This window comes from Monodelphis domestica, chromosome 4, assembly GCF_027887165.1.
Source record: "Monodelphis domestica isolate mMonDom1 chromosome 4, mMonDom1.pri, whole genome shotgun sequence".
In the NCBI taxonomy this organism is placed as follows: Eukaryota; Metazoa; Chordata; class Mammalia; order Didelphimorphia; family Didelphidae; genus Monodelphis; species Monodelphis domestica.
In genome coordinates this window covers 383692551-383833700 of record NC_077230.1, presented here as the reverse complement: position 1 = coordinate 383833700, position 141150 = coordinate 383692551, and the positions used below count along the sequence as shown (strand labels likewise).

Below are 141150 nucleotides of genomic sequence, written 5' to 3'. Positions count from 1 at the left end.
GAAGCCCGGGAACTAGAGGGAAGCCAGGCTAGCCACTTGCAGCAGCACTCAGAGATCTTGATTTGCTGTCACGTGGCTCCTTGCTCACATGACCCTCGCTGACAGCTCCTGCCAGTCCAGAGCCAGGTGAGGACTAAAGTCCCCAGTCGCTTTTCTCTTGGCTCCCAGCCAGGGCTAGACTATTTATCGTGGAATCTTTGGCCTGATGCTGGTGGAGCGGCAGGAAGAGGAAGGAAGGAGGGAGTAAGGGAGGGAGAGAAGGGACGGAAGGGATGGACCTGCCTCAGGCTGCTTTGCTTGGAATGGCTAGAACCTAGTCAGGGAGCCTGGGAAGGGGGGGGGCAAGTAAAGGCAGGGTGGTGGGAGTCCATTTCTAGTGAAATAAGAGCATCCTTGGGAGGGGGGACAGGAGAGGATGAGGAAAGCAGAACGAAGCTGGATTGTAGACGGTGAGCTCAGGGGATGAGAATGTAGAATGCCAGAGCTGGGGTGGGGGTGGGGGGGAGTTTGGGGCTCTTCAAACCCAGGATGCCAGAGATAGTAGAGCCTAAGAATATAGGATGGGCAGGGATATTTGCAACAGAGAACCTTAGAACAAAGAATGCCAGAGCTGGAAGGGGTCTAAGAACCCAGAATGTCAGAGCTGGGAGGCATCTTAGAACCCCAAAGACCAGAGGTTGCAGGGACCTTTAAAATAGAATGTCATAACTGGCAAAGCCTTTAGAACACAATGTGAAAATATAAATCCTTGTTGAGCTAAATTGAAATGTTCATTCACTTCAATTGTGTCTGACTGTTCCTGACCACATTTGGGGTTTTCTTGGCCAAGATACCAGCGTGGTTTCCCATTTCCTTCCCCAGCTCATTTTATAGATGAGGAAACTGAGGCAAATAGAGTGAAGTGACTTGCTCAGGATCATCTAGATAGTAAATATCTGAGGCCAGATTTGAACTCATGAAAGTGAGTCTTAAAAAAAATTATTAATTTTTTAAAAAGTGAGTCTTCCCAACTCTACGTCCAACACTATGCATTGTGGCACCACTTCAATGCCCAAATTGGATATATAGACTGTTATAACTAGACTAGACCCATAACAGATAGAATATCAGAGTTAAGAAAGATATTAGAACAGAAAATGTTAGCGTTGGAAAGGTCATTTGGTCTAACCTTCAGATACTCTTTCATGAATCATATTTCTGAAGTCTGATTATTCACCACCCATAGTACAAACTTTAAAACAGTATTCATTCATTCATCCATTCAGTTCATTTATCCCAAAAACTTTGGGCATAGCTCACACTATGAAGAGTCTCCTGGCTCTTGGGTCAGCTAGATGATGCAATAGATAGAGTGCCAACCATGGATGGAGTCAGGGAGATCTGAGTTCACATCCTGTCTTAGACACTAATTAGCTCAGTGACCCTGAATGCATTTTTTTTGTTTTCTCAGCTTCAGTTCTTTCTGTTTGATTTTAAATATTATTCTGTTCTAAGAAGGGGATTGGACTTGATAGTCCCTTCTGCTCCTTGGAATAGAGTCTTTTGAAGTTCTTGAGAAAAAATAAATCATTGTAAGTTTCTTTGTCAAGCCATTGTGTGTGTGTGTGTGTGTGTGTGTGTGTAACTGTCACTGACATGATTTGAACAGAAACCTTCTTCCTTGCCACAGCTGTAACTTTCTTGTGGATGCTAAGAAGAGACTATCCCCAGAAAGAAGAGGTGTCCAAGAGGGCAAGAAAAGGCATCAAGCTCAGCATGGAGGATGACAGTTCAGTCCCAGAGATCCAAGGAGAAAGTACCTGCCCTCTCTTAGATGAGCAGCTCCCTAGAGGGAAAGGTAAATTGATAATAATAATAACAGTAATGGCAGCTAACATTTATATGGCACTTTAAGGTTTGTTGTTATTCAGTCATTCAGTTCTGAACAATTCTTCATGACTCCATGGACCATAGCCCACCAGGCCCTTTTGTCCCCCACTATCTCTCAAAGTCTGTCAAAGCTCATGTTCCTTACTTCCTTGGCACCCTCTTTCTCTCCTCTCTGTGTCTCTCTCTCTGTGTCTCTCTCCTTCTTCTCTCTCTCCTTTCTTTCCTCTATGTTTCTCTCTGCCTCTCTCTCTTTCTCTCTTCCCCTACTCCCACCTCTCTCTATATGTCTGTCTCTCTCTTTAAAAAAACTTGCCTTCCATTTTAGGATTAATACTATATATTGGTTCAAAGGCCAAAGACCAGTAAGAACTAGGTAATAGGGGTTGTCACTTGCTCAGAGCCACACAGCCAGGAAGTTTCTGAGGCCAGATTCGAACCCAGGACCTCTTCTCTTTTGGCCTGGTTTTCTATCCACTGAGCAACCTAGCTGCCCCTCCATGACACTCTCTATCCTTCTCATCCTCTACCATTCCATTCTCTTTTCACCTTCAATCTTTTCTAACCTCAGGGTCTTTTCCATTGAGTCCTGTCTTCTCATTATGTGGTCAAAGTATTCAAGCTTCAGTTTCAGTATTGACCTCCCAGAAAAAGTTAGTAAACTTTAAGGTTTTGTATCCGTTACTTCATTTGAAGAAATAACAACTGGGAAATAGGTGTTATTGTTTGTCCTTATTTTTTACAGACGAGGAAACTGAGTCTGATTAGCCCAGGAGCAAATAGCTAGTGAATGATAATCTGAGTCTTTCTGAATCCAAGTCTAACATACTTGATCTCTCTATCCATCACTCCTCTTGTAAGGATAATTTTAGGGTTGTGACCTAATCTAAATTAATTCTGGTCACCAGGGAATATCCCAAATAAAATACCCAAGTCAGCTGGAAATTTATGGTGATTTTAATTAATATAGAGGAAAGAAATTAAGGAGAAGGGAGAGGGAAAAGGTGTAGGATTTCTCCCACCTGGCCTGTTCCAGAGGGAGTTCAAAGTCTTCCACCACAAGGTCCCTGAAGAAGATTAGTAGCTTTTTAAGAGGATAGTGTTTGGAAGGTAAAGGAGAAAGAATCAGCCTAAACTCCGATAGAGCTCAGTAAAGATGACTCACCTGAACTAGGCTACTCAGCTTCTCCCAGGATAGTATCAAGGAAAACTCACCACCAAACCTGGCAATAGCTGCCGCCACGCCAAGATGCCGGAACGCTTAGCAAGCTGCCACCAGCCACCTCTCCACCGCAAAAGAGGCCGGAGAGAGGGAGTCATGTGAAACATATAGATGGTTTTTATATCACTTTCCTGCATCTTACATGTAGCTTAAGCTTGACTTAGGACAGCTCAGGGGTCTGTCAGCTATTTCTGATTTATCATTTTCTAGCACATGTCTGTCATAGGCCATCTTCCTAGATACTTAATACTTAAGTAGGGGTGTTGACATTCCTGATTTTGATAGACTAAGTAGGTTGGAGTAATCTAAAGTTCACACTTTCTTATCTCAAGCAAAGGCAAATGTAGGAATCAGAGATGTTGATTACACCTGTATGAGAACACCAGAGCCAGAAGAGACCTCAGGACATTCACTGTCACTTCTTGGAGGGACTTTATTATGTGGAAGATTTAGCTGGATAGGTCCTTAGAATATAGAATGGTTGGTCTAGGAGTCAGGACAACCTGGTTTGAAGTTCCCTCTCTGACACATGTGTGATCCTGGGGAAGTCATTTAACATCTCACTACCCAAACCAACCAATCAATGAATCACTAAGCAGCTTTTATGGGCCACTGTGTGCCAGGCACTGCACTGGATGCTAGAGATACGAAGACAAAAGGGAAACTCTTTTACAGTCTATAAGTTGAAGATTTGCTTTCTAAAGCACAAAAAAAAATAATAATTCCTACTATTAGGAGTGGTAATAAATATTCATAGGCAAGTCTCTAAGACTAACTCAGAGGTGAGTTATAACGTGTATCATGGGAAGATTTTTTTCCAGAAGAAAAATTCTATACAGAGATGAAACCCTAGGTCAGGACCAAAAAGCATTACTCACCTGCTTCTCTCCGGAGGGCAATTTTCAGAGCTTTGGCAAAGTCCCCATACTTGTCAGTCAACAAATATTCATCAGATCTTTGCCATGTTAAGAACTGGGCCAGAAACACTCCCTGCCCTTGTGGAGCTCACATTCTAATGGGGGAGATAGCATGTTGTCCCCCCCCCCACTAGAATATATATATATATATAGAGAGAGAGAGAGAAAGAATTTTATATGTAGAATTGAGAGAGAGAATTATAGGGAATTGTGTGTATAGAATGATATATACTTATATATACTTTATAATGTTATATGTATATATATGTGTGTGTGTATATATATATGTATGAATGTATGTAAAAAGATCTCTACAGAGAGGAAGAGGAAGCTAAGTGGTATAGTGGACAGAGAGCAAGGCCTGGAATTGGGAAGATCTGAATTCAAATCTATCCTCAGACAGTTAATAGATATGTGATCTAGGGCAATTCACTTAACCTCTATTTGCCTCAGTTCCTCCTCTTTATAATGGGGGGACACACTGGAGGAGGAAATGGCAAACTACTCCAATATCTTTTTTTTATTAAAAATTTTAATAACCCTTACCTTCCATCTTGGAATCACTACTGTGTATTGGTTCCAGGGCAGAAGAGTGGTAAGAGCTAGGCAATGGGGGTCAAGTGACTTGCCCAGGATTACAAATCTAGGAAGAGTCTGAGGTCGGATTTGAACCCAGGACCAGGACCTCCCATTTCTAGGCTGGGCTTTCAATCCCCTGAGCTACCCAGCTACCCCCCCTCTCCAGTATCTTTGCCAAGAAAACCAAAGTCCAGAGGATAGAGGATCCTGTAGAGTCAGACACAACTGAACAACAAATATATATAAAATATCTATAGAGAGTGAATGGGAGATAATCCAAATGAGGAAGACACTAGTCCTGAGGGGAGAAAAAGTTTCCTGTAAAAGATGGAATTTGAGTTGAGTCTTCAAGGGATAGAAGGAAATCAGGAGAAGGAGGGGAGGGGACAGGATAATCTAGGTGTGGGGCACAGCCAGTACAAAGGCCTGGAGGTTGGAAATGAAGAATCATGTCCCAGGAATTACAGGTGAGTTAAATGAGGCACCTGGATTGTACAGTATAGGGAGGAAAGTGAAGTGCACAAAGACTGGAAAGGAGGGAAGGGGCCAGGCTGGGAAGAGGAGAAAGGTACCCATGGATCTTAGCTATCCAATTATTCTGACCCTTTCTGTGGGTTTGTCCCCCCAGTGCCAGGGTTCTGCTCCGTCCGCTGGGGCCTAGCTGTCATCCTGCACATTTCCTTCCTTGTTGCCTACTCCCAGAGGGTGGACCTCAGCATCGCCATAGTTGCCATGGTGAACAGCACAGGCCAGCAGACATCTCTCAATGTCTCCACAGATGTGTGTCCTGGGCCCTCTCCTGCGCCCCCCAACACATCCCAGCCCACAGAGATCAAGGTAGGAAACTGTTTCAGGGGTCAAAGGGGAGAGGGCCTGGGACAGCCCTATAACATAACATCTTTTTTTCCCCAAAAGTTTTAGTGCCATTTTTAGTTTCTATTTTAAAATTTTTTTATTTTTTTCTCAATTACATGTAAAAACAACTTTTACATTTTTTTTAATTTAAGGGGTTTCAGGGGTTACCTGGATGGGTGGCTCAGTGGATTGAAAGCCAGACCCAGAGATGGAAGGTCCTGAGTTCAAATTCAGATTCAGATACTTCCTAGCTATGTGACTCTGAGCAAGTCACTTAATCCCCATTGCCTAGTCCTTACTGCTCTTCTCCCTTAGAATCTATACACAGCATTGATTTTTTTTATTTTGAAAGAAATAGAGAAATGCAAATCAAAAGAACTCTTAGGTATCCCCTCACACCTAGCAGATTGGCCAACATGACAGCAAAGGAAAGTAATGAATGCTGGAGGGGATGTGGCAAAGTAGGGACATTAATGCATTGCTGGTGGAGTTGTGAATTGGTCCAACCATTCTGGAGGGCAATTTGGAACTATGCCCAAAGGGTGATAAAAGACTGTCTGCCCTGTGACCCAGCCATACTACTTCTGGGTTTGTACCCCAAAGAGATAATAAGGAAAAAGACTTGTACAAGAATATCATAGCTGCGCTCTTTGTGGTGACAAAAAATTGGAAAATGAGGGGCTGCCCTTCAATTGGGGAATGGCTGAACAAACTGTGGCATATGTTGGTGATGGAATATTATTGTGCTATAAGGAATAGTAAAGTGGAGGAATTCCATGTGAACTGGAACAACCTCCTGGAAGTGATGCAGAGCAAAAGGAGCAGAACCAAGAGAACATTGTACACAGAGACTGATACATTGTGGTACAATCGAAGGTGATGGACTTCTCTACCAGCAACAATGCAGTGATCCAGGGGAATTCTGAGGGACTTATGAGAAAGATGCTATCCACAGCCAGAGGAAGAACTGTGGGAGTGGAAACACAGAAGAAAAGCAACTGATTGATCACATGATTTGATGGGGATATGATTAGGGATGGAGACTCTAAGAGATCACCCTGGAGCAAATATCAATAACATGGAAACATGGAAATAGGTCTTGATCAATGACACGCGTAAAACCCAATAGAATTGCTTGTTGGCTACGGGGGTGGGGGGGGTGGGGGGGGGGGTTGGGAGGAGGTGAAAGAAAGAACATGAATCTTGTAACCATGGGAAAATATTCTAAATTAATTAATTAAATAAAAATTTTCAAATAAATAAAATTAAATTGTAGCATTCCAAGCATATTCACATCTAAGAAATATAAATGATTGTATGGTTACTGTGTCTTCAGACACAAGGTTTGAACTCTGATATCTGTGGGCGGATACTCCATGCTGCCCTTGCTCAAGGCAGATTCATTAACATTTGGTGCTGAGTTGAATTCCTTTGTAAGGCACACCCAACACACCTTTGCCTTGCCATCCAATCTGAATTGTCTATGCTTTGCTATGTATTTGTTACGTGCTTGGGAGTATCTGTAATAAAAACAGAAGGCAACCCCGTGATTGTTCTCTTGGGACCTTCTCCCCTCTTGGAATGCTACAGTTACTCTGTTCCTATTATTATACTGTATTATGTATTGATTCTATAATACTAGTATGTTGTATTATACACTTATTATACCATAATATTATTATTACACTCTGTTACACACCTCCTCTACTCCCCTAGTAATTTGACAGATCTCCCACTCTTCCAGGCTCCTGTCTATGACTGGACCCCTGAAACCTGTGGATTCCTCTTAAGTTCTTTCTCCTATGGCTACCTCATCACCCAGATCCCCGGAGGCTACCTCACGGGCATTGTGGGCTGGAAGCCCGTCTTAGGCACTGGACTGCTCCTCTCCTCCATCCTCAGCCTTCTCCTCCCATTGGCTGCAGAGCTCGGTGTGGTCTATCTTGCCCTCATCCAGGCTCTGAGAGGCCTTTCTCAGGTAAGCACCATATTGATGTCACCATAGACTGAAAGAACCCAGGACTAGCAGTCAGAAGTCTGACTCGGTTTCAAATCCAATGTATTATCTTTGTAACCTTGGATTCCTCATCTCAGGAATCCAATTTCTTCATGTGAAAAATGATGAAATAAGAGTTAACATTTCTATAGGCATTAAAAAGAGCTTTATAAATATTATTTCATTTGATTCTCATGACAACCCTAGGAAGTAGATACCATGATTATCTCCATTTTACATATGGGGAAACTGAGGCTCGGAGAATTTAGGTGACTTGCCCAGGGCTTCACAGCTAGTAAGTGTCTGAGGTGAGATAAGAATTCAGGACTCCCTGACTCTAAGCCTGGCTCTCTATCCAATAAGTCACCTCTCTTCAAAGGGTTTCTATGAGGGAAATGTCTTGTTACTTTAAAACAAGTCACTTGACCCCCATTGCCTAGCCCTTACCTCTCTTCTGCCTTGGAAACAATACACAGTAGTGATTCTAAGACGGAAGGTAAAAGTTTTAGTGCTTGGTAACCACCAAGAAAGTACTGAATATTAATGAAAACAAATAATAATAATAACCTTAACTCACATGTTTATAGTTTTCTAATGTTCTTGCAAGCATTGAAACCCCATAACATGTTATATAATGTGTATATTATCTCATTTGATTCTCACAATAACCATGTGAGGTAGATGCTCTTATTATCTCTATTTTACAGGTGAGGAAATTGAGGCACACTGTGGTTAAATGACTTTAGAGTTAATATAATAATCATGATGATGTGATAATGAGTATTTATATGGTGCTTTAGGGTTTGCAAAGCCCTTTACATGTTTTATCTCATTTGTTTAACCCTTACAACAACCCTGGGAGAGAGGCACTGTTCTAATTATCACCTTTTTTTTTTAACTCTTACCTTCCTTCTCAGAATTAATATTGTGTATGGGTTCCAAGGCAGAAGAATGGTAAGAGCTAGGCAATGGGGGTCAAGTGACTTGCCCAGGGTCACACAGCTGGGAAGTGTCTAAGGCCACATTTGAACCCAGAACCTCCTGTCTCTGGGCCTGACTCTCAATCCACTAAGCCATCCAGCTGCCCCACCACCATTTTTCAGATGAGGAAATTGAGCAGATAGAATTTAAGTGACTTACCCAGAGTCACACAACTTGTAAGAGTCTGAGCCAAGATTTGAACTCAAGTCTTTGTGATTCCAAATCCATTCCTTTACTTATCATGCCATGTATTATTATTGTTGTTAATAATATTAATATAAATAGAATATTAATATATTAAGCATAATATATTAATATAAATAAAATATTAATAATAAATAGGGGCCTAAAGAGTTAAATATAACATTGAACATGGAGGGACTCTAGTCCCTTCTTATTGGGAACCAAATAGAATTTTGATGTTGAGTTTTATCATTTTGTTTTTCTTTCTCCCACCTCCCTTTTCCCCATCCATGACTGGAAGTAGAGAAGACCTAGTAGAGATTACCAGAGATATGCGTCCATGGTGTGATCAGAGGAGCACTAGACTGGAAGTTGAGACTTAGATCTGAGTCCTAGATTTACCACTCGCTACTCCCTGTGTGACTTTGGCCTGTGTGATGTCTAGACCCTTTCTAGAACTGATATTATATTATATTTTATATAATAAATCCGAGATTCAGTTTCCTGATTTGTACAATGAGGGGGTTGGACTAGACTATCTTTAAGGTTTCTTCTAGTTCTAAATTCTATGTTCTGAGGTCCCTAAGTTATCACAATTTAACATTCTATGGTTCTAAGTTTCCTTCTAGTTTTAACAGAACCTTCTAGCTCTGGTGTTCTCTGTTCTAAGCTCATTTCCAACTCTGACATACTCTGCTCTGGGTTCCTTCTAGCTCTGATATTCTCCATCCTAAGAGCCTTTCCAGCCCTGACATTCAGTGTTCCCAGGACCTTTCTTGCTCCAACTTTCTACATTGTGAGGGCTCACTCTACTCTAACGTTCTGTGTTCAAAGATCCCTTTGAGTACTAGCATTCTGCTCTAAGACCTTTTCCATCTCTGACATTCTCTGTTCTATGGTCACTTCTACCTCTGACATACTCTGTTCTAGAATCCTTTTAGTTCTAGCATTCTACATTCTAATACGCTCTATTCTAACATATTGTGTTCAGAGATCCCTTCGAGCATCAACATTATGTCCCAAGACCCCTCCTAACTCTGACATTCTAAATGCAAAGGGCTCCCCAGCTCTGACACATTGTCTATGTTCTAAGGGTCCTCCTAACTCTATTTTCTAAGCATTCTCCTAGCTCTGACATTTTGGGTTCTAAAGGTTCCCCCAGATCTGACACATGCTGGGTTTTAAGAGCCCTCTAAGCCCTGACATTGTATGTTCTAAGATTCTTTCCAGCTCTGACGTTGTGTTCTCCCAGCTCTGGCATTTGCTGTAAACTTCTTTCGAACTCTAACTTTACTCCTTTAAACAAGCTTTAGAGTCACAACGCAGCACCCTGTCAGGGAAGATGCTTTTCCTTCTTTGGATCTCTCTAAGATGGTAAGCTGCAAATGAGATGCAAACCTGCCATCAGTAGAGGTAGTTTCCTCTCCAGGAGTTCTGTACACCCATGAAACCACTGGTCTAATATCCATCTCTATTGCTATCCTCCCCCCCATGCCTTTTCCCTTTCCAAATGTCTAAAATCCAGAACTCAATTTCCACCTTTGCAACAGGAATAACCAGGTTGCTTTGCCATTCCTGACAGGGTGTGATATTCCCAGCCTATTACACTCTCTGGACAAAGTGGGCCCCACCTCAGGAACTCACCTGCCTCATGAATTTTTCTGATGCTGGTAAGAAAGGGCTCACTCTTAAATAAAAAAATAAATTAAAAAATTTTTAAATTTAAAAATAATTTTAAAAAATTTAAAAAAATAAAAAAAGAAAGGGCTCACTCTTAGTTACTCTCACAAACCTGCTTCTTGGGGCCTGGGCCCTTGGCCAGCTGCTGTGAGGGGGTAGGGGGCCTGACTCCCTGAATCCACATTCCCAGGGATATGTTTTACAAGAGGATTGTAGCTCCCACACCCAGTAGAAAGCAAGGCTGTTCTTCTCCAAGACTGTGCTCTATGAAAAATTTGTCTTCAGAATAATCACACTCAGCCTTGTTTCCTCCTTCCCAAGGGTTCCGCACACTCAGTTTCAGACAGCAATGAGACTTGACCTTGGACAAGTTCCTTCTCTTTGCTAGACTTCACGTTTCTCAGCTCGAAAATAAGAAAGTTGGATGATGTGCTCTCTGAGATCCTGAAAAATTATTACATAGTACTCGTTATGTTCTAAGGGCCCTCCCAGAACATAGAACATAGAACTCTGATACCCGATGATCTAGAATAAAAGTTCTAATATCTACATTTTAAAGATCCTTCAAACTCTGACATTATCTTTTTTTAGGGTCCCTTTCAACTCTGATATCTATGTTCCAAGGGCCCTCCCAGCTCTGACATTCCATGTCCTAAGATACTCTCTGAGCTCTGACATTCTGGGTTCTAAGGGCCTTCCCAGATTTATATTTAGTGTTCTAAGGGTCCTCCCAGCTCTGACATTCCATGTCCTAAGATACTCTCTGAGCTCTGACATTCTGGGTTCTAAGGGCCTTCCCAGATTTATATTTAGTGTTCTAAGGGTCCTCCCAGATCTGACATCCTGGGTTCTAAGGGTTCTCTCAGTTCTAGGATTTTTATATTCCTACCCAGGTACCACACTAGGAACCTTCTTCACTCTGATGGTGGGAGGCATCACCTGCCAGACTCTGGGGTGGCCGGCCTTCTTCTACATCTTTGGTAAGTGATCAACCAGGCATTTCTGTGAGAATTTTGTCCATATTTTTGAAAACCACCTTCCAGTCCCCTCCCAATAGCCAAAGCTAAAACCAGCAGACTCCAAGAGGTGTTCAAACAAATGTGGGAGAAAAAAAGAAATGCTTCAAGGTTTTATTTAGGGTAATTGAATGAGCTCAAGTTCACTAGACTGGTTTGTGCATATGAGTGAGCCAGTCTGGTCCTGGAGAGAAAGGGGCATCTTTGTAGGGAAGGGCCATAATGATAGAGAGGAGAGCAGAGTTGGGGTAGTGAGCACCAGACACTTGAATCTGGATTCAAATCATAGACTCAGGTTCCCCCTAGAAGGGACCTTAGCCAGAATGTAGTCCAAATGACTGATTTTGTAGGACCACAGAGGTCAAGTGACTTTCCTAGGGCCAGTCAGAGAATAAGTATTAGAGCCAGAAAGTGCATCCAAGTATTCTAAGGCTGATACTGTTGACCCTACGCCATGATGCCTCCATGATCCGTGAACTAATTATTCTTCTCTGTGCTGAGCCTAAATTAAAATTTTTGAGCCTTAGTTTTTCAGTTTGGTAACCAATATAAAATAGTACAGAAGTTGGATTAAGGTTTGGGAAACCTAGGTTTTTATCTCAGTTCTACTCCCTCACTGTGTGACCTTGAGCAAATCTCTTAACCTCTCTGGGTTTCAATGACTTCTTTCATAAAAATGGGGATTAAAATGTCTGCTTTATTTTAGGTCTATATCCCAAAGAGAGCAAAGAAAAAGGAAAGGAATTTACTTGCTCAAAAATATCTATAGCAGCTCTTTTTGTGGTGATGAAAAATTAGAAATTGAGGGAATGGCCATCAATTGGGGAATGACTAAACAAGTTATGATATGTGATCGTGATGAAATACTGTCACACTATAAGAATGAGATAAGAGTTTCAGAAAAAAAGTTTCAGAAAAACCTGGGAAAACTTACATGAACTGATGCAAAGTGAAGTGAGCAGAACCAGAAGAACATTGTACATAGTGATCTCGATATTGTAAGGATAATAAACTGTGAATGATTTAGCTATTCTGATCAAGATAGTGATCCCTTGGGCAACTAGTGGATATAGCACTAGGCTTGGATTTTGGAAGGTTTAATTCTAGTCTTAGATACTTCCTAGCTGTGTGACCCTGGGCAACTCCAAATTGCCTACCTCTTGCCACTCTTCTGTCTTAGAATTGATGCCAAGACAGAAGGTAAGGGTTAAAAGGGGGGGGGGCACTGGATAGTTCAGTGTATTGAGAGCCAGGCCTAAAGATGGGAGGTCCTGAGTTCAAATTTGACCTCAGATACTTCCCAGCTGAGTGACCCTGGGCAAGTCACTTAACCCCTATTGCCTAGCCTTGACCACTCTTCTGCCTTGGAACCAATACACAGTATTGATTCCAAGATGGAAGATAGGGGTTATTTAAAAAAAAAAGATCCTAGACAATTCAAAGAATTGCTGAGGAAAAATGCTCTCCATCTGCAAGAGGGAACTGTTAAATTCTTCTGTTAAAGTATTTTCCCCTGGTTTCATGATTCATGTTTTTTTTCCCTACCCCACTCCCAGAGCCAACAATCAATATTACTGGGTTATACATGTATTGTCACTCAATACCTGTTTCCATATTATTCATTTTTATAATAATCTTTAAAAAACCAAAACCTCACATCCTATATCCATACAAACAAGTGATAAAACATGTTTTCTTCTGGGTTTTTACTCCCGTAGTTCTTTCTCTAAATCTGGATAGCATTCTTTCTCATAAGTCTGTCAGAATTGTCCTGGATCATTCATTGCATTGCTATTAGTAGCAAAGTCAATTACATTTGATCGTTCCACAATGCTTCACTTTCTGTGCACAATTGAGAATTGTTAAATTCTGAATGCAGATCAAAGTGTACTTTGCCTTATTCTTATCCCTATTTTCTAGGTGGTGTGAACTGTGTCTGGTGCCTGCTTTGGTTCTTTCTGGTGTTTGAAGATCCTGACAGTCACCCTTGCATCAGTACCACAGAGAAGGAATATATCAGATCAGCCTCAACCCAGAAGGTAGGGGAATTTTCTCTTGATAGCCTTGCTATAGTCTGAGCTTGGAAATGTGGATAAGACTCAATAAAGGCTTCCCTTTTTAAAAAATCTAGAATTTCATTAGATCTCAACTACAGTACTATGAAGTAGGTGGGGGCAGGCACCTCCATTTTGCAGAGGAGAAAACAGAGATTCAGGTAAAGCCTGAGATGACATTCATTATCAACTGACAAAGTCAGGATTCCAACTCTCATCTTCAGACTTTCAAGCCCATTGTTCTTGAACTTTAGATATTTTTATTTCTACTCCTAGGGCCACTGCCACAGCTGGTCATTACCTCTCTTCTCCATGTTGAAATGTGGGCCACTGTGGGCCATTGCAGTTGCCTATTTCTGTTGTGACTGGCTCTTCTATACCCTCCTGACTCTGCTTCCTGTGTATCTGAACCGCATCCTTCACCTGGACACCAGGGAGGTGAGTACCACCATGTCCTCTATGCCCCTCAGCATCATCAACTAAGTTCTCATCACTAAAAGTGATAGGGAGGCACCTTGGAGCAATTTACCACCCAGCATTCTCCATTCTTAAGAGCTGAGCAAACCAGGAATCTATATGTAGCTTCAAACAACTGTCTTCCTTTCTTCTTTGTACTTTTTTCCCCTCTCCTCTCTTCTTTCTTTCTCTCTACCTCACTAGTAGAGAACCACAGTTCAAGATTTTCTGCCACTTCTCTTGGATTGTTGGGCAGCTTGATACTAAGTGATGTTGGGCCATCACATTAACAGATTGGGGCTCAGTTGTAAATAAGGAGGTTAGATTAGATGGTCTCTAAGGCCCCTCCCAACTCTGAATTTTTTTAAATTCTGAGGTCCCTTCTGGCCCAGATGTTCCAGTTCTAAGATTCCTTCCAGTTCTTTCATGTTCTGTTCTAAGACTTTTCACAGCTCTGACATTCTGTGCTCTTTAAGACATCCCACCTCTCTGAATTCTAAGATTTTTTTCTATCTCTGAAGTTTTAGGTTCCAAGACTCCCAGCTCTAACTTCTGTGTTTTAGGTGCTTTCCAGTTACATCATGCTATACTCTAAGGCTCTTTTCAGCTTTGACATTCTTTGTCCTTTGGAGCTTCTCAATTCTGACATTCTCTGTTCTAATATCTCTTTCAACCTTGATATCCTAAGTTTTAAGTCTCCTACCTTTGACTTCTGCTTTCTCCAATCTCTTCCAGTTCTAACATTCTGTATTTTAAGATGTCTTTCCAGCTCTGACATTCTAGTTTCTAAGTCTCCCAGCTCTGACATTTATGTTCTAAAGTTCCTTCCAATTCCATCATGCTCTGTTCTAAGACTCTTCCCAACTCTGACATTCTATGTCCTTTGGGACATCCTAGCTCTGACATTCTGGGTTTTAAGATTTTTTCTAACTCTGGTATTCTAGGTTCTGATTTACATCTTGACCTCTATGTTCTAAGGTTCCTCTCATCTATGATATCCTGTGTTCTAAGGTCTCTCCTTTCTCTGAGATTCTGTGTTTTAAGGTCCCTTCCAGCTCTTATCATGCTCTGTTTTAAGATTCTTCCCAGTTCTGATATTCTGTGTTCTAAAGTTCTTTCCTACTCTGGCCCTTTGATTTCAAACATGAGTACTTCACTGTGGTAACTTCCAGGAGGAATTTGAAAAGACATGCTCAATCCAAAGAAATAGCTCATTGATGACTGGATTTGAGGTATTCAGAAGAAAAGTTATTTCTGCTAAGGATTCCTTCTATCTCTTCCTTTTCTGTCCTCTTCCCTCACCCTCTCCTCCCTTCTTGCCTTTTCTCATTTTCATTCTACTTCATGTTCTTTTCCTCTTTTTTCTCCTCTTCCCAAGCTCTCCCAACTCCTGATTCTAGGGGGGCCTTTTGGCCCTGGATTATTCCTTAGAGTGGATTCCTGAGTGCCCCTCCATACATTGGGAACTGGCTGGGCCACATAGGCATAGGGCTCCTGGGAGACTTCTTGATAGCCAAAAACCTGATCCGGCTGGGTGCAATGAGGAAATTCTTCACAGCTCTGGGTAAGGATGGGCCAGATGCCTCTGTGTCCCTTTCTCTCTTACCCCCACCCCCAACCCAATCTGATCCCTTCCTGAACCCTGTGAGTGGTATTTCTATCTGAACATATTTAACTGGGCCCTGGCCACATGATGTATCTGTTTAAAAGTGAGGTCTGGTTGTGGTGTGGTGGAGTGTGAAGGAGGGGAATAGGGGAACTGATGCTGTTTGAATGACTCTCCAAGGAAGCCATCAAAGAGCCCTGAACTCAAAGGGAATAGTGACTACTGAGGAAGAGAAAGAAATAAAGGAAAGAGAGAGAGGAAGAATGGATGAAGGAATGAAAGGAAAGGAAGCAAAAAGGGACAGGGAAGAAAAGGAATTGGAGGGGAGACTGGGAAGAGATATAGAACAGAATGAAGAAGAGTAAGAAGTAACAAATGAAGAGAAGGGAAAGGCAAAGAAGAAGGATGAGAAATATGAGCCAGCACAAGTCTTGTACTCAATAAGCATTCAATAATATGTGTGGAAGGAAGGAAGCAAGGAAGGGAGGAAGGGAAAGAAGGAAGGAAAGGAGAAAGGAAGGAAGGGAGAGAGGGAGGGAGGGAGGGAGGGAGGAAGGAAGGAAGGAATGGAGAGAGTGAGGAAGGAGGGAAGAGAGGGAGAGAGGAAAAAATGGAGGAAGGAAGGAAGGCTGGTTGATAGAGTTGGGAAGATGACACTTGATAAATTAACAAAGAATGGAGTGGGGGAGTGATTGGAGGAAAAGGAAGAAGGAAGGCATCAAAGATGAACCAGGAGAGGAGGAGAAAGAAGAGGCCAAGGAAATGCTGTCTGTGTCTCTTCCAAGGCATGCTGTGCCCAGCAGCCCTGGTGCTCACAGTGTCCTACATTGGCTGCAATTATGTCCTGGCTGTCATCCTGTTCACTCTCTCCATGACCCTCATCAGCATGACCGGTGCTGGCTATGCTGTGAATCTCCTGGATGTTGCCCCCAGGTCAGTCCCTGCTCCCTTCTCATTTCTGAATGATGTCTCCCTACTCTTGCCTTCCAGCTGTCACAAGAAGGTGAGAGGGTCAAGGATTCCCAACAATTTGAATGTCATTCAGTCACAGCCAGTCAGTCGATAAGCAATTGTCAAGGGCCTCCTATGTGCCAGGCATTGTGATAAGGGCTGGAAATACCAAAAAATGGCAAAAAGCACTCCCTTTTATAATCTAATGGTTCAGTTTGGGCCAAAAAAGCTTCCTCTTAACTACTATACCTCTTGACTTGCCATTTGAAAACAGAAACAAGAGTCCAGGTTATAAAGCTTTGCTGACTGTAGGGTCAACAAGAAGGGGAAATTTTATCATCATAAAGCTTAGCCTTTTGAACTGCTTCCTTGCCATCAGGGAAGTGAGGAGACAAAGCTCACATGAAGAGATGAGGAAATATAAGACAGTGGCTAGATAATATCCTCAGAGTCACTATTTACTATGGGCTAGAGGGGGTCAGGGGAGGTTTTTTAGAGGTGGTGAGACTTGAATCCAAGCGGGAAGAGAAAATAGAATTGGAGAGGAGGAAGAAAATTCTTCCCTACTCTAGTCTCAGCAATGTTAATACATAGAATGTGAGAGCTGGAAGAAATAAGGACATTGTGTTGACTGGATCTCCTACAGTTTTATGTTAACTAATCTCAACTAGGCCCTCATTGCAGTAAAACATACATCCCAGTCCTCTCTAGTTGAGACATAATTCCACTTATCCCAGTTGTTTTTCTGATCCATATGTAGCCTCAGCCCTTCCACAGAAGGCCATACTCCCAACCTATTAACTAAAGGCTTCTTTTTACACATGAAAATTGAGACCACTTGCCAAAAATTCCCTTTCCTCTCCTTATCTCTTATCATTTACTTGTCTTCCTCAACTCTCTCCTTCACTCTGGTTTTGAACAAAGAGGCGTCCCTTTCTCCTTGCCAAGGCCAGCCTTCTAAATATATTGTGATTCTCCCCAACTTCTCCAATAAATTGTTCTTCCTCTCTTATCTTCAATTTCCCCTTATCTATTGATTTTCCCTGGCTACTGTTGGTTTTATGGTTGGACTGAGTATATTTAATTGGTTTACAGAGATTCTATTTCTAAATCCCAAAAATGAATTACTAAAGTCAAATGGAATTTATGGTACTTTATTTTACAATAGAGGGAAATATTAAGGAAGAGAGAAAGAGAAGAAAAGGGAGAGCGAGCACTCCAGCTTCCTCTGAGCCAGGTAGCAATTCTAAGGCCCCAGCCAGGGGAAAGGAGTCTCCAGATGATGGGCCTTTTCCCAGAGGAAAGGAAGTCAGCCTTTACACTCACCACATGTCGGTTCAATCAGCTTCAGCAGGCCGCAGTCCAAGTGTGTCTCTTTCAAACTCCCAGAAGAAAGACCACTTTCCACAACCAACCAGCAACTTTTCAGGCCCTTGTCTCTTTCTTTTAAAGACCTTTTTTTCTATCGTCACTTCCCCTAATCCCATATCTACCAGTCACAGCTGATGCTCTGCTCTAGGACTGCCCAGAAGGCAGTTAGTCAATTCTAATTCGTTACCCACTATCACACATGGGTCACAGACTAAATGATTAAGTGGGATATTTACATCTTTGGTGATTAGATCTAACATGGGCAGATTTTCCCACTCTACTTTAAGTACTATGTTTACAATTTTGGGGATTAAATTTAAAAAATCGACAGGGGATTACAATTTAATCTTCACAATCAAGGAAGAGCTAAGTACCTTCATTGTTACAATCAAGGGAGAGCCAAATCCAATCTTCACACTATCTATAAACAAGTCCATGCTTTCATCTTTAAAAAAAAAACCCTCACTTGGTCCAATTATCTTTGCTGTCTGTTGTCCTATAGCTTTCCTCTCATTCTCAGCTAAATGCTTTGAGAAAGTTATCTATACTAGATGCCTCCACTTTCCTTTCCTCTCACTGTCTTCTAAATTCTCTAAACCCTCTGGCTTCTGACCTCATCATTCACCTGAAACCATATTCTCCAAAGTTATCAATGATTACTTAATTGCCAAACCTGATGGCCTTTTCTCACTCCTCCTCCTTGACCTCTCTACAGCCTTTAACATCACACTGATCACTTTTTTCCTCCTTGGTTGGTTCTCTTACCTGTCTGACTATTCCTCTATCTCCTTTCCTGTTGTCCTGTTCCATGCTATGCTCACTAACTAGCAATGTCCTGGGCCCTCTTCTAGTTTTAATTCTGGATTCTCTTACCTCATGAGCTCATCAGCTCCCACAGATGCAATAATCGTATCCATGATGATTTCCAGAACCAGCCCTAGTCTTTCTCCTGAGCTCTAGGCCCCCAATAACCCTTTGGAGTCCTTTAAGTAACTTGAACTCAACAGCTACAGGTTCTGCTTTGCCAACTACCCCTTGGACAATTTCAAATTGCATATTCCATAGGCATCTCAAAATTAACATATTTTAAACAGAATTCATTATTTTCTTTTACTCAAAAAACTTTCCTTCTTCCTCAGCAGCTAGATGGTACTGTAGATAGAGCACAAGGCCTAAAGTTAGGAAGACCTGGGTGCAATCCAAATTCAGATACTTACTAGCAGTGTGACCTTGGAAAAGTCACTTAACCTCTGTTTGCCTAATCTGTAAAAAAAAAAAAGATAATATTAACTACCACCAGGGTTGTTGTGAAGATCAAATGAGATAATATTTGTAAAACGCTCAGCACAGTGCCTGGTAGGGCACTGTGTAGTAAGCTCTATATAAATGTTATCTATTATTATAATTATTGTCTTACCCCAAACCCTTTCCCTTTTTCTAGGTAACTGGGTGGTACTATCTATAGAATGCTAGACCTGAAGTCAGGAAGACCTGGATTAAATCTGGTCTCAGTCACTTACTATCTTCGTGACTCTGGGCAATTCATTTAACTTCTGTTTACCTCAGTTTCTTCAACTGTAAAATGGAGATAATAATAGCACCTAACTTCCAGAGATTTTGTGAAGATAAAAAGAGATTCTTGTAAAACACTTTGAATACCTTAGAGCCCTATATGAATGCTAGTTTTTCTTCCTCCTCTTCCTATTCTTCCTCCTCCTCTTTCTCTTCTTCCTCCTCCTCCTCTTTCTTCTCACTAATTTTCCTGTTGCCATCAAGAGTACCAGCATTCTCCCAGTCACCCACACTTAATAGGTAAGGTGTCAGCCTCAATTCCTCACTTCCATTCATCTCACATAGCCAATAGTCCATTGCCTTTCACCTGGACTATTGCAATAGCCTTCTTCCTACCTGTTTCCTTCTTCATCCTTTCCTTACTACAGTCTATCTTCTGCTGCTTTTTTCTTAAAAAGCAAAGATCTTACTATCTCCTAACCCTGCTCAATAGGTTCCAGTGGCTTCCTATTAATAGTATTAGTGATAGCTAACATTTTTATGGAACCTACTATGTGCTGGTCACTGTGCTAAGGGTTTTTACAATCTCACCACAACCCAGAGAGGCAGGTACTATTATCCCCATTTTATAGTTGGGAAAACTGGGGCAAACAGGGCTAGGCACACAGTAGAGAATCACTGGAATGTGGTTGAATTAAAATTTTGGGACTCTGCTACTCTTTTTTTCTCTAACCCAGGTATGCAGGCTTTTTGCATGGAGTCATTAACACTCTGGGCAATCTCTCAGGAATGGCGGCACCCACTGTGGCTGGATTCCTCAGCAGTCAGGTAACCCTTTGTCCCAGGGGAAAGAGCATCCCTCTCATAGCAATCCCAGGAAGGGAAGATAGATAGCATCCCCACTTAATATGTGGAGAAACTGAGGCTCAATTGCTCTGACCTGAATTCCACGGCCCAAGACCATCCCCAAACTGCCTTAGCCCAAACCTTACCCATCCAGATCTGACTAGGTTCTCTCCTTCCCAACAATGCATGCTAAGGACCATTGGGCCTTGCCATCTGCTCCGTGGTTGCATTCTCAGGACTATGTTGACTTTCTGACTACACTGAAATTGAACTTTTTATATAAGTTGTTTCAACCAGATATAATATAAGCTTTTTGACAGCAGAAATAGTCCAGTGTTTCTTTGAATTCAGAACTTAGCACAGTGTTTTTGCACATAATTTGTCTATTTTGGGGGGTATATTTTTGCACATAATGTTAGTCTACTCCATAAATGTTTTGTGCAAGAATACACAGCAAAATAATCCATGCTTCCTATCTATGAGTATAGTGAGTACATGAACTACATTACACCAACAAAAAAGCCCATGGATTGGAGATCTGAAGACCAGGGTTCTAATTCTTATTTAGCCATTAAATTACTGTGTGACCCTGGGAAAGTCACTTCCTTTTTCTCTGGGCCTGATTTCCCTCATGTCCTTATCTTCCTCCATGGCTGAACTCAGGCATGATTTCTCTCAAACCTGCCCACAGTGGTTAGTACCCTCCCCCTCCTCAGATCACCTGGTATTTGCCCATCTGTACAGTTATTTCCCTCCAATAGAATGTAGTCTTCTTGAGGTCAAGATCCATTTCATTTTGTCTTTGTATCTCAAGAAGCCCCTAACATGGTTCTGGACACATAGTAGGGGCTTAATAAATGTTGATGGAACTGAACAGAATCTATAAAATGAGAGAACTGTGTTCTAAGGCCCTCCCAGCTCCTACATTCTGTGACCATCAGTCCCTTCCCACTCTGAGATTCCTCTCACTTCTGTCTTTCTGTTTTAAATTGCCTGCCAGCTCTAAAATTCAAAGTCTAAATTCTCGACCAAATTCTCACATTTTCAGGCCATTGTTATGTTCTAGGTTTTAAGGGTTTGGTTTGTTTGTTTCCTTAATTTCTCTTCTCCATGAGGGAAGAGAGTGCCTACCAGGCTCTGAACTAAGCACTTTACCAAGACTCTCTAGACTATAACATTACCCACATAGTAGGCCTTCAATGTTTGTTTGTTAAGCTCTTGAGAGGAAAAGAAAGTCCACTTGGCGCAGGATTGTGGCTGCGACTCAAGAACTGGTGCTAGGACTGTGTCCAGACTCTTCCCTGAGCCCTCATCAGTCTCATTCCTGAATCTGCCTAGTCTCCTTTTAGCCCCTCACACGAATCTCCATCTCTCTCAACCATAACCCAATTGGATGACCATCCCGACTTCATGACAACTACAAGTGGTTCCCAGGCCTTCCTGGGCAGCCAACCAGCCTATGGTGAAGCTTCCATTTGCCACCTCACTGGTCCAACTCCATGTGGTTTCATGAACCTGACTTGCCTGTTTTGTGTTCACAGGATACCCTGTCTGGTTGGAGACACGTCTTCTTGCTGTCAGGAGCCATTAACCTATTTGGGGTGATCTTCTACCTCGGCTTTGGCAGGGCAGACGTCCAGGACTGGGCTAGAGTAGAGAGCACCCCATAATGACAAGTAGACTGAAGAGACTGGGAGGCCTCTCAGCAGCTGTGGGGAAGGAGAAAGAATACTGAGCTGAGAGCAAAAGAACTTGGGCCCTTAGATAAATATCTACTGATTGATGGCTTCATTGCTAGTCCCACCCTGTCACTAACCTGGTGTGTGACCTTGACCAAGTCATTTCATTCCTCTCCCATCTAAAAATAAGATGGGTGGGTTTATCCCTCTTCTTAGAGAAGAGGAGTGTAAAGGTATGGAAAACTGCATATTATAATCAGGCAAGGTCCTGGGCCAGGGAAATCTACTTTACTTTCTTTGTTTTCAAGGAGGGTTCAAGGCAGAGTGGAAAAGACATTAATAAAAAAATTTTTAAAAAGTAAGACAGTTGGACTGGCTGGTCCCTAACATGCCTCTAAAAGCCCCTTCTTCTAAGAGTCCTCCAAGCTCTGACATTCTGTGTTCTAAGACTCCTTCTAGCTCTGACATTCTGGGTTCTAAGCTCTCTCCCAGCTCTGATGTTCTTGGTTCTAGGATTCCTACCAGCTCTGACATTCTGGGTTCTAAGGACCCTCTCAGCTCAGACAATCTATACATCTACCAAACATTTCATAAATCTATGGCACTAAATAATAACTTGGTAACCATACTTTAAAGATGGTGCTTTTCTAATTTTTGCAGAAAAAATAGAACTTTTTCCATAAATCTCATAGCACTGACACCGCTTAATGAGAAATACTTTCCAGTAATTCTCCAAAAACTGGAATTGGAACAGAAGGTACTGGCAGTCTTCAATGGCATAGCCCAGGGCACATCTTTGTAGGAATTACAAAATTAATGGTTTGAGTAAAATATATGAAAATTATAAATAATAATTGTGGTCACCAATTCAAAGTATTATTGCTCAAAATTGAAATGACCTTTAATAGCTTTTATTTACAAAAGAAGTGGAAAGAGTGAAAGTAGAGAAATACTAAAGGGTAGAGAAGACATTAGCCTATCTAACTAAATATTGCTCCAGTGCTAGATTCAGCCAGGACTTGTTGACCTTTAACTGGAATTAAACTCTCTCCAGAGGTCAGTAAAGGACAGCCAGCTATTCACTCACACAAGATCCCTCCAAGAGGCAGGTCAAGACAATGACTTGAGCTGAAGATGACTCCTGAGGCTGACTTTCTTCCTTGAGCTGAACTTCTTCCTCAAGCTGACTTACTTCTTGAAGTCCCAACTCCTTCTTGAAGCTGACTTCCTCTTTGCCTCAGAAATTCAGAGCCTTTTATAGTGGCTTCCTGTCTCCTTTCCTCTTCACAGGAGCCAATCATAGCTTCTAAGGCCTCTGAAGGTCAATTTTTCATCCAAAGATTCACAGCTAAGGATGTGAACCCTACAAATCTCACCCTCTGGAGAGGTGAATACCCATCAAAAGAGTCCACAGACTCTGGCTGACTGAGGTGTGAACTCACAAAGTGGTTTGCCAGCTCCTCTACCCAACCCAAGCAGGGGTACTTTAAGTTATTGCCAACCAAAGTATTAACTCCAACTAGGCAAAGAGAATAAAGGATTCCCTTGTTGCAAGTGTAAATTCAGAATAGGCAAAGAGGCCCAAGAATTTCCTTTCACACCTTGCCAAACTGGACAGGCCACAGATTATGTGTGTGTGCCTTGCCAAGTACATAGTGGCTCATCACCAACAGGCTATCTCTTTACCTAGGGATGAGTTTTTTCACCAATTCACTTCATGAAAGCCATATTTCCTAGGGGATGAAGGGATGGGATACCTGTATCACAAAAGTTAATACCCACCTGGACAAAATGATGATGTTTTGAAATACTCAAGAGCATAGTGGTGTGGAGAAAGCATTGGATTTGACGTCCAAAGATCTAGGTTCATATTCATTTTCTACTACTTATATCCTGTGTGACTTTGAGGAAGTCAATTCAATCAATCACACATTTATTAAATAAACACCTACAATATGAGAGGTGGGCAGCTAGATGGCACAGTGGATGGAACGCTTGGTATAGAGTCAGGAATACCTGAGTTCAAATCTGACCTCAGACATTTACTAGCTGTGTGACTCTGGGCAAGTCATTTAACTCCTATTTGCCTCAGTTCCTCATCTGTAAACACTGGAGAAGGAAATGGTAAGCTATTCCAGTATCTTTGTCAAGAAATCTGTAGAGCTGGACACAACTGAACAACAACATCATACAGGAGTACTGGGTGCTGGGTAGACAGAGACAAAAGTAGAATGATCATTCAAGGAGTTTCCATTCTATAGGGGGAAGCATATAGATAAAATATATATATATATATATATATATATATATATATATATATATATATATATATATATATATATATATATATACTGTGTATTGGCTCCAAGGCAGAAGAGTGGTAAGGGCTAGGCAATGGGGGTCAAGTGACTTGCCCAGGTTCACACAGCTGGGAAGTGGCTGAGGCCGGATTCGAACCTAGGACCTCCCACCTCTAGGCTTGGCTCTCAATCCACTGAGCTACCCAGCCGCCCAATCCACTGAGCTACACTGAGCTACAGATAATGAGATAGGGGCTACCAGTAGGTTAGAGGAGAGGATATTACCAAAGGCTCCAGATTCCCCATCTATAAAATGAGGGAATTTTTGCTAAAGCTAGAAGGCTGTCTGGCACAGTGGAAATGATGGCAAGTTTGGAGTCAGAGGACCTAAATTCAAATCCTTACTTTACTTCTTTGCAAGTCTCTCTAAATTTCAGATTCCTCGTGCGTAAAATAAGGGGATTGGATTAGGTCATTTTGGAGACCCCCTCTAGATCTATGATACTGTGACTACCAAATGGCCTCAGAGACTCCTTTGAGCCATAATAACCTATGAATCCAAGAAAAGGATTCTAATAAGGTCCAAGACAAGGAATTTGATTATGAATGGACAAGATTTGAAAATTGTACCCGAATGGTCCTTGTATTACTGCCCACCTGTGTTTCTGGGTCTTAATTGTTTTCTAGCAATAAAAACCTGTTCACTCATCTGTGGGCCATGAATAATCCAATCAGTAACAAAGGTACACTGAGGCAGAACTCTTATTATAGTCAATTTATTAGGGAGATTGATGATCCCTAATTAATTGGATACAAGACCTTCATGGTCAAAGGCCCCTTATGTTTGAGGGTAGCAAATATTTATAGAAAATAGAAAATACTTAAAATAAAATGAGGTTGTACAATTCATGATTGATCAATTCCAGAAGCAGGGAAAACCCAAGTGACTAAGTACGTGTACTAAGGGGTACATACATTTGATTGTAACCACTTTTGTCAGCAGGTTTTCCACAGGCCATCAATTACTAATATCCTGTCAGTAGTATTTGGGAGGGATTTTCCTAAGACTTTCCACAAGTCATGAGACTCTGTCAGCAAGGTCTGGAGCCTTCTGCAAGCCATCTGGTCATCTCAGCAAGGGTTTGGTCAACATCCTGGAGCTCAAGAGCCCTGTGATGGGATCTTTGGGAAGCTGTAAAGCAAAGATCACTTAGGGAGTGGGCAGCAGTGAGTCACCAGAGAGGCAAATGAGCTCTATTTCTAGTACTACATTTGGAATGTGGGATAGTGCTAATACAGCAGCATAAGCTAAGATAAATCCTTAAAATGGGCCTAACTAATACATTATGAATCTATCTGATATATTAAATACAATTAACATAATCATTGATGCATGAAAAATGTCACCCATATGTGGTGAGTTAATCAGTCACAACCTTCACACTCTTATTCTTATAGCATTAACCAACATAACTCAGTTAATTCTATTTTAGTGTATATACTGATACACAGTAAATCACAATGACCTGGATAAATACTAATTAAATTGAGTAGAGATATCAAAATTATCTTCACATATCAAATGTCATTCCAGGGGGCAGCTAAGAGAGCCAGGGCTAGAAATGGGAAGACCTGGGTGCAAATCTGACCTCATATACTTCCTAGGTGTGTGACCCGGGCAACTCACATAATCCCATTTGCCTAGCCCTTGCTACTCTTCTGTCTTAGAACTAATAACCAGACTGAAGGTAAGGGTTTAAAAATAAAATAAAAATAAATAATTAAGAATCATTTCAGGGTATTGTAAAGATTAAATTTAATGGTTAGATGCGGTTTATTTACCAAAATAGAGGGGAAACAATGAAGAAGAGAAATGTAAAAGAGGTTAGAGAAAATACCTATACTAGTCCTCAGCCAGGAGGGTAATGAGTAACCAGGTAGTGAATAATCACATGGCTTCTTCCAAGATGGAAGCTAGTTTCTTAGGAAACTAGGAAGGAAGTCAGCCTTTTCACTAATTCAACCAAGTAGTCCAGAAGTCAGAGTCTAAGTGGAAGTCAGGATCCACACTGCAGTCTCCAATGAGGTTTCCTTGAAGCCTATCTCCAGGAGACATTCTCCATGAGACTCAGCTTCACCAGACTACCAGCCCAAGGATTTTGTGGCTTTTACGGTGGTTTCCTAAAAGAATTCAAAAGTTTCTGGCTGGTTGAGTTAGAAAAAAGGGTGGAGCTCTTCCAAATATCTTGCTGGCTTCTTATCTCTAAAGGTGTTAACTCTCCTCCTAGGAGTAAGAGTTTGTGGACTTCCCTTACTTTAGGATTAAATATGGGTGTATTTGCTTTTGTTGATTAATTCAAAAGTAGAAAAAAAGAGAGTTAATTCTGTCTTCATTCTAGTGAGGTACTAAGTAAGGGTACTTAAATTATAGTTATTCCAAAGTATTAACTCCTACTAGGCAAAGAGAACAAAGGATTCCCTTTTCACAAATACAAATTCAGAATAGACAAAGAGAATGAAGAATTTCCTTTCACAGTATGAACTTTGTAAGGAAGTTTATTTGGGTATTTGGGGGGAATGGTGTCTAGTGTGATTAAAACACAAAACATAAAAAAAAAATTTTATATAACTAGAAAAAATAACAACAAAATTCATCTGAAAGAACAAAAGATCAAAAATAGCAGGGAACTAGTAGGAAAAAAAATGAGGAATGGTGGCCTGGCAGTACCAGATCTTAAACTGTACTATTATAAAGCAGTAATCATCAAAACAATCTAGCATTTGTCAGATTATTGAGAAGGGAAGAATTTATGAACAAACAAGAGATAGAGAAAATTACAGATGTAAAATGAATAATTTTGATTATATTAATTAAAGTTTTCTACAAACAAAACCAATGCAACCAGAATTAGAAGGGAAATAAGAAACTAGGAAAAAAATTTTATAACAAATTTCTCTGATAAAGGTCTCATTTCTTAAATATATAAATAATTAAGTCAAATTTATAAGAATCCAAGTGATTCCCCAATTGATAAATGGTTAAAGGATATGAATAGACAGTTTTCAGATGAAGAAATCAAAACTATCAATGATCATATGAAAAAATGTTCTGAATCCCTCATGATTAGAGAAATAAAAATCAAAACAACACCAAGTTACCAATGTACAACTATCAGATTGGCCAATATGATAGTAAAGGAAAATGATAAATTTTGGAGGGGATATAACAAAATTGGGACACTAATAACTGGTGGAGTTGTGAACTGATTCAAACATTCTGGAGGGAAATTTGGAATTATGCCCAAAGGGCTACAAAATAATGCTCTTTGATTCAGTAATAGTACTATGAGGTCTGTAGGGGGGATGACCAACTTATACAAAAATATTTATAGCTGCTCTTTTTGTGGTGGCAAAGAATTGGAAACTAAAGGGATGCCCCCCAATTGGGAATGGCTGAACAAAGTGTGGTACATAATGCTGATGGAATACTATTATTCTATAAGGAATGATGAACAGGATGATTTAAGAAAGAAATGTAAAGACCTACGTTAACTGGTGCAGAGAGAAATAAGCAGAACCAGGAAAACATTGTACATAGTCACAGCAATATTGTGGAACCATCAGCTACTCTCAGCAATACAATGATCCAGAACAATTCTGAGGGCCTTCTGACAAAGAATACTATCCACCTCCAGAGAAAGAACTGTTGGAGTCAGAATGCAGATTAAAGCATACGATTTTTCAGTTGTTTATTTCGGTTTATATTTGGGGGTTCTGATTTTATAAGATTACTCACATAAAAATGAACAATATGGAAATATATTTTGCATGATAATACATATATAACCCAGATTGAATCACCTGACAGCTCCCAGAGAGGGAAGGGAAGAGAGAGAAGATAAATTTGATCATATAACTTAAGAAAATGTGTGTGGAAATTTATTAATATATGTAATTGATAAGTAAAAAAGGTTTTAAACCCCAAAATTAAAATTAAAAAAATTAAAGTGTTCTTCAGGGGGCTGCCTATCTCACTCCTCTCCTCTCCCAGTTTTGGGAATAACAATTCTGGAGTTATCCACCTCTCTATTTAAGACTGGAGGTCTTATTATAAAGAAAAAGTGATCAATGAAATGACTAACCATGAGTCCAAGGGATGGATAAAGAAGTATATTGCCCTCCTCTGGATACAGAGGTAATAGAATCAAAATGCAGAGCGCCATAAACAACCTGGGAACATGCTAGAGTTTGCTTTGCTTGACTCAATATGTTATAAAGGTTTTATTTACTTACTTCTTGTTCATCTAAGTCGGGGAGTTCAGAAAGAGAAAAAATAAATATTTTAATTAAATTTAAATTAAATTAAATTAAAAAATAAAGCTATCCCAAAGATTTCAGATGGCAATAGGGAAAAAACCCTAATGGACTATAATCAAGAAAAGACTTGGAAAAATGGACTGTTTGTCCAAGGCATACCTTAAGGTCCAATGTGATAAAAGTGTGGTTTAAATTTTATAATCTCATTAATATAAGTAATTTCAACAAAACGAGTACATACTGAATTTTTTTTTTAGGCCCTTACCTTCTGTTTTGGAATCATTACTAAGTACCAGTTCCAAGACCATAAAACAATAAGGAATAGGCAATTGGGATTGTGACTTGCCAAGAGTCATATAGCTAGAAAGTATCAGAGGTCAAATTTGAACCCAGGCCCTCCCAAACTCAGGCCTGGTTCTTTATCCACTGAGCCACCTAGCTGTCCCCTGTACATACTGAATATTTTAAAGAAAATTTTAAATATAAATTAAAAAGGCTAGAGGTCTTCAAATGATATATTTGCAAAGTACTAAGCACAATGTCTGATATATAATGCTATAGAAATGCTAGTGATGGCAGCTAACTAGTACAGTGAGTGGACAGAGCAAAGGTCCTAGAGTCAGGAAGACCTGAGTTAAAATCCAGACTCAGATACCTTGGGCAAGTCAACCTCTGTCTGCCTCAATTTCCCCAAAGGAATAATAATAGCATTCACCTTACAGGGTTGTTGTGAGGATCAAATGAGATTATATTTGTAAAGGGCTTAGCACACAATACCAAATACAGGGTAGGCATTTAATACATTTATTCCTTTCCTTTCTCCTTCAAACAAAGGCTACTTGACTCAAGCCTGATTTATCAAATAAATCCTCTGTAATAATAAATGACATTCATATAGCAGTTTAAATTTTACAAGACCCTTTAAATACTTTATCTTTTTTGAGCCTCACAATGACTTTTTGAGGTAAATAGGTAGTATTATTTTCATTTGGCAGAAGAAGAAACTGAGGCACCTACAACTAGTAAGTATTTGAAGCAGAATTTGAACCCCCTTTCCAAGACTAACTCCAGCATTCTCTACATGAACTAATCAAGCAACAAGCATCTTTTTAAAATCCTTCCTTTCTATTTTAGTAACAACTCTAAGACAGAAAGACAAAGGATAAGCAATTGGGGTTAAAGGACTTATTTAGAGATCACACAGCTAGGAAATGTCTGAGATCAAATTTGAACCCAGGTCCTTCTGACTCCACACCTACTGTTCTATCCACTGTGCCCCCTAGCTGCCCCTAACAAGCATTTCTTAAAGGCTGGCTTTGTGACAGAACTCTGGCTGGAATTACAAAGGTGGGTGGGGAGAAATAGACAAAAATGAAATATCACCTGCCCTCATGGAGCTTACATTCAATTAGGGGATAAGCATATACAAAATGAAGAACAAGGAATTGAAGCAAACAATTGGGAAGAATTAGAAAAAGCTTCATATAGACCCTCAGCTCCAGGAGCTGAACTTTGAAGGCAATAATCTTTCCTAGGCAGGGGAAATGGTGTGAAATGTATAAATGCCTCCTCCCACGCCTCAGGCTTCAGGCAATAATAATTGGCATTTTAGGGTTTGTGAAGCACTTAAATGCATTATCTCATTTGATACAACAAAGCCATGAGATAAGGACCAAGATTGTGACTCCCATTTGACAGATGAAGACTCTGACCCTTGTTCAGGGTACATAGGGAGCTGGTGTCAGAGGTGAGATCCTTCTCTCCAAGTGCAATGTGGTAACCACTTGGCTTACTGCCTCTCTGTAGTAGGCTCCTTAGAGAGCTCATCTATTCCTTTGAGTTCAATTATCAGGTCTATGCGGCTAGTTCCTGAAATCTATATATGTGGTCCCAATCTCCTTCCTGAGTCCCAGTCCTACATTTCCACTGGGATATCATGCCTTAAATTTAACAAGTAAAACTGAGCTCCCAACTCCCTAAAAAAACCCACCTCTCCCCTTACTCTTGATGTTTATTGTTGTTCAGTCTTTTTTTTGGGGGGGGGGTTACATTCAACTCCTTGTAAACCCATTTGGGGTTTTCTTGGCAGAGACACTGGAAAGATTTGCCATTTCCTTCTTCAGCTCATTTTACAGAAGAAGAAACTGAGGCAAACAGAGATAAGGGACTTGCCCAGGATCACACACACACACACACACACACACCAAAAAAACCAAAACAAACCAAAAAAACCTGGAATGGTTTGCTATTTCCTTCTCTAACTCATTTTACAGATGAGGAATACCAGTTTCATCTGATTACATAGGTACATTTAAGGTAAAGTTGATGTTTTAAAGTTTACAAAGTACTTTACTTTTTTCATCCTGAGCCTCACCACAATCCTGTGAGGGAAGTTGGTACCATAGATAATATCACTGTTTCATACTGAGAAAAGCAAGGTTCAGAAATAAAATTATTTGTCTCTGGTTACATGGCTAGTAACGGAAGTGGAATCAGGTACTTGCCATTTCACAGATGAGGAAACTGAGGTCCAGAAAGACAATGACCTTACCTGGCATTATGTAGCTGCAAAATATCATCACAGACACTCAAAACCAAGGCATTTTCTCTGTCTCTGTCTCTGTCTCTGTCTCTCTCTGTCTCTCTCTGTCTCTCTGTCTCTCTGTCTCTCCCCTTCTTCCTCTCCCTCTTTCCCTACCCCCTCTCCTTCTTCCTCCCCCTCTCCTTATCCTCCCCGCTCTTTTTCTAACTCCATCTCTTCTTCTCTCAAATCAGTTCCCTTTTCTGGGACTCAGTAACTTAGGGTGGGGTTGAACTAGATGATCTCCAAGATACCTTCTAACTCAAATAGGTTAATTTAACTGTTCACAACCAGCCAATTACCAAAGGACAAAGGATCTCTCTCTCTCTCTCTCTCTCTCTCTGTCTCTCTCTCTCTCTCTCTCTGTCTCTCTCTCTGTCTCTCTGTCTGTCTGTCTGTCTGTCTCTGTCTCTCTGTCTGTCTCTGTCTGTCTGTCTCTGTCTGTCTCTCTCTCTCTCTCTGTCTCTCTCTCTGTCTGTCTCTCTCTGTCTCTCTGTCTGTCTCTCTGTCTCTGTCTCTGTCTCTGTCTCTGTCTCTGTCTCTCTCTCTCCCTCTCTTACTCTCTTATATTAGATGTGAGACTCTGGGAAATTCACTGCTTTAATTTCCTCCATTATAGGGGAAAGGACCTACTTGTACAAAAATATTTATAGCTGCTCTTTTTGTGGTGGCAGTTGGTAACTAAAGGGATATCCATCAATTGGAGCATGGCTGAACAAATTGTGGCATATGATGATGGGATACTATTGTACTGTAAGAAATGATGAACAGGATCATTTCAGAAAGAGCTGGAAAGACCTTTATGAATTGATGCAGAGTGAAATAAACAGAAAACTTGTAGGGAAAATCATTATTACATTTAATTGTTAAAACAAAATATCTTTACAAAAAAAAGAAAAAGAAAAAATTTCCTCAATTATAAAATAATATTGGTGTTAATACTGGCACCTACCTCCCAAAGAAGTTGTGAGGATCAAATAGGATAATATTTATAAAAGGTTTAACATAGTGCTTGGCACACAGTATGTGCCTGATAAATGCCTGTTTTGTCCCTTTTTTTCTTCCTTCCTTCTACCCAGCCATGTCACTACTAGGCATGTACCCTCAAGACATCAAAGAATGAATGGAAGAATCTAATGTACAAAAATCTTTATTGTACTTCTTTTCACAGTAGCTTGGAAACTAAGGAAGTTTCTTCCTATTGGGAAATGACTAAACAAATGATATGTTACTAGGGTTGGCCTGGTCTAACATGAAGGCATCTTGAAGGATCTTTGGAGCAAGTCCAGATTGCCTGAGTTATAGGTAAATAAATGTAATGGAATATTATTATGCTATAAATGACTAAATGGACAGTTTCAAAGGAAATAGAGACATCTGTGAACTGACACAAATCAAAGTAAGCAGAACTTGGGAGAACAATTTATATAATGATAATAAGACTGTAGTGGAAAATGATTTCTGAAAGACTTTACAATTCTGATGAATTCAGAAAAAAACATGAGTCCAAAAGAGTGAAGGTGAAACAGAGAAATAGACTACTGGGGGGGGGGCAGAGAAAGAAAGAGAGAGAGAAAGAGAAAAAGAAAGAAAGAACAAGAGTAAGAAAAAGGAAAAGGAAAAAAGAAAGGAAAAAAGAGAGAAAGAAAGAAAAAAGAGAGAAAGAGTATGAAAGAGAAAAAAGGTAAAAAAAGGAAAGAAACAAGAGAGAGAAAGAAAGAAAGGTGAGAGAAAGAATGAGAGTAAGAAAGAGAAAAAAGAGAGAAAAAGAGAAAGAAAAGGAGAGAAAGAGTAAAAAAGATAAAGAGAAAAATTAAGAGTAAGAAAGAAAAAAATAAAAGAGAAAGATAAAAGGAGAAAGAAAGAAAGAAAGAAAGAAAGAAAGAAAGAACAAGAGAAAAGAAAGAAAGGAAGGAAGGAAGAGAAAAGGGAGAGAGGAAGGAAGAAAGTTTGGAAAACTAGGCCATAAATTCTAATTTGATGAGTTCAAATACAATTATCCCTTTCACATTGCAATTTTCCCCATCAGGGTTTCTATATACTGCAGGTATAAAAATTATATACATGCATATATATATACACACATAAAAATATAAGAAGAAATTAAATGAGACTTTTTTTTTTTAATTTTGCAGAAGCCACAGACAACACATGAAGGCCAGCAGACAACAAAGAAGTTTAGAAACTCAGAAATGCACACAACTCATATTTTACAATAAGGCACTATAAATTCCTCATAAAAGAAAAAGGAAAATTTTAGACTTCTCTGGTAGGAAAGGAGGGTCAAAAGTGTTCTGAGGGTTTCAGATCTCTGGGGTGTTGGTCCCCTTGCCTCAGAGATGTGGAAAGGATAACTATTTTCTAAATGCTCTCTTTCCTCACTTTCATGTTTTGGCTTGACTGACTCCTCTGACTGCCTCAGGTCTGGCCGTGTCCTATTATATTGAAAATACAAATGGCACTCCACAATATTGAAAATCATAGGAATAGAATATTAGACTATTTTGGAGCACAATGTCAGAGCTGAGAGAGCCCTTAGAACACAGAATGTCAGAGCCAGGTGGAGTCTTTAATACAGTGTATTAGAGCCCAGGGCGCACTTAGAACATAAAATGGTAGAGATGGAAGGGACCTTAGAAAAAGGGTTTTTGGGAGCAGCAAGGTCATTCAGAGAATGTGTTCAAATATTGGTTCAGTGGGTTCAAATGTGACCTCAGACACTTCCTAGCTGTGTGACCCTGGGCAAGTCACTTCACCCATACAGTATCTAAGAGGGGAGGGAAGGGAAGGGCTTAAAAAAAGAAAAAGGGTTCCTAACCTAAGTTCTGTAGACAGATTTCAAGACGTCCAGTTTGTTTTCCTTTGTAATTTTAAATAGCACGCATTTAAGAGACCTACAACACTCAAAAGATTAAGAACCTCCTACCTTAGAACACAGAATGTGAGAAAAGAGCAGGATATCGGCACTAGACAACAATCTTTTAGTTCAAGTTTCTCCTTTTACCGAGAAGGAAACAAGTCCAGGAGGGGAAAGTGATTGATTAGCATACACAGAATCACCCAGATCATTACGTGTTTTCTTTAATTATATAAATTTGAACCAGCTCTTTATGCTCTCGGACATAAGACCGTTATATTCTGCTTTTCTAATTCCGCTGTGATTTGTCTTTTAGATCAAAACCTTCTTAAGAGATGATTCCAAGGACAGTTTTAAATTTATTTATTACCAAAGATAGTTGTAAAGGGCTTTTATTGCTTTAATCAATCAATCAGCATTGACTGAGTACCTCTTTTAGGGGACCGTCAAGCCTTTTCGCTCTGTTCACGAAAATCAAGCCTGGACTTGATTTGCGCTCCCCGGAGGTCCTGCTCCTGGCATCCACCAGGAGGCAGGAGCAGCAGCAGCAGGGGAGCCACACACATTCTCCGCCCCTTCGTCCTCGCCTCTCTAGGATTTCTCTGTCTCTGTGGTCAGCGTTGGCGCTGCCTCCCGTCCCATAAGGCTCCGGGTCGGAAGCTCTTTCCTCTCTTCCGGTTCACCACCATGGCGGTAAGTAGCTGCGGGCATGGGTCTCTTACTGCCATCCGTCTCCATCCTCCCCGCCGCGGTGCCGTTGGTGCTGCGGCCCTGGTCGGCCAGGGTCTCGGGTCCTAGTCCGTCCCGTGGGCAGGACCAGAGAAAGTTTCCTAAGCCTGGAGCGCCAGGATAATCTCCAGACCGTCGGGACCGAGGAGGCCTCGGGGGGAGGCGGAAGGGCTGTCTCCGGGCCTCCTTCTCTTTTTTGCTAGGCAGGCTCCCTTGGGAGCGGGGAGGAGGAGGAGAGGGGCGACTGGACTCGGGAGCCGGTTGCACACGATCCGGGAAAAGTGCAGGGAAATCTGGATCTCTCCGAACTTCCCCTGGTTGAATTCGGACTGACCCCTTACTAGCTGTGTGACACAAGCAACTCATCTTAATTTTGCGGCCTCAGTTTCCTCATCTGCGAAATGGGACTGAGACATAGAGCCCTAGTTCGGGGCTAGGCTAGAATGAAGCTCGGGGAGATGATGCATGGAAGTGCTTTGGAGGACTTCACTATGGGGCAGGGGTGGCTTGCACGGGCATGTTTGTATGCGTGGAAGAGTCTCTGGTGTGGCCGAAAAAGCTCTTGGCTTGTAGTTGGGAGTCTCAACTGATTAAGCGTTTATGAAGTATGTGTTCCAGGCACTAGTGCCAAAAATAGGTAAAAGATAGGCTTAGCTCTCGAGGAGCTCGCAAATATCATGGAGGAGACAACTTGCAAAAACTATGTACAGGAACAGCTGGATAGAATAGTGGATAGTCAGATTTGGTTTCCTAGCTGTGTGACCTTACCACTCTTCTTCCTTGGAAGGAATACACAACGTCTCAAAGACAGAAAGTAAGGGGTTTTGTCTTTTTTAAAACCTTAAATTCAAAGATATTTTATTTCCCCATTTATATGTAATAATACTTTTCGCCATGGTTTCCACCATTAAAAGGTCCGAATTGTCTTCCCTCTACCTTCCCTCCTCCCTTGAGTTATACATCTGTGTAGTGTAAAAACTTGTAAGTTTTTTTATTGTAAGAGAATACTCATATAAAACCAAGGGTAAGGGTTAAATAAAAGAATGGAAAAGCTTCATTCAAGCCTCTTTTGGGTGCCAACTCCTACAGAAGCCTTTCCTGATTTTTTTTTTTAAGATCATATTGTAATCTTTGATTTAGTATCCATTCCAAGACAGAAAGTAAGAGTTGGGGTCAACAACTAAGTACAGACAGGATTACTTTGAGATAATCTCAAAAGAAAAGGCAATAGTATTAAAGAGGATCTTGAAAGGTTTTTTTCAAGAACATGGAATTTTATATGGAACCTGAGGGAAGTCACTAGCACTATAGGCCTAGGGTGGGGGTAGTCAGTGAAAATACAGGGAGTGAAGGATGACTAGGTGGATATTTCCTAGATGTGTGACCCTGGGCAAGTCATTTAACCCCCAATGCCAAGCCCTTGCCACTCTTCTGCCTCATAACTAATATGTAGTATTGAGTCTAGGATGGAAAAGTAAGGGTTTTTAAAAGGAAGAAAATGTAGGGAAAGTGAACTTTAATTTCCTTTGCAAGGGGGGGCCTTTTCAGAGTTTTGGAGATTGTGGTGAATCAAGTGGTTTAAGGGATACAGATCATTTAGGAAGAAATATGTATAACATCCTTAATTCTGTTCAAGTATTTTGGCTTGATGGTGACACTAATAATAACTACCTTCCCTTTCCAAAAGAGAAAATACATTATATTTTTTGGCCTGTAACCTCAAGACCCAGTAAAAAGAAGCTTAGTTTCTAGACCCATTTTTTGTCCTTTCAGTCAGGTGAACATCAAGTTTTTCTGGAGAATTCTTTTCTTGGAGGAGTTAAAAAGTTTAGGAAATGTCAGTCCTTTTTCAAGTTGCTAGTAGATGGCTAAGACATTACTAGTGATTACAGTGGTATTATGTATGTATTAGGGCTAGAAAAAAAAACTTTCCTAGGTCCAGTGGGAAGGGCTAACTTACCAGAGAAGGGACAAAAGGAAACTTCATAATAGATATTTGAGTTGAGTTTCTAAAGAACAGGTAGAAATTCAACATAAAAAAGAAGCAGGCATTGGAAATAGCTGGTGACATGAAGAGTGCAGGTTATGTTGTGGGGAGTGTAATCATGTGACCTTTAGAGAAAGGTCATTTCTGAGATAAATTATAAATTTTGAGAAGACTCCTATGAATTGATGTAGAGTGAAGTAAGCAGAGCCAAGAGAAAAAATACAGTAATGACATTGTAAATATATTTGAAAGACTTAGAAATTCTGATTGGTGTGAAGGCTAATCATGATTCCAAAGACTCCTGTAAAAAACAAGCTACCCACCTCCTAATTAATAGTTGATAGATTCAGTGTTTCATTGTTTTTCAACCATGGCTAACTCTTAGTGACCACATTTGGGTTTTCTTGGCAAAGATATTGGAGTAATTTCCCATTTCTTCCTCCTCAACTCATTTTATGGATGAGGAAACTGAGGCACATAGGTAAAGTGACTTGCCCAGGGAGACACAGGTAGTGGGTGTCTTGAGACTGGATTTGAACTCAGGAAGGATGAATCTTCCTTGACTTCTAGCCTGCCTAGCTCAGGTGCAGATTGAGACATTTGTGGTCATTTTGGGAATTTGTTACTTGACAATATGTGTGTAACAAGGGTTTTGAAGTTATTTAGCAGTGGGGTGTGAAGGCACATAAGTGGCTCAGTGGACTTGAGAGCTAGGCCTGGAAATGGGAGGTTCTGGGTTCAAATTTAGCCTCCCAACACTTTATAAGCTATGTGACTGTGGGCAAGTCAGTTAATCCTCATTAGCTAACCTTTATCCTTTTTTCTGCCTTGGAACCAATATTCAGTATTGATTCTAAGGCAGAGGTAAGGATTTTCTTTAAAACTTCCTGGCAGGGATGTTGTGGACACCATTGTGATCATTTCAGAAACTTTGGTCAGTGTACTAACCTATGCAGTTTTTTTCTCTTGCAGCAAGATCAGGGTGAAAAGGAAAATCCCATGCGGGAACTGCGCATCCGAAAGCTATGCCTCAACATTTGTGTTGGGGAGAGTGGAGACAGGCTGACTCGGGCAGCCAAAGTGTTGGAGCAGCTCACAGGCCAAACTCCAGTGTTCTCCAAAGGTAATTGAAGTCAGAATGAGCAGAGGCAGTGTTCCAAGGCTTGATCTTTTTACCTTTACAGTTCAAGATCTGTAAACAACGCCAGACTTTTCTAAGGAGAAATTAGTGTAGTGGTAAGAGGACTGGATTTAAGAGACACAGAGGGCCTGGGTTTTGATCTCTCTGCTGAGTTGTGTGACTTTTTTTCTCAATTCTTGTTTAAAAATTACAAGATAGGTATTGATCCTAAGATGGAAGGTAAGGTGAGGTGTTTGTTTTTATTTAAAAGTGATAAAGGTCAAGAGGGTGTAGGAGTTCAGGGGAGTAGAAGTTTCAATCTTGGCATAATGTAAGCATAATTCTGTCCAGTCTGTCACTTGTACTTTTTAGATTTTAAAGATACCAGGAGGGAGTTTTGATTTGCTGCAGTGAATGATTTAGATGTATTCTTACTTAAAGTGGTTCTCTGTGTAGCTATATAGAGAGCATATATTTAATTAAAGAATAATACAGTTTGCTCATAGGGACTTTTTCTGATTTTAATGAGCTTGTTGGTTAAATACATTCAGTGAGGTTACTGTTTTTGTTGTCACTTTCTGTTTGTCCACATGTCTGGGAGAAATTTTTAGGGGGGGGGGGTCTTTGCTTTGAACTTTTGGCTATTGTAGGTGGCTTGGGAAACTTAGTAAAATATATGCATTTATATAATAAATCAACTCTAGCTGTAGATAGTTGTCAGAAAGCAGGGAAATGTAATTTTATAAGTGCTGGGCTGAGTGATAGGAGTAGGTTCTGGTTTCACTTCTTTGCAAGTGAATGCTATAGTCTCTGGGTTTCTTCCTGTGTAAGATGAAGGGTTTGGATTGGAAATACCATTAAAAGTTCCTCCTTAGATTTTCTGAATCTCAAAAAGGAAGGGAGATTGGTATTTGGGCTCCTTTATTATTCTCTTTTGCCATATTAGACCAGACAGTGGCATTGGGGAAAAGGTGGGTTAATGTACAAAAAACTCCCTTTGTGGCTGCTAACTGCCTTGTTGACCCTCTGTCCTGCAGCTCGTTACACCGTCAGGTCTTTTGGAATCAGGAGAAATGAGAAGATTGCTGTTCACTGTACAGTCCGAGGGGCCAAAGCCGAAGAGATTCTGGAGAAGGGCCTGAAGGTTAGACTTGATCCTCAAACTACATATTAAGTTGTTCAGTGACTAGTATTGACTAGTTTTTCTTCAAGATTCATTCATTTGATTGATTAATTAATGAACTTCTCTTCTCCCCCCCCCCACCCCCCCTTAGAATTTAATGAAAAGATACCAGTCATTTTTCCTCCTATTTCAGATATGGTGCATATAGTTCAGAATCTCATATCATATTCCCTGTCTTTTGGGGGAACATCTGATATTCTTACTCATGGTGTGCTATATATGGGGCAGTCGTTCTTATCTCCAAAATGAGAAATTTGAATTGGCTTTTCTCTGAGGGCCCTTCAAGCTTTAATTCCATTGCTATTGGTTATTTTGAGAAAGAAAAGCACTGAAATGGAAGGAGGGGAGTCCCAACTCATTCATCTGACTGGCGATATTCCAAGTTGGGGCAAGTAAAAGTAAACCCTGTGTATTGGCATGATTTATGATTATTGTGTTTTCTCAGGTGCGAGAATATGAGTTAAGGAAAAATAATTTCTCAGATACTGGTAACTTTGGCTTTGGGATCCAAGAGCATATCGATCTGGGCATTAAATACGACCCAAGCATTGGCATCTATGGCTTGGACTTCTATGTGGTATGTATGGGCTCTTACATTTCATCTCTTTTCATTCTGTAGCTCTTGCTTCTGTTCTCTGGGTGTTGGGGTGACATTTAGCAGCTCCCCCTTTCTGTGAAGGGAATCCAACATCTCCTCTAACAAAGTTCTCATCAGGGAGGTACAATGGAATGTATGTTCAGTTCAGTTACCAGCCTTCATCTCTATTCCCAACTCCCATACTATTTAGAGATAGTAAACAGTGGTGCTGGGATGCTAACATTTGCAATTGGCTAACAAACTATGGCCTTGGGCAGGTCAGCCGGTCCCAGTCGATAAAATGAGGTATTATCCAGTGGTTGTAAATGTTTTCAATTCTACAAATATCCCTTTGGACTGTAAATACAGTACAGAATGGGTCACTGATAAGTCTGGAAAAGTCAGGAGGAGGTATTCAAACTCCCTTTGGAGTTTGAAAACGTCAGGTTTTTAAATGCAATCTTCCTCAGAAGACCTGGGTTCTCCCTTCTTTCCTACTTAGTTCATGCCTCTATGACTTGCTCCAATACCCTTCATTTGTGCCCATCTTGTCTTCTTTGCTCCTGGGCTCTCCATGCCCTTGTACCTTCTAATGACTTTCATGGCCAGCTGAGCCCAACAGGGGAGCCCAGTCTGAGCCTTATTCCATGATTCTGTTCTGGCTCAATGCTCCGGTAGGTGCAGAAGTTCATGCCTTATTAAGTAAGTCATTTAAATTCTCTGAACCATTATCATGTGTATAATATGAGAATAATACTTGAACTCCCCCTTTTCCCCTTTCTCTCTTAGTTGTGAGTAATGTACTTGGTCACAAACTGTAGAAAGTGGGTTGTGATTAATTGCAGAGTCAGAACCAGCCCTTTTTGCATTTCTGCCTTTTTAGCCAGGTGTCTTTAGCTCATAGGCTGGTTAGATTATTGCTTCCTAACCGGATTCCATATGCACATGAATAATGCTGGTTTGCTAAATACCTTGCAAGCTGGAAATGAAAGTGGGCATTGAGGAAGAGCTTGGCATATTTTTGAGATTTTTGAGGACCTGTGCTGTCTGTGGGAGTTAAACTAGGGAGGGATTGGTGATGTGGAATCATAGCCCTTCCGTTCTCCAAAGAACACTGAACATCCCATCCAGTGCCTTCGTTTATAGTTAAGAAACTTAAAGCTAGTTTGGGGAAACAGATTGGTAGCTGCAGGACCTGCTTTTCTGCTGGAGGAGGGCTCCAGCTTTCCTAGCCATGTGAGTTTCTAGATGATGCTTCAATCTTGTTGATAGCAAGTTGATTATTGGCTGTTTATGGAATAGGTGCTGGGCAGACCCGGGTTCAGCATTGCAGACAAGAAGCGCAGGACAGGCTGTATTGGAGCCAAACACAGAATTGGCAAAGAGGAAGCCATGCGCTGGTTCCAGCAGAAGGTAAGAGTCTTTTTGTCCAAGCAGCATCCTGGGTTTCAAGCGTAAAGGTGGGGAGGCACTGGTAAGCTCAGCCCTTGGTGAGCTTTTCTTTTAAGAAAGGCTTGCCTACAGGGACATATTGGAGACTGAGGATGGCCCAGCTCAGCTTTGCCAATTATGTACATAAAGATATTTTTCTGAAAGTAGTTACTCTGGGTCCGGATTGCCAGATGGGGTCCATGAGAAAGAAGGTTAGGAACCTCTGGTCCCAATAAAGATAGAAACCAGAGAGAGTAGCTTGTCTCAGCAGGAGACTGGGAGTTGCCACCTGCCCTGTGTGTCTTAACTGGTGTAGCCTTCTATAGAAAAGGGATTGTGGGGATTTTTTAAGACATAAGACTGAATCAAATACAGTATTATGGTAGTAATCCATTGACTTTGCTGGTTTTAAGTTACAAAAGAAAACAGATTCTGAGAGGCAGTGTCCAGTTTGGATAAACAAATACACTAGGTATTGTAAAACTCCTTCCTTTTACCTCTGATTCTGAAAAAAAAAAAACAACATCTTTTCTCTTGCAGTATGATGGCATCATCCTTCCTGGCAAATAAAGACCTGTTTTCTATTAAAAGATCAATAAAATGATCACTGAAGTTTATGCTGTATTGTATTCTGTGGGAGGAGCCCATGTTCAAGTACCTGACTGGACCGACCGACCTTTCTGGATGGCAGTACCCATTCAGAATTCTCACTGGTATAGTGGACAGAGCACTGGATTTGGATTTAAGCACTTGGGGTGAATCCACCTCTGTTGCTGACCATATTTGTGATCTTGGACATGTCCTCTGGGTCTCAGTTTCCTCCTATGAAGTGAGAGTTATATTAGATCATGTTCTTCAACCCTTCTAGCTCTTAAGTCAACCATCTCCCAGAGGTCCCCTGGCCTGTGAGTGCTTCACACTGCCAGCCCACTGAAATGTCAAACTTTTTTTTAATTGAAAATGGATATATTTGGTCTGGCCTCATTTTAAGATAGTGGTGAAATGCAAATGTATTTGCAGTACTTAGAAATTTTGCAGAACATTTGACAGCTTGGTAATGGGCTGATAAAATATTATTGCCATTTTACAATGAAGAAACTGAGTCTCAAAAGAGGTGATTTGCATTGGCTATAAAGCTAGTAATGTTAGAACTTTGATCCTGGTCTCCTGACTAATCCAATATTCTTAACATGCCATGGTTCCTTTTTAATGAAAGGGGGGAACAGGCCCAGAGAAGGAAAGCATTTGGGTCTAATACCCAGTGAGATCGTGGCAGAACCCCAGGTCTCTTTATTACTAGTGAAATGCTTGCTGTCCCCATAAAGGCTAATATGTGCAACAACCTCCCAAAATTTGACTTTCCATTTTATTTTAATAACATTTCCTCATAAGTTTTCTGAAGTTATATTCATTTTTGTAGGTGAATAATGTCATAATTATATTTTAAAGTTATTTCTGTGCCCTCTGGTCTGGACATGAAGAGTGGTGGCTTATATTGACCAGTCATTAGGAAGGGAAACCTGTTTTGGGGGTTACAAAACCACTTTCTATTTCTTAAAACCTTAGCTTGTCTTAGAATTGCTGTTAATTCTAAGGAATAAGAGCTAGGCAGCTGGAGTTAAGTGATTTTCTCAGGGTCACATAGCTAGGAATTATCGGGGCAGATTTGAACCCAGGTCCTCACTCCAGGCCTAGTGTTTTTTTTCCCTAGCTGCCCTTCCAGAGCATTTTGTTATGGCAATGCAACCATTTTGAGTGGAGTCCAGCCTGAAGCTGGGCCTGCCTTCTAGACTTCCTGAGAATTAAGAGAACCATAGCAGTTAACCAACCTTCAGTGCTAATTGTTACATGAAAGTAGATATTGACATCAGTGAACAAAAATTAGTACATGAATAAGTCCTCCATTCTCAAACGGTGATGTTAATTTTATACCTGCTTAGAATGAGCAGAGAGGTCTTAGGATATAGGATGGATGTTCTCATTCAAATGAGTCACCACCTGCAGCTCCATAATCTGGGAATCGGTTCTAAAGAGGGCAGTCCTTAGGTCAGAGAAGGTGACTTTACTGGGAGCCTTATAAAAATTGATAAACCCAGTGCCTACTCATGTAGCCACTTGAAGGAAGGAGCCTTTCCCTGAGAAAATGAGGGACTTTCTAATTGTAAACAGCTCAGCTGAGGGAAGCCAGATGGATGGGTCATCAATTCCTAGAATCCAGCTGTACGCTGGGCAGAGGCCCAGTTTTATGTCGGACTCCTGGCTTAATTCCTCAAATAGGTGAATCATAGCTATCTTGTGGATCTTCCATAGTTAAAGCCTATCTATGCCTTTTGATCCTGAATAGGGAATATCGTGTCTGGGATGCCTTATGGTCTGCAAACACTTTCCTCACAAATGTGAGACTAGTCTTTTGCCTGTTTTAGAGATGAAACAGCCACAAGTAATTGCCTTCACAAATGTCCTTGGGGAAAATGAATATAGCAAGCCCTCAGGTGTGTGTGTCCTCTTCAAGCATCATGAAGGGAAGGGAGCACCCAGTTCAGTTAAAAGATGGAAGTGGTGTGATCATTTGGTGCCTGTGATGAACTAGGAAGTGTCCCTATGCTGGGAAACATGCTGGAAGCACCTTGTGACCTAGGATAAAGCAGATTAGGCCTGAGGCTGGACTAGACCAAGCAGGTTGAGTGGAGGGAGCACTTGCAGTTGAGGAACCTAAAGAAAACAGGAGCAGTCAGGGTAGCTGGGTGACTCAGTGGATGGAGAGTCAGGCCTAGAGATGTTAATGCAACTCTAGGCTCAGACTCCTGGGTTCTAATCTGGCCTCAGACACTTCCTAGCTGGGTGACCCTGGGCAAGTCACTTAACCCCCACAGCCTAACCCCATAGCTCTTCTGCCTTAGAACCAATGCATAGTATTGATTCTAAGAAGGTAAGGGTTTAAAAAAAAAACAAAACAAAACCTTTCACTTGATGTGTTCATTACTCCTAGCCATTGTTCCACATCTCTACTCTCTGGCTGTGAACCCCTTGAAAAAACTTTACAATCAATGCTATTTTCTTTTCACTCATTCTCTTACTGCTGTCTGCCTTCAGCCCCGATTAGTCAGCTGGAACCACTCTCTTTAGAGTTTGTGTTTGTCACCCTGTGGGGTCTTCTTGGCAGAGTTAGTAGAGTGGTTTGCCATTTTCTTCTTCAGCTCATTTTATAGATGAGGAAACTGAGGCACACAGGATCCCCAGAGTCACACAGCTAGTAAAGATCAAAGACCAAAGCTGAACTGGTGCTCCATCCCCTGTACCACCTAAGCTTCCCTCTCCAAAGTTACCAGCAATCTAAAAATTAGCAAATCGAATGCCCTTTTCTCAATCCTCATCCTTGAGCTTTTGGCAGCCTTCAGTATTGTTCATTAATCTGATACTCCCTTCTCTCTTCTTGTGATGTGGTTCTCTCCTGGTTTTCCTCTTGCCTATCTGACCACTCCTTACTCTCACTTGCTAGATCTTCACCCAAGTCTTGCCTGATCAAGGTGAGGGTCTCCAAAGGTCTATCCTGGGCCCTCTCATCTCCAGATGCTGTTTTGCTTGGTAATATCGGTTCCCCTGAATTCACTTATCTCTGCTGCTGACTCTCTAATCTACTTATCCAGCTTCTCAACTCTTTCCTGAACTCCCATTTCACCTCTCCAACTGCCTATTGGACATTTCAGAGTAGATATCTATAAACATCTTAAACTCAGTGTAGCCAAAAATGAACTCATTATCTTTCCCTTTCAAGCCTTTTCCTGTTCTTCCATATCACTGTCAAGGGTGCCAACCATCCTCCCAGTCACCCAGCCTGGCATCTTATTAGTGTCATCTCATGGGCTTGTTTGACTCTGGTCAAGTCATTTAATCTCTGGATGCCTCAGTTTCCTTATCTGTAGAACCTGATGCTGTGCGCCATGTGCTGAGGTTACAAATAAGAGAGCAGACTCTCCTGCAATTACAATCTCATCGGGGAGGATAGCACAAAAAAGGAAGCTGAAAAAAAGTGAGAAGTGAGCCAGAGAGTACCCTTCTTGCACAATCTACTAATGGAAAATTGTTTAGAAGGTTCAGATCCCTGCCCTCTGAACTTAAGAATGCTTTAGGGAGAATTTAGTACTCCACCATCTTCCCCTTTAATCAGAGTGAAGAGACTTAAAAGATGTTGAGTATATTAAAAAAAACTGAGTTAATAAAATTCCAAATCACAGACAATTACTAGCTGTGTGACCCTGGGCAAGTCACTTGACCCCCATTGCCTAGCCCTTACCACTCTTCTGCCTTAGAACCAATACACAGTATTGATTATCAGATGGAAGGAAAGGGTTTAAAAGGAAAAAACTCCCTTATAGGAGAAAGGGCATTGAGTTGGAAACTAAGAAACTTAATTCTGTGTGACACCCAGGCAAGTCGCTTCTCAGCCTTTTTTTCACCATTTGTAAAATTAAGCACCTGAACTCATTAAAGTTCCCTAATTGCTTTTTAAATATTTAAGGTCCTAAAGTCCCTTTGGTTCTGACATTTATGTTCCATGGTCTTTCCAGTACTGTTTGTTCTATGACATTTCTGACATCTTGTATCTCTGACATTTTATTCCATGTCTTTTTCAACGTGGACATTCAGTGTGATCTACGGTCTCTTCTACTTGATATTCTATCTTCTGAGGCTCTTTCCCACTCAGATAGTGTAGCTTAAAGTCCTTTCCAACTTGGACATTCTATGATCCAAGGTTTCTAAAATTCTTAAGGTTCCATGGCTTCTTCCTGATCTGGTGCTAGGTCCTTTCTAGATGTACATTTGGTGAATCTAAATCACCCATCAAATGTGAACCACGTTTCCTCCTAGTATTTCAATAAGGAAGAGATGAAATAGTTTTGTTCTATCTTTGAGGCTATACATTTTTAGACTTTTGTGTTCATAAATTAACCTTAAAAGTGACTAATCAAATATGGGAAATTCTTTACTAAGGAGTCTACTGGAAACCAGAAGAGACTGAGTAAAATTCAATTTCTGAATGTCCATGGGCAGCAATTGTTCTTCCAGGCTCAAGATATCTGGGAGATGTGGTAGGATTGATGCAAAGCACTATGTCATGATAAATCCAAGGCCTTCAACCCAGTCCCTAATGATTGAGTTAAGTTCTCAGTGGAGAATTTGTCTATGTTTGGAATGCTTTTGCTCACCAATCTCCAAGGCTCTTGATGGACTGGCCCATTCTTTGTCAGTTGGCCCAGTATTGTAGAGCTGGGAATTAGTGGCTGGTTCCCTTAGCTCTAGGAGTGAACCTTGCCCCCTAGGGAGGTTGTGTGCTATATAATGAGCTCCTCAGTGCTCCAAAGTCAGTTCCTTTTGATCTAACTTTGTTATAAAGTTGCTCCCATGATGATCAAAACTCTAAAGACTCACACAAAAAAGAAATGATCTTGCCTAAGAACAGAGCGCATTCCTGGGGATAGAACAGAGGGTTTGGGAGTCAGAGAAGTCAGAGAGAAAGTCCCATAAATCTTGTCTTGATTTCTCCAGAGCTAGTTGCCCTAGAATTTGTATCATGATTAATAGAATCTGTAAAATGCTGTGGGAAAGTGTAATGGGTGGAAAGCCCAAGCATAACAAAGTCAGGAATTGATTCTAGTAGCACTTGCTAGTTTTCATATGGTTTTTCCTAATTGAGTAAATAAATCCCTTAATCTCTAACTGTCTGAATCTCCCATCTGGATGGAAAAGGAGATGATGATCCTTCCATTTTAACATCTTTTCTCCTGGGGTTGTTTGACAGTGAAATGAAATGAAGGACTTGAAAATGCTTACTAAATTCTGCAACCTGGCCTTTGGAGGGTTTACTGCAGGCAAACTATTTGTATATAGCCCCTCTCTCAGAGCCTTGAGATTCTTCAGTCTCAAGAAATGTGAAGCCTCAGGAATCCCTGCAGATTTGGGGATCAATTAATCTTTGTTGTTAGTGAACTTCTTTGTAAACAGTGACACAATTTTAATTAATAAATTCACTGTGGATTGCAGGTGTGTGATGGAATGACTTAACTATGTCTTTGTTCACCTCTCATGGGGAGAGGTTCATAGGATGTAGAGCTGATGGGATCTTGAAAGCCATTTCAGTTTGACTCTTACTAACAAGTCTCCCCACCCACCCCACCCCCTGCCACTAAAAAAAAAAAACAATAACAAAGCTTGACCTTCTGTCTTAGAATCAATACTAAGTAGTAGTTCCAAGGCAGAAGAGTGCTAAGGGCTAGGCAATTGGGGTTAAGTGATTTGTCCAGATTCAAACAGCTAGAAAGTGTCTGGGATTAAAATTGAACTCAGGATCTCCCATCTCTAAGCTTGGCTCTGTAGCCACTAAACCACCTAGCTCTCAACCCAATCCCAATCCCCCCTTTTTATAAGATAAAGAAACAGATCCAGAGTGGAGAAGACTTGTTTAGGGCCACTCAGTAAGTAACAGAACCAAGATTCAAAGCCAGGTCTTGTAACTGTTGTCTTTAGTTTCTTCATTCTGAGACAGCTTCCACTTCAAACACCCTAAATTCTCCATTTTCCGCCTTCTGGGATTCTGTATTCTCAAAGCATCTTGCTATTTTTCAAGTCCCTCTTTTTAATTTTATATAACCACCTATCAAAAAGCACTTATTAAATGCCTACTTAAAAAATACTTTACTTTCTGGCTTAATTGATTCTAAGGCAGAAGAGTGGTAAGGGCTAGGGAGTTTAAGTTCCCCAGTTCACTTAGCCAGGAAGTATCTGAGGTCAGATTTGAACCCAATACCTCCCATCTTTATAGACCTGGCACCCTATCCACTGTGCTACCTAGCTGCCCTAAATACCTTCTTTTTACCTGATTCACTGTAGATTGGACTCTGGAGAGACAAAGCCCCAAACCAGAAACATTACCTACCCTCTGAAGAGTCAGGTAGCTGTTGGGATGAATATGATGACACTGAGTCAAAGGAGTCAAAGGACTTGGGTTTTCATTCTGCCTCTGCAAATCTGGGCAAAGTCTGCAAATCTGGGCAAACCTTGGGCAAGTTTTTTTCCTTATTGACCACTTTTACAACATCTAAAGTAAAGACATTGGGCTAGATGGCTTATGAGATCCCTTACATTCCTTAAACTGACCCTATTAGAGGAACAGCATGTATACATACATACATGTAAATGCAAAACATACAATGTAATGGCAGAGGGGATTGAGGAAAGTATGTGTTAGGGGTAAAATTTATGGTTGGACTGAGTGTGTTTTTAGTTAGTTGCCAGGGATTTAAAATTCTAAATCCCAAAGAAATACTCAAGTCAGAATGGAATTTTATGGTGGTTTATTTACAATAGAGTGAAGATATTAAGGAAGAAAGAAAGAGAGGAAAAAGAGAGATACCAGGCAGGAGTTCAGAGGCCCCAGCCAAGGGGCGTGGGGGTGGGGTGGGGGTGGGGGTGGGGGCAGAGGATTAAATCTAGTACAGCTTCCAGCCATGAGGCCTCCTCCAGGATGAGGGGCCTCCTCTAGGCTAGTGCCTCCAGAAAAGCCAAGGAAAGGGGAGTAAGCCTGGCACTCACCACATGACATTCTAAGGGAAGCAGTCTGAGATGCTCCTCCACAGTCAAGTTCCACCACCAAGTCCCTCTCACAGGAAGTGATGCAAAATATAAAGGCAATTCTTTACTTCACTTCCTGTGTCTCAGATATACCAATGGTGGCTTAAACTTGGCTTTGGACAGCCCAGGGGGTCAGTCAGTTGTTTCTGATTTGTCACTTGCTAGCACACGTGGGTCATAGACCTTCCTCCCCAACACTTAATCCTTAAGCAGGGGTGTATACATTCCTGGTTGCTAAAATTCTAAAGACTAAGCACAAACATATTTATAGCTGCACTTTTTGTGGTGGCAAAAAATTGGAAACTGAGGGGATGTCCCTCAATTGGGGAATGGCTGAAAAAATTGTGGTATATGTTGGTGATGGAATACTATTATGCTATAATGATGAAACAGTTGATTTCTATAAGAACTGGAGGGACCTCTATGAACTGATTCAAAGTAAAATAAGCAGAACCAAGAGAACATTATACACAGTAACTCTGAAACATTGTGGGACAATCAAATGTGATCAAACATGACTTTGTTACTAACCGCAGTACAATGATCCAGGACAATTCTGAGGGATGTAATAAAAGAATACTATCAACTGCCAGAAAAAGAACTGTTAGAATAGAAATGCAGAAGAAAACATGATTCATCATGTGTTTATTTACATATATAATTTGGGGTTTGGGTTTTATAAGATTGTTCTCTTATAACATAACAATATGGAAATAGATTTTGAGTGATAATACATGTATAGCCCAGTGGAATTGCTAGTCAACTACAGGAGAGGGGAAGGAGACAGACAGCATGAATCATGTAACCATGGAAAACTTAATGTGTAGATTTGTTACTGCAATAAAATGAAGAAAAAAAAATTTTAAATACCAATTATGAGTCTATACTGCAATAAGTCAGGCAAGAAGTGATAAGGATCTCAAAGAGGGTGGCAGCTGTAGGAGGCAAGGTTAATTGTCCTAAAGTCCACTTTGGATCATGTCATGCTCAGAATATGTGAATGGCTCCCCATTCCTGCTGGCAAAAGTCTAAACTAACCTAACATTCTGCCCCCTAGCCCTAATTTATCATTTCAAAATTATCTCCCAATACTTATACCCTTACATTGAATTCCACCAATATTTATTAAAGACCAATTTACATGTGCTAGGTGAGCTACAATATGACATTTATTATCTTCTTAGAGGTTAAAATCCAATGGGAAGAAATAATATGTGTACAAATAACTATAATCTAAAATTGAGCACAATAAATACATGGGGTATAAAGTGTTGTATGAGATTTGAGGAAGGACCATTCTTTCCAATCTGGGGAACTTCATGGAAAATATGGCACTTTAATTGGGTCTTTTTTTTAAACCCTATCTTCTGTCTTAGAATGGATATTAATCTATTCCAAGGCTGAAGTAAAGGGCAGGCATTAGAGTTAAGTGATTTGCCCCAGCGTCACACAGCTAGGACGTGTCTGAGGCCAAATTTGAATCTAGGACCTTTCTTCTGTAGGCCTGGCTCTCTACCCACTGAACACCTAGTTGCCCCAAAAGCAAATTATAGTTGTCAAGCACCACCTGTACTTTAAATTTTGTTTTCAAAACCCTTACTTTCTGCCTTAGTAACAACTCTAGGGCATAAGGACAAGAGCTTGGCAGAGTTAAGTGACTTGCTCAGAGTCACATAGCTAGGAAGTATATTTGAACCTAGATCCTCCTGACTCCAGGATTGGCACTCTATACATTGTGCTATCTAGCTGTTCCTTTAATTGTATATGGAAGGAAGTATAAGATTTCAGTAGCGAGATTTTTTTTGGAGGGGGAGGCGTTCCCAAGGATGAGGAATGGCCTGAGAAAGGGGAAGAAGCATTGGGGAGGGAGTGGGTGAGCTATATAGTGGGTGAACAGTATGTCATAAAGATTTCTGAGAAATAATTTTGGAAAGGTGGGGGAAGGAGGCTGCCAGATTGTAGAGGACTTGAAGAAGAGGCTGCAGAATTTGGATATTATCAGTTAGCCAACAAGTATGAATTTTAAAATTACTCCACCCTACTCAGATAGTACTTTAGGGGAAGATAAAGTTGTAAACTCCTGATTGAACAATGAAGGTACTTAACTCACACCTTATAGTGAAGCTAGAACTTTAAGCTAAGTCTATTTTTAGATCTAATACAAAAAGGTGTTATGTACCTATAAAGGTTAAATTAATCACAAAAAGGTCAAGTAACTAACAAAAGGTGAACCTAACAAAGAAGTGTAAAGTACTCAAAAGATATAATCTAACCAGAGAAGGTGAGAACTAAAGAGTGGACAGTCCTGGAGAAAATCTAATCAAAGAAGGTGAGAACTAAAGAATGGACAGTCCTGGAGGAAAGTGTCTGCTGTGATTGGTAGACATAATAATTTAGGAGAGGTGACATAAGGGAAAATTTCTTTCAAAGGAGGTCTAGAAAAGGCAGTGGAGGTCAGTTCAGGATTGGAACTTAGCCTGGAGGATCTCCCTCAGACAGCTTCTTTGAGATGGTGTGGTGAGTGATAAGACTGACTCCCTTTCCCTTGGGCTCAGGGAGGCCACTTTGGCCAAGGCCTTTTAACTACTGCCTGGCTCAGCATGAGCAAGAGCAGTTTAAATTAACTCTTTTCTCTCTCTCTCTCTCTCTCTCTCTCTCTCTCTCTCTCTCTCTCTCTCTCTCTCTCTCTCTCTCTCTCTTCTCCTTAATTCCTTCTCTCTATAATAATTAAAATCACCATAATTTCCAGCTGACTTGGGTATTTTATTATTTGGAATTTTCCCTGGTGACCAAATTAATTTAGATTTTTGAGTCACAGCGCTAAAATTATCCTTACACAAGAAATCATTGAAGGCTTTTAAGCAAAGAAATGAGATCAATGGATTGGTATTCTGTTTTCTCAGAACAAATATTCAGGGGATTACTAAGAACTTCCCAAGATTTTATTTTGAATGAATCAATACTACTCATTTCTGGTGATTCACATGGGCTCAAATGATACTGGCAGAAGAAACCTAGAAATCATCACCAAAAATTATGAAGTCTTGGGCAAGAAAATGAAGACCTTCTGTGCCTTGGTGTATCTTTATCACTGCTGCCCCAGTCAGAAGTGGTCCAGAAGACATAATCACATTTGGGGAAATGAACAGCTGGTTATGAATATAATGCTTAAGAATGGGATTTGGATTTCTGGATTACAGTTTAAAATATAGAAACAATAGTCCTCTGGAAATGAATGGGGTACAACCACTCTAACAATGAAGACATAAAATAAATAATAATAAAAACTATGTTTATCTAATCTTATAAATCTAATCAAAAGGGTTTTAAACTGAAAAGGAGTGTTGGGGAGGAAGAGCTAGATACAGTACAGAGTGTCAAAGTGTAGGAAGAATAGCAGTTGAGGCATCTAAAAGTTTAGAGGAGGAAGAATCCAGGAAAGGGGCCAAGTACAGTAAATCCTGGCCTCAGACCTTTATACAAAAATCCAGAGTATAGTTAGCAAAGCATCTCAGCAAGAGAAATTAAAGCAAGGAGGAGAATTTGACTTTATTGGTTGCACTGAGACTGGATGGACTGAGATCTAAGGCTGGAATAGGGTTCAAAATAAGTGTATTTTACTCAAAAAAAAAAAAGGATAGCTGAAAGACTGGGGTAAAGGGGAATGGGGAATAATAGGGCAGCATCTTAGATTTAGAATATGAGGAAATCTGAATCAGAATAAGAAAACATGATGAAGAACATTTAAGAGATAAATTAGTGGACCAAGAGAGGAAATTAAAAAGGGAAAATAAATGAATGAATTTAGGAAACAGACCACAAATTTGACCCATAGACATGTAATGTCTATGGTTAACTTCAGTTATCTAGGTAACTGTTAGAGTTCTCTCCACTAAAATCAGAACATTTAATAATTTTTTTACTTAACTATCATTTCATATTTCAAAAAGCAGAGGGAGCCACAAAAGGGAAACTGTTTTGGATCCAGTTCTCGGCAATATAAAAGGATTGGTTCTAGAGTAGAAATAATGGGAACACTAGAAAGAAATGACTGCTTCTATCTTATGATCTGTGAAAAAGAGAGGTGAGGAGATCCTGGCATAGTCTGAAATTGATCCTATATTTGAAGGGAGCTGAGTAGAAAGAAAGCCAGGACCCCATAGACTAAAATTCTACAGATTAAGTCAGTAGAGGAAGCAACCAGTGATAAAATTGTAAAGACAAAAGGGAAGCAATTCTTTTTGTTTGTTTGTTTGTTTGTTTGTTTTTTTCGTATTGAAAAGGTTTAAGGGAAGCAATTCTGATGCAGAAGAAAAGAGGAATTGTCTAAAGATATTAATATGGGTGTATGAGAAACACAAACAAATCTAGATTTTAAAAAGGCAAATAACAGATGAATTCAGTAGCATGGAACAATACTATAAAAAGAGTATCAGGAACTTGGGGAAATGGCAAAGGAAAACAAAAAGCCTTTCTCTTGTTTAAACTATACATGGAGTAAAGAGTGGATCAACGAAGAGACAGAATAATGATAACTGAAGACAGAAGGTGGAGCTGCTCAATTCTCATTTTGTGCGTGTTTTCTTGATTAAGGGGAATGTTTCAGTCTGGATCTAAAGTGGCTAAAAGGGAACGGAATATCCAGGGTACGTAAGGAGCCAGTAAGAGAGCACCTAGCTGCCCTTCATGGATCGATAGTACTTGATTCAAATAAATTACATCCTTAGGTACTGAAAGAAGTGATGGTTATGATTGCTAAGCCATCATCAGTGACTTTTCCAAGATCTTGGTAACTCGAAGGATTACTGAAGCACTCTAGAAGGGCAGATGCCTTGATTTTCAAAAAAGGGGGGAAAAAACAGTCAGCATACTAGAGACCTGTAAGCTTGATTTTGATTACTAGGAAATTTTTAGAACGTACTATTAAAGGGATGAATGGTCTGTGAACATCTGGAAAAGGAAGCAGTGATTACAAAGAACCCTCATGACCTCAGAAAGAACAAGTCATTCCAGGTTTATAACTCGTTTTCCAGGGTCCAGGATTGCTTAATTGGCAGATTAAGGAAATGCTGAAGACATGGTTTAACTAGATGCTAGCAGAGCATTTGATAACGCCTTTCATGCTGTGCTACGAAGAAATAAGATGGAGAGATGTGGACTAGCCAGCAGTACATAGATGGATTTAAAGCTGGTTAAATGGTTGAACCCAAAGAGTCATCTCCAGTCCAGTGCTATAAGCTACTGTTCTTGGCACTGTGTAAAAGTTTTGTCAGTGACTTGAATATCAACACTCAGATGGCATGCTTAACAAGTGTTCAGATGACAGAAATCTGGCTTACATAGTCAGGATTAACTGAACAGGCTATGGAATGTAATAGGAATAAGAAATAGGAAAAAAGTATAAGGTCTCCCATGTGAATTAAAAAATATAATATTTTTATAATTAATTATATATATATTATATATATATATATATATATATATATATATATAATTAATATAAGATTGGGGAGACAGCAATTTGTTGGATAAAAAGACCTGAGGGTTCTAGGGGGTTGCAAGCTCAATGAGTCATTGGTAGGCTATGGTGACCAGGAAAGCTATGAGATCTTAAATTATGTTTAAAAAGATATAATATCTGTGAATAAGGAATAAGTAGTCCCACTGCATTCTGCCCTAGTCAGACCACATCTGGTATATTAGATTCAGTTCTAGGTTCCATGTTTTAGAAAGGGTGCTGATAAGCCAGAGAAAAGCTCCCTGGATGGTGAAGGCCTCCAGGTCAGGCTTTATGAGGATAAGTGACATTAATGAGGGGTGTTGAGCCTGAAGAAGAGAAGACTTAGGGGAATTCTATGACTATCTTCAGGTACTGGAAGAACTGACTTATAGAAAAGAGATCTTGTTCTCTTTGTCCCAAAGGCTGAATCAGGAGGAAAAATGGTGAGATGCAGGGACGAAGAGGTCAGTTCAGATTTTGGGGGATCCTAAGTGAGCTCTCCAGCAGTGGGATGGGCAGTCTACTGCAGGAGAGGGGTCGTATCCCCTTCAGGCCAGAGCTGGACAACCGCTCCTCTGGGAGGTCAGAGGGATTCTTTGTAAGGGATGATTTGGAGGAAATGATGGCTGAGATCCATTCTGCCTCTATGGCTTGGTGAGTCTTTGATTCTAGTAAATATTCAAGTAGAAAAGGTGACATGAGAATAGAAACAGAGGAGAAGGTGGCTAGAGATGGAATGGTAACGAGGAGGCATTGGGTGAAGGGAATATGAGGAAATAGAGTCAGGAAGACCTTGGTTAAAGTTCTGCCTCAGTCACTTTCTGTGTGGCCCTGGACAAATCCCTTCATCTCTTCCTATGTCACTTGGCTCATTTGAATTATGGAAAGAGCTCCCCCCCCCCAAAAAAAAAAACTGGTCAAAGGATACAGTGGATTAGAATGCCCTGGACATTAAAGCATCATCTAAATGATGGTTATTACTCTAGTGTCATGGGGTGAAGAGGTCCTAGTGGAGGCTCTTTTTCTTCCTGTTGGAGAGCTCTGACCATGATTATAGGTAGAGAAAAAAGAGAATAGAAAGGGGGGACACTGAAGAAACTAGGCTGGCCAAAGGGGTCTCTGTGAAGACCTTCTAAGTGGAGTTGTGCCTTCCTTCCTGCCAGCCTCATACTTTTTCCATCTCATTTTGCATCATAAAAGAAGTTGGCTTTGGCCAAGAATAAGGAATGGCTCTTGGTGGGGGGGGGGGGGGGGGGGACTATACTGAGGTGAGGACCATGAAAAGCTTTGAGGTGTGGAGAAGGTTCTTTAAGGGAAGTCCACTGGATCTCAGGGAAATAGGAGGGGGTCAGTATAGAGGTCCAGGAGAGGAGGGGAGAGTTGATACTTGAGGACAGCAGACAAAGATTTAGAAAAATTACTGTGGGAAACAAGTCAGAGAATCCATCAAGGTGGAGTAGAACTCCAGCCCCAGAGAAGGCCCAATTCACTGGCCTTAATGCAGCATAAAATTGTAATGTCTAAAATCAAGATAAATTCCTAACTTCTCTCAGAGATGCCCATGAGGACAGGAGCATGAGGACTTCCAGGGAACGAGGAATTCTTTTCGGGGAGGGTAAGAGTGGAGGCAACAGAGAGGCCATGGGATCCACACTGAGTAGGGAGGCCAGAAAGAAGAATGAGAAATGAGGAGATAGACTGGAAGAAGAGGGAGATGTGAAATCCACAGACACTTCTGGCAAAGAAGACTGGAGGACCACTCACTTGGGGGATAAGTTAGAGCAGGGATTTGTCTTTTCAGGTTTGGTTTGACCTAGATGGTTTAACCTATACGGGATCCCTTCCAACTGTAATTCTGGTGAGTTGTACTGGGAGCCTTCATTTTGGGGAGGGCTACCTTCATTTTCTTCCTAGACTGGACTTCGAAACCAGATCCCCTTTGTATATTCTCATCTCCCCACTGAACTGTAAGTGCCTGGGGAGTGAGGTTATATTTGTATCCCTAGCAATTAGCACAGTGACTGGCACACCATGCTTACTATGTGTTTCCTCCCTCCTTTCCTGATAAAGAAAAAGGGTGGTAGGAGAGGAGTTGGAAGAGCTCTGATAGAAGGGAGGAGAAAAATAGAATGACAACAAAGATGCATTAAGACATAGTGAAGATGGTGGACAGACTGCCAGAATTGGAGTCAGAAAGACCCTAGGCAAGTTATTGAACTTCTCTGGACCCTCAGAGGCAACTAGGTGGCACAGCAAAGGAATGAGAAAAGACTTGAGTTCAAATTTCTGCCTCAAATACCTTCTAACTGTGACTCCAGGCAAGTGATTTAACTTTTCTCTATCTCTATTTCCTTAACTGTAAAATGAGGATAGTAATAGCCCTGCCTCCCAGGGTTGTTGTGAGGATCAAATGAGCTAATATTTGTAAAGTACTTGGTAGGCACTTAATAAATGCTTGTTTCCTTCCTCGGTTTCTTCATCTGTAAAATAAATAAAAACTTTTAATCTCTAAATGGATGATCCTAAGAAAATTATCTCTCTGCTTTAATTACAGTTTTCTGATTTTACCCAATGTAATTAAAAAAAAATTAAAACCCTTACTTTCTGCCTTAGAATCAATGTATTGGTTCCAAGACAGAAGAGTGGTAAGGGCTAGGCAATGGGGGTCAAGTGACTTGCCCAGGGTCACACAGCTAGGAAGTGTCTAAGGCCACATTTGAACCCAGGACCTCCTATCTCTAGACCTGGCTCTCAATCCACTGAGCTACCCAGCTTCCCCCTCAATGTAATTTCAAGTGTCATGGAAATGATATTCAGACAGTACAGCCTCTGCTAACTACCAACTACCTCTACCTATTATATATCATATATAATATATACCAATTTCAATTGAGATATATGTGCATTGAATAGCTGGAAAGAAGTCTAGTTTTAGAGTCAGATGGCTTGGGACAGAATTCCAGCTCTGTATGACCTTGTACTAGTCACTTAAACTCCCGGGCCCTAATTCCATTATTTGCAAAAAGAGGGATTTGTTCAAATGTAATGGACTTCTCTATCAGCAACAATGCAATGATCAGGACAATTCTGAGGGACTTATGAGAAAGAACACAATCCACATCCAGAGGAAGAACTGTGGGAGCGGAAACACAGAAGAAAAACAACTGCTTGATCACGTAGTTCAATGGGGATATGATTGGGGACTTGGACTCTAAGCAATCACTCAAGTGCAATTATTAATAATATGGAAATAGGTCTTAATCAATGACACATGTAAAACCCAGAGGAATTGCTCATTGGCTATGGGAGGGGATGGGAGGAGGGGAGGAAAAGAACATGAATCATGCAACCATGGAAAAATATTCTAAATCATCTAATTAAATAAAATAAAAAAAAAAAGAGGGATTTGTATTAGATGAAAACACCGAAGTCTCTTCTGCTGATACTACATTCAGGTCCCACCTGTTTCCAACATTTTGTATTCTAAGGGCCCTTCCAGCCCTGACAGTCCGAGCTTCTGTCCTGTTACCCTCCTAGCTTCCATAATCTGGGTTCCAAGGTCCCTCCTAGAGCTGACTTTCTCTATTCTAACTGCATTCTGTATTCTAAGCCCTTTCCATCTCTGGCAGTCTTTGTCCCTCCTAGCTCTGGATCTAAGACTTCTTCCTGTTTTGACGCTGCGTGTTCTCTGGTCCCTTGGAGACTCCACGTCCTCTAGAGAGGGGAGGTCCTGGATTCAAATGTGACCTCAGACACTTCCCAGCTGTGTGACCCTGGACAAGTCACTTGACCCCCATTGCCTAGTCTTTATCACTCTTCTGCCTTGGAACCAATACCCAGTATTGACTCCAAGACAGAAGGAGAGGGCTTAAAAAAAATCCTCTAAAGCCGTCTTTCGAAGACCCTGAGCTCCTCCACTCTTTCTTTACCACCTTCGCCGGTGCTGGAAGGGACAGCCTCACCTGCGTTTCCTGGACTCTCTGCCTGGAGTTGTTTTCCTGTGGCTCTGACCACCCCAGCCTGGCTTACCGCAGAGCGTGGCTTCCTTGGTTACAGAGCTCAATCCTCCAGAGGCCAAGTTCCTTGAGGGCTGCAGGGAGGTCTCATGGTGCTCTTGAGACTGCTTGTTCCGCTTAGCCAGTTTTGCAGCTGGGCCACCAGCTCCCCTCCGATAGTTTTGAAGCCCAGTAACTCCAGCTCCTCCAGGTCTTGATTTCCAAGTAGGGTCTATTGTAGTGGTAGAATCCTGGTCTTGGTCAGACAGACCTCAGCCTTCTCTGGCTGTGTGACCTCCGGTAAGGATCAGTTCTGAGGCAGAAGAGTGTTAAGGGCTAGGCAATGGGGGTTAAGTGACTTGTCCAGGGTCACACATTCAGGAAGTATCTCAGGCCAGACTTGAACTCAGGATCTCCTGTCTCTAGTCCTGGCTCTCCATCCACTGAGCTACCCAGCTACTCCCTCACTTCTAAATTTAAAGCAGTATCTTTAGTTAACTTTCTTGGGTTGCAATTCAAAATGGTTGTCCTGGGGCAAACCATTCCTGAACGGAAGGGTCTTGTTTGCAATTCCCAAGATATGGACTCATCCAGATCAGGTCCAATCCCAGGGCTGACCTCCAGGTGGAATTCCAAAGCACCCGAGTGTTTAAAAACAAAACAACAACTCTCAAAAAGCCCTGCGATGGAGAATTGAAATGAGGCATCCAGCAGGGATGACGTGAGGCCTGGCAGAAGGCAGACTCAGCATTTAGCAGAGAATTGTTCCTTGATCTCACCAGACGATTTCAGCTGTTCTGCTCTGCTCTTCTGCGATGAGTCAGTCACTCCAGCCCTACCTGTGCCACAGTCATATCAATTCTTTTTTTTTTTTTAAAGCTCTTTCCTTCTGTCTTGGAATCAGTACTGTGTATTGGTTCTAAGGCAGAAGAGCAGTAAAGGCTAGGCAATGGGGGTCAAGTGACTTGTCCAGGGTCACACAGCTAGGAAATGCATGAGGTCACATTTGAATCCAGGACCTCCCATCTCTAGGTCTGGTGCTCTATCCATTGAGCCACCAAGCTGCTCCCCATATGAATTCTTTTTTTCTTAAACCCTTATCTTTTGTCTTAGAATCAATACTATGTATTGGTTTCAAGGCAGAAGAGCGGTAAAGGCAAGGCCAATGATGGGCAACTTTTTGAGCTTGGTGTATCAAAATTTGCCAAAAAACCAAGCATAACTCAGGTAGTGTGTCACTTAGAGAAAAAAAACGTCCTTCTTGGCGTGTGGCCCCATACTTCTCTGTATGCAGCCACATGTGGTCATGTGTCATTGAAAATGGCTATGCAGGTCAATACTGACATGTATCATAGGTTTGCCATCATGGGGCAAAGCAATGAGGGGTAAGTGACTTGCCCAGGGTCACACAGTTAGGACGTGTCTGAGGCCACATTTGACCTCCCGATCTAGGCCTGGCTCTCAATCCATTCAGCTACCCAGCTGCCCCCCAACCCCCTTATGAATTCTTTTTTTTTTTAATTCACATTTATTTAGAATATTTTCCCATGGTTACATGATTCTTGTCTCTTTCCCCACTCTTCCCTCCCCCTCCCTGAGCTGACACTGGGCCATACATACATCATTGTTCAAAACCTACTTTTCATATCTGCAATAGAGGCATCTTTTAAAGCCAAAACCCCAATCATATCTCCATCAAACCATGTGATTCCCCCATATGAATTCTTTTAAAAATTAATTAATTTCTTTTAAATTAAAAAAAAAAACCCACACCTTCCGTCTTGGAGTCAATACTGTGTATTGGCTCCAAGGCAGAAGAGTGGTAAGGGCTAGGCAATGGGGTCAAGTGACTTGCCCAGGGTCACACAGCTGGGAAGTGTCTGAGGCCAGATTTGAACCTAGGACCTCCCGTCTCTAGGACTGGCTCTCCATCCACTGAGCTACCCAGCTGCCCCCTTCCCCCCATATGAATTCTTGATGAATTTCCCTTTACATGTTTTTTGGGCAAACATCTTAGCTATGTGTATGTCTTCCATGTTTCTTCCTAGGTCACCTACATACATTCCATATACACTCTTTCATCTATGCTTCTGATAATCTGTGGAAATATACAGTCCAAGGCAGGGGTCCCCAAACTTTTTACACAGGGGCCAGTTCACTGTCCCTCAGAGCGTTGGAGGGCTGAACTATAAAAAAAAAATGAACAAATCTGTATACCACGGCCTGGGATAGCGGAGGCTGCAGCGCTGGCTGTGATGGGCCTGTCACATCTGAGCAGAATCCCCTCCCCCAGATCGCTGCTCACCATGCTGATGTCTTCCATTGGGCAGCCACATAATCCTTTGTGTGGCGCCTCGTTCTTGTTCAGTTACTCTCAGAACAAGGTGCCACACAAAGGATTATGTCACCGGAAGTAGTACTGTACATGAACAATGCAGCCACATACGGTGCTCCTCTCACTGCCCACCCATGAAAGAGGTGCCCCTTCCGGAAGTGCGGTAGGGGCCGGATACATGGCCTCAGGGGGCCACAGTTTGGGGACCCCTGGTCCAAGGTATGCTTGGGGGTATTTCGTGACTTTATTTGCTATGCTGTTAGCCCAAATACATTTTATTTGGGGGGGGATGCGGGGGCTATATAACTGTAAATAGTAGGAAGATTTCCTCATCTTGATGTCCCATCAGATCATTTCTAAGGTCCTTTCTAGTTCTAAATGTCCGATCTTTGGACAAACTGCTCCACTTGTGGAAGACCAAGGGTTTTGTCAACTTGGAAAAACACAGAACCACTAAAGTAGTCATAAAAACTAAAATTTTAATCACAATAAGAGACAAGTCCTTAATAATTGGCTGCCACACAGAGTCAAAGCTCTGGGGCTAACAGTCAAAGATGATTCTCCAAAGAATAATAGAGCATTGGGCTCTTACATACCTTTGGGGGAATGAAGAACCTGGAAGTATGATTGATTGGCTTAAAATGGCTACAAGAAAATGAGGAATCCTGAACTGGATGATCAAGGATAGGCCGATGCTTTGCCATGGATACAAAAGGAAGATTCCAGCCAGGGATTGGGCTACCTGGGAGAGAACTCTGATATAATGGGAGAAACTTCTAAGATAAAAAGAGTACTTAAAATATGATTAAGTCCCATCTAAACTTAGTACTTTATGGTTTATTGTTCAGTCTAAGGTAAGATCAGTCTGGGACTTCCCTTAAAGGTAAATTCCCAAGGGACAGGGACAAACTTGGGGTTCCAAAAATAAAGTTCACAGTTTCCTCTTGGATTATAATATCTCACACTTCTATAACATTTTTAAACTCTTACTTTCCATCTTAGAATCACCATTCTGTATTGGTTCCAAGGCAGAAGAGCAGGTAGGGCTAGGCAAATTAGGGTTAAGTGACTTGACCAGGGTCACACAGCTAGGAAGTGTCTAAGGCCAAATTTGAACCCAGGACCTCCCTTTTCTGGACCTGGCTCTCTATCCCCTGAGCCACCTAGTTACTGCACTTCTTTAAGCATTTTAAGGTTTATAGAACATTTTCCTTAAAGTTGTGATAGGAATCATGAGTATTATTCCTATTCCAAAGAGGAAGGGGTGCTTGGAGAGGCCAAGTTGGTCAGGATCACTAGGTCTACAGACTCCAAGTCTGCCTAGGAATCTTGGCAAAGCTTCTACATGTAGAATTTTGAGCTGGAAGGCACTTTTGGTCAGAAGATTGCCAAAGAGAACTTAAAAGGGATCTTATTGACATTAAGTCCCAATCTTTTGATTAGTAAATAAGGAAACTGAGGCCCACTGAGGTTAAGTGACTCACAAGTTAGGTCGTACTAGTCTGAAGTCAGGAATTCCTGAATTCAAATCTGGTCTCAGATACTTTTTAGCTGTGTGAATCCTGAGCAAGTCACTTACCCCTATTTGCCTCAGTTTCCTAATTTGCAAAATGAGCTAGAAAAGGAAATGGTAAACCAATTCAGGATCTTTACCAAGAAAATCTCAAATGGGGTCATCAAGAGTTAGTCATGACTGAAAATGACTAAACAAAATAATTACCTGGGCAGTGCTAGTAGTTTTTTAAAGAATATCTTGATTTATTATGATTACAATTAATAATGGCTAAATTTTGCCAGGAAGAGCTAATTGTTCAGGCTTCTATAATTTTGCAGTCTTCAAGATTTACAGATTATGTTGCCCTGGAGCAAACCATGTAATTATATTTGTAATAATAAAATAATGTTTAAAAGGAAAAAAAATTAAAAATATATTTGTAATATCCAAAATATGGGCTTACATGGGTCAAGTCCAATCTTGGGACCCAAAATACTACTATGATCTTAGGCTTATTATGAGCCTGAAGAGTTTTCTTTAGGGAATTTCTGATATAACTCTTCTATTGCTCATGTCTAGGTTTCCACAAATGAGAGTCACCCTAACTTCCATATAGGAAGGAATCAATGATAAATCATTTTATCAGCTAGGATAGCCCTGATTTTACCCCAGAGAAAACTCAGGAATGCAAAGCACCAGTGCAGGCTGATTGGAGCATACACTAATGCAGAAAAGGCACACTGGGATCCAACAATAGGCCATAAAGAATTTGCAAGGTTCTTCTCATTCATTCTCTGTTCCACTGGGCTCTAAAATCTTCCATATCAGTGACACATCGTGCTTTCAACTTTTCAATAAAGCGAATTGAGCTTGAGGCTCCTGGTAGGGCAGCACCCTGACATTGGAGGGTATCTCTTCTGCACAGGATCCTTACAATTCCCCTTCTCCCCCAACTTGTTGGGCCACCTTCTTGTTTGGAATTACTAAGGAAGGGAAACATTTGGAGCTGCCCCAATGGCAGTGCCTCATCCCTCCTCCTCTTGGACCAGAGCATTCAAGACTGCTTGAAGGGTTTTATATGTATCTCTGTATCCTCAGTTTTGAGCACATAGTACCTTGCATGTAGGAAGCATTTAAGGTTCATTGAATAAAATGGAATTGAGCTGAATGGATCTGCCAAAACTTCTGCTGCTCAGTCTTAGCCTTTGAAAACTCAGGGACATTTCCCTCCCATGTGGAGACATTGGAGTGGAGGACTCTGTTGTGCAGGGAAGTGAATATCCATAAATGATTAAATTAAAGCAATCTTGGACTGGTTCTCACTTTGTTCTAGATAACAAGGCTCAGTGGGAGACCAGTTCCTGAGTGAAACATGTCTATCTTGCATATTCAAGGTTCCAAGGTCTTAAAGTTTCTTCTGTTGTCTCCTTCTGGAATAACACAGAGATAGAGATGTTACAAAGGCATTCAACAGTTCAGTTCACAGACACAGTTTAGTTCAAACTTTCCCCTGACAACTCAGCAAGTCAGATCTCTGCTTAAATGTACTATTTCAAACCCCAAGGAACTCACTTAATCTTCAAAAGATCTATTATTTTACTGGTGTTGACAGACAAGACACAGACTACAACCCTTCCAGGCTATAGTATACTATCCTATAACAATAACAATAGCTGGGATTTTACACATACTTTAGGATTTTTGTGGAATTTTCCATCATAACATCCCTGTGAGGTGGAAACCTCAGGTATTATTACTTTTATCCTCATTTCTTCTTTCTTGGTTTTTGGAGAACTACTCTCTCCTGGTTCTTTCATCTAATCATTCTTTTTTAGTCTAATTTGCTGGTTCGCTATCCATGTCAGGCTCTCTGGGCTCTGCTCTGCATTGTTTTCTCTTTTTGCTCTATATTATTCTGGTATCACTCCCTACAGAAACTTTTCCAAACCTTCTTCTCCCTCCTGAAGCCCCTTAGACCTCCTCCCTTATCCTCTCATCTGATGACCTTGTCTCCTATTTTACTGAAAAAAACCCAAAACATTAGATCATTCAATATGAGCTCCCCTGTCTCCCATTTTCTTCATCTTGAATCCCACTGATATCATCTCCTATTCTTCCTCCTTCCCTCTAGATTCCAAAATAGAGTTGGTTCTCTTGGCCAACATCTCTAAGAACACATTTGATCCTATACCCTCTTGTCTTATCCAAAAGATTGCATCCTCAACCATTCCCCCTTCTCTTCTGAATCTTTCCAACCTCTTCCTATAAATTGTTTTTTCTCTATTGACTTCTCACATTCCCAAGTTGATAAATCAATAAACACTTATGAAGTGCCTACCAGGTGTCGAGTCCTCTGCTAAGTGTTGGGGATACAAAAAAGGAAAAAGTTAGTTCCTGATGAGGCAGTTTAGTGGCTCAGAGGATAGAACCTAGTCTGGAGATGGGAGGACCTAGATTCAAATATGGCCTCAGACATTTCCTAGCTGTGTGATCCTGGGCAAGGTTAACCCCACATTGCCTAGCCCTTATTATTCTGTCTTAGCTACTTAGTATCTGTTCTAAGAGAGAATGTAAGAGTTAATTTAAAAACCAAATAAGGATAGGTTTGACCAGGTCACCATCCCAAAACCTTCAATGAACTCTAAAGACTTCCTAGTATCAAATAAATAGGAGTTACTCGGTTTGGCATTTAAAGCTCTTCATAACTTGACCCCTTCTTATCTTTCCATTTTGCTTACACTTTAGTCCTCTCCACTCAATCTCTGTTCAACTACACTAGCCTCTTTGCAGTTCCTCCAGTTTGACATTGACATTTTTCAGTGTGGAGAAAAGAACCCCACACCTTCTAATTTTCAAGCAGATTTTTTTAAAGCTGATCCTGGACTCCTAGTTTAGAAGGCTATTACTAAAAGTTTTTCACAGGGAGGGCAGTTAGTTCTAAATCAGGAGATTTAAAGTCAGTTTGGGGGAATAAGCCTGTTTTTTCCCTTCTTTCTTTTGACCCAAAACACCAAGGAGTATTTTTTCTCTCATATACAAATATGCTTTTATTTTCCCTCAAAGTCTTACTGCTTTCTGTTTACTCTGTAAACAAACCCTATATTCAGCATCTTTCAAGAAAGATGCTATTGCAAAGCTTACTTGAAACTCTGAAACAACAGTTTGAGGTGGTAGAGCTAAAAAGTGTAGTTTGGATCTGATTAATTCTTTTACTAGGAGTTTTTATTTTCATTGGAGATTTCCTACTTTATTTCCCTCTCCTCAAGAATATGCCACAAGCTAGGCTGCTTATGCTACAAACCAACCTGAAATAGTTTTACAAAGTTCTAAAAGTCTTAAATGCTCTCAACATGCAGAGTGGAGATTCTACCCTGTGCTTCTATGAGGAAATTCAGATCTCTGACAAACAAAATCTAAATGGATAATAAATATGGGGGGAAGGGAAGGAAACTTTAAAAGAGATCTGGAAGCTTATTGCTATTTTGAGTTTATTCTTCTCCTATAATATAGAACAAATCTATTGGGATTGGTAAAAGAGGATTTTGACTGCACTGCCTGCACCTTCTCATTTGTTTGTATTATTGTATTTACTAATTGCTTTAAGATTTAAAAAATTTTAAGTTTATCTGTTTTAATTTAATCAATATCTTTCTGTTATACTGAATCATTTAAAGCTATGTTTTGCCTATATTGATCTTTAATTTGTACCTTAACCTTTGCTGAAGAACAAAATTATCATTGTAAGCCCATGAACATCTTGCCCAAACCATTTTCACTGGATTCATTGAAGATTACATGTTGCCTTTTTTTAATTGTCACATAGATGATGATGTATAGATTTCAACAAAACTGGATTGGGTAGTGCATAATCATTTTAATTGCGCCCTGATTCAATAACCTGTTATAGGTTTGTTTTTCCTTTACTTAGATTTTTTAGACATAAGTCTTTTATATTTTGTATTATATCCACAAGTTATTTTTCTCTTTTATTTGGATTTCATGTTTTTGATTTCCTTTTGCAAATTGATTCATATACCTCATAACTCAGCCATGCATTCCTGAGTGATCCCTGTGTTTGTTATTATTCACCTCAGGGGGTTCAAGTTAATGTTGTGAACTTTGATTTAAATCTGAGCAATTTTAGGATAAGAAACTTGCTACCTCTCAGAATCCAGAATGCACCATGAAGATAGATGCCTGCAGAGACTATATGTTGGACCAGAAGATCCAGAGTGAACTTTGGGATGTGAATTGAACTATGTGGGGTTGAAATGCCTTTGTTTTGAATGTATGCTCTTATGCCAAAGGGGACTGCCCACAAATTGGCTTTTTGTCAACCTAGTAATCATTGGTTTTGTTCTCTTTTCCTTTTATCAACAAATTATTGCAATCTTTATTATTATTATTATTATTATTATTTATGTTTCCATCGTCCTTTTGGGGAAACTGGTTTCCTAATAGGATCAGAGTAGGGGAAAATGTATAAATGAAGATTTTGAGCCTTTGGACTTCATCCCCCTGTAGTCCCTTAGTATTTCCCAAAATTTCCTTTTCCTGTGTCCCCGCATTTTGCATGATTGTATTTAAGTGGCTGTAATTCCCTCCTCTTTCTTTCTTTCTTTCTTTCTTTCTTTCTTTCTTTCTTTCTTTCTTTCTTTCTTTCTTTCTTTCTTTCTTTCTTTCTTTCTTTCTTTCTTTCTTTCTTTCTTTCTTTCTTTCTTTCTTTCTTTCTTTCTTTCTTTCTTTCTTTCTTTCTTTCTTTCTTCCTTCCTTCCTTCCTTCCTTCCTTCCTTCCTTCCTTCCTTCCTTCCTTCCTGTGACCTGGCTGAATTCAGGCAATTCTTTTGCCCTAGTTATTATTAATAAAACTTTTAAAATATAATATGTAGTTATTGATTATTAATTTAAAAACCCACAGTAGGTGCTTAATAAAAATGAAGACTACATCACATAACAAACTTGTTTGTATACAGGTATCATTTTCTCCATTAGATTGTAACATCATTAAAAAATTGATTTCCAAATTCTCTCCCTTGCCTCCCCTCTCTTTGAGAAAGCAAGCAAATTGATGTTGATCATACATATGAAGTCAAGCAAAACATTTCCATATTATCCATGTTGCAAAAAAATTCCACAAAATAAAATGACAAAAAAATTTAAAAGTCTGCTTTCATCTGCATTTAGAGTTCATTAATTCTCTAGAACTGGAGAACATTCATTGCCCTGGGCCCTTTGAAAAAAAAAAATTGAACCCTTACCTTCTGTCTTAGAATCAATACTGTATGTTCTAAGGCAGAAGAGTGGTAAGGGCTAGGCAATGGGGGTTAAGTGACTTGCCCAGGGTCACACAGCTAGGAAGTGTTTAAATCCAAGTCCAGATTTAAACCCAGGACCTGGAGGCCTGGCTTTAATTCACTGAATCACTTAGCTGCTCCCCAGTCCAACAAATGTTAAATTTTGTACCAAGCATTCTGTTATTAAGGGAAAGAGATTCAAAGTCTATGACATGGAGTTTACACATTAGAAATGTCATTTAATTCAACAAGCATTATTAAATGCCTACTTATGCCAGGCACCATTAATAGGTACTGGAGTTATAAATGGAAAATATTATTTATCTTTATTTACTTTAATTGTTAGAAGTTCTTTTTTAAGGTTTCAGAAAAACCTGGGAAGACTTTTATGAATTTGTGAAAAGTGAAGTGAGCCAAATCAGGAATACGTCATACACAATAACAGCAATACTGTACCCTGATCAATTGTTAATGACTTGGTTACTCTGATCAACAATGATCAAAGACAATTTCAAATGGACTCTCTGCTGAGGTATGATCATTCAGGTATGATCCCTTCCATCTGAGCAAGTCACTCAACTCCATTTGCTCAGCCCTGACCATTCTATCTTAAAAGTTGTTACTAAGACAAAAAGGATTTTAAAAGAAGAAAGATGAGGGGATATATAGACTTGAGAGTCATCCACATAGAGATGATAGTTGACTGTATGGGAACTATGAGATCACTAAGAGAGGTCCTAGGGACAGAAGGGAAGGCTCAGGCCAGAGCCTTGGGGTTGGGGGAACACAGCAAAAAAGATGGCTAATAACCCAGAAAAGCAAGACTAAGAAGGAACAGGAGAGCAGGGTTACTTCAGGGCTAAAAACTGCAGACAACTCAAGAAGACTGGGGATATAGAAAAGGCTTAGAAATGAAGATTGTTTGTCCTCCCAGGTTAGGTCCAATGGTAGATTTGGCAGCTAGATTTCAAGTAATCAAGAAGTAAGTAATGGAGGAAAAGAGAGACAACAAATAGATGAGTTTTGCTTTGTTGGATTTTTTTTTTCTCCCTGGGTTCTGGGTGTGGAGGGAGGAAGACAAAGTGGAATGACTAAGTGAGCGATGAAAGAGGCCAGGAAGACCTGGGTTTGCATCCCGGCCTTTTATTAGTCCCACTGTGTGTGACCCTCATGTTCGGTTTCTTCATCTCTAAAATGAATGGATGGAATCCCTCATTTTTCAAATCTGTGGGCTCATAAAGAAGGTTATTTGAAGGGTGATTGGGTTTTTTGTTTGTTTCTGTTTTGTAAGAACAGGAGAGCCCTGGGCATGCTTAGAAGGCTGATGCTGCTAATGGGAATAGGCTCGGGCCGCCCAGCCCGAGCCGGTAGGGCCTTTAGGCGCCCTCTGATCCTCATCGAAAGGCGGAAGGGCCATTGGGGTTCGGGGGTGATGCCTCGAGAAAAGTCAGCGGCTCAGCATGTGCCATATGTCTGGGCGGGTGGCCGCGCACGCGCAGAGAGAGGAGCGCACCTGCTCCGGCGAGCTCACACCTCAGTCGGCCGTCGAGGGCGGAGCCAGGGCACGTCGGGGGCGGGGCCAGCCCTAGGGCTCACTCACCCTTCCCTCGCGGCCCTGAAAGCGCCAGTTCCGCTTCCGCCAGCGCTGTGGAGGCGGCGCGGGAGGTGCTCTCCCCTCTCCCTCACCCTTTTCCCCCCTTCCCCCGGCCGTGGAGGCTCCGCGAGCCCAGTCCCGGCGAGGAGGCCGTGCCAGTGACCACCATGGCGGCGGAGTCGGTCCTGGAAGTGGTGGAGAGGCTGCAGTCGAGACTGGCCGGGAACCCTGAGCCGAAGAAGGTAAGTCTCGGGGCCGCGACTGGGACCAGGGTCGGGTCGGGGTCGGGGCAGGGGCTGGCGAGGGGCGGTGCCGGCGGGGCGGGGCAGGGCGGAGCTGGGGGCTCGAGGCCCCGCGGGGGGCGTTGGAGGCGGGGGCCGGAGGGGGGGAGGGGGGAAGAGCGCGAGCCGCTTAACGGTCACCCGGGCACCGGCCGGACCAGGCCGCCGGGGGAGGCGGCGGGCGGCGCGTGGGCTCGGGCGGGCCCAGCCTCGGTCTCGGGGCTGCGCGGTCCCCTTTGGTCGGCCGCTTCCCGACAGCTCCCCACCAATAACAACGCTGGGCACTCACCCCAGAGCACAGCTGGGGGGCCCCCGCCCTTCCCCCCGGCTGTGGGATACCAAAGTTTGTTCTGGGGGGGCGGGGCGGGAGCCCTTTCGGGCCGACTCTTGAGGGTCTTGGCCTCTGGGCCAGAGTGCGCCGACTTCGGGCCTCCAGACAGGGAGTTGGTCGCGGCCCAGCACGTAGTCAGACCCGCTCGAGCCGTGCGGTCCCGGGACGTCTGCTCCCGAGGCTGCCAGGGCTCCGTGGCACGGTCTGGGAGGGGACAAGTTTGTGCAAAAGGGACGGACTTGTTTGTTTCCCCTCTTCACGAACATTCCTCTCGCCCTGGGTCTCGGCTAAATTGTCCCAAGCCACCCTCCCATTCTGCTCCTTCTTGTTCCATCTCAGCTTTCCCTGCCTTTTGACTTATGAATAGCCTGCCTGGTATCACCAAAACAAACTATGCTAGAGCTTCCCGGTGTGGCCTTTGGTGACTATAGATTTTTTAATAGCCTCCTTACTTGAAAATAATAGCACTGGCCTTCTCTCACTGTAAAAGAAATCTTTATTTGCTTTTGGAAAATTATTTGAAAACATTTCACTGTTACAGCTACCTGGACATTGACAGTGTAATACTATTTGGTCCAAATCCCTCATTTTATAAGCATAGAAATCCAAGGCCCTTAGCAGTATAAAACATTTTTTTTTGGTATTTGAACTAAAAGACCAGCTTTCAGGTCCTTATTGCAAACTTCATCCAAGAGGACTTTTTAAAAAATTGCTTTTCATTTTAAATTAAATTTAAATATGTTTGAACTTCTACATTGCTCTTCACCCCCTCTAAAAGATTTCCAGTATGCCACCACTCCTCTCCTTCTCTAGTAGTCAATGTACACTGGATACTAAGATATACATTGACATTTCTTGATATAAATAAATTTACAACTTAATGATCCAAGAGTAAGCTAGTGGCTGAATGTTCTTTGGAATCATAGCAAGGTATCTTGGCTGGAAGAAGTTTTGGTTCCTGCCTTCATAGCAATTTATCTTTATATTTAGGATCTAGTGAAATTCACATTTCCCTTGGGTGCCTCAGACCTGTGTGAGCCTGCTTTTCATTTGTCACAAACCAGGTTTTATGCATCTATACAAGCTTGAAATAGCCTTTATATTCTGTCTACTAAACTAATTAACTCTGCTCATTCAGAACTCTATTCAAAGCAGCAGTTCTCTAGGAAGCCATTCTTATTTGGCAGTATAATGTAGTAGAAAGAGATAGGATATTAAATCTAAGAACTTGTGTTCTAATCCAGTCATGTTTCTTGGAAATAGGACAACTTTGTTCTTTGTGTTTCATTATACAGCTAGATAACTTAAAAAAAATTTTAACATTGCTTTCAGTAATTGTGCACTTAAATTCTGATTTAGTCCCTTCCCATGCATATTTCTACAAGACAGAAAATTGTTTTAGCAATATAGATAAGGTTCTAATGTGTGCTTATCACAGAAGACCCAAGGTTTCTATGTATCTGGAAGGGCAGCACAGCATTCACATTTTCAGATTTATAATGAATACTGATTTTTGTGAGGATGGCTGAATTCTGGTTAGCAGATTAAAAATTTAATGGAGTTCCCCTTCTTGGCTTAACTAGTTTAGTAAGAAGGAATGCCCTCAATGGTATGTGACGGGATTAGCTTCATAGATCTGTTGGTGAAATGCTTAGGTGGGCATAGGAACATGAGCTGTGTCCTACTCAGACCCACCTTTTGCCATTGTCTCCCATCCCTTACTCCCATTTTGTCTTTGGGAGCAACTGTATGCTTTGGAGGAAAGGAGACTCCTTTCATTAGCCCTCTAATGATAATAGGGTTTAGAGCCAAAAGGAGTGATCTTAAAAATTTTCTTGATGAAGTAAATGAGGCCCAGAGAGAAGAGAGAAAGAATAATTTCCATAAGGTCACACAGCCAGGATTCAAACTCCAGTCTAAGGTTTATTTGAAACTTTAAAAATGTTTGGGAAAAAGTCTTTGCTGAAATCATACATTATACAAATCTACCCACCTTTATTCAGCAAGCACCTACTGTGTGACTGGCACATCTGCCCTAGAGGGGAGTAAGAGGGGAACAAAGACCAAAAAAGAAACAGAAAATTGTGACAGTCAGCTAGGTGGTACACTGATAGAATCAGAGGTCTGGAGTCAGGAAGACCTGGATTCAAATTTGGCTTCAGACACTAGCTTGTGTGATAATGGGCAAATCACTTAACTTCTGCTTACTTTAGTTTCTTCAACTGTAAAATGGGTATAATGGCTTCCACCTCTTAGTTGTTAGGCTCAAATGAGATAATAAATTAAGGTAATAATAAAAATCAGATAATAAAGCCCTTAGCATAGGGCCTGGCATATGGTAAGCACTATATAAATGTTAGCTATTATCATTATTATTAGGCCACAGCAATTCAGGAAAGTGGCTACTAAAGTATGGGAATATTTCAGTCTAGTCTATGTTAGATGGGAAGCTACACTGAAATCACGGATCTTTGAAATATTGAAGGGAAATACAGATATTATTAACTACAAATGTGTGTTCCACCCCCCCCCCCCCAATAGTTATCAAAGGTTTTAGTAAGGTGACTAAATGGCAGTATTTTGCTTAATGCCAAAAATAGGTTTCAAAACCAAGACACAGATCCATAGTTTATATTCCATATTTATATTCTTAGATTAGAATTAAATGTTGGCTATTCGTAACCCCTGTTTTTTTCACTCAAGTGTATTAGAGACTTGGTATGTGGTCATTAGGCAAATGTTGATATTGTTTGTCTGTGGACATCTTTCTAAGAGACTGATTTGGCAGGGCATTAGTACTTTGACATATATCCATGAGAAGACTCATTGAGGTTTTAAATGTATTTTAGGAAATGGAAACCAATTTTAGAAAATGGGTGGTGGTGTGGTGGTGGTGAGTTGTGTCATATTAACTGTCTCTTAATGTAAGTATTTTTCCCTTGGGATATTGCTTACCCCCAACCTCTTCAATTTTAACATTTGTATGTAGAGACTTGTCTTTGAAATGATCCAGATCATATTCATAACTTTAAAAATGTGTGTGCTGGTTTTAACCTTAGAAAACTGGTAATTACCAGTGTCTAGAATTTCACAGTCTTGTAAAAAAATCCTTATATCTTCTTTGGTTGGCATTTCAGTTTTGCCTGTTTTATTTACACCTCAAACTGTAATATGAGAGATGTAGATTTACAGTTTCTCATTTAATTTAGGTGTCTTATCTTTTTTTCCCCAGGCCCTTGTCATAATTTGTCAGCCTTTACTTAAGGCTGATTGTACAGTAAACTGTTATCCTACCTAGTATTTCAGGAAACAGTATGATCTGATTAATAATTTTATGTTTTGGTTAGAAAGTTAGCATAATACCTATCCTGAATGTCAGTATTCAAAGAATTTTAACACATTTGCCCTGAATTATTCTGAATATGATTCAGAAAGCAGGTATCCTGATAGGATTGTGAGCATCTGTTTTATTATTGTACCATAACCATGTGGATGGATGTGCTAGTTGAGAGATTCCCAGCTGACAGAATTCTGCATTAACCAGTTTTTAGTATATCCATTTTTGGTATGTTTTTATAGGTGAACATATTTATTATTAGCATTTGCAGGATCCGCTGTGACCCACTCTGATGACAGAAAAAAAGATTATGCCTACCAGGCCATTCTCTATAATTTCATGCATGCCTCTCACTGAAAAGGAAGAGACTATAAGAAAAAGGCCCTTTTTCTTCATTATTGGACAAAGTGGACTTGAAACTGGCAAACCCTACATTTCGATTGACCTATAAAGGATTTATCAGAAGTACCCTTCTTCCTCTTTTTGGTAGTGGGTTTTGAAAGAAGGCCATAAACATACCACTGGCAATGGTCATTAGTCTTGTTGGCATTATTCTGGGGGCCCAGGAAATTTTGTTCATTATTCATAGAGACTCATATATGATGTGATTTGTAGAGTTGTTTCAGTGGCATCTACAATGTTAAAAGACTGGAGGATCTTTTTTTCTATTTCCTTCTACTTGTTATTTACTGTGTGGTGGTTTATTTTCATGGTTAATATCTTTATATTGGGGGTGGTAATTTGTCATATCAGTTCCTGGAAATTTCTTGGATATAGATAATGTTTGGGTAGATCATGTCATTTTTAAACACTGTTACTTTAATGGTCTTGGAGTCAACCAAGTACATAGCACCACATCTCTTTAAAACTGAGAACAGGAGGGGAAAGTGATTTACCCCAAGGTTCCTCAAGTAGTAGCAGAGGCAGGATTTAAATCTTGACTTCTCATTCTTAACCCTGGTTTCTTTCCACTATATTGTTTCCCACCTTTCAAAACATAAGACATGCCTAGGTATCCTAAGCACTGATGTTTCTCTCATATTTGAAAGAAAACTTTTCCTTGGAAGACAACAGCTGTTTTTAAATTTTAATTATTGTTTTTAATAACCCTTATATTCTGACTATTCCATGCATAACCCTCATCGAAAAGAAAGAGACTATAGGAAAGAGGCCCCTTTTCTCCTTTTCTTAGAGAAAGAAGAACAGGGGCTAGGCAGTCAGATTTAAGTGACTTGCCCAGGGGTTACTCAGTTAGGTAGTTTCTGAGGTCAGATTTAAACCCATGTCCTCCCAACTCCAATTCCAGTGCTGTTATCCACGGTGCTTACCTAGCTGCCCCAAAGAACAAGTATTCTTACTGAGATTCTCTTTCAGTGTATTGGTCCAGTAAGAAGAATCACTTTCTTTGCTTTATTCTCTACATGGAGACATAACGTTAGGCCAGCACTGGTGTGTTTCAAAAGAAAGTACAATGGCCTGGGCTTTAGATTTAGGGCTCTGAGAAACCTTTGAGATGATTTATTACAACATCTCATTTTACAGAGAAAGAGAATAGTTCAAGGCTAAGGTAGAATGCCCAGAAAGTACTGAAAGGAATAGCATTATGGAAGGCCTAATGATGGTAGCTAGAGGTAGACATATTAAAAATCAGCCATCTCAATTTCTGCATTTAAACATAAGACATTTTATTTACAAATCTTTTCTGGTTACTTTTTATACTTTCACTAGAATTGGACTATAGCAGTGGCCTAGGACACAGGTAAAAGGGCCCAGCCCTCTATAAATACACCATTCCTAATATAGTGGTGCAACAGGTTTGGAGACTAAGGGCCTGGATTTGACTCTTGTTTGGCTGCTTATTAGCCATGAGACCTTAGACAAGGCAGTTTAACCTCTCTGGGCTTCAGTTTTCTCATCTCTCATGAGATGAGTGGATTCTAAGGTGTCTTCAAACTCCAAATAGGACCTTGTATTAGAGAATTCACTCTTTGTTATCACAGTATTGACTTTGTGATGTTGTGTTAGTAAAGAGTAGAAGTCTGCAGTGGAAATGTGGGGCAGGCTCCCATAGGATCAAAATTTCAGAACTATCAGGAAAGAGACTTTTGAAATCATTTAATCCAACCCCTTTATTTTACAGAGGAAGAGGACCTTAAGCCCAGCAAGGGGCGAAAAGTGATCTGCTCCCATGTAATTTAGGTAGTAAGGAGTAGCACTGTAATTCTAACCCAAATCCTCTGACTTCTCACTCTCCCACACTCCCAGCATTCTGTATACCACAGCCATCCTTCATTTTGTGGTGCCTGGCAGAAGATTGTCTAAAGTATGCTGTAGGGGAGAAAGTAAATAAGAGCTGGAGAAAGTTGGATCAGGCCAAGAATTAAGGGAGCAGCATTAAGTCATTATATTGCAATTAATTGCTCAACAAAGTATCTCAGTTGATTGAGTCCCTGTTATGGTAAATACTGAGATGTATAATAATAGCTCAAATGTGAATAGGATAATAGTTTACAAAGCACTGTCTTCTCAGGGGCCTCAGGGAAGGAAGGTGAAAAGAAAAATAGAGAATTTAATTTGAGTTCTGCCCACTATTTAGTCATCTTTTATATCCATTATTAACAGAAAAATTCTAATAATGGCAAATGAAATTTCAGTCGGAAACTCCTCTTTGTGCCTACTTCTTTTTAAAAAATAGTCTAGAGAGCGACTACTTCCTGGAGGCACAATGCCCTTTTTCTCTCAGAGTTCCTCCTCTTCCTTTTTTCCTCTGCTGCCAGGCCTATGTGGCATTTTTCTGTAATGGATGTTGTTTTACTCTTTTACCAAGTCTGGGGCAAAATACTAAATGTCAATGGAGTTGATTGTTCTTCCAAATGCATTCGATAGCATTATTATTTCAGAAACAATTTTCATGTGTCCCAATGAATGAGATTAAAATCATAAATGGACATTTTTCTTCGTTTCTGTAGCTACTAAAACATCTGAAGAGACTCTCAGATTTACCCATCACCGTCGACATTCTTGCGGTAAGAAAGCCTTAACAGCTTTGAATCTCCATATACAAACCAAAGAAGAACCTAGCTGACATGAGTATTGACAGATACTGACTTAAGGAGTAAACTCCTTATAAGAGCAAGGACTGAGTCTTCTCTCACCTTTGTATTCCTTGTGCTGTGCCTTGCATACATAGTAGGCACTTGATAAAAACTTGTTGATTTAAAATATAAGAGAAAGAGGACATTTCTCTTTAATTTGGATAATGTACTTTACATTTCTTTTCATTTAATCTTCAGGACAAGTGATGATTTCCATTTTCTTTCTAGAAAAGGAAAAAATTCAGAGAAATGAGAAAACAGTTTCAACAGTTATTAGTGCCTATTGACTGCTCTAGAACTTTTCAGGATTCTAGGAGAGTCAATAGTCCTTTCTTTCCTAGGGATTACAGTTTAATAGGAGATATGACACACAGATAATGCACAATGTTACATGATATATGCATTAGTGTGTTGGGGGAGAGAATTAATATGATAATAATTGGCAAACCTGGGACTTGGAATACTAGTTTTTCTTTCTAAGTACATAAGGTCAGAGAGACCTTTCCTATCAAGTACACTGTGGTCTTTTTACTTTATTTATTTGTTTGTTTATTTTAAAAGAATCCTTATCTTCCACCTTGGAACCAGTTGGTAAGTGCTAGGCAGTGTGACTTTCCCAGGGTCTCTGGGCCTGACTCAATCCACTGAGCCACCTAACTGCCCCCTGGATTTTTTACTTTTAAAGCCTCTAGCACTGAGTTAAATGTTTTTTATTCTTCACCAAGGAATAGAATTTTGCTACTGTGTATGATCAGCAATTTTAGGTTAAAAAATGAACTAAATAATAATAAAGAAATTTGTAGAGTAAGATTTTCCTAGTAGAAGTGTTTGGTAAACAGTGGTGGTGATTTTTTTTTTTAAACCCTTACCTTCCATCTTGGAGTCAATATTGTGTATTGGCTCCAAGGCAGAAGAGTGGTAAGGGCTAGGCAATGGGGGTCAAGTGACTTGCCCAGGGTCACACAGCTGGGAAGTGGCTGAGGCCGGATTTGAACCTAGGACCTCCCATCTCTAGGCTGGCTCTCAATCCATTGAGCCACCCAGCTGCCCCCATTGGTGGTGATTTTTACCTCAGAGAATCTGATATAAATTGGGTTTAACCCCTTTTACTGGTTTCTCCATCTATTTCACAGGAAACGGGTGTTGGGAAAACAGTGAATGGTTTGCGGAAACATGAACAAGTAGGAGGTTTTGCCAAGGACTTAGTGGCTCGATGGAAGAAGTTAGTTCCTGTAGCCCAGGAGGTTGAAAGGTAAGAAGATATTTTTTACCCATACTACCATGGTTGATTCTAGTGCCCAGGAGTGACTGCAGAAATGTTCATAGGATCATAGATTTACAGCTGAAAGGAACCTTAGAGGCCATTTCCTTTATACTTTTTGGATTAATTTGGCTTTAGTCCAGCCCCCTTATGTTTCTAAAATTTTTTTAATTTTTTCCCATATTATTCATTTTTGTTAGTAATCTTATAAAACCAAAACCCTAAAACAAATCCAAATAAACAGAGTGGGGGGAAAAACATGCTTTTGATCTGCATTCCCACTCCAATAGTTCTTTCTCTGGAGGAAGGATAGCATTCTTTGTCTTAAGTCTTTCAGGATTGTCCTAGATCATTGTATTGTTGATAGTAGCTAAATCTATCACAGTTGATCATTCCACACTATTGCTGAAACTGTTTACAATGTTTTCCTCATTCTACTGATCGACTCTGCATGGGTCTTTCTGAAATCATTCCTTACAGCACAGTAGTATTCCATCACCATTATATACTACAATTTGTTTAGCCATTCCCCAATTGAGGAACATCCTTTAGTTTCCAATTCTTTGCCACCACAAAAAAAGCAGCTATAAATATTTTTGTACAAGTAGGTCCTTTCCCATTTAAAAGAAAACATCTTTTTGTTACATAGACCTAGTAGTGGTATTACTGGGTCAAAGAGTATGTATCATTTTATAGCCTTTTGGGCATAATTCCAAATTGCTCTCCAGGAATGGTTAGATCAGTTCGCAACTCTACCAGCAATGCATTAGTATCCCTATTTTACTACATCCCCTTGAACATTTATCATTTTCTTCAGCCCCCTTATTTTTAGAGAGGAGAAAATTGAGGCCACAAGACCCCCAATGACTTGCCTAAGTCACAGGGGTAATAGGTGATTGGGCTGGGATTTCAGTCCATTCTCTGATTACAAATCCAGTTCTTTTCCCTTCTACTTTGCTTCCCATTTTCTTTTTTCCCCCTTTGCTTCCATCTTCTCTTCCTTTCTTCTTTGCTTCTTTGTTCCCAGTCCTGGTGTGAACTCCATAGTGATTCAAGTAGTCATATCTGTAAAGAATGCAGCTGTCCCAATTGTGGTACTTGGAAGCTGTTTTCTATCTTCTATCCAAGAATGGATTCAGTAGACCTATTTCCCAGACTGAAAAGAGAGGCAGTAGTTTTAGGAATAGAAAGCCTATTGATAATTGGCATAGTTTGAGATTTGTGGAGTGGGTGTGATTTATATTAGGCAGATGATTTTAAATTGAAATGTTGACAGTTAACTTGACTAGAGAATAGCATGTACATGGAAGATTGGGTACTAATGTAAATTCCCAAAGGAAAGAAATGAGTTTAGAGTTCTTTCAGCCTTGCGCATCATACCTGTACCTGCCTCATGTTAGGCCCTGCTATGAATGGTCATCTTCTTTGTTTCATATTTTTCTCAGATGTTCTCTGCTCTAATCTATACCCTTTATACTGGTGACAGAATCTTTTTTCCAGAAAGATATGGTTGTGTTAGAGCCTTTATGGACTTTATGTTAATGAAATAACTTTTTCCTCTTTTGTTTTATTTAGGAGTGTTGAACCTGAGGAGCAAGACCTTGAGAGAAGTAGCTCTAGAAAACGTCCCCGAGATGTTTTTCCCAAGGAGGAAGAAGTGGAGGGGGCCTATCGGGAAAGCTGGAAGGCCTCTTGTAGCCGACCACACAGTCCTGAGTGCCGAGAGAAAAAGCATCGGAAGCTCTCAGAATTTGAGAGGACGCTCAAGGCAAGAGATGAGAGAAAGCGATGGGACAGAACCTCCCCATTCTACACCTCAGATCATGAGTTATCAGACAGTAGTCATGTTCACTCACCTCAGCCTACAACAAGCCCTCAGCAGTTTTCCATGGACTATGATCAACCCCAAGAAGAAGAGGAAGAACAGCTGGTGTCACATCGGAAGGTTGGCAAAAGCCACGGTCATGTCTTTCAGGACCGAGGGGTAAATAGCCAAGAGAGATGCTTGGGTGAGCCCCAGGACAGAGTCTCTGCTAGCCGGAGCAAAGAGCACAAGACTTCACAGAAGGAAAAGCATCGATTAGATACAAAAGAGGAGAAGACCTTTACTTTGGGCCGAGAAAAAGTGACTAAGGCTGCTTCCCGAGAGGAGGGGCGAAGATCACCCTTAGGAACCAGTACCAAGGAGAAGCAGGCACTGTCTGGTGCTGCCAGGAGAGAGAGGGACAAAGAGGGCAGCAGTAGCAAAAAGAAGAGTTTCCCTTCCTTGGAAGGAGCTTCTGTCAATCATATGAAAAAAGCAAAGCACAAGGATGCACAGAAATCCAAATTGGAAAAGACCAAGCTCAGTGTGGACAGTTTTGATGTAGGAAAATGGGAGGGAGAATTTTCTCCTAAGTCAAAAGGAAAAGGAGGGTCTAACAGCTTAAAGACAAGGGAAGGGAAATCTAAAGCTTCTGACTCAGACAGAAAAACATCAGGCCACTTTCCAGGGGCTGGGGAGACAGATGTGGATGATGACTATGAACAGCCCACCATGTCTTTTGAATCTTACCTCAGCTATGACCAACCCCAGAGGAAAAAAAAGAAAGTGGTTAAAACTACAACTGGGGTTCGTACAGAGAAAAGCCACAGTAAGCAGAACGGTTCCAAAGCTGATCATAAAAACTCGAATAGTGCAGTTCAGAAACTCCCTAAGATGAATGAGAGCAAGGCAGAAAAGCAACATTCTGGAGCCAGCTCAGCCAAACTCAAAAAGGTAAGAAGGTGTAATGGTGTAGTGTTTCCCCAAACTTGATTCTTGGTTGTTATCAGAGAATCTTGTTCCTGAAAAATTTACTCTGTAAGTTTTGGAAGATTTTTTATGAAATTTTACAAGATTCATAGTAGTTCTGGAGACTTTATTTTTTCCTAATTCTATTGGAGCTTTGGCTTGATATATAATCTTTTGCTTTGGGTCTTTTTCACTGCCTGGGTGGATTTTGTTCAGTTCAGATTTTAACCTTTCTGTTTTCTTTCGTGTCCTGTAGTGATTCTCTTTTGCTTCAGTGCTGAAGGCCTTTGCATATACTTCCATACCATTTATTTCCTTATTAAAGAAAGAAGCCTAGCTCCTGAGTGTTAAGATTTGGCCTTAGGAAAGAAAACTGACTTTTGTGACAGAAAGCAAAATGGGAGCTGGGGAAGAATATGTCTTTGACTGCAATGACACTCTTGTTCTGCAGATCTCCCCTGACGTGACGCCAACATTACCAGACATCCCTTTGCCCACAATTCAGGCCAATTATCGTCCACTTCCTTCTCTTGAACTGATTCCTTCCTTTCAGCCAAAGAGGAAAGGTAGGTTCCATTGTGGGGATGGGAAAGTTGCCTCAATATGGAGATATGGAGAAAGGTAGGAAATGGGAGTTGGAACCATCTCTGACTGAAGAAGCTTTAGATGAGGTTCTGAAAAGCTGTGTTACTTTTTTTCCTCAATAGCGCCCAGAATCACAGAGTATGAAATTTGGAAGAGATCTTAGTATTTACTTAGTCTAAGCTCTACATGAAAAGAATCCCTATGATTGTACACCCAACAAATACTCTCCAGTCTTTGCTAAAAGATCTCCAGGAAAGGAGAATAACCCAGCCAAGGCAGTGCATTCCAGTTTTGGAGGACTCTTAATTGTGAGGACCGTTCTTTCTGGCATCCAACTTCTTTAGAATTTCTGTGTATTGCTTCCAGTGGTGTCTAATGGAGCTAAAAAAGAACAAACCTCCCTGATCTCTTTCCACATGACAGCCTCCCAAAGACTTTAAGTTGTACTGCTGTCCTGTTCACTTTGAGATTTCTGCAGGACAAATGAAGAGTTATATCTTTGCTGTCAGTGATTAGTGCCCCCCCCCCCCATTTCTTTGCTTTTTCCTCTCAAAAGGTCCTTTGTATTGGGGGTGGGGAGGTTTCCATACTTAAGTAAGAAGTTGATATTTTAACTTGGCAGTTTTGTTGGACAGGAGTGATGTGGCAAAGAATTTTGGGTATTGGGGATGTATAGTGAGAACAACCTGTAGGGTTTGAGCATATAGTAGTAGATCTTTTTTATTTTTTTTACCTTTATCCTCTATTTTGTAATCAATAATGGGTATTGGTTCCAAGGCAGAAGAGCAGTAAGGGCTAGGCAATGGGGGTCAAGTGACTTGCCCAGGGTCACACAGCTCGGAAGTGTCTGAGGCCAGATTTGAAAGTAGGACTTACTGTCTCTAGGTCTGGCTCTTAAATCCTCTAAGCCACCCAGTTGTCCCCAGTAGATCTTTTTTAGAGTCTAGTATCAATCTTGCTTTTCTATAAGCTAGTATCAGATTAATTAGTCTTGCTCCATCAAAGAACAAGAGACCATTCATCAAATGCAAACCCTGGGCTACTGTGGGCACTTTTCTATCCTGTTACCATATTTTGATTTCCAGTTGGCTAAGGCTGGTCTAAGTAAAAACTTCTAAAAAGCAATGAAGGGTTAGTCTGTGAGTGACCTATTTGTAAAGAAAGCCTTGTGAGAGAAATTTAGTTCTGCATTCTCTTCTTTTCTATAGCAGTCTCCTCACCCCATGAAGACGAGGAAGCTGGATTTACTGGGCGGAGGATGAACTCAAAAATGCAAGTCTATTCCGGTTCCAAGTGTGCCTATCTCCCCAAGATGATGTCTTTGCACCAGCAGTGCATCAGAGTCCTCAATAATAACATAGACTGTGAGTGAGCATGGCTCTGTCATGGCTACTGTTTTTGATGTTCCTGGCTCTAAGATAGATACTTGGTCTTTTTTCACACTGTTCCTTACACTTGAAGTGTTCTCCTTTTCTCTCCTGCCCTCAGCCCAGCCCAAAGTGATCAGTTTCTCTTCATCCTCCGAGAACCAGTCCAGCACAATGGGAAGTTTTCCTTCCAGGAAGCCCCCAACTTGGAAGTTATTTCTTCATTTGGTTTCCTTATCATTTTATATCTGTTAATTTACCATTCTCATTTGCAGAGGCTGGCTTATTTATGGTTGTATTTCTTCTAGCCTCAAGTATGCCACTTTGCATATAATCTTTGTTAATGAATAAATCTCCGTTTTACCTTACTCCTGTTTTTTGTTCCTCTTTTGTAGCAATCTATGAAGTTGGAGGTGTTCCCTATTCTGTACTTGAACCAGTTTTGGAAAGATGTACTCCTGAGCAACTCTATAGAATAGAGGAGTGCAACCATGTGAGTTTCTCCTTCGGGTGGAGCATGGGGTAGGGTGGCATACCTTCATGTTTTGCACTCTCTGCCTCTTCTCCTTGCATTTGCTATTTCTATAGCCTAGTTAAGTTCAACAGGCATTTGCTATTTTCTCTGATCCCTGACTTGACTCAGGGGCTTCAAGTGAGCATGTGTTCAACACCTGCTCCTGCCATTTTCAGTAAGCCTCTGGGGCCAGAATCTAGGTGGGATTCAGAGGTAGGAAAAACATGCTAACTACCAGCTCTCCTGGCACCCTTGGGCCTGCCTAGTCACAAAGGTCAAGAGAGAATTCTGCCACCAGAACCCTTGGGGTACAGAAAAGCAACAGTTAAGCTTCTGGTTGTTGGAAAGAATAATATAGGTCAGATCCAGAACTGTCCAAATTATTTTATCATGAAGCAAATTTTACTTATTTTGAAATATAGTCTTTTTGGCATTAATTATTTCACTTAAAAGGAGATGCCTTTTTAACGTTTTCCTTCATAGCATTGAACGTCAGAGTGTAACATTAAGATTTTGCTAAAGTGCTTATCATACCTTGTCTCTGCCTCATTGCATTTGTCTTGATGAATTAGCAAAAGCTCAGCTCCTGAGTCTTCTGGAGCCTGGAGCCTTGTGGCAATTATTTGTAAGGTCCCAAGGGCCAGGGCTCCGTTATGTTCTTTGTGCTAAGAGCAGTAGAGAAAACAGACAAAAAGAAAGACAATTTGGGGTAGTGGAGAGAACACCTGGACTTTTTTGAGCTTGAGCTTGACTTGCTGTGCACTATTCATGTGACATTGAGCAAGTCATTGAACCTCTGGCTTCTTTTCTGGAAATTAATAACTTATTCTACATTCAGCCAACAATTACTAAATCTTTTGTACATAGAACACAGTGCTAGGACCTGAGAGAAACAAAAATTAGACAAGGTATCCCTGTCTTTGTGGAATTTAAGTAAAGAGAGGAGAGAGGAAGGAAGAAAATGAGCATTTATTAAAGTACCTGCTACATGCCAGGTACTATGCTAAACACTTATAGTTTTCTTTTGATCCTCACAATAACCTTGGGAGGTAGGTGCTATTATTATCCCTATTGTACAGTCAGAGAAACTGAAGCAAACCAAGATGAAGTGACTTGCTTAGTGGGTCTCCTGGGGGTGGGGTAGGGGGAGGACCACCATTGATAATTATGACATGTAGTCTTAGATGAGAAGCATGTTAAAAATAAAGGGCCATTTGACTTGAGAGGGATTCTGGTCCTTACCTACTGGGACAGGGAGACTGTAAGAGGTAAAAGCATAATATTAGCTATAAATTAATTAAACAAAAGTAGTAGGGGAAAAATAGGAGAGAGAGATATTTTCCTCATTGTTCCATTTAGCTTGTTGTTCTATTGCCACCATTAGGGCTCCCTAGCCATGCTTATTGGGAAGTCCAGCCAGCAATAAAACTGGAAGAGAAGAGAGCAAAATTCCCTCTTGCCTCAGTTTATCAAACCTTTTCTCTGTCCACTAACTCTCACACTTCATATCTCAGGAGCCAATTGTGGCTTTCTTTTTTTCCTGGGCTGTCAAGAGGGGGAAATGCAGGGGACATCCCCTGCCCCTGTCAGATGATCTCTTGACTTTATTGCTGCCTTTTTCTGGCTGCCATTCTGTCCTTGCCTCTAGGTCAAGTAGTTGATAGGAGATGAGGTCCCACTCTCTGGACCCCAGGAAAGAGGGGAGAGGCAAACTTCCCCACACAATGACCAAAGAAAATTGTCTTGGCACTGCTTTACTGGGTTGTTGTGAGAATAAAAAAATGCTATTATAGCATCTAATAGCTCTTGAACTTCAATGAGCTTTATTAAAGCACTGACTATGTATAGGAGGGTAGAGCTATAAAGAAAAAGCCAGAAGCCTTCCTGCCCTCCAGGAATCTCCTCCTGGGTTGAGGAGGGAAATGGCACCCACACAGCTAAGGAGATACAAAATGATTCCAAGATAGCTTGTGGGGCAGGCACAGGCAGGAGATGGAGCATCATGTGAGAGGGAAAATAGCAGTGGCCAGTTTGGCTGGAACATTGAGTGCTATGGAATCAGTGTGGAGAGATAGGTTGGAGCAGCCAAACTGTGAAGGGCTTGAAATGCTCAAAAGTAGTCTAGTTGAGCCCAAAGTGACAGGGAGCACCAGAGCTTCTTGATAAGGAGTGTCATGTGGCCAGATCTGTGTCCTTTAAGACCCTGAAATACCATCTTTATAAACTAGAGCACCATATACAATGTGAGTGCAATGACATACAAGTATCAGGTAGTTTTATGACCAGGCCATGATGCTCTTACCTAGAAGGGTGAGCAGAATTCTTACCCCCAAAAAGAACTTTTAAACCCACTTACATGGTTATCCATGTTATCCAGAAAAGTGTTTGGAACAACCTTAAGGGAAAAAAAAATATAAAAGTCATCTTGTTTTGGCTTCAGGTATTAACTGAAGAGACTGATCAGCTGTGGAAGATTCACTGTCATCGAGACTTTAAGAGAGAGAGACCAGAGGAGTTTGAGTCTTGGCGGGAGATGTATCTTCGGCTCCAAGATGCCCGGGAGCAGCGACTGCTCCTCTTGACAGAGAACATTCGATCTGCTCATGCCAACAAGCCCAAAGGTAAGGAGGGGAGAGGAGGCTGCTGTGAGACTTGGTCAGGAACATTGATCTGGCCTTGTGGGTAAACAAGGCCTTGGTCCAGGTCAGACTGATCCAAAGTTTCTAGTGCCTCCCACATGTTTGTGTGGTATTTGCCATTCATTACTGGTGTTGTAAGTGAAAGAGAGGTTTTCAGAGTTGATAATTTATTAATAAGTTAGTGTCTTAACATGTCTTAGAGCTAGACTAAGAGAAGTCAGTTTTAAAGGAAAACTCCCTAATAATGAGAGGCATCCAAATGTTATGTGAGCTGTCATGGGGAGTTAGCAAGACACCCCACCCCCAGCCCCCCTTTCACTTGGAGTCTCCAAGGAGAAGCTGGGTAATTGTGTGAGAAATTATCACGGACATCTGAGATCCCTTCCATGTCTTAGATCTGTGACACACGAATGAGAGCCTTTATGTCCTCTAACCAAGAAGTGACTCCTTTGCTTTCCTATAGGTCGACAAGCAAAGATGGCCTTTGTAAACTCTGTGGCCAAGCCACCTCGTGATGTCAGAAGACGACAGGAGAAATTTGGTACTGGAGGAGCAGCTGTTCCAGAAAAAATCAAGTAAGGTCCTTTTTGGGTTTGATTCCCAGCATGCTCTAATGGGCTGCCACTCAGGATAGAGAAGAGCATGGAACCTGTAGCCATAATGATAAGCAGGGTTTATGTCCTTCCAACTGCTCAGCAGGGAGGTGACCATGAATGGGAGGGAACTGGTCATTTTCCTCTCTGGGCCATCTCCTTATCTCCAAAATGGGATTGTGTTTTTCTGCCAAATACCCCAGGAATATTGAAGAAAGGAACTTTGGAAAGGTGTGTGCTGATGGCTAGAATTCTCAACATAGAAAATGAATTAGACAGGAAAAGGCCTTCTCTGATCATGTTGGTTCTGTCCTCTTACTCACCTGCCTGGTCCTTCTCTTGTAGGATCAAGCCTGCCCCATACACTTCAAATAGCAGCTACGCCTGCAGTAGCAGCAGCAGTGTGGGCAGCGTCGGGGGCAGCTACAACAGTGCTGAAGACGGACAGCCATATGATGGCCCGAGCACCAGCAGTGCTCACTCGGTCTCCTCAGCAGTCAGCAGCACAGTGTCTTATGATCCTAGGAAACCACCTGTGAAAAGTGAGTGCGAGCAGGAGCTGAAGTGGAACTTGTGACCTGTTGTATGTGGTGGAGAACACTATGATAGTACTTAGTGGATGGGTCCTTGGAAGCTCTGGGCCTCATGTTAGTCATCGGTTGGAAAAAAATCATCTCTCAGGGCCCCCTCCCAGCTTGAAATCTGACCAGCAATGTCTGGCTCAGCACTCTTTGGCTTCAGCCAGTAGAGGGCAGCTCAGTCTCATCCACTTGCTGCCTTGACCACTCCACTTTGGGTAGAATCAGACATGGTAACTTGATGAACTATCAGATTACTTATTCTTTTATCATAAATTTAGAGGTGAAAAGGACTTTAGAGACCATGTAGTCTTATGCTCTTATTTTACAGATGAAGAAAATAGGCCTGGTGACTCAGCTACATGGGGAAAGTGATGAAGCTGGGATTTGACTGGGGCCTCTAACTCTACATTTGCACCCTGCTGTGACCACTATAGAAATTCAATGAAGTCTGGGTCCTTAGGGTTTTTATTAATATGGATTCTAACTGCATTTCCTTTATTTGTTTCTTCCATAGGCTTTTCTAATTATCAAATATTGGAATTAGGAGGGGCCATAAAGGTCCCTTAAAGAAGGCAGTACTTTGGCATTTAAAGGGGGTAGTGTTTAACTATTTTAAAAAGTTAGATATTCTTGAAATGTTATGGATTTTTTTTAATACAGAACTTTATTTAGAAACTGTTTAAAGTAAAAAAAAAACCGTGTCAAGAAAGAACAGGTGGAATATGGTTTCCCAGTAAAATGGAATTTTTAGGGCAACAAAAGTCTAAAAGGCCACAAGAGAGAAATAGCACCATTATATTTTAACAATGGCAGGTTACTTGCATTTTTATTAATTAAATTTGGGTTTTCCTCAGAATTCCACACAGATTCATGCACTACACAACAATTTTATCATAAATGCTCACCTTCTACACACATTTTAGGACACCAGAATCTACCACCAGAAACAAATTGACACAAGCACATCAGGACTGATCAATCTCGGTAGTAGATGACTGAGAAATCTGGCAGGTTCTTACCAAACAAAAAGGATGAAAATTTTATGGATTTTTATAAGAGGGTCATATCAGTGTTTCTGGATTTAGGTAAGGTTGGTATCATCTTTGTTCAGCAGTGAGATTATGAGAATAGTACCCAGGCCACCTTCAGCCATGATCACAAATGTGCATCTTGGCAAATTAGAGGCCATAGAGATGGAAGCCTTCAGCAGTCAGGCCTAACCTCATTTTGTCTTCTCTCTCCTAGAAATTGCCCCAATGATGGCCAAGACGATCAAGGCGTTTAAGAATAGATTCTCCCGGAGATAAAACCTTCCTGGAAGAAGAGAAGGGAGGGAGGGAAGAGGAAGAGTGAACCTCACAGTGAAGTCTAGGATATTTTGCTCCATGGAGCCAGTCGCTACCACACACATCTCTAAAACCTGCCCAAGGATTGACAGAACCATTTCTCCAGGTTTAGTGCCTGTAAACTACCTGCACACAGCCCCTGCCTCCCTGCCGAGAGAGCACTTGAGACTTTATAAGGAAAGATGTGAAGCCTTGGGACTCCCGAGGATTTTAAGGTCAATTCAACCTTGTTAGCAAACCTCTTTGTAAACTATGAAAAATAGTTTTAATTAATAAATATTTCCCCAGATTGTATTTATAATACCCCCAGTATTTTTTCTTCTTCCTCCACTTTCTCTGTCTCTCAGTCTCTTCCTGCTTTTTTTCCTCCACCCTTCTCTCACCCTGCCCCATTTCTCTCACCCCCTTCTCTCTCTCTCACACCCTCCTTTATATTGTTTTAGGCTGCTTTCTTTCCTAGCACTAGGACAGGATGCAAGTCTAGTCAAGGCCAGAAAATGCCCTGAACTCAGCCCAGTCACACCACCTCTTCTCAGGGTGGGATGCTGTTCCAAAAGGAAGACTAGGCCCCCTCCCACCCCACCCTCACCCCCATTAGGGACCTCCTTTGGTGCCTGTTGTGTGTTGGAAAAGCCTTGGGAGTCTTGGGATGCTCTCCCTTACAGGACAGTTTGTCTCTCTCTGAATAGCTCTCAGATTTTGAAAACTGTTAATGTGTTCTTGTTTGTTAACCCCAGGTGGGAGATTTTCCTGGTGTTGCTTTTCAGTTCCTGTACAGATGCTTATCTTGTGTTTTCACTTAACTGTTATCATCAAATAGTATTTATTAAGGCGCTTATTTGGAAAAGCGAGGGACTCTTTCCTCAACTCTCTTGATCTGTCCTGTTGTGCTTTATTTGAGTATTAGTGCAAGACCTACATCCTGGGGGAGAAACCTTGATTTGCACAGCCTGTCCCTTCCTGTTCTTCCATTTTCCCCAACCCACCCACCCAAGCAATTTCAGAATTTTCTATTCTTGCCTCAAATAGTTTTAAAAGATTTTTTTCTTTTCACTCCTCCTCTCCCCACTGAAGGGTGGAAACAGGCAGCTACTTGTTTCCAGATTTCATATAGCCCAGGAAAAGATTTCCTGTTTTTTTTTTTTAAAGTTAGGCACTTTAATCTCTTTGCTCCCTGTGAATTATTGCTGGAAGCGAATGGTTTTTAAAAGAGAGCAGTGTGTTTGGAGGTAAGTTTAAAAAGAAAATGGTAAGATCATGTGTTAGAAGAGCACAGTAGCTTTCAGGATTTTCTGGAAAGTTTTAGAGCTCACATGGTCAACACATACATTAGAAGCCTCTGCTTTTGGAGGGAAAGATTTGACTAGAGTGGGACCTTGACTGCCCCTTTCTTTGTCAGTAAACCAAAAGGAGAAAAGGAATCTGGCACTGGATGCCACCAACGTCATGCTGAATAGACATTCTAGCAAATAGCTCAAACTGAAATGTTGGAGGAGTTGAATCAGGGACTCTGTAGAGTCAAACCAAGGAGCCTGCTGCCTGAATGCCACATAGGAGTTAGACTTGAAAGCAGGAACTTGCACATTTGGCTGCTACAAGCCTAGCCCAAGAAGCCCCAAGATCATCCCGAGGAGCCTGCTTTGTTGCAAGGCACACTGTAGCAGCAGCTTCCTCTGCCCTCTCCCCTGCCCCCATCTCCCCTTAACCATGGGCCCCAGCCTGGGAAGGCCGCAGGGCCAGACCTCTTTCCAAAGCACTCTGAAACACCCTGGAAGCTGCCATGTTTTCTGGGTTGGAGGTTCCAGACAAGTGAGCATTGGGCCAAGGTGCGGAGCTCTGGGTGCATGTGCCTCTAAGCCACGCCAGTGGTGACTGCATCAATAACCTCGGCACAGCCTTCGAGGACAACAAGGTATTTTCTGCTGTTTCTCCTCCACACCTTTCCCCATCCCCATCCTTTATCTGGCACAGTCTCAAACCAGATGAAGCTGGGGATCAACCTGGAGATTACAGAGGCAAGATAGGTCACCCTCTGTGTCCACCATCCTTGGTCTGTTTTTAACTGTGCGTTTTTGGGGTTTTTACCACTGAAACTATTTTGTGACGTCAGAGATTCAGTTGGGTCTGTAGGAAGTTCCTTTATCTGTGGCTTTAGAAAAGGGAGGGAATTAAGGGGATTCAACCTATTGGATGTTGGATCCCTCCAATATCTACTCCCATTTGTCCCATTCTCATGTACACTGCTGGGCCATCCTGCCTCTCCTGAGTATTTCTGAGACAGGAATCATGCCCGGATGGAAGGGGGAGGGTGGGAAGGGCATGCAAAGTATACATAGCCTCTTCTGCTAATGGTGAAAAAAAAAGTCCAGCTTCTCAGCCTTTCTGATCCTTCACTTGTGCAATTTCAAATGTTCTGTGCTACACTACGTGCAGCCCACCAAACTAATCCTTTGTGATCTTTGGTGTGTGTAATGAGTGGTTTCTTGGGGGCTTTGGTTTTTGTTTGGGGTGGGAGGGAAGGGGGTCAGGTGTTGGCCTGCTCTACATTTGTATTTTGGTCCCCAGATGTAAATAGAATTTTCTATGTTACTTTTTTGTGGTAACTACCAAGATGAATATTTTAATTAGATAAGTTATATGAAAAGGAACAAAAATTCCATGTCTCAATAAAAAGAAAACACTGGATGTTGGTGTGTTTCTTTCCTTTTTGTCACAATTCAACAAGTTTGTATCAAATAGTTTAGTTGAGGAGGCTCCCCCACACATTGTAGATTAAAGGAGATGAACAGGAGTTGCTCAAGATGAGAGGCATCTGCACTGTGGATTGCTCACATTCCATTAGCTGGGGCTGAAAAATAAGACAAACTCCCTGCCCCTGGGACCTTTGTTTTGGCCTTTGTGGGTAGGAAACATGGCCAAACTAATACACCTATTAGTGCATGAGGTACAAAACCATGTGGACATTGGAGGGGGTGGTCACTGACCTGATAGAGAAGACTTCAAGGAAGAAGTAGACTTGGGCGGGGAAGCATTTTAATAACAAATCCTGTGTGCAGAGGGTGGTGGAGCAAAGAATGTTAAAAATAGTGTGAAGGAAGAATCAAGAAGGCTCCGTAACATTGGATATGAGAAGAAAAACTCAGGCACTTCCTAGCTGTGTGAGCCTGGGCAAGTCCAACCCCCAATGCCTAGACCTCACCACACTTGTGCCATGGAAACCATGCCCAGGATTCTAAGATGGAAGGTAAGGGTTATTTTAAAAAAAAAACATGTTTGGAGGAAAGATGCTTTTATTACGACTACTAAATTTGAGGTGCTGGTGGGACAATTGGAGCCAAAGCTAGGGAGAGATGAGCAGGTTCTGACCCCAGATGTTGGGAGCAGAGACCCAGTTGAAATTTTGCCTGTCTAGAGATGTAGACAGGCAAGTAACCAAAGCCAGGCCTATAAACGCCACCTTGAGGGAAGAAGGTGATGAGCAGAAGCCACCAGCTAGAATCATGTGAAGCCTTGTGTAGAATTAAAAACTGGATGAGGACAGTTCATATGAAGATGTCAGAAAGCAATTGTTAAAACCACGTGGGGAACTGAAGAGACCCCAGACAGCTAAATGTATATGATTAAAATGAGAAAAGAGGGCAAGGACCCACTGGAAAAATGGGCAATTTCACGAAATTCCTATCTTATACCATATATCCCACTGAATTCCAGATAGATGAAAAGCTTAAACATCTTTTCAGATATAAAAATATAGAAGATAAAATATTAGTCGTGGAGGGAAGATGAGGGTTTTTTGTTGTATTCAGATACTAAGGATAAGAGGATAAGATAGATATGCTTGACTGAATTCTTGAAAAAACAATGAGGGCAGTTGGGTGGCTCAATGGATTGAGAGCCTGGATTCAAATAAGAGTTGAGACACTAACTTTGTGACCCTGGGCAAGTCACTTAATCCTCATTGCCTACACTGCTTTTCTGCTTTAGGACTAATAAGTGTTCTTTCTAAGACAAAGTAAGGGTTTAAAATATATATATAAAGAAAATGTTGGGGAAATTATATGGTCAATATGATATAAACTGATATTTAAAATATAAATGTTAATAACAGTGATCATTCCCAATCTACCATGGATCAATGGTCAAATGACAATTTTGAAGAGGACATTGTTAATCCCTTGAATAAATACTTAGCCTTACTCATTGAAGAAAGGCAAGCAAAAACAACTTTGAGGTGCTACATACCCATCAAATGGACAAAAATCATTAGAAACCATGAAATCTACCGCTAACAGACTCATCCATTGCTGGTGGACTTGCAAACTAGCAGAATCGTTTTGGAGGTCCATCTGGCAATACAGAGTAAGATATAAAGTTTTAGATGCAATTCTAGGGGGAGTGTATAAATATATATATGTGTTTGCAAACATATAACATGATGTATGCATCATGTGCATAAACTAAATTAATTCTGTATTACTAGGCATACCTTTGACCCAGTAATTCCATTGTTGGGAATATTCTCTGAAAGTGTTATTTAAAAAAACTATCATCAGTGCAAAGGTTTTCATAACATCATTATGCAAAATTGCAAAAACAAAAGGAAAAAAGTTAAATTGTACGTTAATGTAATAGAATATTATCACAGATTCACACTGGACAAGTATGAGCAACAGGAGAAAATCAGAAAAACCTTTATGAAATAATGCAAAGAGTGACAGACATGCTCTAACAGGATGAAGCAAAGTGAATGAGGATGGATGGAAGGAGTCCTGAGGAGGACTCTGGGAACCAGGCGGCAACAGAATGAAGTTTGAATCTTGCCTCAGACACGTAACTCCCGGTGTGTGACCCTGTGTGAGTTATTGAATCTGTCCCACTCCCATTCCTCATCTGTAAAATGAAGTTTGACTCAATGGCCAACCTCTAAGATCTCCTCTAGCTAAAAACCTATGAGCCCATGACCCAGTTTTGTTTTGAAACTCTCTTGTTAAACTCTGCTCTGGTCAGATGACATTTGGAATATTGAATTTGGTTCTGGGTTCCATATTTCACTAAGCCATCAGGAGGAAGCCAGAGAAGCAGCTGAAATAAAAGGGCCAGTTTAGCCCAGAGAAGACCAAAGGATGCCCTCCAAGAAGCAGAAAGACTATCTCATGGAGAAAGGATTAGATTTTGAAAAGAAAAGAAAAAACCCTTACTCTAACTTAGTATCAATTCTAAGACAGAAGAGCCACAAGGGATAAGCAGTTGGGGTTGTGACTTGGCCCAGGGTCACACAGGATGTCTGAGGCCAGATGAGGAAGGATTCGCTTTACTGCTTGAGGCCACCTTAGAGAAATGACTTGCTCACACTCCTAGGTTAGGAACAGCTTGGAATTTGGAGTTGATATGAACCTAAAGGTGTCTGTGAACTCAAGCCTTTGTCCTTCCTCACACTGATTCTCATTAGAACAGGGACTAAATCATTTAAAAACCTGGTGCATTTACCTTTGTACAAATGGAGATTTTGAACCTTTGGACTCCATCCCCCAGAAGTCCCTTAGTATTTCCCAAAATTCCCTTTTCCTGCATCCTCACTTTTTTGTGTGTGATTGTATTTAAGTGGCTGTAACTTCTCCCTCTTCCTCTCTTTGACCTGCGACCAGGCTGAGTTTGGGCAGTTCTTTGCTTTCGTCATTATTAATACAACTTTATACAATATAATAGTTATTGGCTATTAATTTTAAAACCCACCTTGTAGCAAGAACTGCTCCAAGACCTCATTAAATAGTCATGGATTCAGCACTCCAAGTGGCAGCATGCCATCCTGGATAAAGAATGGGCCAAATATTTGGGGAGATCCTGGTTCAAGTTCCTCCATGACAGATCGGCTATCTAAGCAAGTCTTTTAACAGCCCTCCAAGGACTTTAAGCCCTCAGAAGGCAGAGCAGTTGTGGGTCTGTTGAGGAAATTCCTCAATGTGAGGTCCCTTCACCCACAAAATCATAGGTCCAGGCAGGGAGGAAAGTCCCTAAGAGCTTCAGGGTGTAGTTCTAAAAGCCTTGAATGCTTGAGAAAGAATTTGGTTGCTCTATGGGAAATTAACAAAGGTGTACTATCATTCTTTGCAGATGATATGATATTTAACCCTAGAATAAACTAATTGAAACTTCTGCAAAGTTTCAGGATATAATAAATCATCAACCTTTCTATCCACTGCCAGAAGCAAGAGACAGAAGGGGAAATCCCATTTAAAATAGTTTCAGACAATCTAAAATACCTGGGAGTCTATTTGCCAAGACAAACTCAATTGTAAAATGCTTTTCACACAAATAAAGATAAATCTAAACAATGGGAGAACTGTTAATTGCTTGTGGGCAGGCAGAGCCACTATAATAAAAATGATAATTCTTCCCAAGTTAATTTACTTATTCAGAGTCATACCAATCAAACTATTAGAAAATTATTTTTCTGAGCTAGAAAAAAAAAATAAAATTCTTCTAGAAGAACAAAAGATCAAGAATATCAAAGAATTATTTTACTGAACTAGAAAAAATAATAAAATTCATCTGAAAGATCAAAAGATCAAGACTATCCAAGGAATCGATTAAAGAACATGTGAAAGAAGGTGAACTAGTAGTTCTAAATTTTGAACTATATTATAAAGTATAATTATCAAAACAATTCTGGTACTAGCTAAGAAATAGAATGTAGATGAGCAGAATAGAGTAGGTACACCAAAGAGAGTAGTAAGTGACCATAGTAATCTAGTGCTGGATAAACCTAAAGATTTAATCTTCTGGGACAGGAACTCAACATTTGATGGAAACTGCTGAGAAAACTGGAAGGCAATTTTCAAGAAACTAGGCATAGGCCAACATCTCATACCATATACCAAGATAAGGTCAAAATGGATAAATAATTTAGACATAAAGGGTGAGATAAGTAAAGAGGAACATAGAAAAATGTACTTGTCAAATCTATGGCTAAGAGAAAGAGTTTATGACCAAACAAAAGACAGAAAGAATTACAGGATGTAAAATAGTTAATTCTGAGCATGTGAAATTAAAAGGCTTTTTCATAAACAAAACTAAAGTAGCTAAAGTTAGAAGGAAAATAGAAAACTGGGCGGGGGGGGGAATTATATAATGAGTACCTCCAATAAGATTTTAATTTCTCAAATATATAGAGAATGGAGTAAGATTTATAAGAATATAAGTCATTCCCCAATTAATACATAGTCAGAAGATATGAACAGGTAGTTTTCAGATGAAGAAATCAGAACTGTTTATTGTTAAGTAAAATAATTCTCTAAATTACTATTGATTAATTTAATTTAAATTAATTTAATTAATGCAAATTAAAACAACTCTGAGTTACCACCTCACCCCTATAATATAAAAGAAAAAGATAAATGCTGGAGAGGAAGTGAGAAAATTGAGACACTAATATTGGTGAAGTTGTGAATCAATACAACTATTCTGGAAAGCACTGTCCATGGGTTTTCTTGGCAAAGATACTGGAGTAGATTGCCATACAGAGGTTAAATGACTTGTCCAGGATCATACAGCTAATAAGTCTCTGAGACCAGATTTGGATGCGGGTCTTCTTGACTCCAGGCACCTATTGCTCTATCTACCTAACTGCCTCCTCCATATATATATATATATACATATATAATGTACATATATAATAAGAAAGTCCTTCTGATGTTTGAAAGGCTTCTTTAGGTCTTCACTCGCTCCTTCTCCCCCCTTCCCTCTCCCTCTCCTTCTCTCTCTCCTTCTCTCTCTCTCTCTCCCTCCCTCCCTCTCTCTCTCTCCCTCCATCCCTCCCTCCATCCCCCCCTCTTCTCTCTCCTCTCTGTCACTGTCTCTGTCTCATCCTCTGTCTGTCTCCCCCTTCTCTCTCTCTCTCTCTCTCTGTCACTTTCTCTCTCCTCTCTTTGTCTCTCTCCCTTTCTCTGTCTCTGTCTCTCTCTGCCTCCCCCTCTCATTTTCTCTCTTTTCCTCTCTTCCTTGACTCTTTTCTTTCTTCTATCTCTTCTCTCCAGATATGTGTGTATATATATGCATACATAGATATAAATATATGTCTATAAATATGTACACATATATAGGTATATATGTGTGTGTGTTGTAAACCTTAAAATTTCTTAGACTTATGAATGTTGGAAATTTCCCCATTGGGAAATCTCATACTGGAAAAAATTTCCTACTGATAGTAAGAACTCTATTGGAATGTGAAACCCCTTGGCATGGGAGGATCCTTCTCCTCCCTACTTAAGACTACTTTAGGACAGAAACCTTTTGCTAAAAAATGGAAAGGGTTTTGACCTATGCTTAAGCATAGAACAGGAAGTTCTTTGAGTCATGATTGATTTTAGAATTGATACAATAGAGATACTTGGAATGACAGAACCAGGTCTTGGAAAATACAATCTCCACCCTACTCAGTCTAACAGGATTTAGGAAGGGCTGCAGCAAAGGATCAAGATTTAATTATTTGAGAATATGACCTTCAACAGACATGTGCAAAGCCACAGACCTCTGGGTGGTCCTGGGTTAAGCTAGAGCCACCATTGGCACAGGGGAGACATGGACAGTGATTGGTAGATGTGAGAACTGAGGGGAGGGGACTTAGATGGTGTCCTTAAAGATAGCGGGGTCTGAGGACAGGGGGAGGAGAGTTTTTTTGCTCTGAGAGGAGGAGGTTTTGCTCTGGAGGAGTCTGAGAGGAGAGAGGTCCTGGAGGGAGAGCTCCTGGAGAGGTCTTGAAGGAGGCTGTGGAAGGAGAACTCGGGAGGAGTCAGGAGGAGAATTCTCTGGAACATTTCTTGAAAGGAGGCTCTCTTGAAGGTGGAGCCTGAGGTTGGCATGAGAAGCCTTACCTAGAGAGATCTTGGGTGAATGATAAAACCAACTGACTGATTTATTCATTCTTATTCCTTTCTTACTTTCTCTCTTTTTCTATTGATTAATCAGTGTATTATAAATTAAATTTCTCTATAAAATCCAGTTGGCTTGGGCAAATTCATAAATTGGGAATATATTCCCTGGCGACCATCTTATATTTATATAAAACCAAGACACAGTAGAAACATAGTTCAGTGGTCATAATTGTTATATATTTCCCTTGCTCCCAAAACATTTTAATTATCACAGTGTGAATATGTAAATGTGTTAAGAGTATCCTCAATAACATTTGCATACTTCCCTTCATAAGGAGAGGGGATGAAACATATGAAAATATTTTCCCTGGCCTGATTTTTATGGTAATCTTTTCTTGTATTATAAAGATAATGTGTAATTATATATAATTATATATAATAAATATATCAATAACATATAATAACAAATTTCCACATAAGTATTCTGAAGTTATAGAATACAAATCCTTCCCTTCCCTTCCCTTCCCTTCCCTTCCCTTCCCTTCCCTTCCCTTCCCTTCCCTTCCCTTCCCTTCCCTTCCCTTCCCTTCCCTTCCCTTCCCTTCCCTTCCCTTCCCTTCCCACATTGCTCTTTCTCCCTAACCTTCTATCTTAGAATCAATATTGATTCTAGGCAGAAGGGCATTAAGGGGTAGGCAATTGGGTTTAAGGGACTTGCTTAGCATCACACAGCTAGGACATGTCTGAAGCTTGGATCTCCACTCACCTTGCTGCTCCTGGAAGCTACTTTCTTAGCCTGTTTCCCCCTCTTAAAAATTGAAACTATTATAGCACCTACTTCATAGGTTTATTGTGAGGATCAAATGAGGCAGTGTTTATGAACTTAAAACACTATAGAATTGTTAGTTGTTGTTGCTATTACTATTATTACTCCTGTTTTTGTTGTCATTTTAGTTGTGTCTGTTTTTCTTTTTGGCAAAGATACTAGAGTAGTTTGCCATATCCTCCTCCATCTCATTTTACAGATGAGGAAATTGAGGCAAAAGGGATTAAGTGACTTGTCCAGGGTCACACAGCCAGTGTCTGAGACTAGATTTGAACTTAAGAAGGTGAATTTTCCTGACTTCAGGTCTGGTGCTCTATGCACTATGGTGCCACCTAGCTGCTCTTATTACTCCTATTACTGGTATTACCTGGCTGTGCTATAGGAAGCAGGGAGTTTGGAAGGAAAAGATTTTAATCATGTTGAGAGTATCTGGCCTTCTGTGCTCAGACTGTGTTTCCCCAAGGAATACAGGAATCTTCCATAGGTTTCTTTTTTTTTAACCCTTACCTTCTGACTTGGAAACAATACTGTGCTGGCTCCAAGGCAGAAGAGTGGTCATGGCTAGGCAATGGGGGTTAAGTGACTTGCCCAGGGTCACACAGCTGGGAAGTGTCTGAGGCCAAATTTGAACCCAGGACCTCCCATCTCTAGGCCTGGCTCTCCTTCCACTGAGCTACCCAGCTGTCCCCTTGATATGTTTCTGATACTCCTTTCCTATGTGACCTCCCCTCTTTGGTGGTTTTAAGAGCCTGTGCTCATCATAGACCTGGGCTAAGGGAATGGTGTTTATTTGCTATAGGAAAACCAAGTTGTGAGTACCCAACTCTTCACAGCCCCTGTTACCATTTCTCCCACCCCCTCACTCACAGCCTATCATTAAACTTTAATCCACATGAAGTTTGCTGACTTTTATAGAGTACAATTGTAAAAACAGACTCAGGGCCACCCAGATTGCTTGAAGGTTACCAGTGCGATTGCTCTGCCCTTAAATAATCAGGAGTGACTTTAATCTTTATACAATCGTATTTTATAATAGTCTACAGTTTTGGAAAAAGACATTTGAAAGCCATCAGGGTGCTATATACAGTGATACACTCTGCCTGGTCCAGGGTGATGCTTTTTTTTTTTTTTTGGTTAAAAAGTGGGACTGTTCCTGAGCTGGGAAATTGATTTTCCACTAGTGGCATTTTTAAGCAGCTCACAAGGCCAGTTTGGTTTCCGGGCCCGGTGCCCTCCAGCTGCCTCTAAGGATCACTTCTTTGCCTCCCAGGTCCTTCAGTCCTTAGAGAAACTGGTACTTGAGGTCAGAGATTTTAACTAGCAAAGGGCAAAAGAGGGTTAACTCAAAGGGGAGGTGCCTCCTTCTGAGGCTCTTCCATGCCTCACCCTGGATGTGCTTTAGCAGAAGGAAGAATGGACTTGGAACCAGAGGATCTGTGATTGAAGATCAAGTCTCCCACTTTACTGCCTGGGTGACCTTGGGCAAATTGCTTGTCTACCCTGGGCTTAGCCTTGCTCATCTGCAATGTGATGAGGATGAACTAGATGATCTGTATGGTCTCTCCCAGCTCTCCAACTGTGATCCTATGATTCCTTCTCCCTACCTAAAGTGCTATTGCCCTCGTGGAAGGGTCCCTTTCCTCCCTATCTCTCAGATGAATGCCCCCATCTCCTCCTGTAACTACAGCCATGATAGAACTTTCCTCTTCACAATCTACTCTGCCTGCCTCACCTTTGTCTCCCACAGATGCTTTTGCCCCAGGTGAAAATGTTACTAGCAATGATTGTGCCTGAACCATGCCTACAACTGACATCAATTTTTGTCTTGGTCTCAGACTTTATATCCCAGTCATGCTAAGCATCCTTCTTCATTACTGTCAGGTCCAACCTGATGTTAACATTTTTCATGTCACCTCAGAGGATTCCAGAGAAAGTGAGAAGAGAGAAGCATGTAAGAAAAAAGATCTATATTACCATCTTATAGGGCTCTGGGATGGTTGTCTTCCCTTCCCTTCCCTTCCCTTCCCTTCCCTTCCCTTCCCTTCCCTTCCCTTCCCTTCCCTTCCCTTCCCTTCCCTTCCCTTCCCTTCCCTTCCCTTCCCTTCCCTTCCCTTCTTCCCTTCCCTTCGCTTCCCTTCCCTTCCCTTCCCTTCCCTTCCCTTCCCTTCCCTTCCCTTCCCTTCCCTTCCCTTCCCTTCCCTTCCCTTCCCTTCCCTTCCCTTCCCTTCCCTTCCCTTCCCTTCCCTTCCCTTCTTCCCTTCCCTTCCCTTCCCTTCCCTTCCCTTCTTCCCTTCCCTTCCCTTCCCTTCCCTTCCCTTCCCTTCCCTTCCCTTCCCTTCCCTTCTTCCCTTCCCTTCCCTTCCCTTCCCTTCCCTTCCCTTCCCTTCCCTTCCCTTCCCTTCCCTTCCCTTCCCTTCCCTTCCCTTCCCTTCCCTTCCCTTCCCTTCCCTTCCCTTCCCTTCCCTTCCCTTCCCTTCCCTTCCCTTCCCTTCCCTTCCCTTCCCTTCCCTTCCCTTCCCTTCCCTTCCCTTCCTTTCCCTTCCCTTCCCTTCCCTTCCTTTCCCTTCCCTTCCCTTCCCTTCCCTTCTTTAATTCAGAGATAACTGATGCACTCAGTTTCTAAAATACAGGTCATGTATCCTTTCCATATTGGGACTTTCCCATCCCAGTTGTGATATATCACAGTTTGGTTTAAGAAATTTTGGAGAATTTTGCAGAAGCTACACAAAGGACAGCAGATGACACAGAAAAAGTTTAGAAATTCAGAAATGCATACAATGAAATTAGAGTACTGTATATCAACATATTTTATCTTTTAATACCAAAAATATGTACAAGTTCTTTTTTAAAGTTAAAATAAAGGGGGGAAGGTAGGTGGTGCAGTGAAATGAGAGTCAGACCTGGAGTTGGGAGCATCTGGATTCAAATTTGACATTTTCTAGCTGTGTGACCCTGGGGAAGTCACTTAACCTCCATTGCTAGCACTTACCACTCTTTTGTCTTGGAAGCAACACACAGTATTAAAGCCGAAGGTAAGGGTTTTTTTTTAATAAATCTATAATTATAAAGTTTTTTAAAGGAATAAATCTACAAGTATAAAGTATGTACATATATAATATACAAAATATCTGAATATTATGGTGAAAATTTTTTAGTAGAGATGCCAAAAAGTAAAACAAATTATCTAAGCCAAAAAGAAATAGGTTTATTGAGAGAGGGCCAGTCTCACAATAAAGCCAGACTCTGGTCAGCAACCAAAAACCCTGAGTCTTGTGAGCATCCTCCTTGTATACCCCCAAACTTGTACTAAAGATACATTAATTTTTTTAGATATGATTGCAGTTCCCCAAGAATCAGATATATTCATAGTTCCTCAAGAATCCAGTAAAATCAGGTCACATGGGTATGTTTGAACCACAACTTTACATAATAGAGAAAAAAGAGAAGTGACAAAACTCTGCTGTGTGATTTTTCTAAAGGATTCTTTTAGAATTATGTTTGCAACGAATGCCTGCATGATTAAGATACAGAAAATACTTCAGATAGAATTATATTTTGCTTATTTTTTTAAATCCTTACCTTCTGCCTTAGAATCAATACTATGCATAATTCTAAGAAAGAAGAGCAGTGAAAGTGAGGCAATGGGGGTTAAGTGACTTGCCCAGGGTCACACAACTAGGAAGTATCTGAGGTCAGATTTCAACCTAGGACCTCCTGTCTCTAGGTCTGGCTCTCAATCCACTGAGCCACCCGGCTGTCCCCTATCTTGATTATTTTTTTTTAAGTTTAAGATCTAATCACAAAATAACTAAATTGGGAAAAATTGCTGATACTGATGTAATCATGAGATGGGGGAGGTTTTCACATTCATAATATATAAGTATGTAAATATAAAGTTAAAATAAGTAAAGAAGTTAAAATTTGTGAAAAGAACATAAAATCCAACAGAAAACATATGAAGGCTAGAAATATAGAGATATCTTAAAAAGCTTAGTGATTGATAAATGCATGTAAAGTACTATAATAGCCTCATAAAAGGAAAAGAAAAAGAAATCCAGATGTCTCTGGTATGAAGGAAGGGCCAAAACATTTGACAGAGATTTTCCAGATCACAGAGGGCACTGTGCCCCAACCCCCTGCAATGTGGGAGGGGTACTTGTATTTTGTATCTCGGATCTCATACAACCCTATTAGGTAAGCTAGAACACCCATATTCAAAACCAGTCTCTTTATTTACATTCCAGGCAAATTTGGGTAAATTATTGAATCCCACCAGGCCTTGTTTTCTTCATTTATGAAATAGGTTTAGACCAATGGTCCAGTCCCATGTTGGTGAACCTATGCTACATGTGCCAGAAGGGACTGCTCCCCTCTCCCTCTCCACCATGCCTGAGGACGTTTCTTACATGCCCCACCCCTCTGCCCAGCAGCCCAATGAGAGCGCTTCCTCCCTCTCCTGTCTTGGGTAAGGGGGCGGGGCTCATAGGCAGCACAAGGGTTGCAGTTTGGGCACTCAGTTTCTAAAAGGTTCACCATCACTGGACTAGAAAGTTCCTTCCAGCTCTCCAGTTATCTTGCAGACATCTGCACCCTGACTTTGTAGATGAAGATGTTGAGTCTAAGAGTATGGAAGTGATTATGGAGGATATAACTGCTAAGAAGAGTCACATGCAGAAACAAATCATTTTTATTCAATACCATGAATTTAAATATAAATTAATTTATAAATTTAAATAAATATAAAGGCTTTGACTTTTATTTTTTAGATTAATTTGACATCACTTCACTGAAGCCCTCTTATGATGTCTCATTAGGCAGGTTATGCCAGGGGTGACTGAGGTTTGGCTGCGGTTTTCTATTAGAGGTGAGGCTCTGGGCTGGGCCAAAGATGAGAGAACAGGCTGGGGCAAGCAGCATAAAAGCCATTTCAAAGTCAACATAATTATTCAATCATGGAAGAGAGAGACCTGGACCTTAGACAAAGTGCCTCAGGTGGGAGATGGTGGAGACAGAGAGCTCAGGTGCTACCTTACATGGGCAGAGATACTCAGAGATAGTCTCAAAGCTGGTGTTGGGGAGGCTTCCACAAAGGGAAGAATCAGGGCCAGGAGGGGGTGTTCACCTGCTGTGCTCCTAGGAGAGCTTCCTGTTTTAACAAATTGATATTTCTTTTGTTTTAATTGATGCCTTTTATTTTTATATCTATCGTTCCTTCTTCCCTTCCTCCCTCCCTCCCTCTCTCTCTCTCTCTCTCTCTCTCTCTCTCTCTCTCTCTCTCTCTCTCTCTCTCTCTCTCTCCCCCTTCCTTCCTTCCTTCCTTCCTTCCTTCCTTCCTTCCTTCCTTCCTTCCTTCCTCCCCTGCCTTCTGACTTGGATTTAATACTCTATATTGGTTCCAAGGCACCAAGAAGAAAGGTGAGGACTAGGCAAAAACCATAAAGGTTTTTATAAAAGCATTATTTTATATGTACATTGTAACCCTTACCTCCTGTCTTAGAATCAATACTGAGTATCAGTTTCAAGGCAGAAGAGTGGCAAGGACTAGGCAATTGGGGTGAAGTGACTTGCCATATGGTGCTTTAAAGTGTGCAAAGTGCCTTACATGCATTATCTCATCTGATTCTCACAACAACCAACAACTTTATTCCCATTTTATAGATAAGGAACCTGAGGCTCACCAAGGTGTTGGTTTGCCCAGAGTACTGTAGCTAAGTAAGTGTTAGAATCAGAATTCGAACCTGAGTTTCCTTGACTCCAGGTCCAATGCCCTTTACTCTTTACCTTACTGTCTTTCATGTATTCTATATTCTGGACAGACCAGAACTCTCTTGCCTTCTATCCTTGTCCTTCCTCTAGTCTGTCCCTTTGCTTGTATGATCTCTTGTACCTGAAATGAACTCCTCTCATCTCCTATTTTTAGCTGTTGAAATCTCTCTTTCCAATGGAGAAGAGTCTTGACATCCCTACCATAACTAAATGGCCATCACCAAATGGGCAGATAATTTCTAGAGGTCTAGGGCATTGGCTTCTCTTGGGCTACTGACCCTGCTTCTGACCTGGTCCTCATCCATGGAGATGTGACCCATTCATTACCTTTGCAGATGCTTCAGCCTTCACAGTCTCCAGTAGCCCCAAGGACTGATCTTGGCACTGATTATCAAATGGGTCAAAGCCTCCCCCATGTCTCATCCGGCTTTCCTACTCGCGAATATCTGACTTCTCTGTGTCCCAGGAAGCTAACTGTTAGTGGAAAAACCTCAGTGTTCTGTGAGAACCCATCTTCTGTCTCTCTGTTTACAGAGTGGAACCAGAAAATCTAAAATCTCCATTTAATTATGGATATGGTCAATAACTAATATTAATTATTGATTAATTATTATTTAATTAATTAATAATATTAAACCAGCCTTGCGTTCCTGGCATAAATCCCACCTGGGCATAGTGAATGATCCTTGTGATAATTTGCTGTAGTCTCTTTGTGTCAAGCCCACTGGGGACCACCAGGTTGGGGGTCCCAAGTGGTAAGAATGCAGACAGACTCAGAAGGGTTTGTGTGAATCAAGTGGAAATTTTATTGTGGGAAGGGATGATATTTATAGGGAAAATGACATAGGTAAGAGAATTAGGTAATCTTCATACAGAAACAATGATAGGTAATGATTCACAGGGTAAGGACAATGAACATAGGTTATTCAAGTGATCAAAGACAAGAGTTTTCTATATGCAATGGGTCAATATGTCAATGTATAATTGCTCTGCTGGGTTCGGTAGTTCAGTGGGTGACTCCCTAACCAGAATCCTGATGAAGTTCTTGCCCTAGTGGCTTTTTGGCAGAACGTCTGACAACTCAGAAAGAAGAATAGGCTGGGTTCAAGCTAAGGGGAAACACTATGTGCCTACTGCTTCCAAGTTAATGGCTTTCCCAGAGGTCTTGCATTCCTGGCTTGGGAATCAGTACCATATTTGTGTCATAAAAAGAATTTGGTAAGACTCCTTTGCGTATTTTTGTCAAATAGTTTATAGAGTATTGGGATTCATTGTTCTTTAAATATTTGATAGAATTCAATTGAGAATCCATTCGAGCCTGGAGATTTTTTCTTGGGGAGTTCATTGATGGCTTGTTCAATTATTGCCTTAATTTCCTCTTTGTTAGAGATTAAATTCCCTTTTTCATTTTTTTTTATAAACCCTTACCTTCCATCTTGAAATCAATGCTGTGTATTGGCTCCAAGGCAGAAGAGTGGTAGGGGCTAGGCAATGGGGGTTAAGTGACTTGCCCAAGGTCACAAAGGTGGGAAGTATCTGAGGTCACATTTGAACCTAGGACCTCCCATCTCTAGGCCTGACTGTCAATCCACTGAGCCACCCAGCTGCCCCCCTTTTCATTTCATTTTTGATACTGATAATTTCATTCTCTTCTTTCTTTTTTTTTAACTAACCAATACTTTATCTATTTTATTTTTTTTTTCCTCTCCAAAGAACCAACTCCAGGTCTTATTTATTCAATAGTTCTTTTACTTTCAGTTTTATAAAATCTCCATTTAAGGAAGGAGTTCAGTTCAGAGCTTCTTCCCATTCCTCACTTGGCTACATTACTGGAACTTCTCTGAATTTTCCAGCATGCCATTGTCCATCAGACACTGCCTGACTCAGCTTGCTTTTGTGGATTGTCTTCTCCATTACATGCGAAACTTCTGGAAGTCAGAAACCATTTTTTTTTGTATTTGGATCTCTAGCCTTTAAGCACAGTGCCTGACACTTAGCAGGTGTTTAATAAATGTTTACTGGCTTTTGACAAATGCATTTGGCCTTATTTATGGAAATGACACAAAAAATGTACTAATATCAGTCCTGTTTTCCCTAAAGACCATAAGGACTTTCCATATTTGACTCATAGCTGAAAGTCCTCTTTGTCTTTTCTCCCAGAAAGTGATCTTCTTGAGAACTTTTCAATTTGTTGATCTAAATTTATTTGATCCCTCTCTTCCCTCCCCCCCTCCCAGAACTGGCAAGCAATTCAATCTGGGTTATACATGTATTATCATGCAAAACATATTTCCAAATTATTCATTTTTGTGAGTGATTACAGATTTACAATTCTCCTAATACTCCTTACAACACATAACCTAAGTCCTTGGTAAAGGAGGTATGGGTTTTGGGTTATGTTTAGGGAATCCCCTAAAGCAATAGCAGATGTATATTATGAATCAGATATGGGTCAGGTATTTATTTTCTTTGTAAACACACAATGCTAAATATAAAACTCGGGTTGAAAGTGTAAGGGTTAAAAATTAATGTTGGACTATTTGGGTAAAAATGTGGTCACTGAAAATATATTACTCAAGTCTGGGTGACTTTTTATGGTTTTTTTATTTACAAAAGGAGAAAGTGAAAAGTAAGAAAATGAGAGAGAGTAGATAATTACTCCCAGCCTGGTCCAAACCAGACAGGGCTTCAGAGGCCCCAGCAAAGAGGGACTCAGAGATAAATTAAACAAGGGTTCTAGCCATGAGGCCTCCTCCAAAATGAGGGGCCTCTCTGGAGGCTAGTGCCTCCAGAAAAACCAGTAAAAGGAGTCAGCCTTTCCACTCACTATGACATGGAAATCACTTTAAAAGACTGATATATATTAATTTAAGGTCGCCAAGGAATTCAGGTATGTAATTCCTAAATGAAAACTCAAGTCAGCAGTCAACCTTTTATGGAGTTTTTAATTACAAACAGGAGGAAGAAAGGTATTAGAGAGAGAGAGAGAGAGAGAGAGAGAGAGAGAGAGAGAGAGAGAGAGAGAGAGAGAGAGAGAGAGAAAGGGGAGAGAAGGGAATAGGGCTTAACTACCCCCTCTGCTTAGGCTGGGCCAAAGGCCCAAGCCCTTAGATAGCTGAGGAAAAGAAAAGAGATCAGTCCCTATCACTCACGTGACCAAAATGGAGAAACAGTCTCAGGGGCCTCCACCTCCAGCCTCCTTCAGAGCAAGCCCTCCTCTCAGACCTCTCCAGGAGCTCTCCCTCCAGGACCTCTCTCCTCTCAGACTCCTCCAGAGCAAAATCTCTCAGAGCAAAACCTCCTCCGTCCTCCTTCAGAGCCACCTCTTCAGAGCCACCTTCAGAGCAACCTCTCCTCAGAGCAAAACCTTCTCAGAGCAAAAAACTCTCCTCCCCCTGTCCTCAGACCCCGCTATCTTTAAGGACACCATCTAAGTCCCCTCCCCTCAGTTCTCACATCTACCAATCACTGTCCATGTCTCCCCTGTGCCAATGGTGGCTCTAGCTTAACCCAGGACCACCCAGAGGTCTGTGGCTTTGCACATGTCTGTTGAAGGTCATATTCTCAAATAATTAAATCTTGATCCTTTGCTGCAGCCCTTCCTAAATCCTGTTAGACTGAGTAGGGTGGAGATTGTATTTTCCAAGACCTGGTTCTGTCATTCCAAGTATCTCTATTGTATCAATTCTAAAATCAATCATGACTCAAAGAACTTCCTGTTCTATGCTTAAGCATAGGTCAAAACCCTTTCCATTTTTTAGCAAAAGGTTTCTGTCCTAAAGTAGTCTTAAGTAGGGAGGAGAAGGATCCTCCCATGCCAAGGGGTTTCACATTCCAATAGAGTTCTTACTATCAGTAGGAAATTTTTTTCCAGTATGAGATTTCCCAATGGGGAAATTTCCAACATTCATAAGTCTAAGAAATTTTAAGGTTTACATCACCCTCGTGATAGTTCAAAGGGAAAGATTCAAGAACAGTTTCACCAAATTTTAGAGTCTCAGGTCCACAAAGCAGATCCTTCACTAGCCTCTAACTCCAACCCCAAACTCAGAATTGACTTCACAGGAAGTTGCCACTGGTTTTAAAAACGCTTCTTTGTGTTACTTCCTGGGCATTCCTTCCACTTTACATGGACCAATTGTAGCTTTAGCTTTGCTTAGGACTGGCCAGGGGAGGCAGTCAGTCGTTTCTGCTTCGTCATCCACTATGGCACACATGGGTCACAGACCTCCCCATATCTAAGGATAAGTGGCATGTATACTTCTGGTGATTAAATCTAAAAGTAGACCAGGGGAGAGTTAATCTCATCTTCACAATAGGAAGACTAGGATAGAATTCAAGAACAACTTCAATTGGAATGGCTAGGTATCACAGTGGCTAGAGTGCCTGATGTGAAGACAGGAAGACTCATCTAACTGAGTTCAAATCCATCCTTAGATACTTTACTAGCTGTGTAATCATGAACAAGTCACTTAACCTTGTTTGCCTCAGTTTCTTCATCTATAAGATGAGATGAATAAGGAAATGACAAACCACTCTAGTAGCTTTGCTAACAAAATCTCAAATGGAGTCTGAACAGTTGAACATGACTCAAAAACAACTAAACCATAATAATAACTTATGAGTGGTCTTATATACTTCGGAAGTTGAGACTTAAGATTTTTTTTTAAACCTTTCCCTTATGTCTTAGACTCAATACTGTGTATTGATCCCAAGGCAGAAGAGTAGCAAGGGTCAGACAGTGGGGGTTAAATTACTTGCTCAGGGTCACACAGCTATGAAGTTTCTGAGGGCAAATTTCAGCCTAGTACTTCCAGTCTCTAGACCTGGCTCTCAGTCCACTGAGCCACCCAGCTGACCCTGAGACTTAGACTTTATGAGTATATAAAGCAGTTTGCAGGATATTGCACCTGGATTCTTTATTCTCCCTTCACAGTTCAGATCTACTAGCCAGGTTGAAACAGGTAACAAGACTACTAACAATTATGCTAAGCCAGGTGGCAAATATGATGCTGCCAGAAGGGATCTAACCTAACGGTTTAAAAAAAAAAAAGGAAACATCCAGTCTTTGCCAAGAAAACCCCAAGTGGAATCATGAAGACTCAGACACACCTGAAATTTCCAAACAACAATTATTTTTTAGTCAGTCACTGAGAATTTGTTGAGTTGTCTCTATGTCCATGCTGTGCTATCACTGAGAATTTGTTGAGTTGTCTCTATGTCCATGCTGTGCTAAACTTTAGAGAAGAAAAGCTGTTCAAATAAAGAAAGCCAGTCGGAATGGCTCTGCCCTTTGAATATGATGGGAAGATACTCAGACCTAAAGTAGGGGAAAGACTTTGGAAGGTTTTTTATCTGAACTCCAAGTGGATACAGGCATCCTAGGACTGCCTGGACCTTCCCTAGCATCTTCTCATTTGTCCTCACTCATTGCCAGATAATAGGAATAGGGGAAGGATGGGAGAGAAAGAGTCAGGGAAAAAAACTGGTCCAGAGAATTGAAGGAATTGCCACCTTACAGGACAAGTAGGTCATGGTTGGGTCTGCCTTTGACCTTGACTCACTCCCAGGTTTTTTGAAAGGAATTCTTTATTCCACATTAAGTATAAGGCAAACCTTATACTTAAATGGCAGTTTCTGAAGATCATTGGGCCCATTTGCCCAAAACACCCTAATCTTCTGAAGATTAGCTGATAGAAATCATAGCCAGCTAAAATAACAGCTAAGCGCAATTAGATGGTAAATTCAGGCTTGTAAAGTGCTTGAAATGTTATCTCATTTGATCCTCACAATGACCCCAAAAGGTGGATGCTGTTATTATCCCCATTTTACAGACTTAGCATTTCTGGAGAACCTGGCAATTTACAACGTAGCATCCTTATCCCCACCCTGTCTGGTGGTTTGATCATAGGGCTTGTAGAATGTCAGAGCTGGGAGGGCCTTTAGAACTAATCAAGTCCAAACTTTCCATTTTACAGATGGAGAAACTGTGGCCATCGGAGCGCAAGCAAGTGCCCTAAGGGGAGTGGAGCCTGGAACTCACTGTCTCCCTTCTATTTCTCTCTGAAGATCTCTCCCAGTGCCCGTTTTGTGTCTGAAGACAGCTTGCAGAACCCAGAAGGAACCTTTTCACCATCAAGGCCTGGGTCCTGGGGATGCCCTAAGTGCGCAGGTACCCTGGAAGGGTAGCGGGAGGAACGATGGTGAAGTGAGTGGCAAGGGGGGCCTTGCGACCCCGGGCGTGTTTCCACCTCTCTCCCCATAGTGGTCTCCTACGTGGAATGAAGGGAACAGTTTTAGCCTACGAAGGGTGGTGGGGAGCGGATGTCCCTCCCCCCTCCCCCCGGCCCCGAAAGCAAGTGGTGAGATGTCAGCGGTCACTCGGCCGTCCGCATTCACGCAGTCCGCTTCTCCGACTCCCAGACCTCAGTTTGCACGTCTGACCTATGGACGCTGTAAGAACGCAATTGGAAAAAGGGTAGGAAAACCTCAAGACTGCGGACAGCTGCGATTCTTATTTATTGGATTCTCTAGCGCCCCCGGTCTCCCTACGGAGACTACGCAGGGGCGGGGCTGAGGCAGCTGCGCATGCACCCTTCATTTGAAGGGCGGAGCTCTAGGGAATTTTCACATTCGAGCAGCGGAAGGAGGGGACCCTGAGCATGCGCTTTTGGAAAGGGGGCGGGGAGAGGAGCGCCGCGCTCTACGGCTAGAGGGCGTGGCTTGACTTGGCTCAGAAGAGCCCAGTTGGGTTCTCCTCACGGATGGGGAGAGAGGGGGCGTGACCGAGGCGTGCTTTACGACAGGTGCGCGCGGCAGGGCGGCTTTAGTCTGTGGTGTTGTGGGTGTGTGTGAGAACCGGGGCCTGGAAGGTGCTACTGCAGGCTTGGGCCGTCGTCATGTCGCACGGGCACAGCCACGGCGGGGGCGGGGGCTGCCGCTGCGCTGCAGAGCACGAGGAGCCGCCCGAACAGCGCGGCCTGGCCTATGGGCTCTACCTGCGTATCGACCTGGAGCGTCTGCAGTGCCTCAACGAGAGCCGGGAGGGCAGCGGCCGCGGCGTCTTTAAGCCATGGGAGGAGCGGGCCGACCGCACCAAGGTGGGGCCCTAAACCAGGCGGTAGCCTGGGGAGGGAGCGCTGACTGCGTTGGGGGGCGGGAATGGGGACAGGCTGGGGACGGAGCTTTGGGCTGCGGGCTACAGGGGTGGGGCAGATGCTGGCCGACTTGGGGTCCGCTGAAGAGCCGGCGAGGAAAGGAGAGGGGCCAGGAGCAATACAGAATAATGCTCTGTGCGCCCTCCCCTCCTCCCGGTCCCGTGTCTTTCTTCCACGCTCCAGAACCCAGGTGCCAGCGCTTAATGTCCCCCATTGCATATTTCAACCCGGAAAGTGAGCTTTGAGATCGTTTAGCTCTACCCCCAGGTGTTAAAGACTGATAACAGCGACTTCAGGGTTATTATGCCAGGAAGGAGAGAGAGCAATATTATCCTCGTACAGACAAGCTGGCGATTTAGCAGAATGTCTTATCATTTATTTAGCCCTTCCCTTGCTATTAAAAAAAAAAAGCAACCGAAGAATGGGGGAGGATTTGCTCTCAGGGTCACAGTTAGTGACTCTTAGACGAGTGCTCCTTTTATTCCACCAACTTAGTGCCCTCGGTGATCCAAAAAGCATCAACCACCCTCCACTAAAATTTCTTCAGTTCCACTGGGCTTGTAGAAAAAGTGTTTCTGGGATTTCCTCACTCTTGCTCTGTAAGGTAGGTAGTAAAAGGTTATCCCTATTTTGCAGAGAAGTAAACTAAGGATCAGACTGGGGAAACCAGTGGCCTAAATTCACTGCTGATAAAATTTCAGTGCAGTTTCTAACAACTCCTCTGATGTCAAATCCAAAGTTATTTCCACTACGTTATAGTGCCATTTTATATGGCACTTTTTTTTTTTGTATCACCCTCAAAGAGAAAGTATGGTGCAATGTCTAGGAAGTTTCTACTCATTTTACAGATGGGAAAACTGGAAGGTCATGTAGAAATGATTTACTCCAGGTCACTTGGCTAATGATAATATACCAACATCTCTGGTTCTTTTTCAGCTCTATCACAGTTTCTCTCGGGTAAGCTATGTGGTTCCCAGAGCAGTATCTTTTCCTTTGAACTTTTTAGTTCATTATTATTTCTGATTTTCCTAACAACCGAATTACTTTACTAAGTCCAACAGAACCAGAAAGCCAGAAGGGAGCTCTAGATTTAATCTGAATTCCCTTAGACACAACACCAAAGTGAAGTCTAGGCTATTCTTCAAATTAAAGCAACAGAAGGAAACTTCACATTGTGGCTAGGATCCACAGATATATATGCAGCTAAGCATGTGCAAGCAAGAGACTGTGCATTAGACTTGACTTGTAGAAGAGAACTGAACACCCAGAGGTGTTAATGATCTGTGGGTTGTTGTTTTTTCCCAGTTTGTAGAAAGTGATGCTGATGAAGAGCTGCTGTTTAATATTCCGTGAGTACCCTTCTAATAGGTCCCTTAGGTTTCCTCATCTTAATAAGCATCGGGTACAGTTGCCTCAATAGGTGGCTTCCTGGCTCAGTATGGCATCAATTTTGGAATGGGGTGGGGAGGAAGATTGTTTTTTTTTTTGTTGTTGAGGTGCTAAAAATTCATACTTATAAAATAACCTACATTCAGTTCTCACAAACTACCTGTGAGGTAGAGTAATAAAAATCTTATTTATCCCCATTTTACAGTTTGGGGAAATTTAGACCCAGTTAAAAAGACCCATACCTAAGTCTCCTAACTCCAAATCCTGTGTTGTTTCTATGGCACAGTAAGGAAATGTCCATTCACAATGAAAGAGAAAAAGTTCATGTGAATGTTTTTAGAATCATCAGATGTTAGAATTGGAGGGAACCTTGAGAGACCGTCTAGTCCAGCCCTCAGTTGTATAGAGAGGAAGGAACTAGGACCCAGAGAGGGCAGGTGATGGCCAAGGTTATATAGGTAGTAAGTAGCTGACCTGAGATACACCACAGCTTTCTGACTTGTAGCTTTTATTTGTGTGTTTGGGCAGGTTTACAGGTAATGTTAAACTGAAAGGAATCATTATTATGGGAGAGGATGATGACTCACATCCTTCAGAGATGAGACTGTAAGTAGCAAGGACCTTAAACCCTCACAAAAAACGGGGGTGGGTTTTTATCTGTATATGTATTTAGTGACCAGTTTTACTTTCAGCTCTTGGCACTAGTTTACTGCAAAACCCCATATTTGATTTTCACCAGGGTTAAAAACAACTCATAACACTTTGGAGGGACAGTTAATTACTTTTGGGTTATTTTTATGTGTTTGGTTCTGCAGGGCAGTAAACTTTTTTTTTTCTATCTAAAGTTCTTTCTCAGATAAGAGCTCCTTTAGTGCAACAAACTTAGGATGTTCTCATTAGAAGGGATCCCAGTGGTCGTGGTGCCCAAAATGTACTTCAGACAAGAACTCTGTCTAGACATTTTCAACAAGTGGTCAACTATCTAATAGCTACAGTGAAGGAGAGCTCAGTTCCTTTAGGGCAGCCCATTCCATTATTGTAGTGCTTATTGTTAGAAAGTATTTTCTTTATAATTGAGTGGAAACCTATATATTTTACTCAGCAATCTTAATTTTGCCTTCTGGAGACAGAGTAAGTTCATTTTATCTAAGGGATGGCCTGACCCTTTGGTTTGTTCTTTATAGTCTTTCTTGAAGTACCTCCTACTTGGCTAATACTATTCAGAATATCTAGAAATACTGATATTTTTAATTTTTTTATTTTTATAACTAGTTTCAGAATTGTATTTTGGATTCAAGGCAGAAGAGCAGCAAGGGCTATTGTTATATAGGAGGTTAAGTGACTTGCCCAGGGTCACATAGCTAGGAAGTTTCTGAGGTCAAATTTGAACTCAGGACCTCTTGTCTCTGGCCCTGGCCCTCAATCCACTGAAACTACTGTCCCCAAAACATTGACATTTTAGATGTTCTAATAAGACTGCAATTTGTATTCTCAACATTGAGTTTTTAAGAGTCCAAAGAAGTAGGCTGTTTGATGAGACCCTAGTCTTATCCTATTTATTTGATACTTCAGAGAAATACTTCCATTTATATAGTAATACTAGATTTTTTGAAATTTGAATTTGCTAAATAAAGTCTTTGAATGACAAATTGCTAAATATGTTGCATTTCATGACTTGAGGTTGATTGTTGGGCTGTTTGTTATGAGAGTGAATGAAAAACAGGCCAAGTACTGCCCTAGTACCTTTGAAAAAAAGAACCAGAGAAAAACCTCAAATTGTATTGGATTAAGTCCTAAAAGGAGGCTGCATGGAAAGATACCCACCAACAAAGAATAGCCCCTCAATGGGAAGGCTTGAAAGAAGTGGGAGATATAGTGGTACAATTGGTGAAGTAATGAAGCTATCTGAAATATTGAAGTATGACACTTCAGGGACAACTTTTGGGCAGGAAAAGATTTCATAATTGTAAATGGCTTTGAAGACCACAATATGAGTTTTGAAAATACATTTATTAGTGTAGATAAAAGTTTGACGATTTATTTATACTTTTGTTGATAAGGCTTCTACCTGGCATTGATCATCCCCTATGGATATGTTAAATCAGAAGGGCAGGATTGATCTGGTTGTAAAATCACAAAAGAATTCTAAAGTGCTCTTGAAAAATGGAAGAAAAAAAAGCCATTGTCTTGGAAGCACCAGTTTGAAATTTAACTGCCTATACCTCAAAAGAGTATGTGGCAGGGGCAGCTGGGTGGCTTAGTGATTTGAGAGCCAGTTTAGAGACAGGAGGTTAAAATTTGGCTTTAGACACTTCCTAGCTGTGTGACCCTGGGCAAGTCACTTAACCCCCATTGCCTAGCCCTTACCACTTTTTCTGCCTTAGAACCAATACACAGTATTGATTCCAAGATGGAAAGTCAGGGTTAAAAAAAAAAAGATGAGGCTTTATTAATAGAAATGACATTAAAGAAGATGGATTCTCATCTGTTTCTCAGGGTTTAAAAAAAAAAAGTATGCAGTCCCTTTGAGACAAATTATCTGGATATTTGTTTACCTGGAAAATGGGTAGGACAAAAGCTTAGGAATTATACAATGAATCCCTTCCGTTTTCTTTCTTTTTTTTTTAAGTGTTCTGGCATCATTTGCATGGCCACTATTAGTAAAACAAGTTAGAAATGCTAGATTGTAATTTACTGATAGAATTTTCTTATGGTGGAGTAGGGTAAGGAAAAATTTTTTAGACAAAGATTATTTCTAGAGGCCAGATCCTTAAGATCTCTTGGTATAAAGTTACTGACATTTTCTCTTAGAGCAGATTATCTTCTCTAATCTTGACCAGCATTTAGCATGCGTGCTTATGACAGCTGATACAACTTGTACAAGGTAGAATCCTAAATCATCTTTATCAGAATTATTGTTTATGTTAACATGTTGGTTGGTTTCTTTGAACCCAAGCATTATTTAAATTTGAATTCTTTAAGCATATCTGTAAAACACTGTTTACTGTGATTCTGCCATCAACATGGTCTTGTCCCTTATAAATGAATTTACTGTATTGACAGCTTCATTTGTCTCTGATTTTGGTGGCAGACTGTTTTCCCACACGTTTCATTAATTTTCCACCATCTCTTATGGCCATCCCAGTGAAGTACATCACATAACAGGTTGACAACTTCAGTCATGGAATTTTAAAAACTACTTTCCCTTATTGAGTACATTTTACATTTATAAGATTTTAGCTTGGGTGGTATCTATTCCCTCAGATTTTTAAGACAGAGCAAATAATGAATAAAAAAGTAAAGTGCTTTATCCCCTGTGCTGTTCTTGATCTTTTGATACTTGCTTATGTTAAGATTAGGATAGCATTGGGAAACTGCTGACGTAACAAAAAGTATTTTTTCCACAGTTCCTTTTGAATTAGAATTAAAGTTCTTTTAAAAAAAAACAAAAACAATATCGTATCATCCCTGCAGATTTCCCTTTTAGAAAGTCAGGATTAAGTGGGATAGGAGGTTTCAGAAAGGTGAATATGATATATGTTAACTTGAATTCTCTTCCTTTTCTCTCTTTAGGTTCAAAAACATTCCACAAATGTCTTTTGATGATACAGACAGAGAACCTGATCAGACTTTTAGTCTAAATCGAGACCTCACTGGTGAATTGGAATATGCCACAAAGTAAGTAAGCCTCGAGTCCCTTCTTGCCTTGAAAGCAACATCCCCTGGAGGATAGACACTTGCTTGTTATTGGCAGCTGAGAATTTGTTTTTGGCCAGTCTTCTTTCTTAATGTAGGCAATGATTAAAATATATGGAGGTTATAGCTATTGCTTGGATTGATTTTTTTTTTCCCTGTAGTGTATTGGTGGAAGCCAAAGACTTTTTAACTCCTGGGCATAAACAGTGCTGCTCTGGGAAAGCTGTAGGAAGAGGGTGGGGGTGGTGGGGGTGGTGGTAGCATAGGCTCCTCTTTACCTTCTTCATAGAATAATAGGATTTAGACCCGAAAGGAATATTTTTTTATTCCATATTTCCACCACACCATGTTACCCTATATTTTTCCAAAGCCCCGAGTTAAACTTGATTTAGAATTGCCTTTATCTTGTTTAGCATCATAATATTATGTAGTACTTAATGTGTACTGGGCATTGCTAAGCGCTTTATAAATATCTCATTTGATCCTCAAAACAACCCTAAGAAGTAAGTACTATTATTATCCCCATTTTACAAATGAGGAAAATGAGTCAGACTGTAATTGACTTGCTAGTGGGGTCACATACCTGGGAAATGTCTGAAGCTAGATTTGAATTTAGGACTACCTGACCCTGTCTAAAGTATTTAGCAACATAGCACTTTTTTTTTTTAAACCCTTACTTTCCATCTTGAAATCAATGATGTGTATTGGCTCCAAGGCAGAAGAGTGGTAAGGGCTAGGCAATGGGGGTCAAGTGACTTGCCCAGGGTCACACAGCTGGGAAGTGTCTAAGGCCAGATTTGAACCTAGGATCTCCCGTCTCTAGGACTGGCTCTCAATCCACTGAGCTACCCAGCTGCCCCCTTAACATAGCACTTTTAATGTGTCAGCACAAAGGAGAGAAATAAAGCATAAAAACCCAAGAAGGTTTTCTTGACATTTGGCTTGTTTGTGATTTCAAGTAGAAATTGGATGTTTCTGAAATGGAATTGATGTGTGGAGGATTAAATATGTCACTCACAAAGTTCTAACAATTTTTCTTCCTTGTTTCCATTCTTGCAGAATTTCTCGTTTTTCAAATGTCTATCATCTCTCTATTCATATTTCAAAAAACTTTGGCGCTGATACCACAAAGGTGTTTTATATTGGACTGAGAGGAGAATGGACTGAGGTAAGAAACAGAAAATAGAGAAGTCGCATCAGATCTTTATAAATTACAATAAGGGAGTCTAATAAGAGGAAGAATATTAAAGTAAAATAAGTTCTCCCCCAATACTCTTGATTCTTCCTCTTTTTTTCTTCATGGAAAAACAACAGGCAGTTTGATATTGCCCTACTTAGTTTAATTTTTATGGGAAGTGTGCTTTCAGCTATTACATAGCTGAAAAGAGCCTTATATAACATAGCTTAGAAAGTAAAATGATAGAATGATTGTGGAGAAAATCTGTTCCAAATAAGGCCCAGAAAAGCCATTTGCCAAAGGTCAAAAGACTATAATGAGGTAGATTTGGACAGAGATCACCAAGGCCAGTGTTTCATTGGTCACATATCTTGTCTTCTAAAGTTCCATCAGGTTATTTCCCTGTAGTAATGGATGAAAAACCTAGTAATGAACTTGAAGGTATTTTCAGGTTGAAAATTAGCACAGGGTCCTGGAGGGCTTTAAGAAATATACTGTGAAAAAGGATTGAGGAAAACTTCAGGTATATATTTTGAGGAGCAGTGTTTTAATGGCCAGTTGCCTAATTCAGTTTTTCTTGCTTTTCCTTAAGATGCGTCGACATGAGGTGACTATCTGCAATTATGAAGCATCAGCCAACCCAGCAGATCACAAGGTCCAGCAAGTCACCCCACAGACACACTTCATTTCTTAAAAGGCAAGCTGGGGCTCCCACAGAAGCTTTTGTGTCAGTGATCATGTCAGACTATCATTTGGGAAGGAAAAAGATGGGGCTTGAGAGAATATAGCTGTTTCAGCTTTCCCCAAAGCTTTGTTGCTGGGGGCCTGAAAATTGAGGACACCAAACCATTGGCAAGGGCCATTGGACTAAGGACACGTTTGGCACTGAGCACTGTAGAAATTGGGTCTTGAGCCCATTGGAAATCTGGAAGTCATGAATAGGCTCTTGCTTTCCCAGTTTGGATATGGCTGTGGACGCCTGTGTTTTTATCCTTTTGTGGCAGGACTTGTATGTGACCTTTTTAAAATCAGTAATTATCACTACTGGGTTGCTTGTAGCATTCCAAGATCTTGAGATTGTGTTCGTGGCATTTGCCAGTGAGATCTCCATCTTGAAACACCTCTCCCTGCTTGCTCCCTCCTGTTTATGTGAAGTATTTTGTGTTTGTTGTGGCTAAGCCACTTAGATCTACCAGGTAGCTGCTACCCCTTCTTGAAGTATCCTGGGATTGTGGCTGTAGAACTAGTCTCTTGATCACATTTACAGCTTTGCATTCTTTCTTGCTGTCTCTGGTAACCAATCCCTGAGGGACAATGTGTGCTGGGAACTATTGATATGGGTATAACCATCCTGGTGGTGACATTGGACCTTAGGAAAAACATTGTTTATGGCATGATGCTTAATTCTTCTTAGCTTCAAGCTAGTGTTCAGGCTCATGCCCAGAACCAGAAATCTTTAAACTCTTTTGTGCACAGCTTTCTATTTCCTGTGACTAAGAAGCTTCCTAATAAATCCACACCAGATATAACATTTGTATTTTCTTGTTTTTTTTTCATTCATAATAGTATTGCCTATTCATAGAACACTTTACGGTTTACACATAATTTTCCTTAAAAAGCCCTGTGAACAGAGGCCATTGAATACATATGAATTAGAACTTGGAAATTATCTTAGAAATGTAGTCCAAATCCCTCATTTTATCTCTTAGGAAACTGTTGCTCACAGTTTAAATGATTTGCCCAAGATCACACAAGTAGTAAAGAGAAAAAAAAGAATAGGCAAAATTCACAATCAGTCCTTAGTGAATCCAGGGATTTTGTCCTGAGAGATGCTGCTGCCTCATTCGAGGAAGATGAGAGGATTGAGGCTTACTCAAGTTGATTTCCACACAGGCTTGACCAGTATTGGCTTGAAGATTTGAGTCTCTTCTTCACCACATAAAATGCTGACTCTGAACTTCGGAAAATTTTACTCTTGGAGGATGACAGTAAATTTGGTTCCTTAATTTAGTCACAGACATTTGGCCATCTTCAAGTACTGAACATGATTGTTTTTCCTCATTTTTTGAAACCATACCTGCTCATATGTAAATAAAGGCTATGCATGTGCTGAGGGCTGTCTTTTTCTAGTGTTTCAAACTTATTTGATGGTAAGATCATAGGATTAAAGGGAAATAATTAGCTATTCTCTGTTATGTATCTTTGAAGATAAATGTTCATACTTAAGAAAGCAGGCAGTCAGCCTAGTAGTACTTTTCTTAAAAGGCAAAGAGCCCTCAACTATGGAGGGAAATGGCACGTAAGATTTGAGGAAAGGTTAATGTCGCCCTATTTTAAATGTCAGCATCGAATGAAGTTTCAAAAAGTAAACATGCTGAAAAAGGACAGTTTCAAGGACTAAATGAAACTATAAAAGACCCGACATCCAGAGTAAATTGGGCACTTGTTTGATGTATATTCACCAATCTCCAATCATAGCAGTTTTATCAATCTAGTACTTTGGAGATGAGGAACAAGACAGGAGAAACATTTGATGAGAATTAGCAAGAGAAAAGGAAAAATATGTTGAAAAATCTTGAAAACAGGAAAGAACAAGCCCTATTTTATTATACTCATTAAAATAGTAACCTGAAGTAACCCCAAGTTGCCCAACTTGCAGTCATCTGGATGAAGTTGTGGTTTAGAAATACCACAAAGTAACTATGTAATCTAAGGAAGAATTATTAGCTTCCCAGAGTAAAGGCATCAGGGACAATTTTGGGTAAGGTGATTTACAAGTCCCTTGGGTCTGGCCTCAGGGGAGGGTTTAGGGCCTTGCCATACTGGTCCTCCTACCTCTTTTCTTTAGAATTCATCTTCTTTCCTCTTTTCCAACTTTCTCACCAGGGCTTGCTTAGTTTCAGTATTGGGAGTTTGGTTCTGGTGCCTTAAATCTTATTTCATGAGCACTTGAGCCGTGTGGCCAGGGTGGTAAATGCTCCCTGGGAATGAGTCAAAGGCAAAAATCTTCAAAGAGAAGCTCATAGAAGCGATTAAATTGGGAGGTTACCATACATTCTGAGCCATGGAGGCAGGAGTGAGTCAGTCCATATTTACTGGCTGCCTGGTTGGTCATGTTAGATAAAATGTGTTTCCAGACAGCCTGATTTTCTTGGGGAAAATGTTATCCTAGCTAAGAACATTCTTTTTCACTGTGAGCAAGTCTCAATTAGTGGCTCTTTCCTTTCGAAATTATAGAATAAATAACAGCATTTCTAGGGGTCTTAGAGATGAACTTTTAGAGATACCAAGGCCTAGAGAAGGGGAATGATTTGCTCAAAACACGAGATTCCTGGGAAGAAAGGGGAGAGAAAATCTGGGTGCTTTAGTGAACTACAACCTAAAAAGCCATTTGATGGGGGCCTCCTGGAAGAGACCTGGTGCCCAGGAAAAGCTGGGTGATAACAGCCCTGACTATCTGCCTGGACCCTATCTGAAGTATTGCGTTCAGCATATTTTAAGGAGATTGAAAGCTGAACAACCCTCGAAGGTGCTCCTCCTTCCCGGTCCCAGTGCTGCGGGGATAGCCGCCGGCCAGCGGTTTTCAAGGGAAGAGATATAAGTCTAGGGTTCCGAAGCCCGGGGATTGAGTACGAGGCTGGACCTGAACCCCAGGGAGGGAGACGATTTCAGCTTCCTGCTGCCGCCAAGCGTGCTCCAAGGTCGGGTCTTCAAGCACAAGATGAGAGCATGCGGGCTCGGGCATAGCCGAGGGGTTTTCTTGCCCTCACACTCGATATCGTTCGCTCCGATGTTTTACGGGGGGAGCGTTAATGAGGGCCACCCTCAGACTGAACCTTAGCCAGACTTTCGACCGGATCCAGGATGCTCTGCTTGGCTGTCAGGGGTGGAGGAACTCCCCAGCTAACCCCTGGGAAAGTCTGTGCCGGGGTGACCCTCAGGGAGAGCCTGACGTCCCGCTTCCGGGTCCAGTCCCCCGCAGTGCGTACGCCACTTCCGGCAGCGCGTGGCCCAAAAGGAAGTTCCGGCGAGGGAGCGGGAGGGGGAGGGGCTGGGGGTGGGGGGGTAGGGTGCGCTGTGTATATCTGAGCCAGAGAAAGAGGTGAGTCGCCCAGGACGGATTGGAGCCCCGGGAGCTGGGCGCGGCGGAGGTACCATTGTTGGGAAGCTCCGGGGGGTGCGTCGGGACTGTGGGGCGGGTGGGACCATCTCAAGTGACCGGTACAGTCGGGAGGTACGGAGGCCAGGCAGCGAGTGGAAGGATCGAAGCGGGAGGTTCTTTGGTGGGGGCTCCCAAGGCACCAGTGAGAGGAGTGAGGGAGGGCAGCGCGCCATTGTGAAGGACCCCGGGGCCAGAGATGGAATGACCCATTGTGAGGCTGTCGGAGGGGAGGGGGCAGGAGTGGGATGTCCCATCGTAGAGATGCGGGGCAGGAGAGCTGCCCTAGGTGGGATGTCCCATTGCGGAGTGGGGGGAAACTGGAGGGATGCCCTGGGTGGGATGTCCCATTGTGAGGATTTGAGGGGACAGGAAGGAGTGGGATGTCTCATTGTGGGAATGGTGAACAAGAGGGATGCCGTGGGTGGAATGTCATATTGTGTAGGGGAACACCTGAAGGGGTGCTCTAGTGGGATGTCTCATTGTGGGTATGGGGAGCGTCTGGGATGCCCTGGCTGGGATGTCTCATTTTGAAGGGGGGGGGAGCGTCTGGAGGGATGCCTTGGTTAGGATATCCCATTGTGGTGATGTTAGAAGACAGGAATGGGATGTCCCATCATAGGAATGGGGAGCAGTAGGAAGGATGCCCTGGACAGGATGACCCATTGTGAGATGTGGGAGGACAGGAATGAGGTGTCCCATTGTGGGAATGGAGGGTGGGGTAGACAGGAGGGATGCCCTAAATAAGATAGTCTCATTTCATTGAGGAAATGCTTAGTGTGTTGGGAGGGTGGGGAATCAGGCTTTGAAATCTTTAGGTAGGATGCCCCATTGTGGAGATTTGTGGGGTGAAATGGCTCCTGTGGGGGGCATACATAATGAGGGAGAGCCCTGGGGAGGGCCATGGATGGGAGATCCCATTGTGGGATCTTCAGAGTGTGGGATGGGATGTTTCATTTTGAGGGTGCCTGGTGGAAGGGGAGAGACCCATTGGTAAATAGATGGAATATCTCAGTATTTTTTGAAAGACCCCTGAGGAATGGGGATGGATGCTTGCAAGTTGGGTGGGGAGAATGGCCTATTGTGGGAACTCCCAAGGTCCTCTTTGTGGAGTGGAGAGTTAATGAAAAGTCTCTTGGGAGATGAGTGGCGGAAGGGAAATGACCATAGGGGGAATGTTAGTGAAGGAGATATGGACTGTACCAGTATGGCTCCATGTAGGGGAAGCCTGGAATGTACCATGGAGGTGTGGAGTGGTCATTGGGGACCTGATGAAAGATGAGTTCCAGGAAGAGGGATATGAGGGGTTGGCCAGACTCAGTCTCCAAAAGGCTGATGATTGGTGGGCTGGGGCAGAACAGGAAGTGTCCCCAGGAACTTCTCTCTCTGGTTTTCCTCTTGTTAGAATGAGCTGGGGCCAAGGAGGAAGAGAAAGCAGGCTTTAGGGGTTGGGATGGGAGTCAGGGGAGGGGCAGGGCCCTCCTTGGGACCAAAAGCTCAGAGAAGCTTTTTGGACTCCCAGATAGGGATCGAGGAAGGGCAAGCTGTCAGCATTAGTAGAGCTAAAGTTAAGCCAGGATTCTCTTCCTGCCCTATTACCCTGAGCACCTGGCTCCTGAACTTGGCAAGCTCTGTCCCTTGCTCTGGCAAATTTGTCCCCTGTTCTGGCTATCCCTGTGACTGGACAAAGAGCATGGGTGGGATTAATGCCGCTGATCCTGGCCAGTCTGGCATCTTTCCAGATGGGGCCACCCCCACACCCACCTTGCCTCTGTCAGAGGGGCTGAGCCAGGCCACATGGGAGAGGCCTTGTTGACCTAGCTTTGGAGAGGAGGGAGAGAGTGGTATCTCCCTTCTCCTGCCCAGTTGGCCCCCTAGCTTCCTCCCAATCAGCCCTGGGATGTCAGAGCTCAAAGGGACCATTTAGTCCAGCACCCTCTTTTAATAGCTTAGGAAGCTGGGGTCCAGGGAAAGGAAGAGACTTGTCCAAGGACATATTGAGAGTTAAGGGGCAGAGGCTGGACTCCTGAGTACAGTGCCCAGGATTTCTGTTCCTCTACTTTAACCTAACCTCAGTCCTCTTTGCCCAATGATCAAGTCTATGATGGGGGCAGAGGAAGGAGGTCTTTGGGGTTGGGATAATGCCAAAACTTGCCATTGTGGATAGAGAAAAGGAGATACAGGGACCTGAGAGTAAGCCCCTGCCTGAGGGGTCCAGACCCCCACAGCTCTGGTCCCTCCTTCCCTCCCTCCCCATTCAGGCCCCAGCGTTGGCATCCCTGTTGGTGTATGTGTGGTAACAATATGTCTGTGCCCCTGCTCTCCGACGCCGCGACTGTTTCAGGAGCTGAGCGGGAGACAGCAGCGGTAAGGGAGAAGGCCAGTGGGGCAGGAGCCCCAGCCCTAGCCTCTTGGGAAGCTGAGGATGGGTCCGAGGGGGTGTGGGAAAGGTGGAGGTGGCCTGATGGCAGCTTCCCTAGGGCCAGGAAATAAGGGGATAGATAATAACCTGTTTGCCTGTTGCCTCAGTTTCTGGGGGGTTGGGAGGTCAGACAGGGACTGACTGGAGGAGATATTGTGGAGAGGAATGGGGAGCAGGTGGGAGGCCCCAAGCCTCCTAACCCTGCCCCTGCCTTCTCTTCTTCCTCTAGGTTATTTTTTTACATGGGCTTGGAGACTCAGGGTAAGTAAGGTTCTCTGGGTGAGGGGTAGGTCCTAGCCTGGGGAGCTGGTATCAGGTGACTTCCCCATCGGGTGCCCCTCTCCCCTTGGCCTGTCTGTGCTTTCTTCCCACAGGCACAGCTGGGCTGATGCCCTTTCCTCCATACGCCTTCCCTATGTCAAGTACATCTGTCCCCATGCGTAAGTGCTGCCTTTTGGAGGGTGGGGAGGACTCAGGAGGTTGGGAGCCTGGAGAGTAGGGAAGGGATGAAGACTGGGGGCCTCCCATCATTCTCCTATTCTTCTCCTTGCATCCCTTCCGAGGCCACTGGATCCCAATGCTAGGGGACCCCAAACACACCCTGCCTTGAGGAATCGTCAGAATGAGGGCCTGGCTGATTCCTTTCCTCTCCCCCCACCCAACTCAGCACCTTCTGCATAGGGACCCCTAGCACTTACCAGGCAGACTGGGAGCCCTCTGATGTTGATGTTGAGTTCCTTTTCCCCACTTGGTACAGTGATGCTAGAACCTGAGCAGCCTCTGGCCCCATGTGGCTGGTTGCCTGGCAACTCCCCAAACATTGCTTTGAGCAGAGGGGAGGGCCTTTCTCAGTCCTGATCTGGCCACCCTCCCTGTGGACTGAGGCCCAGGGATAGGAGTGGGGAGTGGTGGGGGCCTGGCACCTCACTGGCCCCTCTTTCCTTTCCCCAGGCCTCGGATCCCGGTCACACTGAACATGAAGATGGTGATGCCTTCCTGGTAAGTGAAGCAGGGTTGGGCTATGCTTGGAGGGTCTCCTGAGAGGCTACATCAGAGACTTGGGATTGGTTCAGGGTGGGTGCTGGCATGGAGCAGAGTCCCCTTGTCTGCCTCCCCTATAGGTTTGACCTGATGGGTCTGAGTCCTGATGCCCCGGAAGACGAAGCTGGAATCAAGAAGGCTGCAGAGAGCAGTAAGTCTTTCTCATCATCCACAACATATGATCCGTTCAGTCATTCAGCACACAGTGAGCATAATGAAGCCCCAACTGTGCATAGGGCACTGGGCAGGGCAGATTGCAAAGAGCTAAGGAAGCACCAGTCACCGTCCTCATGGAGTTTATGGTCTGGGACATGCCCCGTCATACTTTTACCGTGATGCCTTTTGGTGTGTCCGGGAGGGTGGAGTCCGAGTTTAGCTGGCTGCCCTCATGGAGCAGACACACCTTTGCCCCCCATTTCTGGAAGGCTTGGGTTGGGGCCCTCCAGGTATGCTTTCTTCATTCAGCTCCCGCTTCTCACTCCTTTTCCCCTCAAGTCAAGGCCCTGATTGAGCACGAGGTGAAGAATGGAATTCCAGCTAATCGAATCATCTTGGGGGGCTTCTCCCAGGTGAGGCAGGAGTGTTGGGGCCTAGCTCTAAAGGTGGGGAGGGTAAGAGGCAGCAGGATATGGGAAGGGCGGAATTCAGCTGGGGCTTGGGTGGATGGGAGGCAGTGAAAGGCAGTGTCTGGCCATGGACTGATCCACACCTCGCTGGGCCTGTCCCAGGGTGGAGCCCTATCCCTCTACACAGCTCTTACCTGCCCGCACCCCCTGGCTGGCATCGTGGCACTCAGCTGCTGGCTGCCTCTGCATCGGGCCTTCCCTCAGGTGAGTGACTGTCTCTGGCTATCTCAGCCTGTCCTCTCACAGTATTCTTTGCACTTGAAGGCTTTCCTCCACACAGTGCTTGGTGCAAAGGTAGAGTCAGAGGGACTTCACAGGCTTCCAGGCCTGGTCTCTCATTTTACACAGGAGGAAGCCTAGAACTGACATGGGCAGGCACTTGCCCAAAGTCCATAGGTAGGAAGTAGCAGAGCCGAGCCAGAATCTGCTACTGCTCCCCCTCCAACCATCCTGCCTCTCTGTGATCATGACTTTGACACACCAGGAAAGATCAGAGGAGTCAGAAGAACCTGAGCTCATTTAGTGCAGAGATTCTCCACCTCATTTGTATCATGGACCCCTTGGGCAGCCCGGGGCAGCCATGGACTCTCTCACATTGTTTGCAGACTACATTCTTAACTGGAAGAATTGCTAAATTTGAATGTGAAACTAAAAATGTACCTTTCCCCCCCCATCCGAGTTCCTAGACTGCCTTGAGATCTATTGAGGGTTAAGGCTTCTGGTTAAGACGACCCCCCCCCCCCCCCATCTGATCCACCGTTCTCATTTTCCAGTTAAGGGGGGAGATTGGGTAAATATTGTTTTAGCACATTATACAAACTAACAAAATCAGGCAGCAAACGTTGTGTGGTGACAATGTGTCAGGCTATATGATAGGCTGTGCTGTAGGCACTGGGAGATAGAGGCCTTGCCTCCACAACCAGCTTGTTTTATTCTGCTGGGTCAGGAGAATGAGCCCTGTTCAAAATGAATGCAAAGTGACTTATAGGCTGGAGGGGGCCCTCTGGGTGGGTGGCACTTGATCCCAGCTAAATGCCAGCTCCCCCCTGCTTCAGATACCACAGATACCATCGCCCCAAACAGTGAGATGACTGACTGACAGTCCAGGCTGCTTCCCTCCTGGTGTTCCCGGCTCCTTTTCTGTTTAATTTGTCTCCATTTAACTTTCCTAAGTTGGGCTGAGTTTTGTGGCTTCAAGCTGTCCTCGTTTCGTCACTGAATGTGGTTCTCTTAGCATCGGAGGGGGGTGGGGGTGGGGGCAGCTCATGGGATTCTTTGCTCCTTTGAGTCACTCCCCCCATGTTTCTCTGAATTCCTCCTATTTGTGCTTTCCTTGGATGTCTCACCATTTCCTATGCCAGTTGGTCCAATTCCTCCCTAGTCAATTGGGTACAACAGTAGCTTCTAGCTGTTGCAGAGGGCCTAGGAATTTTCTGGTGCAAGGAGGGATCTTTTCTTATTGAGAGCAACCTCCTTAGGAGGAAGTTTAGATCTGCTAGCGGGAATGCTGGGTCACAGGCCCTACACATTTGGCTTTTCTAACTTTCCTTGAAATATTCCAAATTGTTTTATCAAATCACTCAGGTCTTTGTGGGATTAGAATGTACTGGGATGCCAGCTGAAAGTGGCCATAGGTCCCCTTAGTATGCCCAAAGGCCAGAGGGCCATGACTTGTCTAGCCTGGAACCCAGGCTCTCGAGCTCTCAACCAGGGACCCTTTCTCCCACCCCTACGTGTGGAGCAGGCGGCCAACGGCATGGCCCGGGACATGGCCATCCTGCAGTGCCACGGGGAGCTGGACCCCATGGTGCCCGTGCGCTTCGGAGCCCTCACCTCAGAGAAACTCAAGTCCGTTGTCCCTCCAGCCAAGGTCCAGTTCAAGACTTACCCTGGTGTCATGCACAGCTCCTGTCCCCAGGTCAGTGCAGAGGAAGCCTCCGCCTCCCCCCTCCCCCTTCTCCCTCCCCTCTCCCCTCCCTTACAGACTCTCCCCCTACAGGAGATGGCAGCTGTGAAGGAGTTCATTGAGAAGCTGCTGCCCCCCATCTAAGGGGATCCCTCTCTCCCCACAGCTCCCCGAGGCGGGGCCGAGGGGCCACCAGTGTTTGATCTCTGACCGTGAAATGGAAGCCATGGCAGCCCCTCCCCGACCCCTGGGTCCTACCCCTTGGAGATCATTTCTTTCCAAACTCTTGTCCCCATCCCTGTCACTTTTCCTGCCCCCTCTCTCCTGGGAGGTTGGGGGTTTGGCGGGAGCAGCCTCCTTTCTCCTGGGAGGCCTGAGACCTCCGCTGCCAGTCTGTCCTCCGGGAGCTTCAGGGGTGAAGGTCCCCTTTCCCTTACCCCAGGGCCACAGTATTGCAAGGGGTGCATGGGGGCCCAGCTGCTGACCCACTCAGGACCTGAATGTACCTCACGGGTCCAGCGTCTGGGTGTACCTTATCTGCCCCCCCAGGTGACCTCAGTGTTTGGGGAGGGGGTGGCTGCCAGCTCCCTCCACCCATGCACCTACTCCCCCCCTCCTCCTGTTGCAAGGAGAGCTGGGGTCCTCTCTTCCTTATTCAGATAATCACGTCTTCTGTCGCTTTTCTGCCCCCTGACCCTCATCATGAATGTCTGCTGACAATGCGCCTACCCTGGGCCCAAGGCCCCTCTTGCTGCTGTGCCCCTTCCTGCAAGGGAGGGGCTTGGGCCCAGGCCTTGGGGGTGGGGGTAGGGATTGGGCAGGTGCTCCGAGGCTGGAGCTCCTCGGTCCTTAACCCCACTCTCCCAAGAAGGACCCTGGTGGGATCTCCTTCCCAGCCTGTGGGGCTGTGGTTTGGATTAATCTCTGCTCAGACAACCTTCCTCCCTCCAGATGTTTCTGGGCCAGGGGAGCTGGGTCCTGTGCGCTGGGGGAAAGGAGGGAGGTCCTATTCCCTTGCCTCAGTTGGATGGTGCCCAGATGTTCTTGGCCTGCTCTCCTCATCCTCTTCCCCCTAGGGAGGGGGCTGAGGCTCAGGTTCTGAGCCTCAAAGGGCTCATCTTCCTCCTCCTCCATGTGGTTTTGGGTGTTTTTGTTTCTTGTTTTGTGTCTCCAAGTCAAATCAGAATAAAGAAAAATAAACCTTCCACCTTGGTCCTTGCTCTGGATTGGGGGGGGGGGGGGGAAGTGGAGAAGATGCAAGGAAGGTCAGGACCAGAATGGCAGGGCTCAGGGCGGTCGTGGCCTTCAGCTCCCATCCCTCTGTGTATCTCCAAAGCCCCAAACAAAGGACAAGAAACGTTTATTTGTCACCTGGAAAAGCTCCTGATTTCGAGACAAGGTTTTGGGAGGAGAGGGGCTGGGCCTGGCCTGAGGTCCCCTATGCAGCCCCCAAGATGTCGTGGCCCCTGGGCTTTGGAGACACAGTTGTCTTCTACAGACGTAAGACGTCTGTCCCTCCGCCACTGCAGTCTCTGAGTTGGGTCTTGATGCGGGAAGGGGGGGGGGGGGGCTGGAGTTTTCAGCTCCTTGGTGGAAGGAGGTCCCCTGGATGGGGAGGACAGCGAGGAGGAGATGAGGTAGGTAGGTAAGGCCTTGCCCTCTCTCCTGTGCCCTCCTGAGTAAGCAGGGGTCAAGCTTGGTCAGCTGAGCCCCCAGGGGGAAGTTAGGTGGGAGTCTTCATCCTAGGGAGGCCAGGAGTGAGGTAAGGCCCAAGTAAGGCTCTGGCGGGGAGGTCCATCATTTCCAGTATTCCTTAGTAGTTGATCAGGCTTGGCTGCTAAATCCAGTCGGATTCTGTTCTTGCCACCGCCAGAGATCCTCACCTGAAACAGGCAGGGAGAAGGTGACTCAGTCATGGGTGTGAGTAGGGGGCAGAGGACCAACCCTCTCCTGTGCCCCATCCCCTTGACCAGATCCCTCACCAGACACTTACACATCTTGTCTAGGCCAAAATCTGCTTTCCAGCCCAGCTCCTCCTGTGCCAGTGTGGGGTTGGCATAACAGGTGGCTACATCCCCGTCCCGGCGGGCCACAATCTTATATGGGATCTACAACCAAATGATAATGAGGGGGCTGCTGGGGAAGGGGCTGGGCAGGGGTGGCAGTGATGCCCTGAGTGAGAGCAGGTCCTACTGCTCCAGAACTCCCTCTTCCCCCCCACCAGGAGGAGGATGGTGCACCAGCAAGTCCCACTTGGGGACTTCTGGTTAGAGCTTAGGAGCTAGAAAGGACTCTAGAAACTGGCTTGTCTCAGATCTAGAGCTGGGAAGAGGCAGAGCCAGGATTCAGTGCTCTTTACTTTTCACCCTTGACCCCTAAGGAATCCCAGATGGCACTGTCTGATGGAGGAAGGGCTTGGGGGCATGCGGTCTGGGCATCAGTCCTACCTTCTTTCCAGAGGCTTTCTCCATGGCTGTCACCATCTGTAGCACAGAATAGCCAGTGCCTGTCCCCAGGTTATAGATCTGTGGGGACAAAGCACCCTGTGAGAAGGGGTGCCTAGCACTGTTTGGAGCTCCTTATTTCGGCTGGTTACCAGCTTCCTCCCACTTTCTCCTTCACACACATTCCCCCATGGACCTGCTGCCTACCCGACAGCCACACTGTTCCTTGAGTTTCTTCAGGGCTGTGATGTGGCCCTTTGCCAAGTCCACAACGTGGATGTAATCTCGGACACCTGCATGGAGGAGGATCTCATCAGTCTCCCAACTACTGACAACTTCCTTAACCATGTCAACAGCTCCCACCTCTTCCCTGCCATTTCAGCGGATGCGTTGAAGCAATACAACCTTTATTAAATGCCTCCAGCATCCTAGGGGATAGGGGAAGTCCTTGCCCTTGGAGATCCCAGTCTAAATGTGTCAGGATCCCTCCTCACCTGTCCCATCCACTGTGTTGTAGTCGTTGCCATAGACACTGAGGACTTCCCGACGACCTACTGCCACCTGGGGGATGGGGATGGAGGGTTGGGGTTAGTTCTGGTCCCTAAGTCGCTCCCCTCCCCCCTGGTCTCCCCATCTCTGACCCAGGGGTACCTGAGAGACGTAGGGCATCAGATTGTTGGGGATGCCCTGTGGGTCTTCGCCGATGCGGCCTGAGGCATGGGCCCCGATGGGGTTGAAGTATCTCAGCAGGACAGCATTCCAAGCCTGTGGATCCCTGGCCTGTCAGCTGGGGGGATGGGGCTGGGGAGCTTTCAGGTATACCCCCAAGATCCTGACCTCCCCATGCACAGAGGGGTCCCAGGAAGAGGTGTACCAAGGACCCAGACTTAAACCATAGCTCTGCCACTTCCAGGGTGAGCCTCAGGGAGTCCCTTCTCCCTCTCCGTAAGACCCGGGGAGGACACGGGTAGGAGGTGTTTACCTTCTCTGCCTGGCACAAGTCTTGGATCATCTCCTCGATGAAGAACTTGGATTTGCCATATGGGTTGGTACAGCCCCCAGTGGGGTGCTTCTCATCCAGGGGCAGGTAGTGGGGGTTCCCATACACAGTAGCCGAGCTGCTGAACACCAGGTTCTTCACCCCGTGGGCATTCATGGCCTGAGCCATCAGAAGGGAAGGGAATGGAGATGGGGCCTGAGAGCTCGCTTTGGAAGGTCACCAGGTACCCCCTCCCCCCAGCCCATTCACAATCCTCAGGGCTGGAAGGCCTGGGCCTCAGTTGCCTCTTGCCACCCCTGTTTGCGTGCTCAGAAGCCTTTCTATCCCTCTCCCTTTGACAGCCTGGTTAGACAAAGGCCCTGCTGCCCCTAAGTCCGCCCTGGCACCCTCGGTGGGGCAGCGGGCAGCGGGCCTGGGAAGCGGCTAGAGGTGCGTATGGACTGTCTGGCCCGAGCCTCTTACCTCCAGCAGCTGGATGGTCCCTGTAAGGTTGACCTTGTAATAGTCCAGGGGCTTCTGCACCGATTCCCCGACTGCTTTGAGTCCCGCGAAGTGGATCACAGCCATGAAGCTGTGCTACAGGAAGATGGAGGGCATGGAGGCAGGTTGGGCTTGGGGCATCCTCTTACCTCTCCCAGGCAGCCTGGGGAATTCTTTGGATTCTTGCCCAGCTTCCTCCTCACCTTCTTAAAGAGTCCTTGAAGGGCTGCCTTGTCCAAGATATCCATCTCCTCAAACTCCACCTTCCTGCCTGTGAGTTCTTCCACTCGCTTTAGGCTCTCGGGCATGGCCCCCTCTCCTGGACAGGAGAGAAGAGGGGCTCTGAGGGTGGGGAGAGAAGGCCGGCCCTCTCAGAGCCAGAGCCTGGGTGCTCTCCCTTGATCCTCCCCAGTACTCGGGCTCCAGGGCTGCTCCATGGGAGACCGCGTGGGCAGCTCACCTCGGATGGTGTTGTGGAAGTTGTCGATCACCACCGGTTGGTAGCCAGCTTCCAGCAGCTCCAGAACGGTGTGGCTGCCAATGTAGCCAGCTCCTCCGGTCACCAACACCTTCTCCGACATCCTTCACGCCTAGTGTAGACAGAGGAGCCTCAGAAGGGCAGGAACTCTGGAGCGAGGCTCCAGCCCCCTGTCCCTGCTGGCAGCTTTATCACCCTTTTCTCCCAAGTACCAGACTCACCAGGGAGAGGAATGGAGGCAGGGATGTGCCAACTAAGCTGGGCCAGGCAGCCTTCCTGTAGAGCCTCCTGGAGGGTCTGGTCTGTGGACGTGGCTCAGCCCCTGCCAAGCTGCCAGGTAGTGAGTTTCCTCCCAGGGCCTAGGGAAGAGGGAGGAGTTCATTCAGGTTTTCCAAGAGCCACAGCCTCCCTCCCTTCCCCCAACTTCCCAGAGGGCAGCCAGCCGGTGGGCCCTCCTGGCTCCCATTCCTGCCCCTCCCTTCCTCCCTAGCCCAGCCCGGGAGCTGCAGTCCATAAGAGTCCCTCCCTCCGGGCCAGGCCGCCCATCCGTAGAGGGTCCCGTCTGAAAACAGCCTGGAGCTGGGACGGGATGGAAGGGGAAGGAGAAGAACCAGTACGGAGGCTTCCCCCGGCTCCACGCCCTGAAGAAGGGTAAAGGCTCTATTGGGAACTGGGCTAGGGGCTGCCCTGGGTTCACCCAGACCCGGGAGGAGCTGGACTCTCATGGAGCGACCCCCAAGGCCAGGGGATCCGTCCCCGGCCAACTCTCCAATGAGATGGGGAGGCCAGGCAGAAGGAAGAGGAGGAGTCTGAATAGGGCTCAAGCTAACTTCGGGTCCATCTCTTCTCCCACACGGCCCTGCCCCCATTTCCCCTTCTCTTCCCCTTCACAAGTATGGCCTCAACTCTCTGGGACTTTGGCCCGAAGAAAGTGGGCCCCGCCATGTACAAACACCCATCAATACACGTGGCTCGACCCCTCCCCCTAACCTGCGGCTTCTGGCTTGGCTAGGTCCTGGGATTGCCTGGGTGGGGTGGGGAGGTAGTGGACAGCTCCCAGGGAGGGGAGAGTTCATTTGTCCCAACGTGGGTCCCAGTGGGCTGCCTTCTACTCCCACCCCCTCACACCACTCCAGATGGTTTTGTCCGTCCACGCCCACCCCTGGACTCAAGTCCCGCTCAGCTGCCCCCCTAGGATATCACCTTTGGGCCCCTCCCCCACGCAGTGGTTGGAGCCATTTCCCTTCTTCCCCCGCACTCTAGCCAGACGGCGTGGGACCTCCTAATCCACCTCACGCCCAAACCTCTCACCTCCCTAGGGGGCTCGGCCCATCATCCCCTATCACTTGGCACCCTCCCACCTCCCAATACCGCAGGCCTCCAAGATGGTTCAACCCACTCTCATTACCTAGAAGCAGTTGGCGGTGCAGTGGATTAGGGGCTGGTTATGGAGTCGGGAAATCATGAGTTCAAATATGACCAAGGACACTAGCTGGGGGACTTTGGGCAAGTTATTTGACTAGTTTGCCTCAGCTTCTTCAGTTGTGACTGGCGTGTATGAGTGTTGTGATGATAAAGGGAGGCTAACATTTGTAAAGCGCCTAGTTATGAAGACTATCGATACCAGCTGAGAGATGGTTAGTATCGCTCACCTCCTAGACCTGTGGCCCTTTAGGCAGCTCTTCCCATCTACCAATCGCGCACCTCCTAGGTTGGGCTGCTCCGTCCTCCCTTCCGTCCCTCTCCCCAGGCCCCGGGCCCCCTCCCCGAGGCTCCCGTACCTGGTCTGCAGCCAATGTCCCTTCTAATTGAAGGTTCACAGTAGCGGGTCTAGAGCCAGGTCGGCTAGGGTCCAGGTCCACGTTCCCTACGGTCCCTTTAAAGAACATAGCCACGCCCCTTTCCACGCCCCCTCCAGGACAAGCTACCTAAGGCCCCATGGAAACGTGTCACCGAGATTCTAGATACGGAGGCCGGAGGAGTCAAAAAAGGAGCCAAACGGCTCTAATGCGCCTGCGTCATAGGCTTCCCCAACAGGAGGTGGAGGGGAGTGGGCAGACTGTACCATAGCATCGAAACCTACGGTGGGGAGAAATCGCGCCCTATCCGGGGTGGGGCTAGCGGAGGAAATGAATGGACCAGGACGTACCACTGCGCTTCTAAGTGGAGGGAGAGGATGAGAGGAGAGTTCAGAGATGTGAGGCTGTACAGGTAGCCTCGGCCCTGAGTCGGGCCGGGTGGGAAGGATGTAGAAGATGACTGAATACTCCTAAGCCTAGACTGACTCTAGAGCTCGTTTCCTGCAGGAGCCTGGGAGTGGAGGGAAGGGTCCTTTAAGGAGCGAAGCCTAGTCCATCTAGAGCGGATACTAGGAGCAGCCCACGCCATTCACAACCCCCCGGTTCAGTGTTAGTCCCCGTCACCCCAAGGAGCAGCTGAGGTCCTAGGCCAGCAGCTCTGGGTGAGGTCACTGATCCCTGCCACTCTTTAGGAACGGGAGGAGAATACCTGGAGGTGGGTGGCTACCGACCCTAGGGAAGGGCCTGGGGCAAATTCCACTGGCGCGAGTCCTGGCGCCCGCCGCCTGGGTCCTCCATTTGGCCCCTGGCTCTCAGCGCCCCGTACCTGGCACACAGGAGGCGCCTAATAAATGTGCACCAACTGGCTGACCGATATAAGTCCCATGAGGGACCGATCCTAGGTGACCTGGGTCGAGTCCCAAGTGTCAGTTTGGGTTGGGAGTCAATAAAACGTGGGGGCGGGGCTAGGAGACATTCGGGACCCTGGCCAGCTGGACGCCAGACCCGAGGGGAGAAGTCTCTAAAAGTGCCGATTTAGTCTGTAATTTGGAAAGGGGAGCCTCGGGGTGGGGTGGGGGGAAGAAGCAGAAACTCCTTGACCTGGCTGCTTTAGGAACTAGGAGATAATAAACTTTCAATTAACCAAAAAAAATCTTATTTTCCCTCCTTTTCATCTCTTTGACTTCCCCTCCGCGCCCCCAAAAGTCTTGCAACTAATTTACAGAACCAAAACCAAATAAAGCTTTCTCCAACTGGCCATGTACCCCCCAAAGAGGTCTCCCTTTCCCACTAGCCTTGTCCACTGAGAGGTGCCTCTCTATGCCTTGGGTCCCAAATCTTTATCAGTCCTCTGGGATTGGACAGTATGGCTTCAGGAAGAGATTCACTCTTTGGGTAAGCTATATCAGGAATTTCTAGCTAGGAAGAGTTAGACCAGAAAGCCTCGGGTACATCCCAACCCTGAGATTCTGTACGTTGGGGCTTTGGGCTTCACTTTCTCCATAGGTCATATGAAAGGGTAGCTTATCTGGCTCCTGGAGTATATAGGGGCTTGGCCAGCTCAAGACTCAACCCTTCCCCCGGTAGGATTAAAATGATCTCAACGTTTATTGATTAAGCCAGCATCATATTAATAAAGTGATATAGGTCTTCATATCTCTCCTCCCTCCCCTCCCCTCTCCTCTTCTCTGTCTTTGTCAGGCAGCTTAATAAATAGCTTTTTAGGATCTCCTTTTCAGCCCCTTGCAGGAAAAAAACCCCAAAAAACAAAATCCTTCGTTTTCATTTATTGACCAAGTTCTTTAAAAAGGAAGAAATTCCTTGGGATTCTCAAGGACAAAGAAATTGCAAAAAGTAGCAGACTAGGTGGTATCTCTGACCCAGATCCCAGACACAGGAAAACACAATTATTTCCCTAAATATATAGGGATGAATCAAGTATATGAAAAATAAATTCTAACATACCAAAGTGAGGAGCTGCAAGAAGAGGAGGAAAAAGGAGAAATCAATTCATTAAACATTCCTAAAGCACCTACTATGTGTCAAGTGTCAAGTGTTGGGGATATAAATAAGAAAAAGACTATCCCTGCCCTCAAGGAACTCACAGTCTAATGCCCAGAAAGAAATGCCCAACTGGCTCTCTATAGCTCCACCCAGGAGCTAGTGAAGCCTATGGATGTGGCTGTGGACCCAGGAGGAGTGAGGATGGTTGGATTAGCTCAGAGGGCGCTATAAAGGGGAGGAAAGAAAAGGGATTAAACATATATTATATATAAACAATTATTATTATGCTTCTGTAAGAAAGAATAAAAGGAACCTGGGCCAAAACCTGAGCTGGAACTTTTTGTGGGTAAATACAGTCAATGATTTCATCACCCACAGTTTGTGATGAAAAGATCTTTTGGATAAATATAGGATTTTGACAATACAGATTGTTTAATCTACAAAACCAGATGTTGCAAGCAGATCAGCTAATAGTTGCTGGATTCTAGTACAAAGTTCATGCATTTTATTAATCCTGTATCTATGACTCTCGGGCAAAGACTAGGAAGAGATTTTTGGGGCTTATTATCAATGACTCTGAAAACCGATTTAAAGACAAAATCTGCGCATCCTGTTATTAACCCTAAAGCAACTATTGACTCTTTACTGAGGATTCAGTGAAGCTGTGCATTCTAGATAGCAGGAACTTTATGCAAACTTCCTCCTCATTATGCTTGCTTAATTAACTGGGAATAGCATCCTAGTTATAGACACTACCTAAAACCTTATATGAGATGACTTGAGTTTTCCATAAATGATATAAAGAAGAAATAAAGCAAAATAAATGCAAGTTCTTCACTTTTCCACATATTTGATCCTTACAACACTGGGAGGTAGGTGCTATTATGATTCCTATTTTACAGTTGAAGAATCTGAGGCAGATGGAAGTGAAGTGATTCACCAACACTGAATTTGAACTCAAGTCTTCTTGACTCCAGGCCCAGTGCTCTATCCACTGGGCCACCTCATAGTCTTAGGGAAGTAATGCTGGGAAACTACTAGAACCTGGTCAACCTGGAGTGTCCAGTTTCTAAACCAGAAGTGATCTAGGTGGAGTGTGAGGCAGGGAAAGCCCTGGAAGCATCATGCCAAGCCAAAGGACTCTGGGTCAGCACTACTTAACTTCCCAGCATCCAAGGAGACTTACCAAGACATCCACATACAGAAAAAGAGAATTTTACATGAAATTGTAAGTCACTCTTTCCAGCTTTTTTTTTTTTTTAGGTCTTGTTTAAACTGGAAAAAATACAGAACTACTAAATAGTCAGAAAAACCACATCTTTAGTCAGGAGAGGAATAAATGGTCCAATCCTCTGGCCTCCACAGAGCCCGAGGCCCTGGCAAACTGGATATCCCACCCGTGGGAGTGCCACCACACTAGATGACCACTCCAAAGCACCACACAACTTATACACCTTTTGGGGATCTGAGGGATGGGGAAATCTGACTGACTGACTTGGGAGTGTCCAAACTACAGGGACAGCTTGGGAAGGAACCAAAGCCAGAGTCTGGGGCCTCAGAGACTGGGCTACTTACAATGGACACCAAAAGGGTGGTCCCTGCCCAAGGGCTGGTCTTCTTGGGAAGGATCTCGGACACAGTGGGGGAAACTTCCAAGACAAAGAAGGTACAAAGCATTTGCTTGTCTCCACCTAACTGGGATTGTCATTTACCTTATTCAGTCTGAAACTGCTAGCCTGGGATTCCCTTCCAGGTGAATTTTCATGGGAACAGGGACAAGCTTGAGGTCTCCAGCTTTCAAGCTGACTAAACTTGGGGTTGCTCAACCCCAAATTGGCACAGAATTTGGGGTCCCCAGGTTTTACATTGATTGTATGTAACATTAATTGCATGTGCCAACACGGAATCTAGAAACGCCAAACTTGTGGCCTAGTGGGATCTGGAAACCCCAGGTTGAAGATTTTAAGACTTTAAGATGTGGCGCAGGAGGTAGCATGTCAGCCTCCCCAGCTGAAGGTCGATCCTCGGAAGGAGGAGGTGATATACTGGGAGAGGCTTCTGGAGACCAGGAGAGTCACTTGACATCTTAAAGTCTGTTGGTAGTGTAAGAGGCAGTGAAGCAGGGCTTTCCTCAGGGAGGAACTCTCCTGTGGCAAGGTCAACCGGATCCCACTAGGCCACAAGTTTGGGGCTTCTAGATTCCATGTTGACACATGGATTCCCAAATTGTCATGCTTGCCTACGGCCCCTTCCAAATGCCCTTTTGTTTTCTTCTATGTATTAAACTTTTTTTTTTATTGGTTCTCTTTTGGGGGCATTGCTATCACTCTTCTGTGCCTCCAAAATTCACGATCCCTGCTTCATCGTAACAAGGGCCAGATCTCAAACTGTGCCATAAAGCAGTGATCAAGAAAACAATCGGGGACTAGCTAAGAAATGGAATGGTGGATCCAGATAAATGACCACAGCAATGAAGCATCTGAAAAACCCAAAGCCTCCAGCTCTTGGAATTTGAACTTATTCCACAAAAATGACTCAGAAAACTGGAAATAAATATGGCAGGAGCTACAGATCAATATCTCACACCTGTGATAGAGGATGGAAGGTTTGCAATTTGCAAAATTGGGCAAAACCTGAAAAGCACAAACCTAGGTATGATTGACAGTGGCATGTGACCAAGGGTCACATGGGAGCTGGAGGGGGAACCTGGGAAGACTCCATCTTGCCCCAATAGACTTTTCTTCTGGTCTCCTGAGGAAGTCAAGAGGAAGGTCTGAAGAGGATTTCCCAGTGTTGAACTGAGGAAGGGCTCCTGTATCGAGCTACAACAACAGATCCTGACTCTAACTGGTTTGGGGCCCCTGCTGCGATATTTGGGCATTTTGTTAAGTTCTTGTAGTTTAGTAACCTAGTTAGCATAGTTAGTTAGTTTTTTAAATAAGAATAAGCATAAGTAAATCCCTCAGCCCTTATTCCTTTCCCTTCCAAAACAATAAAGTAGATTTTTATGTTTTTTCCTCTTGTGTTTTCCTTATCCAAAATCCTATCCTAACACACCCTAAACCAAGATATGATCAGAACGGGCAAAGGATTTAGACTTAAAAGGTAATACCACAAGCAAATCAGGGGAGCACAGAATGGTTTACCTGTCAGATCTACAGAGAAGAGAAGAATTTAAGACCAACCAAGAGATAAAGAGTACTACAAGATGTAAAATGAATAATTTTGACGATATCAAATTTTTAAAGCTTTTGTACATAGCCAGTGTGATCAAGATGAAGGGAAACAACAAACTGGAAAAAAATTTATAGCAAATTTCTCTGATAAAAGGTCTAATTTCTCAAATATATAGAAAATTGAGTTGAATTTATAAGAATACAATTCATTCTTCAATTGACAAATGCACAAAGGACAGGAATAAGCAGTTTTTAGAAGAAGAAATCAAAGAAATCATATGAAAAAATGTTCTAAATCCCTCTTGACCAGAAAATGCAAATTTAAAAAATGCTGAGGTACTACCTCATGCCTGTCAGATTGGCCAAGAAGACAGTAAAGAAAACTGACAAATATTGGAGGGGATGTGGCAAAACTGAGACACATACATTGCTGATAGAATTGTGAACTGATCCAACCGTTCTGCAGGGCAATCTGGAACTATGCCCAAAGAGATCCAGTAATACTATTACTAGGTCTGTATTTGAAAGAAGTTTTTTTTTGTTGTTTTTTAAAGGGGAAAGGGCCTACTTAAAAATATTCATAGCAGCTCTTTTTGGAGTAGCAAAGAATTGGAAATTAAAGGGATGTCCTCCATTGGGGAAAGGCTGAACAAATTGTGTATTGGAAGGTGATGGAATACTAGTGTGCTGTAAGGAGTGAGGAACAGGATGATTTCTATAAGAACTGGAAAGACCTGCATGAACTGATGCAGAGTGAAACAAGCAGAACCAGGAGAGCATCTTACAGAGTAACAGCAGGAGTGTGGAATGATCAGCTCTCGGCCACACAAGGATCTGATCCAGGACAATCGGGAGGGACCTGGGACAAAGAGTGCTATCTGCCTCCAGAGAAAGAGCTGTGGGAGTCAGCTGCAGGTCCAAGCTAGGATTCTGCACCTTGGTTTGAGTTTTTGATTTGGGGCTTTGGCTTTATGAGGATTCTCTTCAGCACAATGACCAGGATGGAATGTTATCTCCCCCATTAGATGCTGAGTTCCCCATTTGTCCTTGGTACCCCCAGGCCCAGAACCTGACACATTTAATATTGATGGACTGACCAGTGCTTCATACAGCGTTTCTACTTGTTTTTTTTTTAATGGTGAGATGGTTTTGGTCCTTTCTCCAGCTCTGATCCTTGCTTGACAAGGTACAGAGGAGGACGTCAAGGTGTAGAGAATTTAAGAATCTGCTCAGGGTTGCGGAACTGTTAAGCAGAAGAGCCCTAACTTGAGTCCCCATCTTTTGACTCCAAATCCAATACCGACTACACCACGAATCAGTGAGATTACCGCTTAACCTGACACAACTCAAAACTCAATGTAAGGGTACCTACTGGTTGGGTGACCCTGGACGAGACACTTAACTCCGACTGCCTAACCCTTACAGCTCTTCTGCCTTGAAACCAATATTCACTATCAATTTTAAGACAAAGTTAGGATTAAAAAAAATATCTCAAAGGAGGGGATAGCTAGGTGGCTCAGTGGATAGCCAGGAATGGAGAGGGGAAGTCTCAAGTTCAAAAGTGACCTCAAACTTCCTGGCTGTGAGACCTTGGATAAGTCACTTAATCCCCATTGCCTCACTCTTACTATTCTGCCTTAGAATGATTCTAAGATAGAAGGTGAGGGTTGGGAAAAAAACCCCAGCAAACTCAGCAGTTAGGAAAACCACAGCTAGCATTTAGATAGTGTTATAAGGTTAGCAAATACTTTTTACACACATTATCTGATTTCAGTCTCATGACAACCCTGTGAGGGAGGCCACCAATGAGGAGGAAATTGAGGCTCTGCTCAGGAAGTATCTGAGCTGGAGTTTGGCCTCAGGCTTCAGGGCAGTCATGCTGCCTCCGTGCCATGCCCAGAAAAGGGTGGATGGGTGCTGGGCTGGGGCAAAGAGGCTGCTTCTGGAGTCAGTCAAGGGTCTCCTCTTTCCTAAGTTTTGCTGGCTTTTGTTTTTTTAAACCCTTACCTTCAGGCTCAGAATACCAAGTCTCGGTCTAAGGCAGAAGAGAGGGAAGGGCTAGGCAGTGGGGATCTGGTGCCTGGCCCAGGGTCACCCAGGGAGGGGGTAATCTGAGGCCACATCTGAACCCAGGACCTCCTCTGGTGCTCTGTGCACTGCACTGCCCTCCTTGGGTCTTTGGGCGCCGTTCTCTTCTCGGCTGGATCTTAATCTAGGCCACGGCCACTCTCTGTAGTTGTCCTCCACAGTCTGTCCCGGCCTTCTTCCCATTTCTCTCTCCGTCCTCACTTGGTGGTTTCGGCAGCTCCCAGGAGGTCTGTGCTCCTCTATCCATCACCCCCAACCCTCTCCTGACCTTCAGTCTTGCATCTCCAGAGATCCTGCAGATCTCTCGACCTCAGTGTGCTGAAAACCCCTCCTTTTCCCTAATGTTCCTCTTAATGTCATGAGCACCCTCGTGCTTCCAGGCACCCAGGCTGACAACCTCGGCGTCCTCCTCGACTCCCAACTCTCATTCACCCCATCTGTCCAAGTAGAAGTCAAATTCTGTCCTTCCTCCTTCCCCATCTCTTGAATATGTCTCCTGCTCTACACTCAGCCAGACAACACCCTGGTGTAGGCTCTTATCACCCATTGGTGGGACTATGGCCAAAGTCTCCCTTTTGGTCTCCCTCTTCTCCATTTCAACCCATTCTCCACACTCACCAAGTGGATTTCCCAAGTAGGACCATGTTACCTACTTCTTCCCTCAATAAACTCCTTTGGCTCCCTATTACCTCCAGGATCTATCATAAAACTCTTTCCCATGTGGCCCCTTCCAACTTTTCTTTCTTCTTCCACAGTGGCCTCATCTTTGCCCTAGCTGTCCCCCAGGGCTACAGTGCCTGATTCACTCCCTTTACTTCAGAATCTCTAGTTTCCTTCAGGCCTCAGGTCAAGGGTTACCACTTTTGCTTCTGTGTCCCTAGTGCTTAGCACCACAAAGGAGGACTGGACTTGAAGTCAGGAGAACCTAGGATCAATCCTTCCTCCTAACTGTGTGACGCAGGACAATTCACTTAACCTTTTGTCTCAACTTCCTTTTATCTGTAAAATGAAGGGATTGGATTTAATGGCTTCTAAGGTTTCTTCTAGCCCTAAATTTATGATTGGTTAAACTATTAATCTACTGTCAAATCACCTCCCTGGGCCTCAGTTTTGCCATCTGTAGAAATTGTTTTAGGGCCACTTTCTAAAACACCTCTGGTCTGAAAGGCTGAGTCCATTTCGTGGGCTGGCAGTGGGAAGGTCAGCTTCTAGCTCTGACAGACCTTAGCTCAGGCTCTCTTCAGACTGT

General features: G+C 42.7%; 6 protein-coding genes across 16 annotated transcripts in view; 5 read left to right on the top strand and 1 right to left on the bottom strand.

Moving 5' to 3' along the window:
- LOC100010167 (probable small intestine urate exporter) overlaps positions 1–22132 on the top strand; it is a 22233-nt gene extending 101 nt beyond the window's left edge. The window contains exons 1-12 of one of the 2 annotated variants that reach the window (XM_001362974.5): positions 1–126; positions 1670–1837; positions 5213–5421; positions 7184–7417; positions 10182–10269; positions 11173–11259; positions 13216–13334; positions 13626–13787; positions 15237–15369; positions 16197–16344; positions 19983–20073; positions 21633–22132. The exon at positions 1–126 is cut by the window's left edge and continues 101 nt beyond it. In XM_001362974.5, the coding sequence (XP_001363011.3) occupies positions 1687–1837; positions 5213–5421; positions 7184–7417; positions 10182–10269; positions 11173–11259; positions 13216–13334; positions 13626–13787; positions 15237–15369; positions 16197–16344; positions 19983–20073; positions 21633–21761 (1551 nt within the window). In that variant the 5' untranslated portion in view covers positions 1–126; positions 1670–1686 and the 3' untranslated portion in view covers positions 21762–22132. The remainder of the gene's footprint in view (positions 127–1669; positions 1838–5212; positions 5422–7183; positions 7418–10181; positions 10270–11172; positions 11260–13215; positions 13335–13625; positions 13788–15236; positions 15370–16196; positions 16345–19982; positions 20074–21632) is intronic. The other variant, XM_016422084.2, reaches the window with a different exon arrangement.
- Positions 22133–34377: 12245 nt separating this feature from the next.
- RPL11 (ribosomal protein L11) lies at positions 34378–41464 on the top strand. Its single transcript, XM_056795584.1, has 5 exons — positions 34378–34518; positions 37514–37664; positions 38699–38805; positions 39290–40834; positions 41393–41464. Exons 1-4 carry the CDS (start codon positions 34513–34515, stop codon positions 39461–39463), a joined length of 438 nt encoding a protein of 145 aa, XP_056651562.1. The 5' UTR covers positions 34378–34512; the 3' UTR covers positions 39464–40834; positions 41393–41464.
- Positions 41465–68655: 27191 nt separating this feature from the next.
- On the top strand, positions 68656–90082 carry ELOA (elongin A). Of its 2 annotated transcripts, none has more exons than XM_056795582.1 (11): positions 68656–68936; positions 75613–75669; positions 76872–76990; positions 78575–79757; positions 80224–80338; positions 81566–81721; positions 82120–82217; positions 84679–84859; positions 85341–85452; positions 85816–86012; positions 87297–90082. In XM_056795582.1, the coding sequence occupies exons 1-11, from the start codon at positions 68862–68864 to the stop codon at positions 87356–87358; spliced, it is 2355 nt and encodes a 784-aa protein (XP_056651560.1). In that variant the 5' UTR covers positions 68656–68861; the 3' UTR covers positions 87359–90082. The 2 variants fall into 2 exon arrangements, with proteins under 2 accessions (XP_056651560.1, XP_056651561.1); XM_056795583.1 differs by having other exon boundaries at positions 68666–68936; positions 81569–81721.
- Positions 90083–108809: 18727 nt separating this feature from the next.
- On the top strand, positions 108810–118388 carry PITHD1 (PITH domain containing 1). 2 transcript variants are annotated; one of them, XM_007491293.3, is made up of 7 exons: positions 109577–109959; positions 111322–111365; positions 111934–112011; positions 114979–115083; positions 116161–116269; positions 116871–116975; positions 118172–118388. In XM_007491293.3, exons 1-6 carry the CDS (start codon positions 109759–109761, stop codon positions 116970–116972), a joined length of 639 nt encoding a protein of 212 aa, XP_007491355.1. In that variant the 5' UTR covers positions 109577–109758; the 3' UTR covers positions 116973–116975; positions 118172–118388. The 2 variants fall into 2 exon arrangements, with proteins under 2 accessions (XP_056651559.1, XP_007491355.1); XM_056795581.1 differs by lacking the exon at positions 118172–118388 and having other exon boundaries at positions 108810–109959; positions 116871–117807.
- Positions 118389–120261: 1873 nt separating this feature from the next.
- On the top strand, positions 120262–127637 carry LYPLA2 (lysophospholipase 2). Of its 5 annotated transcripts, none has more exons than XM_056795575.1 (10): positions 120262–120380; positions 122699–122804; positions 123089–123120; positions 123234–123299; positions 123811–123858; positions 123981–124051; positions 124396–124469; positions 124629–124730; positions 126271–126444; positions 126526–127637. In XM_056795575.1, the coding sequence occupies exons 2-10, from the start codon at positions 122727–122729 to the stop codon at positions 126574–126576; spliced, it is 696 nt and encodes a 231-aa protein (XP_056651553.1). In that variant the 5' UTR covers positions 120262–120380; positions 122699–122726; the 3' UTR covers positions 126577–127637. The 5 variants fall into 5 exon arrangements, with proteins under 5 accessions (XP_056651553.1, XP_056651552.1, XP_056651555.1 ...); XM_056795577.1 differs by having other exon boundaries at positions 120336–120429; XM_056795578.1 differs by lacking the exon at positions 120262–120380 and adding an exon at positions 120388–120455.
- A 138-nt stretch (positions 127638–127775) lies between these two features.
- On the bottom strand, positions 127776–132765 carry GALE (UDP-galactose-4-epimerase). 4 transcript variants are annotated; one of them, XM_007491294.3, is made up of 12 exons: positions 132616–132765; positions 131056–131193; positions 130817–130946; positions 130560–130675; positions 130339–130452; positions 129859–130035; positions 129528–129641; positions 129371–129437; positions 129084–129169; positions 128880–128957; positions 128426–128540; positions 127776–128315 (listed from the first exon to the last, which is right to left on the bottom strand). In XM_007491294.3, exons 3-12 carry the CDS (start codon positions 130935–130937, stop codon positions 128257–128259), a joined length of 1047 nt encoding a protein of 348 aa, XP_007491356.1. In that variant the 5' UTR covers positions 130938–130946; positions 131056–131193; positions 132616–132765; the 3' UTR covers positions 127776–128256. The 4 variants fall into 4 exon arrangements, with proteins under 4 accessions (XP_007491356.1, XP_056651558.1, XP_007491357.1 ...); XM_056795580.1 differs by lacking the exon at positions 132616–132765 and adding an exon at positions 132487–132508; XM_007491295.3 differs by lacking the exon at positions 132616–132765 and adding an exon at positions 131825–131941.
- Positions 132766–141150: the final 8385 nt, after the last annotated feature.

Coding starts and splice junctions, on each gene's coding strand:
- ELOA (XM_056795582.1), top strand. CDS start 68,862: ATGGCGGCGGAGTCGGTCCTGGAAGTGGTGGAGAGGCTGCAGTCGAGA. Junction 81,722..82,119: donor CCTCAATAATAACATAGACT/GTGAGTGAGCAT, acceptor CCTCTTTTGTAG/CAATCTATGAAGTTGGAGGT. Junction 82,218..84,678: donor GAATAGAGGAGTGCAACCAT/GTGAGTTTCTCC, acceptor TTTTGGCTTCAG/GTATTAACTGAAGAGACTGA.
- GALE (XM_007491294.3), bottom strand. CDS start 130,937: ATGTCGGAGAAGGTGTTGGTGACCGGAGGAGCTGGCTACATTGGCAGC. Junction 130,676..130,816: donor CTTCCACAACACCATCCGAG/GTGAGCTGCCCA, acceptor TCTCCTGTCCAG/GAGAGGGGGCCATGCCCGAG. Junction 129,642..129,858: donor ACTTGTGCCAGGCAGAGAAG/GTAAACACCTCC, acceptor AGGGATCCACAG/GCTTGGAATGCTGTCCTGCT.
- RPL11 (XM_056795584.1), top strand. Junction 37,665..38,698: donor AACTCCAGTGTTCTCCAAAG/GTAATTGAAGTC, acceptor TCTGTCCTGCAG/CTCGTTACACCGTCAGGTCT. Junction 38,806..39,289: donor TTCTGGAGAAGGGCCTGAAG/GTTAGACTTGAT, acceptor GTGTTTTCTCAG/GTGCGAGAATATGAGTTAAG.
- LYPLA2 (XM_056795574.1), top strand. CDS start 122,727: ATGTGTGGTAACAATATGTCTGTGCCCCTGCTCTCCGACGCCGCGACT. Junction 124,052..124,395: donor CAAGAAGGCTGCAGAGAGCA/GTAAGTCTTTCT, acceptor TTTCCCCTCAAG/TCAAGGCCCTGATTGAGCAC. Junction 124,470..124,628: donor TCTTGGGGGGCTTCTCCCAG/GTGAGGCAGGAG, acceptor GGCCTGTCCCAG/GGTGGAGCCCTATCCCTCTA.
- PITHD1 (XM_007491293.3), top strand. CDS start 109,759: ATGTCGCACGGGCACAGCCACGGCGGGGGCGGGGGCTGCCGCTGCGCT. Junction 111,366..111,933: donor GAGCTGCTGTTTAATATTCC/GTGAGTACCCTT, acceptor GTGTTTGGGCAG/GTTTACAGGTAATGTTAAAC. Junction 112,012..114,978: donor CATCCTTCAGAGATGAGACT/GTAAGTAGCAAG, acceptor TTCTCTCTTTAG/GTTCAAAAACATTCCACAAA.